This window comes from Euleptes europaea, chromosome 6 (genome assembly GCF_029931775.1).
Source record: "Euleptes europaea isolate rEulEur1 chromosome 6, rEulEur1.hap1, whole genome shotgun sequence".
In the NCBI taxonomy this organism is placed as follows: Eukaryota; Metazoa; Chordata; class Lepidosauria; order Squamata; family Sphaerodactylidae; genus Euleptes; species Euleptes europaea.
In genome coordinates, this window is record NC_079317.1 from 80795854 (window position 1) to 80940032 (window position 144179).

At 42.6% G+C, this 144179-nt stretch overlaps 1 protein-coding gene across 3 annotated transcripts; it reads left to right on the forward strand.

Annotated features, from left to right (window-relative positions):
• Positions 1 to 245: 245 nt before the first annotated feature.
• Positions 246 to 89147, forward strand: SYT9 (synaptotagmin 9). Of its 3 annotated transcripts, none has more exons than XM_056850956.1 (7): positions 246 to 403; positions 43854 to 44199; positions 49344 to 49890; positions 78874 to 78994; positions 79339 to 79510; positions 81194 to 81323; positions 88942 to 89147. In XM_056850956.1, exons 1-7 carry the CDS (start codon positions 256 to 258, stop codon positions 89014 to 89016), a joined length of 1539 nt encoding a protein of 512 aa, XP_056706934.1. In that variant the 5' UTR covers positions 246 to 255; the 3' UTR covers positions 89017 to 89147. The 3 variants fall into 3 exon arrangements, with proteins under 3 accessions (XP_056706934.1, XP_056706933.1, XP_056706935.1); XM_056850955.1 differs by lacking the exon at positions 88942 to 89147 and adding an exon at positions 81891 to 82114; XM_056850957.1 differs by lacking the exon at positions 88942 to 89147 and having other exon boundaries at positions 81199 to 81324.
• The last annotated feature ends 55032 nt before the right edge of the window (positions 89148 to 144179 follow it).

Genomic DNA, 144179 nt, shown 5'->3' on the forward strand with positions numbered 1-144179 from the left:
CTAGGGAGCGCCGCTGAGGCGGCGTGGGGAAGCTGGGCGAAGGCGCTGGGCCGCCGCGCGGTGGGCGGCCGGCGCGCAACTGGTGTCGGGCTGTGCCTGCCTGCCTGCCTGCCTGCCTGCCTGCCGGGGGGGGAGGAGAAGGCGCCCTGGCCGCCGCTCCCAAGCCTGCCGGCGGCTCTCCGGGCGCTGGGGCGTCGGCGGCCGGCGAGGAGGCGCGCCTGAGCTGCGCTCCGCTCCCGAGGATGCTGGGGGGCGATGCCTGGCGGCAGGGAGGACGCGGTTTGCCAGCGAGCGCTGCAGCTGCTGGCCGAGCTCTGCTCCGTCGGGGCGGTGGAGGACGAGCGCTGCCTGGAGTTCAACTACTACCTGCGGGACAGCGCCAGGCCCCGGCTCGCCCACGCCGGTAAGGGGCGGCCGGAGCGGAGGGCAGGAGAACTTGGCGCCTTTTGCGCACGGGGAGGTTTCGCCTTGGGCTGGAGGCGCGCTTCCCCCCCCGCCCCCAATCTGGAGTCTCCAAGCAAAATGGGGCGAGAATGGATTTTACAGCATGAATTAACGAGTCATAGAAACTAGTTTTAGTCATATTATATTGTTGTGTTATACTGTTTAGGCACTTCTTCGGAAGTCGGGTGAAGGGTCGCTTTTTGAGGTGGGTGGGGGGGGAAGGGGTGTCTTTTTTGAATTTTATAATCAAGCGGTCGCGAATGTCATAATTAGGATCGATAGACAGCCTTCGGTGTTTTGCGCTTTCTTTTTGTATTTTTTTTAATGTTGATTTCATTGTGGGTTTTTTTTGGTTCTTGCGGGTTATCCGGGCTGTGTCACCGTGGTCTTGGTGACACAGCCCGGATAACCCACAAGGACCGATGAACTCTGACCGTGAAAGCCTTCGACAATGTTTTCATTGTATTTGTTTGTTTTTTATGTTTTGTTTTAAAAATTAATAATAATAAATTAATAATAGGTGCCCCATCAATATCACCCAAAACCTGTCCCCCGAACCCCTAATGAAAGCACCAGGTTTGAGGTCTAATCTGAACCACCCATTGATTTCCATCCGGTCCGGCTCTCAACAAGGGGGGAATCCCCCCCAGGGGGATTTTAGGATTCCAGAGGGGGAATTGGGACCACTGTTCATCAAAGTGTGATGTCGTGTCGATTATGTACAATCTGTAAATTTGCCATTTATTTTTAATTTAATCTGGGGCATTCAATAAATTCGACATTTATCTTGGGAAGGGGGGAATTGTATTCTGAACAATGGCGAAAGGGGGGAATGGAGCAAAAAAGGTTGAGAACCACTGAACTACAAAGAAAGCCGTCCTGCCTCCCCCCCCCCCCCCCGTTCGAATAGCATCTTGCTGGTCGTCTTTAAAAAAATATTTCAGAGAAGTGTATTTCAACTTTACATGCTTGGGATGTGGGCATGGATTATGAATCTTCTGTGTTTAAACTTGATGTGAAAAGAAAGTCTGTTGACATTAATTAAGACATTAACTACATTCCTATTCTGCTTTTACCTGCTGCTCAAAGCAGTTTTCTATAAAATAAGTCAATTATAAACATCAATTATCTCTCCCTCCCAACTTACATCCCAGTTCTGTGCATGTTTACTCAGAGGTTTATGCTGGCCATGGGCTTGCAGCTGTAAGGTGTTGTCTGAACTATTTTTAGATCCTGTCTGATCTCCCGTTGCCATCCTAAGACTTCTGCATGTGCATGCTTCACAGGTAAACACCACTGTGGGAACCAAATAAAGACAGTAGTGCAACCTGGGAACAAAAGTGGGTCAGGAATGGATGGTGCATTTTACTGTCTCGAGGCACAGTGGTGGTGTTTTTCAAAGTAACATAAAGAACTAGAGAATGGAGCTCTTACTGTAAGGGTTTGTGTACTCTCTGTCTCTCACAGACACGTAGAGAATCAAATCAATGCACTGGGGTAAAAATGTTACATAGTCCTTCGGTGTTTCCACTACTATTCTAAGCAGATATGTTAATGTTACTAGACAACATGCCTTGGATTCCATTAGGACCAAACTGATTACAGGAATCAACTGGCAGGAGGTCTTGTGCTCTTTAAAGTGTGTTTCCTGAGTAAAACAGGATTGTATTGAAACTGCTTCAGCAGGAAGAATAGAGGACAGTGCTAAATTTTGTTAGTTCTGGTCCTTTCAATGGATTGTACTTAAGAAGTTATTTGCTTCCTCAGTTGCAACGCAGCAGTCAGTTGTGGTAAATTCGTTTGGTAAAAAGATCAGGAACTAAAACACATTGCACATGCTGAATTGTTAAACTGATGGTTTCTTTTCCTTCTTGAAATACATCTTTGGATGTGATCCTTATCAATAATGTGCTGTTGGGCCCCAGGGTGGTGTGGATTGGATTTTGCAACAGATGAGCTTTTAAGTTACCATCTTACGTCTTGTAGTAGCATTTTTAATACAGTGACATGGTGTGTTTCCTCCTTGTGATCTTCTATCAAAGCTACTGTGTATCCTAGCCTTTGGTGCTGATTATGGATGTTGTCTTCAGCATAGCATCTTTGGTTTCTTATCTTTTGATAGTGTTCCCATCCCTTAAGGAAGCACTTCAGTCAAAAAGTTACATAGCTTATATTCTACTTTCTAAACAGACATTAAAACACATTTTAGCCCTGAAATTCTAGAATCAGTTGTTCTGTAAGAACATAAGAAAAGCCATGCTGGATCAGACCAAGACCCATCAAGTCCAGCAGTCTGTTCATACAGTGCCTCTAGCCAACCAGGTGCCTCTAAGAAGCCCACAAACAAGATGACTGTTCCACAGCATCTATCATAATAGGCTTGCTTCTCTGATACTGGACAGAATAGGTATGCATCAACACTAGAATCCATTTTGACTAGTAGCCATAGATAGCCCTATTCTCCATGAACATGTCCACTCTCCTCTTAAAACCTTCCAAGTTGGCAGCCATCATCACATCCTGGGGCAGGATGAATTCTTGATTCTTCGGCCAGCTGATAAGGGTGGGGGTTTGGTGATTTTGGACAAAACATCTTATCATCAGGAGAATTACCGTCAACTCTCTGATCCTTCCTTCTACAAAAAGATTAAGGGCGATCCTGCACCCACTGTAGTCACATTGATCATGCTCTGTCATATTTTAGAAAAGTTTGGAACTCTGTGAAATCCTCCCGGTGCGGTTTCTGCTACCTTGAAGCAGTGGGTAAGCTAACTATGTCAGTTTCATGCTTTTTAAACTTACCTTGAATGTGGTGATGTATGTATTCTCTCAACTCGGGTTTTGATTTCAGGATAGTCATGTTGCTTATTGTTATCAATTTTAGATGCACACAGCACCCGAATGGGATTAATTTATTTGTGATGGTCTTCTTAAATATCGTTGGTTCAGCAAACCTATGAACATATTCGAAATGCGTCTTTGCTACCCAACTTTGCTACCCAACCTTGCAATTGACTTTGAACTTTTGCTTTTGACCTTCTTCGTGATCATATGTAATTTACCATTCTGGAATTTCCACCTTGCCTGTGTAAATATTACCTTGCCTGTGTAAATAGTATTAGCCCTATTGGCTGCAATGAATGTTTAGCATATTTTTGCTTTCTTTGTTTTTTTCTTTTGGTTCTTAAGCCCTGAGAGGCATATTGTGTGAAATGAACACTTGTCTTTTAGGTTTGGTTATATAAATGAACATAATTTACTAGTAAGAGCATTGCTTTTCTTCTTAATTTTCATTCTGTATTCACTGAGCCACGCGCTGCCGCCTCTCCCTAGTTTCTACTATTTCAGCGTAGGTTTACATATTTCTCCAACCTCCAGGTGCTAGCTGGAGATCACCTGCTATTATAACTGATCTCCAGCTGATAGAGATCAGTTCACCTGGAGAAAATGGCTGCTTTGGCAATTGGACTCTATGGCTTTGAAGTCCCTCCCCTCCCCAAACCCTGCCCTCCTCACGCGCCGCCCCAAAAACCTCCTGCTGGTGGCAAAGAGGGACCTGGCAACCCTAGGAAAAATGCCTGTTGTAGACAGTTGCATATTACCGTGCCCCTTCCGTATCTGGCATTCGTGATACTAAAGGTGTGAGTACCTGTGTTACTGAGCAGAGTTGCTGGCATTGGCACAGCTATAGCATCACCCTTCCTGTGAAAAATGGAACATGTTTGTTTTGCTATGCTGCCTGTCCAGCAGATCCTTCACTGGTGTAATCCTCAGCTTTTTTGTTGTTGTTGTTTCCTTGATACAAATAAGAAGCTTTTCTGGAGCTAAAGTAATACCCTTGTATTCTGGGCTACAGAAACCATCTTATTTATGTTATATCCTTTTGGGGGGGGGGTTTAAATCCTGGTATTTAATCTGTTGTGTTTCTTGTTTGGAAAGAGCCATATTTAATTAAAAAAAATAGTAGGCCTGGAAGGGGATAGTAACATGCAAGCTGGGTCTTATTGGGAGTATCAGAAGGTGTACAAATCTTAGAAATGATAAATAGAGGATGTGATCTGGCCAGCATTATGCAATTAATAACTGTTCAGAGGACCTATATTGCAGATAGGGATAGATGCTCGTTCCTATCTGCATGAACAATGACAACAAAAAAGAATGGAAAGGAATAACATAGTCTACACTTTGCAGGACTGATGGGGCTCACATGCTTTTGTATCTGGTCTTCATTGATAATCAGTTAGGTACATTCTGCCCAGTTCACAATTCAGTTTTGGATACCTTGTATGCAACTGATGGTTGGATGGGGTTATCCAGCTACAAGATCTATGCATGCAGCGCCAGTTTGCATTTCATAGACCCTAATCCAGGAAGGGGACCCATGTGCAAAAGCCCACTTTCATGCACAGGCCTCTTCCTGTGACTATTGACTGAGATTTAGTTTACTGATTGAGGCATACATTCAGCACAATTGAGTGTTTATCAAAATAGTGCTTTTTTTGAAATGAAATACATTTATGTTTCAAGTGGGAAAAAAGCCCTGTTATTTTCGGTTCCATTATATTATGTTATATATATATCCATTATATTTTTCTAACAGAGTGGTTCCTCAGTGGAACAGGCTTCCTCGGGAGGTGATAAGTGCTCCTTCCCTGGAGGTTTTTAAGCAGAGGCTAGATGGCCATCTGTCAGCAATGCTGATTCTATGAACTTAGGCTGTTCATGAGAGGGAGGGCATCTTGGCCATCTTCTGGGCATGGAGTAGGGGGTCACTGGGGGTGTGTGGGGAGGTAGTTGTGAAATTCCTGCATTGTGCAGGGGGTTGGACTAGATGACCCTGGTGGTCCCTTCCAACTCTGTGATTCCATGATTCTACGTCTGGAATGACTGTGTACAAATATTTGAGCCCTGTACTTTCCCCTTGCTTTTCTGTGCTGATGTATTGTAGGAGTGAGGCAGATCAAAAGGAATTGTCTTGCAGTCTGCTTTTCTGGTTATGAAGTCGATTGTCTTATCCTAATTGTCTCATTCTAATTGGGGAACACTGTATTGAGTTTACAGAAGAGGAAGATAGCTCTCAGTGTGGCTCAGCAGAAACCCATCAATAGCAGACAGGCCAAAGATAGCTTGATTTATTCAGGCAAGCACTGTCATTGAGTTATTAGTACAAGGCAGTTAATGGGCTCTGAAGAATTTCTCTTCAAGTTTTCGAGGACTGGTGGTAACAGCATGGATCCAACTAAGAACCCTCCCCCCCATTAGTGTTGTTAGCTTGACATCAGTGTTAGTAATAATTTAACTTAACTCAGGTAAAACTGTTTGCTTTACAGAATTTGGTCATTATGGTGGGGAAAGTCTCTAGATGTATATAAGATGATGCATATTTTAGGATAATAAAAGAAAGGAAGAGCAAGTGTTGATTTACCACTATACATGTAGCAAACAGTGGGCACACAGTTATGGCTAGTGTAAAGACAGGGCTGGTATAATGAGTTGTGTTCAGATACCCCAGGAGCCCCATGGCGCAGAGTGTTAAGCTGCAGTACTGCAGTCAAAAGCTCTGCTCATGACCTGAGTTCGATCACGACAGAAGTCGGTTTCAGGTAGCCGGCTCAAGGTTCACGCAGCCTTCCATCCTTCCAAGGTCGGTAAAATGAGTACCCAACTTGCTGGGGGTAAAGGGAAGATGACTGGGGAAGGCACTGGCAAACCACCCCGCAAACAAAGTCTGCCTTGGAAACGTCGGGATGTGACGTCACCCCATGGGTCAGGAATGATCCAGTGCTTGCACAGGGGACCTTTACCTTTACCTTTTACAGTTACCCCAGCTCGGTAATGATTTCTGCAAATTTGGAGAACTGTTGGGTTCTTCTGTGAGCAGGTAAAAAAGAACCCTTTGCCTATTAGCAGAGCTGATCTGCAAATCTGTTTCCAAGTGTAGTTGGAGACCGCCTGTCTCTCTATGATAGGCGGTCTGTTCTCTTTGACCGGTAACTGCAACTTTATACTGGAATGATGTATAGCTGCATCACAATGTGTGTTCAGATGGACATCAGTGTGTGTGCAGATGGACATCAACTTCCTCCCATGGTCTTAATAGTGTACAGCACTCTGTTATATGAGTCCCTGAAAGAACTTCTGTTCAGTTTTGAATACAGAAGAAGAGTTGGTTTTTAAATGCCAACTTTCTCTACCACTTAAGAAAGAATCAAACCAGCGTACAATCACCTTCCCTTCCTCTCCCCACAACAGACACCCTGTGAGGTAGGTGGGGCTGAGAGACTGTTACTAGCCCAAGGTCACCCAGCTGGCTTCATGTGTTGGAGTGGGGAAACCAACCCGGTTCACCAGATTAGCGTCTGCCGCTCATGTGCAGGAGTGGGGAATTCTCCAGATTAGAGTCCACCACTCTTAACCACTACACCACGCTGGCACCACTTACAACATACAGGAGATAGTATGCTGACCGTTTCCAAAGACATGTTATATGGGTGGAAGCATGCTTCCCTGCCAGGGACAATGGAGTGAGTCAACGACCTGCAGGGGTTTTCTTATTTTCTTCCTTTGATATCACTGGTGACATTACTTCCTCCCCATTTCTGTTAATTGTTTTAAGTAAAGTCAAGTATGATGAGAAGATGAACTGATTTTTTTCCCCTTATCTATACCTGGAAATGCCCATAACAACGGAGACTTTGAGATCCACTAGTTGAAAGTGAACATGTTTATAGTCATGTTAACTGATAAGGAGAACCAATATTAATGAGGAAGGTGGCAGAACATTTTTTGTTAGTGTTGCTCTGCTGTGGTGGTGCAAAACTTGTACAACAATAAATAGTATTTCTAAAGTGAACCTCCATTCTCAGATGGAGCCTTTCCAGTCAATTAGCTATTCACCTAAAGTTTAAAAAGACAGTTTCCATCCTTGACCTGCCTGATGCCTGGGTTCAAGGGGCAGGGATCTCTTCATACGCTCATAATTGTGCAGGAAGAGACCTTAAGAGTCTTGGACATCTTCTGGTACTGAAGCCAGATCTGCCAAGTATTCCTAGCAAATCAGCATGAATCATCTATGTTTCTCATAGTGAGAAAGCAAGAGAAATCAAATCACATAATTTTAAAGGAGCCTGTTGGTCTTTTAATTAGAGAAGAAGTTCAGACATATAAATAAATAGGCATATACCACCAGAAATGAGATATGTCTGCTGTGAAAAAGGGGTGTGTCTGCTGTGAAAAAGGCAAAATCCATGTTGGCCATAATTAGACAAGGATCTGCCCTTATACAAATCTATGGTGAGACCACACTTGGAATACTCTGTACAGTTCTAGTTACCACACCTACAAAAAGATATTGCAGAGCTTAAGAAGGTACAGAAAAGAGCAAGCAAAATGATGGGGGCGCTAGAGCAACTGCCCTATGAGGAGTGGTTAAAATGCTTAGAAAAAATGATGGTTAAGGGGAGACATGATAGAGGTCTATAAAGTTATGCATGATTTGGAGAGAGTGGACAGGGAGAAGCTTTTGTCCCTCTCATAATACTAGAAGCTGAAGAGTGAGAAATTGAAAACAGAGATGTCATTTTCAAAAGTATTCCCATAGCAAACGTTACTGGACTCTAGTTTTTAGAATGGCACCATACAAGTGGTCTTCTGTTCCTGTGTTAAAGTGAATGGGATTTGGAGGCGGATTTACTCATCTGTGAACATTTTCTTTAGTAATACATTTTCGAACCTTGCTTCAATTCCTTAGAGTAAAAAGCTTTGTACGCAGATTAACACTAGTAGTGTATAAATGTTTATAAGCACATAAATTAGAGTGTGTACATGTCAGTGGTATGTTACTCTAGGTGGCCAGAGGTAATGAAAATGGTAAACAGCTGTAGTCCATGCTTTTCATTCAAAAAGAGTGTTCAGATGCCTTCAGGGAGACTCTTCCCTGGAAAACAAGTAAGGATCTGACCCTAGGCACCGACCATAAAAAATTCATAAAGGTTATTGGAAACTGTTATGAAGCTCCAAATAGGATGAAAAGAGAGATCAGGAACTACTTATGCAAATAAAAATGGTAAATAAAAAAGGCCAGACTATTAATCATGGTGAATTTCATTAGTGCCACACTGAGTAGAATAATGACACAGTAGATATCAAATAAAGCTTTCTGTTCTTTGTTACCATGCTGGGCTGTACATTTTTGAAACCTGAAAAATAGGCTTCCTCTACTTATTGGTTTTTTTAAAAAAAGCTTCTGCTAGATTAAAAGGTAAGTAGGAACTGATGGTTTACAAGAAGAGACCATTTCTGGATCATATAAGCAGAAGGAGTGCAAAGTCACTTTGATCGTATGTGCAAGTTAAGGGCAGATGCTTACAGGCTTACATCCACGCTTGGAGTCTTTCATTGATTTACTTATCCACATCTTTTCTTCAAATCTTTTAAGACTGTGAGGTAGGATTCAAAACACTGTTGGAAATCACTTGCTCCTATCTAGAGACTCATCCCTAAATAGGAAGTAGGTAGTGTTGTTACTGTACAGTGAGGAAGACGTACTCTGCACATGTGCAGAGTTGTTGCAGTATCAGCATTCAGAGAATTGATTATTCTTGGCACGGATTTATTTAAATCCTCTCAGAGACCATATTTTTTTCTGTACTGAGTGGTTATGGGCTTGATAATATTTCCCCCCCTAAAACTTTTGGCCTTCTGTAGTAAAGCTGTTGTGAAAAGGTTTAAACCTTCTGCATTATGCCTCTTCAGTCCTTTAACCCTAATTTTTGTGCACAGTGAGACAGGAGAGTAGAAGCAATTGTTCATTAATGAGGAAAAGGAATTTTGTGCGTGCTCGGAAGATGAATTTTTTTCATACTGGTAAGTTACAGCAAGATGAGTTACTGTAATTGTAATTAATAATTAAAACCAGATACTAGTTCTGAGTCCTGATCTTTCTGCCCCCTGTCCCGTGGTCCTTTCTATGCCCAGTGCAAATTTCCCATTGAAAACAAATGAGGCAACCCCTCCTTTCCAGGCATTCCAGTTTTCTTTCAGTGTTCTCACGCCTGTGGACATAAAAGAAGTCAGTAAGAAACAAGAAAAAAGCAAAGTGCCCAGGCAGAAAAGGTTGCAGGACACTAGGGATGCCAACCTCCAGGTGGTAGCTGGCGATCTCCCGCTATTATAACTGATCTCCAGGCAACAGAGATGTTCACCTGGAGAAAATGGCCTCTTTGGAAGGTAGACTGTATGGCATTATACCTCACTGAAATCCCTCATCTCCCCAAATCCCACCCTTCCTCAGACTCCCAACCGCCAGAGCTGGCAATTTCCCAACCCAGAGCTGGCACCCCTATAGGACACAGCAAATAAGAATGAAAAGGGTTAGAGGTATACTTTTCTTTTTAAAGGAAAGCTGGGAACTCACCGGTGGGTGGAACATATTTCTGGGAGTTATCCCTCCCCCCATAGGAATCAGCCTGACTCCTGTTAATAGACCGTGGTTTACTGTAAGCAGAATACCAGTAGTAACTCTGGAGTTGTGAGTTTTATAGATATCTGTTGTGTGGTGTAGGACTAGCAGCTCTTGATTTATTTGAAATACTCTTTCCCCTTAGATAGGGCCAGTAGTAGAATTGGGGTAGAACTTGGTCAGTCATGGGTGGTGAGTAAAGAGGGTGGGATTGATGGTAAAATAAATTGTTGTTATGCCAACTTTGAAGTTTACTGGGTTTTCACAGTATGCTAGTTACTCGTTGCAATGGATGAATTCCCCCTTTTCTGTGTAAGTTTGTGAGGATCTTAGCTGACCAAAAATGATATTCTTTCAGGATGGGGAGGCCATATAAGCATCCAGGATCTGACACTTAGATGGCTATAAGAATAGCACACAATCCCCAAAGTACTAAAACACTCATGAACCTGGGGATCATTGGTCTAGACTACTTAGAGGAAACAAGCCTCCCATTTTCTGATTGGTCAACACATGAAGCCGTCTTATACTATGTCAGACCATTGGTCCATCAAGTTTAGTATTGTCCATACTGACTGGCAGCAACTCTTCAGGGTTTTAGGTTGAGATCTTTCACGTGACCTAATATGTGTTCCTTCTAACTGGAGATGCCAGGGAATGAACCTGGGTCCTTCTGCATGCAAGCCAGAGGCTCTAACCCTGAGCCAGAGCCCTTCACTTTTCTTGGCAGTGCTTGTAAATTGAGTAGGGCTTTGTCAAGGATTATACTGAGCACCACCTGGCTGGATGTGGGAAAGTAGTCACAAACGTCAAAGCCCACCAAGAAAATTCAAGGTTGTTATGCAGAGGTAGGCAATAGCAAACCACCCCTGAACGTCTCTTGCCTTGAAAACCCTATAGGGTTGCCATAAGTTGGCTGCAACTTGATGACACTTTCCACCACCAGAGCTAATTTTATTTGTCCCATGCCTTTACCTATGGTGGAAAGGGAAATTCCTTTAAAAACCCTTTAAAATATTGATATTTGTGGGGGGAGGGGGAGAACATTTAAAAGATTTGCTTAAATTGATTTAGATTAAATATTTATTTTTCTTTCTCTTTAAATGTTTATATTTTCTTTAATTTCTTTTTGCCATATTTTTGTTATATGCTTATGGTTTAAAAGAACAACCTGTGACTAAGTCCCCAACAAATGTAAAGTTATCTAAAATAAAGCAGCCTTCTCTTTTAAATGGTGCTTTAATTCTTAAAGTAGGAGCATATATAATATTTCATCCTTGGATAACTCAAAAGTGGCTCAACTGATTTTGGTCTAACATTTTTGTAAAAGCATAGTTCTTAAAGATTAATTTAAGCATGACAAATTTTAGCCACAGGGGAAGAACATTTATAAAACCAAGATCGAGTGGAGAAATATAGGTGGAATAACTCTTTTAGGTTTTAGTACAGTTTGTAGCAAGCAAGTTAATTGTGAAATTACTCATTCTGGGGCATAAACTAACATTTTCAATAATCCAACAGAGGGCAGATTGAATCTGGGTAAGTAATGTAACTGTTCTAATTTGGTAGCATTTTATCTCCAGTTTGTGCAGCTAAAATGATTCTGAGACAGCAACAATCTACCAGCAAATAAAGCTGCAATCCTAAAAGCACTTAATTGGGATGAGACTAAGCTCTCACTGGAAGTGATGTCATCACATTGCCGGTGACGTGGGGATGCTCGTCACTTCCAGTGCAAAGCAGAAGTTACGTTGACGCGTTGCCAGCAACAGAGGCCTAGACCTTACTTTGCTGCTGGTAAATTCCCCCATCCCCTGCCGATTGCCAGGGTGTACCTGACAACCCTATGTGAGGTGGAGCCAATGGCTATACAGTTATTTTTAATTTGAACATTTTATTAAAATAGAATCAAGGGCCGTTCACAATTAAAGTGAATGGGGGGCGGAAATGAGGCACTGTACATCCCAGGTATTGTGGGCTCCTCAACGTAGCAAAGACAGTCATTTAACAGAACAACAACTAATTGTGTTGATAACAGTTTATATATATATTTTTAATTCAATTTTACGGTCCTTAGACCAAACATAAAATGTTTGCAGGTACATTGCCTTACCCAAACCGGCAGTATAAAACAATACCTTTTGGTTAAAACACTATACAAAATATTACTCTCTTTAAAAACTGGTCAACAATATAAAATTAAACAATCCACTCTACAACTTTTCATTTCCATTTAGATTTCCTATAATTAAATACTATTCTACAAAACCTGGCCACTAACATTGTTACCTGAGAAAATTAATCCTTAAGAAGGATGTTAACTCTAACAGATTCAGGATAACCAGTGCTCTTTCTTAAAAGAGGGCCAAGAATCTTCTCCCTGTCCTCCCTATAGTAACCGCACCTAAGAAGGACGTGTTCCAGTGTTTCTAGTTCACCGCTGTTGCAGGGACAGACTCCCCCCCCCTTTAAATTCATTCTTCTAGGAAACTTTCAGATGAAGGAAATAGTGTGTGGGTATCCTTGGAGATTGCTGAAGACCCAAGCTGCAATCTTTGTAGAGTTGTATCCCTGTCCTATAATTTTGAAAAGTATTTTTTTATTAAAGTATAAAGATTGTTAAATATATCTGCAATTTAAAAAAAACACATATGACTGACTCGGAGTGTCTTTAAGCCCAATATCTTATTAGTATGGCATTTTTTAAAAGCATTGGGAGGGTTAAGAAGCTGTACAATTTGATTCTAAAATTCATTCAACATGGTGGTTCCTGTACTGAAAGTGAAGGGGGGGAATTTTCACTCTTATACAAGAAATGCCCGCTACTTTCCTTTAATTTGAGATGCTATATATTGGCTTCAGCAAACATTAACTAAAAAGGAACAGGCTTATAGCCCTATTAGTGTCACTGGATAATGTTAAAGTACTTTAGGCGTAAATGTCAAATAACTCTGGCAACATAGGTGAATAGGATCTACAGGCTTTATGTGTGCAAGATTTGCCCTGTAAATTGCTAATGTACATAATGGTGTCAATGCAAATTTTAATAGTGTAAGTGTCTTGTACAGTTGCTGAGTATAAAATAAAACATTTCCATTAAAGCTAGGAATAAGGGTTCATAACTTCTGAGCAATGCCAGCTACTGAGAAGCAATAAAAGATAAGTCAACCCTTTTGAGAAGCTTCATTTGTTTCTTGGGCATATCTTCTTCCCTTCTGTGGGTCATTGTAAATTTTCTAAATAAACCATACCTCAGCTCTATCATGTTTTATGTGGTGGGCAAATCACTACCTCAGAGGTTCTCTGTCTGCAGGCATATAGAATACCTCCCAACTGTATGAGGCTGCTGAAAAAAACTACTGAAAAAATTGCTACATGAAAATAAATTTAGGGTGCAATTAAAACAGATACCAAGGATAGATTAATTGGCTAGTGGCAGCTTCAAGGATGGAGGTAAGATAGGACAGTCTTTCCATCTCAACTTCTCTGGGTACAGTAGAATCATAGAATCATAGAGTTGGAAGAGACCACCAGGGTCATCAAGTCCAACCCCCTGCACAATGCAGGGAATTCACAACTACCTTCCCACAACCCTAGTGACCTGAAGATGGCCAAGATGCCCCAGTACTGGTAGTTACATGAGAAGAGCTGCCATTCAGGAGTTCTGATCAGATTCTGAAAATCTGAAGATTTTTTTTTTAGCATCAAAGGCATTGCTCCTTGGTCCTTCTTTGTGTGTGATGAATTATTTGAGGGTAAATTTACACAAGGCAAAATTGCTTCACATTTGTTTTAAACATTTTCTGCTGCCTTTATACCTGATCAAGGTCTCCAAGGTGGCACACACAAAACATTAGAACAAACTATGTTAAAATTGTAAAATAATTCAACACAAACACATTTAAAAGCACATGTATTTCTTCCACTGTCAGCTGAATGAGTTAGATCTATAGATATGAATTCAGCCTGTAAAATAGCCTTTTATTAGCATGGGAGCCCCAAACTCTGTGTTAGATCCTGTAGAAGAACATGAAACAAAAATATGGTTTGCCAGTGGCGCAGGGCAACTGGAATGCCATTCCAAACGAGTTCTCAGCATTTATCAGAAATGCCAGATAATACAGCCAGGGCCAGATCTGGGGTGGGGGAGGCAAGGGGAGCAGCTGCCCTGGTTGGCAGACAGAGAGGGGGTGGCAGCAGACAGGTCAGAGGCTGCAGCTGCCACCCCACTGCTGCTGATCGCTGGAATCCTGGGCTATTCTCACTGCTCATCTATTGTATATCCCTGTACATTCTTTTAATAAATCTTATGCTTTGTGGTGTTCTTGGGTTTGGGGGCTTCAATCTGAATCCAGTACTTTAGCTCTTATTGGCTACAGCTATCAGAGTAACTGTTGTTGTTTTTTTGTTTTTTTGGGGGGGGGAACTCAGTTTGCAAGTGTCCTACCTTGCAGGGCTGACTTCTTGCTTTTAGACCAAGGAGGGCTGGAGACTTTGTCCATTGGTCTTTGGCTGGCAGGTTAGTTAAGGGGACTGGTGGTGCAGGTTATCTCAGGGGCTGTGAGAAGTCGTACCTCAGCCCTTTGTGGTTTTGTCTTTGACCAACCTGTCACCCTTAAGGACCTTAAAAGTCTGTGACACCCTGTTCTTTCTTTGTCTTACACATCCATTTGTGTGCTGTGTTTAGAATAAAAGGCAGTTTGTTTCAGACCATCTTGTGGCTCTTTTGAAAGCCGCTAAGTTATATCCATGGGTGGGCATCTAGGTAAATTAATTTATAATGTTCCTATTAATTATTCATCTTAAAATCTAAGGAAATGTCACAGGGAAATAACAATAGAAGTCAAAACGGAGGTCATTTCAGTGTTAATAGAGAGCAGGGATGTTTGTTTTTCTCAAAGCCTGCATTACAAATCAATTTAAAAATGGCCTCTTTATAAATCAAAATATAAAAACTTCTTGCCAAAACAGATGAAATAACATACATACACCTTAAAACTATCACTTCCAGGTAACATGAATCAAATGCAGTAAAACTACAGTTTTACCTTAATGAAATTATGAGAAACATTAACAAGATGCCCAAATGTTCAGTTCACAATGCTATAGTTAGTGAGAAATCCTAAGCAAGGGTACTCAGAAGTAAGTCATATTTTATTCATTGGGCTTAATCCCCGGAAAGCGTTCTTAGGATTGCAGCCCTATTGTTGATTTCAAAATAGCAATTTGTTGGGAGTAAGTTGCACTGAAAATCAGTGAAATTAATGGAGCTTCCTTCCAAGTTATTGGCAGGAACTCTGTTCCAGATTTCTAAGATGGTGGAGACCGGGGAACGGTGGTGGTGGAAAGTGCTGTCTAGTTGCAGCTGACCCATGGTGACCCCGTGGGTTTTTTGAGGCAAGAGACAAACAGACATAGTTTGCCATTGCCTGCCTCTGTGTAGCAACCCTTGGTGGGCTCCCATTAACTTAGCTTCTGAGATCTGATAGGGCAAGCTAAGCCATTTAAAAAAGGTAAAGGTTCCCTGTGCAAGCACCGGGTCATTCCTGACCCACGGGGTGACGTCACATCCCGATGTTTCCTAGGCAGACTTTGTTTACGGGGTGGTTGGCCAGTGCCTTCCCCAGTCATCTTCCCTTTACCCCCAGCGAGCTGGGTACTCATTTTACCGACCTCGGAAGGAAGGCTGAGTCAATCTTGAGCCGGCTACCTGAAACCAACTTCCGTTGGGATCGAACTCAGGTCGTGAGCAGAGCTTGGACTGCAATACTGCAGCTTACCACTCTGCGCCACGGGAAAGGGGGGAGGGTGCTTTGTGTGAGTACCACTGCTTTAGTCACTATGTAATATAAAAAAGTAATCACAACAAACACTGTAAAAATACATTCAATATTTCAATTCCATCCTAAATATGCCATGACCTCCACCTGTTGGATATATGTATTGTTATGTTTGTAGGATGGAGTGTTTATTATATATCTTTGTACCATTGTTATTTTATATCAGTGTCCTTTCTATGCCAATAAAGGTGTCTGAATCTGAATCTGTCATGACTTAAATGGCTTAGCTTGCCCTATCAGATCTCAGAAGCTAAGTTAATGGGAGCCCAGACAGATAGGAAAAGACCGTCATGATAGGAAAAGTTGAGGGCAGCAGGAAAAGAGGAAGACCCAACAAGAGATGGATTGACTCAATAAAGGAAGCCACAGCCTTCAATTTGCAAGATCTGAGCAAGGCTGTCAAAGATAGGACATTTTGGAGGACTTTCATTCATAGGGTCGCCATGAGTCGGAAGCGACTTGACGGCACTTAACACACACACAGACAGATAGGGCAAGCTAAGCCATTTAAGTCATGACATATTTAGAATGGAATTGAAATATTGCAGTGTATTTTTATAGTGTTTGTTGTGATTACATAGTGACTTAAGCAGTGGTACTCACGCAAAGCACCCTCCCCCCTTTCCTTTAAGAAAAGGAATTTGTGCCTTTGCCGTGCAGATATAGTACCTGAGCTGATTTAATTTACATTTATTGTTATGGCCATTGGCCAGCACAACTGATTTAATTGTTTTCAACAGCTGCTACTCAGTGTGTAGAGCTAATGCATTGGCCTGAACAATAATGATGTGTGACTTGGGGGTGGGTGGGATGGCAACCCTAAATGGCATTACTGGTTAGCAGCTGTAATCTGGAAGTCTTGGTATGGAGCTAAAGGCTATGTGCTTGGTGCTACAGTTCTGCCACCCTACTGAACATATGCTTGACTTTGTGATATGTGACAGTGTTGATCACCTGTGGGGGTGGGGGTGGGGAAAAGCAGTGCTGGCTGCATTAGTAGCCCCATTCCCCAAGTGTTACAGGCATTGCAAGAACATTGTACCTGCATTCCTGAATGTTGGGTAGAGTGCTTCCAATCTGGAATGTTTTCTTTCAATTGCCAGTGCAGGGCTATGTGTTGTTGTTGTTTTTGTCATTTCAGGTCTCTACTGCACGTTATATACTAAAATTATGGTATCCACCACTTAGACAAAATTATTTCTGTTTTATTACCTCTGTAGTTCATGTTAGGTGGGAAGATGTGCTCGTCATTTATGAGAGAATAAATGTTATATGTAGCCTTGAAATTTTTTTAGAATGCAGCTTGCTTTTTACACAAAGTGATTTTTCCCTTTATTAGAATTTTGCAGGGTTAATAGATAATAGCATTGTACGTACCTATGAAGATATACTTCCATTTCTAAACATATGCTTTTAAAACATCCATTTATTTAACCTGTGTGAACAGTGAGAGTAAAACCAATTCCAGCACATTTTCCCTCTCTCTGAAACTGGCCTGTCTTGTATTGTTCTGTGAACTTGCAGTTATTAGGATGTGAAAAACATATGGACATGCATGGGAATGTTTGTAGTTGTTGTTACATTCGTTGTTTAACTATCTGTGGGAAAATTCTATGTGCTGAAGCTTGCTTCTGAACATTCAGCATATATTCCACAGCAGCATAACTATTTTCAGCTTTAAGAGAAAAAGTTGACTGGTATGCTACCTACTTTCCCATGCTTTAATTTGATGCTATTAGTCCAGTGTTATCCTGGGCACAATGAACTAGTTCTGATTAATGCCCAGTAGCTCTGTGTAGTTTAAGGCAAGAGGAAGTTGAACTGTAACCCAAGTCCTCCCTGATTTACAGAAAACAGTTACAGAAAACAGATTTGATGCGGGTCTAGTACTATGTGGTAACTTGATCCCATAAATTTATAGAGAAGAAAATTTAAAATCCTGTAGGATTTTCATATACTGGGTTCATGCCTTCAGCTTTCTGGTTTTCTGGTTCTAGGATGTGACACTAAGAACCAGTTTTTTAAAAAGCTTCTTCAAGGGCTTGAATCAGAGAAATTGGAACTGTCCAGATGTTCTGCAGTCATTAAGGATACAGATGTGCTTACTTTTGGTTGTTTTATTCCTAAAAGTAATTAATTTTTTTTCATTTACCACTCTGGAGGCATTTTGTAATCTGAATCTTCTCAACGAAGCCCTACTTTCCCCCAGGTTTGGGTTCCTTGTTCCAAATTGCAGTTGTATTTCTGTCTAGTCTTTGGCCCCTTCTTGAACCTGACATTGTTGTAATACCTCATCTCCCTCCCAATCACAGATAGGGTTTGTTTGTTGTCTTGGTACAAAGCTATATTTTAAAACTTTCTATATTGCTGAGGATTTCAGCTGTATCCCTGGCATTAATTTAAGCTGTTTTGTGGCTTTATTTAGAACGAACAGATAGAGGCAGATTACTGTAGTTTAAAGCTGTACTTCGCTTTAATGTGGATCGTGTGACATTGTTTTCAAAGTGATGGGGGGGAAACAAGTGAGAGCAAAGCCCACAATCCTGATTCGCTGAGTTTTGGCAAGGGGCAGAGGGAGACTACTCTGAAAGGTGTTTTGTGAAGGGGAGTCTGCTGTTTTTTTAGATGTTTATATTTGGATTTCAGTTTATTCCTGATGAAATACTTATTGTCAGATCTGTTATGCTGATGTTTGAAGCAAATATTTTAGAAGAGGTTTGTGTTTGTTGTGTTCTTTCCCTAAAAGTAAGCATCTGTAACAGCTGGTTCTTTATACATTTGATTCTTGTGTTCACACTAAAACCTCAGCAGTATTTAATTGCTAAAGATGCTTAGCAGCATCTTGAGAATTCTGATTTTTTTAAAGCATGCACAAATATATCTAATATAATCTGTTTTACTTTATTCTCTGATAATCAAATCCAAATTTGGGGTTTATGGGACATGATTTATGGTTTGATTAAGTAAAAGGTTTTAATTCCATTCTACATTTCAAATTGTTGTCTAATTATAGCCGGCAGGACTGTTTCTCTTTCCAGAAACACATGTAGTGTTTTCTCAAGACCTATTATCTCACTGTTATGATTGATCTCTTTTCAGAAGCATTTGCTTTTCTTACCAGCTCAGCATCATCTGATAATTCTGTTAGTGAAGAATGCATCTTTCATTTTTTTTTTTAAAGTATTGGTCCTAATTAGAAGTGATTCAGCTGCCTGGTCATGGTGACACCTACAAAATTGAGCTATTTTCCAGCCTTGGTGGCAGGCGGCACTAGATTCCACACCACATTCTACATACTGCTCTCAGACTCTTTCAGACAGACTTGTGCATTTTTGTGCAGAGCCAGTCTTTGGTTTCAGGTCACCGATAAGTGTTCATCCCCTCTTTGATGTTTTAATGAAGATTTCAAAAGACATAATTAAATGCTTTGTCTGTCATGGTTTATAACTGCTTATTAAAACAAAGTAGCAATCAGTTCCCATTCTCAAAGCTCTTGTCTCGGCACAACATTGTTTCTGTCTGTATACCTGTTGTTTCTTTATGTGAAAATATGCAGTCTTATATCATTTTGCAGAGAAACGAATAGAGATTTAGGCATCTCGGTTTTTCTGCTGCCTCATTTTCACTTGCTTCTTTCTGTCATACCTCCCCTTTCTTTGACCTGTTTCCACATAATCAATACCATAACTCTAGTTCAGGGGTCGGCAAACTCATTAGTCAAAAAAGCCAAATATCAACAGTACAACGATTGAGATTTCTTTTGAGAGCCAAATTTCTTAAACTATATAGGTAGGTGCACTGTTTATTAACTTAATAAACTTTAATTAAAGTTTTAAGTCTAAATTAAACTATAGGTACACTGAATAAAACTTGATATCATACTTAATAATGATCTTATTGATAAAAATTAAATTGTAAGTAAGGTATCCATAAAATTAAATCATTTTTTTTAATAAATCACAGTTTAACAAATTGCTGCTGTTAGCACTATTTTAGTTTTCTGCTTTAACCCCTCATCTGCTTTGGGAGAATCAAAGCTGTTTTGTGGCTGTGTTCTTTGGATGGAATTCTGGTTCCCTTCTCCTCCCCCCCACGTCAAGTGGTAGATAATGTTTTAGTAAGGGAAGAGTTCTGGTCATGTATATATGGGCATATTGTTTCAAGTCTTGAAGGGATTTGACCTGGAATGGCTGGCTTTGTGTGAATTTTCATTGGGAATGTGTCCCGAGGCCGATGCCTGGCATCGAACCTCGGGACTAAACCCCGCCCCCTCCGCTGAAGCAGAACCCCACTTACTGGAATCCCCCGAGAATGCCGAGGGGGGGCCGGAGCGACGAGTCCGGGGAGGAGGCGCAGCGGCTGGAACTTGGCTGGGAGATGGACGGGCTCGGCGCGAAGGCACCTGGCACCGGCCTCTCCCTGGTGACGGAGGCACGCCAGGAGCATTCGGAGGGGACCGGCTCCAAGCCCAAGGCGGAGACGCCCCAGGCCAGCGGCCTCCCGGGGGGGGGGGCTGGCATGGCCAGGACCCGCTGTTCCCCCGAAGGCGCGACGGCCCGCCACAGCGACAGGAACGGAGCAGGGCCCGGCAGGCACCAAAGTGAGTGTGCGGGCGGAGGGAAACCGCCCCACCCAACAGCTGATCGGCGGGCGGGCCCGGAGCCAGAACTGCCACGCTCCACGATCGTCAACCTGGGCCGAGCCAAAGGCAGAGGCTTTCGCCTCCCAAAGACTTGGGGGGAACTTCTAGGAAGGGAGTTGGGGTGGGGCGGGACCTCACGGCCTGGGAGGATAAGAGGGGGAGAGAGGGAAAATGCCGGGGAGGATTCTACTTTCTCTCTCTCAGGCGCGCCAGCTCCGGCGCAAAGAGAGCAAGCGCTGCCCGGCTGCCAGCGCGAGCGAGCGTGAGAGCAGGGGCTCCAAACCAAGTGGCAGAGCCGCACTCAAGGGGCCAAAGAGCCGCATGCAGCTCGCAAGCCGCGGTTTGCCGACCTCTGCTCTAGTTTATCCACAAACCTTTGCCAGTGTCCTTGATACCACACAGGGCAAGAAGAAAACCATGGTTCATACCAAAAGGCAGTCTGATAGAGACCCCCCCAAAAAAGATTGCATCCTTCATTGGAGCAACTTGTGAGTTCAGAAGTGCTGCACATTTGGGTGTGTGATGACCTATAAATAAACATCTCCTGGTACTTTGCACTATTTAATCCAGAAAACAGCAACAAAGGCAGATACTCACACATATACTTCATATAATAATAACAGGGATCCTAACTAGGATTTCTAGGACACAGCCAGCAACCTTCACGAAGAATTGGGGGTGGGGGTGGGGGGTGCACCTGCATTGTGCTAGTGTGCTGGATGTTACTTCCAGGAAAAACTGGAAGTGAAGTCTTTAGATGTTCTAGCTAGCATTTTAAAACTCTATGGTTTTACCATCCACATGTTGCTTCTGGTTTTCAGATGATGTAAGTGTGGAATGCCAGTGCGTGTCTCTCCCCCTGCCCCACCCCCACCCCCGGCGCTTCACTCGTGGTTTTACCAGAAGTGATGTAAGCATGCAGTGTTGACACCCCCCTCCCCTCAAGGTACCAGCAAGCAATAAACCAGGATGCTGGGGAATCTCTAATCCTGACTTCAGGTAGAATTTCACTTCAGCTAAACATTCATTGAAAAGATAAGAAAAAACTGCTGTTCTGCTTCACTACCCAGATCCAAGCAACCAATAGGTTGATTAAATGCTGTTGTAGAGCAGTTATTTAATTTTCTGTTATTTTATGCTTCTGGAGACATAGCCGCTACACGCAGGTGTTCGGAGCGAAGATCAAATTTAATAGAACCCATTTAGTAATAAGACACAGTAATTATGTAAGCATTTGAAAACTTTCATATGCATTACTTTCTTCTACTCTTTTTGCAATAATCTTGTAGGCTAGATCCCTTCACCCTTGCAGTCTTCAACAATTACATATCCATATAATGAGGATCAGAGAAAGTGGCTTGCCTAAGGTTAGCTAGTGAGCATGATAGAAGCCATACTCAAAGCAGGGACTTCCTGTTCATACCCAAATTTACCCCTAATATTCATATACTTTCATTTCTCTATTTGTCATGCTGTTGTTTCCTAAATACAGTGCTACAAGGCAAACCTTCCCAACCCTGTTTGTCTGATAAGGCTAATGGTTAGGATTGCCAACCTCCAGGTACTAGCTGGAGATCTCATCAGGTGTCAGTGTTAATTGCCCCTCCCCAGGGTGCTTAGTGTCCTCTTTGTGCATTTCCCACCGCAAAAGTGCAACACCGTGTACTCTAAATGTGCTTGATGGGCCTAAGAAATATAGTCCTGTGCTATGTGTGCTGTTATCTGAGCTATGGGTGTCTTGGCTGTTTTTGTTGTGCTGGGATGGGACTGTCATTGGGTGTGTGTGTGGGAGCTGGCTGCTGGGGAGGGGTTTCATTAGCTATGGATTTTTAAAAACAGAACGCAGCATTATTCCTTGTGATTCTGCACTGCAAAAAGTTTCTCAGACGAGTTTGCTGACTCATGCTTAAAAGATGGGATAATTGGATGGCAATTACACATTTTGTTTAGCTGAAATATGAAACACCACTGCTGTATTATAAAGTGTTAATGCATTCCTAATTGCACTACTGTTCTTCTAAAGATGCCTTCGAATCCGGTTCTGCTGGTTATTACAGTGGCGTGGTGCCTGTTTGGTGGGCTTGGAAGGAGACTCTGAATTCCGTGCTGGGCTTCCCAAATAAGATACTTGACAAAATATGTGTAGGTGTCGAGGCAGCAAAGGGTAAGAACAGAGTCCGTGGGTTTTCTTCTTCCTGGTTGTTTCATAGCATCATGAATGGATCTGAACCTATGGAAGTGTGGTTGGGTTTTCAGCAGAAGTGTTCAGCAAAGTGTTGGGGGATGTTGCTTTGGCCTACCCACTGCTACCACCTCTTCTGCTGGGACTGTAGGCATCTGGGAAAAGTCTGAATGTAGACTTTTCTGCTATTTCTATTGTTTGGTATATCTCGAGAACCTCCACCTTCAGACTCCTTAAAGTGGCTTAGCTTGTCAACACTGCTCACTTAATTAGCTGGTCCTCCTCCTTGGCCAAATGGCTGCACACAAACTCAAGGGTGAAAGTCATGCCCCAGCCATGAAGTCCAAGAGCTGAAAGCTGGCCAATGTCAGGTCTAGTAAGCACCTTTCAAGAGTACTGCCTGTATATCTCTCCAGTAACAGTGAAGGGAGAATAGAGGCACCCACTCTCTGGTATTGTGTATATACTGTGCCTGACATGTCCATAGTCCTATTAAGATATAGATCTGAAGATACCTGCACCCAAAAATTTATGTCAGTAGTGCTGCTTGTGATGCCATGGTGACAGCATTGCAGGTAGGGTTGCCAACTTCCAGGCACTCAATCAAGAGGCCACAAGTGCTAAACAGGAGTGTGGAATTCAAAAAATATAGCACAAGAAAAATACAACCTAACAACAAGGCAATGATGACACAAGTATGATGCTATTAAGAAAATATATTGAGGAACAACCTCACAGGAACAACCGCAGTTGTAGAGCAATTCATACAAAATAAGCAAAATACAAAACCACATAAGCGATATCAAAGTCAAGACGCACACAAGGCATTCATGATATAAAAGTCCATATACAAAAATTAATACAAATAAGCAACGGAGAATAGACATGCGCAATGGGCTTCCAGTAAAAATCCCATTTCATGAGGAATTTTTTCAAGCGTTCAGTCCTTCCGTGTGCCTGAAATTCATTCACGGATTAGAGGAGTGTACCTTCATAGTATATACGGACGGCTGGACATCTCCTGCTATTACAACTGATCTCCTGCTAATAGAGATCAGTTCACCTGGAGAAAATGGCTGCTTTGGCAATTGGACTCTATGGCATTGAAGTCCCTCCCCTCCCCAAACCCCGCCCTCCTCAGGCTCCGCCCCAAAAACCTCCCGCCAGTGGCAAAAAGGGACCTGGCAACCCTAATTGCAGGGCCGCTGTAATATTTGGGGGTGGAGGACATTGCACTTATATAACTAATATAACTATGAAAACATCCCATCTTAAACATCCCCTTACAACCCTGTGTGTTCTTAGCTACCTGTCACTTATTCAAAGACGTAGACCTAAAAATAGCAAATGCTGGGGTTGCACATTCAGATATAGAAGAAGAAGAGTTGGTTGTTATATGCCGACTTTCTCTACCATGTAAAGAAGAATCAAACCGGCTTATAATCACCTTCCCTTCCCCTCCCCACAGCAGACACCTTGTGGGGAAGGTGGAGCTGAGAAAGTGTGACTAGCCCAAGGGCACCGAGCTGGCTTCATGTGTAGGAGAGTGGAAACAAATCCAGTTCACCAGATTACCTTCGCCGCTCATGTGGAGGAGTGCGGAATCAAACCCGGTTCTCCAGATCAGAGTCCACCTCTCCAAACCACCACTCTTAACCACTACACCACGCAGGCTCTCCTGTGCCAAAGTTAAACCTGAAATAAGCTGTTTTGGGTCATTATCTGAAATGACTGAAAACTCTCCCGAAATTATGTGAGTAATATATCATTGTGTCCCAGAAATTTGGAAATATTTTGGTTTCAGGGAAGCACAGGATTGAGAAGGAAGCTAGAGGAAGTTGGCCCACTAAACAGCTGTTAATTGACATCTCCATCCCTTTAAATGTTAAATGGATAGAAGCCCCGCCTAATAGCTGAATGCCGACTAATAGCTGATATTGGGGTAGATGGGAGGCCAGGTCTACTATAGTTGGAAATAATGGGGCTATTATTTCCAGTTCCCAGTAGACCTGGCCTCCACCCATCCTGTCAACTGTTAGTTGGCATCATCTGTTAGGTGGGACTTCTGGTTTCTTTAAATTTTAAAAAGACAGGGGATGCCGACTGGCAAGACCAGCTTCCTCTCTCTCTATTTCTTCTGGTGCTTTAAAAGGAGGGGGGAAATTGGGGGAATTGGAAAAATTGTCCCAAATTTTCAGGACCTAAAAGAAGTAACGGGTGGGGGGAATCCCAATAGGGCAACAAGGGTGTGGAAACTTTGTGCTGACGAAAAGCATGCCCTCCCTGAAATTCAGATCTGCAATGAACACAAACGTTTCCACATTCCTGGTTCAAGACTGGAACTGCTGTGTCACATCATGACACCTGTGTCTCCCGGAGCCAGTGTGGTATAGTGGTTAAGAGCGGTAGTTTGGAGTGGTGGATTCTGATCTGGAGAACCGGGTTTGATTCCCCACTCCTCCACATGAGTGGCGGTCCGGCGGAGGCTAATCTGGTGAACTGGGTTTGTCTCCCCACTCCTACACAAGAAGCCAGCTGGGTGTCCTTGGGCAAGTTACAGCTCTGTTAGAGCTCTCAGCCCCACCTACCTCACAGGGTGTCTGTTGTGGGGAGGGGGAGGGAAGGTGATTGTAAGCTGGTTTGAGTCTCCCTTAAGTGGTAGAGAAAGTCGGCATATAAAAACAAACTCTTCTTCTTAAAAGGCCAACATGTGGAGTAGGAGCCTGGAAAAGCTTTGGAACCTGGGAGAATGAATGGGCCTGAATAAAGTCATCTGAAGGAATGTGCTGCTTGCAAAAGTAGTTAAGAAATCTTTCTGTGTAAACAAACTTTAAAAATATAATGTGATCAATAATGCCATTTACAATTCCCAATGCACCAGCAGCATAGACTTCAAGTGCAAATAAATCAAGGCAAAATAAAATTGTGTAACTAAAATCTGCTTTAAAAATTCCAACTTGTAGGTAAATGTTTGAAGCTTTATTTTTAACCAGGCTCTTTTAAGGCCATCAAACCTCTCATATGTGAATGTCCCTTAGGATAACTGAAGAATGACATTATTCATTTGTGACAGAATAGGCTTCTTTATGCTCTAGGTTTCTGTTAAATATTACTGAAAATGTAGAGCACTGAGTTTTTCTGAGGTTTTTTTTTTGCACTTTGTGAGGCTACATAATTGTGTTAGTGGTTTTGCTTGCAGCGAATCAACAATAAACATAGCACTACAGCTTTATAAGACATTTTTGCTCTCTTAAATTGCATTAGTCTGTTAATTTGTAGGAAAATGTCCTGTACTTGTTGCCTCTGATTTATGTTGTGGTTTTACCCAGTCTCTGGGTTGCACACAGCCTCTTCTGATTCCATTATCACTGTCCCCACTTACACCGAGATCAATGTTGTTGTTGTTGTTGTTGTTGTTCTTCACATTTTTATCTGGTTCTGCTCCCTTCCCCTTTCAAGGCACATCACAACAAAATAACACCCCCTCTACCAACATTCTTTGAAAAGGGTAGAGTTCAAAATAAAAGCCATAAAGAAAGCTCTTTTGTTGCCTTGTACTACCACCAGTAATCGAGAGGATATTAGTGTTCCAAAATACCAATAAAAAGAGAGTAAAAAAAAAAAATCTCATTCTGCTGCCACAAACAAATCACAGGTTACTGAGGTATGTGATGGTGGCAGGGAAGGTGTTGTGGGGGGGGGGGTCAACCTTGATGCTTTCCCAAGACCCCAGAATCAGTAAGAGAGCACATATTTCATTGTTTTGTAAATGGGGAGGGGAATACAACCACAAGTACATATAATAATCCAAATTTAAAAATCAAGTTACGGATTGGTTGGTTGCCCTGCTTGCTGCCCATTGGCTTGTGCTCTTATATTTCGTAACCAGTTGTTCCAGTTCCAGGCACCAGGGTTCCATCCCTTCACTCAGAGGGTTGAAGTAGGGTCAGGAGAATGTCATTTCGTAAGTCAACACTCCTTTGATCCTGTGGGCTTTTTTTAAGCCCATGTGTTTGATTTGATTTCTGGCTCTGAATATTGGTCCTTTCCCCAACTGGTCCTACACCTACAACATTCTTATGGATTTTGTCTTTTATGGTCTCGGTCTATTTCCCACACTGAATGCTTAGCACTGAATGCTGCGGCTTTATATGGCATTCTGAAATTCAAAGTGTTCAGAAATATTGGATTTCTCTATAAATGTAACTTTTTGAATAGGATCTGGTTTCATTCCTTTCCGAGGCGATGATATTATTTAGCATCCACATATTTGTACACAAGCAGTATGAATTTGGCATTTTGTAATAAAATCTCTGTTATTTATTACAAATCCTTTTCTTTCACAGCATGGATTCAGTTCAACTAATCTTTACATTTGAAACAAATTTCATTTTGGGGAGCAGTTTGCTGTTTATTTCTGTTTTATCTTTTCTGTCACCTCAAAGTAACAGAAACCAACACGTTTCAAACTATTAAACATTATAAGATAACCCAGTAATTTTTAAAGTGGTACAATTTTCACGCACTATCCTAGATTTAAATATCTTGTCTGCACCCCAAGTGGTACACACAATAGATAATATTCCATAAAAGCATAAGTGATAAGCCAAGGAAGCAGCAGTGAAGCAGTTGAAAGGATGGCCTAATTAGTCCACACTCATCTTCTGTGCAACGAGGAGATGTGTCATTGGTCATTTATGCGTGGGTACTTGGTAAGCTGCAGTACTGCAGTCCGAGCTCTGCTCACGACCTGAGTTCGATCCTGACGAAAGTTGGTTTCAGGTAGCCGGCTCAAGGTTGACTCAGCCTTCCATCCTTCTGAGGTCGATCAAATGAGTACCCAGCTTGCTGGGGGTAAAGGGAAGATGACTGGGGAAGGCACTGGCAAACCACCCCGCAAACAAAGTCTGCCTAGAAAACGTCAGGATGTGACATCACCCCATGGGTCAGGAATGACCCAGTGCTTGCACAGGGGACCTTTACCTTTTACCTTTACTTGGACTCACGTTCGCCCCCTATATGACCCATTGCAATGCTGGTGCTTCTGGGGTAAACCCGGAAGTTACTTCATCACACCACACACTCGCGGATCGCTTCCCACCTTCAACTGGCCTGCTTCCGCCCACCAACCAATTGAGGGGTGGCAGGCAGTTTGGTTAATTGGAGGCAATTGCCTCCAATTAACCAAACTTGGCAATTGCCCGCCATTACTGGGCAAATGGAAAGCCTACTGTGTTGCCTTTTATCTTTTATCCTCTGTGATAAGCACAGTAGTGTCTTGATACCAGATGTCAAACTGGAAGTGAGTCATTAGAGAAACTTTGCTGGAATATTTTGGAACATTTAAATATTGATTTCTATTTTCAAATAAGCTCTTTATTGTGTTTCTGGTTATAATTACCTAGGAGAATTTGTAAGTAGCCATTTGTAGTCTGTCAAATTACACTATAAATCACCTGTTCTCATGCAAAGGCATTAACCTAAAAATTCTCTTTGATGCATTCATTTATTTCTGCACTGCTCTGTTATTACTAAGATTATGACGATTGAGGACCTATTGTACTGGAATATATATGAATGCCTGGTCCTTCTTCCAGGATGATTTTTCAGAAAAAAAGAAAGAAAAGATTCCGTGCTAGAAAAAAAAGATATTAATATTATTTTTCCCCTCCTTAACTGAGTATAAGGCAGAACCTACTGTCAGGCACTTAAAAAGGCACAATAGCATTCTATCAGTCACAATTAACTTCCTCTTTCCCGCCCCCTAGAAATCCACACTGTAATCATTTGGCCACTGAAATTGAAGTCTGTTAAATAACTTGTAGTCCTTACTTGAACAATTCTTCAGTAGATATCACAGATTGCTCAACTGTCCTGCCTTCTGAAAGTTCATAGTACTAGAATATCTCTCTGCCAAGAAGTCATGGAGTAGAAAGGTAATTTGTCTGTTAAAATGTTGGTTCAGAGCTGTGAAAGAAGGAATGTCACTACTAACAAGCAAAAATGTGTACTGTACAGTCAAAAATTTCTCTGGATTTGAAACATGGATTAGTTCTCCTTTGCTGTATTTGTAATATGTGGATGATTGACATAAATGGACCCTTCATATCAGCAATACACTTGCCATTGCTGTGTCTCCCAGCATCTGTTCAGAGGTTAAAAAGCTTCACCTTAAATGCAGGTGACAGTTATAATCTAACTGAGGGCGGGGGGGACCAGAAAATGGCAATGATATTTTAGGGGGCAAATCTGTTCAGTTCTGGAATAGGCAGCAGTATAGTCTGGGAGAACCATGTTCAAGACCCGAATCTTTGGGGAGAAAGGTGGGGTATAAATGAAGTCAAATAAATAATAAATGAATAAATTTAAACAATCCTATAAGATGTCAGGACATCATAATGCATGTAGATTTTCTGGAAGACATCTAGAATATAATTGGAAATTTAGTCCTCTTTTAATAGGATTACTTTGAAAATATATAAGAACCCACAACCCATAATTGACACCTCTTTGAGGTGGGTAAAGAGAAGAGGGAGCCCCATATCCTCTGGACTTCGGAGCAGGCAGAAGCACCGAATCTTTTCTGTAACAGGACTTTGATTAATTTCTCATCTCTGTCACCTGCAGATCAGTTGTAATAGCGGGAAATCTCCAGCCACCACCTGGCGATTGGCAACCCTATCTGGCAGGTCATAGCATATGGATAATAGGCCGTTCAGTTTGGTAGGTCATACATTTTACAGGCCTGGCCTGGAGAAATATATGCATTGCATTGCCATAGCTACCCCGGAATCCTTCTTCCAATAGTAAATAAGACAACCAAAATAAAAGGTTAGATTGGAAAAGCTACATTGTATTTCATGGAATGAGTCATCCTAAGTCAAACACAAATCTTTTCCAGTATTTTAAGGTTACTTTCATCTTTCTGTCACTCTGTCATTAAATTAAATTTGAGTCATTTGTTGAATCCTGTATTGAATCTGGTTTTGCTTTTTGTTTGAATCTAGTTTTGCTTTTTGTTTGCATCCGAGATGCAGATCTGTTGTGTGCTACATGAAAGATCCTGCTTAGCCATGTGTTCTTTTTTATATTCTGTTCATGTAAGTTCCTTATTCACAACTGTATGTATAGTTTTGCATGGGTAGCTGTTAGTATATAGTAAAGGTAAAGGTAGTCCCCTGTGCAAGCACCGGGTCATTCCTGACCCGTGGGGTAACGTCACATCCTGACGTTTCCTACCTAGGCAGACTATGTTTACGGGGTGGTTTGCCAGTGCCTTCCCCAGTCATCTACATTTTACCCCCAGCAAGCTGGGTACTCATTTTACCGACCTCGGAAGGATGGAAGGCTGAGTAAACCTTGAGCCACCTACCTGAAACCAACTAGTATATAGTAGCAGTATACTAGCAGAACAAAATTTGAGAACACAAAACCATTCTCCAAAAATTTTTGTTTATCTTTAAGATGCTGCTGGTCTCAAACTATGTGTATGATGCTTTAAGTGTTAATGAAAGCAGAGACATGCATACCAAGATCAGTTATTGACCTGTTTGTGAATGACTTTTCAGTAGAGCCCAGTTGTGAGAATATGATTTGAGAAGACTAAGGTGGCCTTTTCATTTAGCAGCTGGAATACACTTCAGCAGGCCTGTGCTGCTTTTGCAGATCATCTGAATTGTTCTAGTAGTTGATGTCTTTTATACCACATCTTCACATTTCTGAAAGCTGCTAAGCTGTCTTTCACAATTTTATAATTGACATGCAGCAATCCTCTTTGACTACAGCAAGTGATGACATAACTTTTCAGTTGCCTTTGGTTTCTTTCCTCAAATGTCTGCCTGCAGGACATGAGCTGAGGTTGCTGCAAGGATTACTAAGTTTGCCAGCTCCATGTTGGGAAATACCTGGAGATTTTGGGAGTGGAGTCTGAGGAGGGTGGGGTTTGAAGAGGGCAGGGACTTCAATTCCATAGAGTTCAATTGCCAAAGCAGCCATTTTCTCCAGGTGAACTTGATTTCTGTTGCCTGGAGATCAGTTGTAATAGTGGGAGATCTCCAGCCACCACCTGGAGGTTCAATTCGATGAGGGCATGTTGAATGAATAATTTGGTAAATTTCCTTGCGGAAAGTATATATCAACACGCAGCCACTATATGCAATTCTTCTTGTATTTCAATTTTTCTTATCTCATTAAGTTACAACGTATACCACTAGTGAAATCAATATACAGTAATACCTATATAACAATACAGTCCAACATAGAACCATATGATAGAACCACTTACATCATATGGTTCTATGTTGGACTGTATTGTTATATAGATATTACTGTATATTGATGTCGCTAGTGGTATAATGAGATAAGAAAAATTGAAATACAAGAAGAACTGCATATAGTGGCTGCGTGTTGATATATACTTTCCGCAAGGAAATTTACCAAACCACTTTGAGGTTGGCAATACTAAAAATTATACAACATTATCTGTCAGGGAAGCACTGACCCAGTTTGACCAGTTTTTATAACTATAGGGTTATATAGGTGGCTGGAGATCTCTCGCTATTACAACTGATCTCCAGGTGATAGAAATCAGTTCCCCTGGAGAAAATGGCCGCTTTAGCGATTGGACTCTAGGCATTAAAGTCCCTCCCCTCTCCAAACCCTGCCTTCCTCAGGCTCCACTCCCAAAATCTCCCGGTATTTCCCGACCCTCGGGATGACAGGATGTCTTGAGACAGCCTAATTATGTTAACCTAGAGGTTATTTGGAATGGGCAGCAAGTACTACATAATACTTTTCGATGCGTCTCTATTGTGAAGTTGGTTATTTGGAATGCAATTTGGAATGGGCAGCAAGTACTACATAATACTTTTCGATGTGTCTCTATTGTGAAGTTGGTTATTTCTTGTAAACAGAAGTGGCTCTTTTACTGCTAGGCTATTCTGTGGGAGATAATGCTGCTTTTATGTGACCATGTATGATAAGAAGAATGATATGGTTGATATGCCCTGCCCCTTGTTTGACAGCTTCTTATGAGGCAGCACTCAGGAAACGAGAAGGGCAATTGGTCCATCTTCAGTTGTTTCCTAATCTGCAGACAGAACATTAACAATTTGTGTTTGTAGTGTGTGTGCAGTTCCTTTGTGCAAATAGGCTTCCCTAATTTTTTCCCCAAAATTCACAATATCATGACAGAGGTCAGGAGTCATAAAATGGCTATTCTACCCAAAAAATGGGTTCAAAGAAGAATCTTCAGTGAGACTTCATGGGGCATCCAAGGTACTCTGCAGAAATTTATATTAAAATCCTGTTTTGTTTGTTTCAAAGTGAAAGGGGGTAAAAGGACATAGTTTAATATTATGTATTAATCCCATTTGGTGGTCCATTCACCCTTTTCACTCTGTAGAAAAGCTAGAACAAAAATGCTGTGAGAATAAAGTCATGAATAAGTAATACAGAGTTTTCCCATTGCTCCAGTTCATGGCAACATATCACATTTTTATATTCTAGCACTAGTAAGGATTAAAGACTTCTTTGCTTTTTCATGCAAAAGTAGATTTCAGAGTGCCCTTTCTTTCAAATAGGTTGGCACAGTAAGCTCATTTTATATTTTTTCTGACATTTGCATCTTTTCAAGCATCGAGTGGATAAAGCTGTCTTCTTATGGAAGACTCTGAAGAGGTTTCTCTGTGTGTGTGTTTTTCCTTTTTTAAAAGGATGTTCAACATTTCTATCATATATTCAGTAGTGTTTGGGATCATGCAAAATGATAGGTGAAAACAGGAGAAATGTCCAGCTTATACTTATTCCCCCTTTTTCAAACGGCAGCTTCCTTCTTCTACCTGTAAATTTAAACAATCATCCAAAAATCCAATAATCCTTTTTGTTCACAAAACCATGAAACTTAACATATTTCTAGAAAAAAAGTGCTTTAATTCTGAGCCATTCTAATGATATATCAAATGCTTTTGGTATTCTGCACCAAGGCAATCAAAATTCAAAGTAGATTCAAGCACTGCACCTTGACTGTTATCCAAAACATATTTACATAGGTGGGCTGTTTATTGTAAGTAATTCTTTTTTTTTTTGTTTTCCAAGATCCAGGAATTTAAAATAATATACTCGAAGAATAGTGGGGCAATTGCATGTGAGAAGATAAGGAAGATTCCAGGAAGCCACAAGCATTGCAAAATGTCACAGAGCAGTAGGAGAATGAAAACTTACCCCCTGGCTATGCAAATTCTCACTTAGCTCTCTGCCTTCCTTCACCAAGCCACTATCCATCAGTTTCCAACCTTGTTTGCAGCTCTGAAAGCTAGGGATATTTGATTCTGTGTTACATACCAAATTCCACCTATGTGGCAATCCCACAAATATACCCAGCTTCGGCTATGTAGAACACCTTTCCTTGCAGCTAGAGCATCCTGGAATGTAATTATAGAATTTCCGAGGGCTGCTTCTCTTATAATGTGCTCACCTTAATCTATGCCTCTCATTTGTATCCATGACACTCATTTGTGAGTCAGGATTTTATTAGAATACTATTAGATGTGTTTGAAAATGGTCCTTTTTAAACGTTGAACAGAATGCTATACAAAGAGTGATGGGGGGAGGGAATTCAAGCTTTTGTATACAAAAGAAATGTGAAGTGCCATTTATTTGCAGGTTATTTTTAAAGTTACGCATGGAAAGTGAAAACTGTTCTTCTTGATAGTGCTGTACCAAGATGCCATCACCCAGTACTTCTAGCTTATCGGGCACATCAGATGACTGCATTTCTGCAGTGTCACAGGAAAAAAACCATTGATACTCGAAACCAGGAGTGTATTTGGGAAGATAAGGAACTTTCTAACCAAGTCTGACCACCTCATACTGGCTGTAATCCCAGTCGTTCTGTCCATCATCATTCTGTCACACAGCATAGGGCTTGCAGCCAAAAGTGGGATGTGTTGTTGCCAAAAGTAATGATGCCTCACTCAAACAGCTATGCATTGTTTCACCGTGTTTACTGGGATGAAGATTCAGGCTTCTTTCCCAAACATCCAGTCCTGAAGAAAAACCAGGGAAGAGAAATATCTCCCCAGCTAAACTGAATCATTTTGATTCAGCTGAGCTGAGCTGGGGACTACAGGCAGGGGTGAGTTTAAACTTTTCCCTTTTTAAACGCTGGGAAGCCTAACTAAACTGAGAATTTAATTGAGGTTTGCTGGGAGAGGATTGTGGTTGTTGTGCCAGTGGGTGATTAAGGTTGATTGCTGCCCGAAAGCTTGATTGTTACCTTGTTAAGTGGGGCTGTTGTGATTGGAGCTTGTGTGAGAGAGGTGGAGACTGTGTGCATTTAAATTCCAAGGCTCCTGCTCGCCAGAGGCGCGAGCTGAAGGGCGAGAGCACAAGGGCTCTTGCCCTGTGGCTCTTAGCCTGTGGATCTTGACTGGGGATCTGTAGGGTGAGTATAAAATCTTGTTATCTTGGCAGAGTAACTCGCTTCATCCAGTGGGAGTACCAAGCAACTTGAATATCCCTGTGAATTAGTAGCAGATAGCTGCAGGGCAAGGAACTTCGGCACTCAGTTCTTATTTGGTACAGGAAGAGTGCAAGAGAGTAAAAGGCAGGGTTACAATACCAAAGAATAATATAATAATTAATAAATAAATAAAATACCAGTTATGAAGGTAGAAAGCCAGCAGGGGTCGGGGGGCTATCCAGTGTGCTGCATGGAGTGTCACATGTATGATTATCTGCCTGCTGGACAGAAGTCGTGGGTGTGTGCTCGGTGCGGGGAGCTCCTGGCTCTCAGGAAGCGAGTTCACTTCCTTGAGGCCAAGGTAGCTCAACTGGAGGAGCTGAGGCAGGCAGAGAGAGAGGTGACTAAGGACTCCGGGGATGAAATAGTCACATCCCGGTCCCAAGGTGACGGCAACTTGCCAGTCACGGATGATGGAGCCCTTGGGGAAGGAGGCCATCTCACAGAGGTAGGGGAATGTGGTTCCTTAGTAGATGAACAGATATCCTCTTGGTTCCTTAGTGGATGAACAGATATCCTCTTGAACCAAGGATATGCCTCAGAGGGGCAGGGGGCTTCTTGTAGTGGGGGATTCAATCCTTAGGAATGTAGATAGCTGGGTTTCTGGCGGGTGCATGGACCGCATGGTGACTTGCCTGCCTGGTGTGAAGGTTGCGGACATTACCCGTCATATAGGTAGTCTGGTAAATAGTGCTGGGGAGGAGCCAGTGGTTGTGGTGCATGTTGGCACCAACGACATGGGGAAATGTAGTCTGGAGGTCTTGGAATCCAAATTTAGGTTGCTAGGCAGGAGACTAAAAGCCAGGACCTCCAAGGTAGCTTTCTCAGAAATGCTACCTGTTCCACATGCAGGACCAGCTAGGCAGGCACAGTTGGTGAGTCTCAATGCGTGGGTGAGACGGTGGTGCAGGGAAGAGGGCTTTAGATTTGTAAGGAACTGGGCAACATTTTGGGACAAGCCGGGCCTATATAAAAGGGATGGGCTCCACTTGAACCAGGATGGAACCATACTGCTGGCGCGTAATATAAAAAAGGTGGCAGAGCAGCTTTTAAACTGAACCTGGGGGGAAAGCCAACAGGATCTGAGAAGCATCCGGTTCGGGCAAACTCAGTGCATACAGACAAAGGGAAAATTGCTTCAGATTGCCCACATAGGAATTACTTAGACATGAAAGGGAATGGGGAAAAAAAGATGGATAGCCACTTAAAGATGCCCAAAGGCACATGCCAGGCAAGTCGAAAGAGAGAAACAGTGTGGAGGTGTTTCTATGCTAATGCTAGAAGCCTCCAAGCAAAAATGGGGGAATTAGAGTGCATGGTTTTAAGAGAAAACATAGATATAGTGAGCATTACAGAAACCTGGTGGAGGGGAGACAACCAGTGGGATGCAGTCATCCCTGGTTACAAACTGTACAGGGAAGGGAAGGGCATATTGGAGGGGGTGTTGCTATGTATATCAAGGAAGGCATAGTGTCTAATAAGCTAGAGACCATAAAAAGGGCAGACTCATTCACAGAATCCTTATGGGTGATGATTCCAGGCCCCAAAGGAGATTTAGTACTGGGGACGTTCTACCGCCCCCCTGACCAAATGGCTCAGGGTGATCTTGAGATGGAGAATGAAATTAGGGAAGCATGTAAAGGTAACGAAGTAGTAATAATGGGAGACTTCAACTTCCCTCATATTGAGTGGATAAATGTATGCTCCAGACAAGCCAAAGAGATAAAATTTTTAGACATCCTAAATGACTGTGCCCTGGAACAGTTGGTCATAGACCCAACCAGAGGGGAAGCAATCCTGGATTTAATACTCTCAGGTGCTGCCGGTGACTTAGTGCGGGATGTGGATGCAGTTGAGCCAGTTGGCAATAGTGATCATAATGGCATCAAATTTAATTTAGATGTAAGTGGGAAAGTGACTGGGAAATCTCATACAATTACCTTTGACTTTAAAAGAGGGAACTTCTCTAAAATGAAAAAACTGGTAAAGAGGAAGTTGAAAGGAACAGTTAAGAGGGTTAAATCTCTTGAAAAGGCTTGGGGGTTACTCAAGTCCACATTACTAGAGGCTCAGCTAGCTTGTATACCGCAGGTCAGGAAAGGTAGTAATAAGTCCAAGAGGTCACCACCATGGCTAACGGGTAAGGTGAAGGAAGCAATTAGAGAGAAAAAGTCTTCCTTCAGAGACTGGAAGGTTTGCCCAAACGAGGCGAACAGAAGCAAACATAAACTTGCACAAAGGAAATTCAAGCAGATAATTAGAGGTGCAAAAAAAGATTTTGAGGGGCTTATTGCTAAACACATCTAAACAAACAATAAGAAATTCTTTAAGTATATTAGGAGTAGGAAACCGGTGTTGGGACCGGTGCTTTTCAACCTGTTCATCAATGACCTGGAGTTGGGGTTAAGCAGTGAAGTAGCCAAGTTTGCAGATGACACCAAATTATTTAGCATGGTTAAAACAAAATCGGACTGTGAAGAGCTCCAGAAGGATCTCTACATACTGGAAGAATGGGCATTAAAATGACAAATGAGATTCAATGTGAGCAAGTGTAAAGTGATGCATATTCGGGCAAAAAATCCCAACTTCACATATACAGTGATGGGATCTGAGCTGGCAGCAACAGACCAAGAAAGGGATCTTGGGGTGGTAGTGGATAGCTCAATGAAGATGTCAACCCAGTGTGCGGCTGCTGTAAAAAAAGGCAAATTCCATGCTGGCCATAATTAGACGAGGAATAGAGAATAAAACTGCTGATATCATACTGCCCTTGTACAAATCTATGGTGAGACCACACTTGGAATACTGTGTACAGTTCTGGTCACCACACCTAAAAAAGGATATTACAGAGCTTGAGAAGGTGCAGAAAAGAGCAACCAAAATGATTAAGGGACTAGAGCAACTGTCCTATGGGGAGCGGTTAGGACGCTTAGGGCTGTTTAGCTTGGAAAGAAGGCGGCTAAGGGGAGACATGATAGAGGTCTATAAAATTATGCATGGTTTGGAGAGAGTGGACAGGGAGAAGTTTTTCCCTCTCCCATAATACTAGAACACGGGGTCATCCGCTAAAGCTGGAGAGCGAGAGATTCAAAACAGATAAAAGGAAATATTTTTTCACACAACGCATAGTTAAATTGTGGAACTCCCTGCCCCAGGATGCGGTGATGGCTGCCAGCTTGGAGGGCTTTAAGAGGCGAGTGGACATATTCATGGAGGAGAGGGGTATTCATGGTTATTAGTTAGATTGGATACTGGTCCTGCTGCTTATCTATTCTCTCTAGTATCAGAGGAGCATGCCTATTATTTTGGATGCGGTGGAACACAGGCAGGATGGTGCTGCTGCAGTCATCTTGTTTGTGGCTTCCTAAAGGCACCTGGTTGGCCACTGTGTGAACAGGCAGCTGGCCTTGATGGGCCTTGGTCTGATCCAGCAGGGCCTTTCTTATGTTCCTATATAAAAGGTGACTTACAGTCTTATGGGTGTGCATAGATAAACTTGTCTTCGCAATGTTGTGGTTGCCCCAATGAACATCCTTTCTTCTGACTCCTTCTGCAGCTTAGTCTTAGGTTAAGGTTGCAAAATGTCCAAAACTGAAGCTGTAACTTGGTGTCTTCATCTCAGATATTAAGGTGGGCTCTGCCCAGAGGTGCTCCTAGGAAGAGGGCCGTTTCTTCTAATGCACGGGTTCTCAACAAGGGGGCAGTTCCCCCCTGGGGGGGATTTTAGGATTTCAGGGGGGAATTGGGACCAGTGTTCAGCAAATATGCATATTATTTGGAATGCACCTTTTGAGTTAGACTATCTTGGGTAGGGGGGAATTATGTTCTGAACAATGGTGAAAGGGGGAATGGGAAAAAAAGGTTGAGAACCACTGTTCTAATGTAAAGAGTTGCTCTTAGTATGCTAGTCAGTAATACTTATTGCTGTCATATCAGCCAGTCAGCAGTGAGATGTGCAGCAGGAAATGCATAATCCATCACAGATAGAGTTGATTTGAGAATCAGATATTACAGTGACTAGAATTAAAGCCTAGGAAGTGAGCTGAATGAACACCAACCTGGGGAGTGGAAAGGTGTATATTGTGGTACTTCAGTCTTCAAAAAGCTGTTTTGAGGTAACACTTGACACGCCTACACACACCCTTGCCCTTTGTATAGTCAGTGGAGATCTGAGCATATGATAGTAAAGTATATGATAGTAAAGTATAGCCCCGTTTTTCTTCTTTCCTCATGTTTTATCTGGTTGTTGCCATTTTCTTTTGGTTTTTCAAGCTCTGCCTGATTTTTTAACCTTTTCTTTGCTTCGTTTGGACTCTTGTAAGGTTCTCCTTCCTTATTCATCTGTTTTGCATTTGTTCTTTTGGAAAAAAAGCAGGAGAATAACGAGAAGTCATATTTTTAGAGTGTAACTTTTGAAAACATGGAAGCTTTAAACCATTTCTTTTACTCTAAGGAGAAGAAAGAGCATTCTATCAGTTCATTTCTAACCCCTCAGGACACCAACACCACTAGACCTCGACAAGAAAAAAAAGATAAAAGTCTTCAGTTTCTTTCTGTTTCCAAAAGATCATTTAAAAAAAACCCTCAGTAGGTAGAAATATTTTTCACTACCTAACATGACAGCGATGCCTAGCATTACCGAAATCTCTTTAAACACCGTGAATTACAGGTCATTTCTCAAGACAGTGAGGTTATTGGTTTAAGGCATCAGCGAGTGAGTTCTACTGACCTTGTTATACCTACACAATGGAAATCACAAAAGAACCTGTCAGTCTATATAGTCCGTCATCTTTGATGGCATTCATATGCTCAGACTGTAAGATCATGTATTTGAGGACTGCGATACCCTATGCTTTCCCTGTACTTGTAGTGAAATGCAGAAGTCCCTGCTAGCACCTTATCTGACAAGCACCACCAGCCCTGATATCTGAGTGCAGATACAGGCAATTCGCTGGCAACAGGCTGGCCCACCAAGAAGTGTGGTTGAAGAACCATTGTGTTCTAGTAGTTACAGTTATTGGACAAGTGCCTGGGAAACCTGGGTCCAATTCCCGTCTTAATTGTACAACTCACTGGGTGATCACTCAGCCAACCCTTACCTCACAGATTTGTTCTGGGAAGAAAATACCACGTGAGCCACCATGAACCCCTTGGAAAACAGCAGGATATAAACCAAAAAAATGTGCATTGCTTATAGTTAGTTGATTCAAGTAAGACTGAATGAAGTCAGGAGGGAGGTACTGTTGCCAGATCATAAAAGTGGTGGTGCTCGGCCAATATTGGAAAGTTGAATGCCATGGTCTGGGAAGTTACTTAGTATTTACACTCTCCAGTAAAGATCACAGGGGAGTTCTGTTAGATATCGCATTGTAAGTTGCATTTGCACTATGGATTGCCTTTTACAACTTCATGTGGCATGCCAGCTACATCCTGCCCTGGAAAAGGAAGATCTTGCCTTAATTATCCTTGTATTAATAATACCCTGGCTAGACTACTGCAATATGTTGTATGTGGAATAGCTTCCTGAAATTTCAGCTTCTCTAGAATATTGTGACCAGGTTACTAATAAGGACTTACTGCATTGAGCCCATTATGCTGGTACTCAGGTATCTTCACTCCTAATTTTCTAGGCATGATTCAAAGTGTTGGTATTAACTCTTAAAGCCCTAAATAAATAGCGAGTAGGCTGAATTCTGTCATTATCTGCTTTCTTCAGAAGTTAGATGGGTGGCTACCAGGGAGACTTCACTTACAGTCTCTTGGGAGGGGTCCACCACCCTTGTAATCTATATGCCAAGAGGTGCCTGCCTGTCCTACTCAAACCTTCCCCCCACCCACTCCCATTCTTGGTGCCTAATCTCCTGGGGAAATTGTGCTGACACCTTTAAATGCTGCTTTAAATGCTGATGCTGTTGTGGTTGAATGTCACTGTTACGTTGATTTTATTGCCTTAACTCTATTGTGAACTGTCTTGAAGGTTCATTAGTGCAGAAAGGTGACAGACCTTAATTTTTGCACGATGAGATACCATGCACCTTTCCCTTACCTGGCATTCTGCATGGTCTAGAGAGGGAGGAATCTATTGGATTCAACCCATGGGCTTAATTTCCTATAGAAGATAATTTTCATTTTCCTTTACAAGCGTTCCAGATATTTTAGAGCAGGAGCACCCAGCCCCTCAGGCTTAACTAATCAAGGAAAGGAAGGAACTTTGTCTCCTAAATATTGAAAAGCAGTTCTATCATTGGGATTACCTTCAGTGATATAACAACAGTATTCAACCAGCCTGCCACTGTACATAAAACGTTTTCATATAGGAGGCGTGATCTTTGGCAGGTAAATTGTCCTCACTGAGTATGTTTCCACCATAATTTCCTCAGTGTATCAGAATTGCAGTATTTACATATGTGGGACCATTTACAAAGTCTGTTTTTCAGCTTTCCAGAGTTGTAACATTTTAACTTTAAAGATCTATAAAGGGCTTATGCAAAATTGATAAGAATGAAACCCCTGGCATATTCTTGAATTGTTGTCTGAATCTAAAGTGGCAAAAGTGTGAATTGTAGGTATGTTTTGGTCGCAAAAATGAAAACATTGAACATGAAAGCTAATTAGTAATATTGTAAATGATATTTGCATGTTGTATCTGATCCAATAATTGGTTTAATAATAATTTAACTTTATAATAATACTAAAATAATAATTTTTAAAAGGATGTTTTATAAGTACAATATAGAAAACTTTTGATTTATTATAAGATAGGACTTTTGGGAACTATTTGTGCTTCCACTGATATATAATGTTGTGTTACTGTGTGTTGCATAGAAGATAATTGTTTTTAGGTCTTGTTTATTGTTTGTCAAACTATGATTGTTATGATTTTACAATCGGACCTCACGAATCTATTTTTCTTTTCTGTATTCTTATATTTGTATGTTAACCAGATTATACATTATACCAGGTAGATTTTTTGGTGCCAAATTTCAGTTTGATTTCAGAATAAATAGAATGTTCTGATAGTATAATGGTCAAAAGTCAAAAAGGGGGATTTAAAAATGGCACAGTATGATCCCCCTAGAATTCTACAGCTGCACAGTGGGTATTTCGTGGGAAGCGTAAGGACAACTTACCTGCCATAGATCATCTGTCAACAGACGGAACAACTGCAATTTACCATTTACAGAGCAATCCTAAGGAGAGTTGCTCCAGTCTACGCCCATCAAAGAGGGAAGGTGACATGGTATAGCTTTGTCTCGTCAGATCTCGGAAGCTAAGCAGGGTCAGTACTTGGAAGGGAGACTATCAAGGAAGGCTCTGCAGATGAAGGCAATGGCAAGCCACCTCTGCTTCTCACTTATCTTGAAAGCCCATTGCTGGGGTCACCATCATAGAATCATAGAGTTGGAAGGGACCACCAGGGTCATCTAGTCCAACCCCCTGCACAATGCAGAAAATTCACAACTACCTCCCCCCTCCACACACCCCAGTGACCCATACTCCATGCCCAGAATGGCCAAGATGCCCTCCGTCTCATGATCTGCCTAAGATATTAGAATCAGCATTGCTGACAAATGGCCATCTAGCTTCTGCTTAAAAACCTCAAGGGAAGGACAGCTTACCACCTCCCAAGGAAGCCTGTTCCACTGAGGAACCACTCTAACTGTTAGAAAATTCTTCCTAACCAAAAGTCAGCTACGACTTGATGCCGCTTTACACACAAACAAAGGTTCACCGCTATGAGATACAATTTGCTGACTTCACTCGAGCAATAACAGAATGCACAAATACATTAATATCTAGATAAATAGGTTCAGAAGAGCTGAACTACACACAGAGAGTTGGAAGAATAGTATGAAATCAAAAGCTCAAATTATGTAAAGGAGTATCCATGGGAGACCAGCTTGTTAAAATCAGAGAGTGGGATAGCTGGAATTGTCAATTTGGGGTGCTTCTGTAATCTAAGCAATTCACAGCGCCCTGTGGGACTTTGTAACTGTGAATAGTGAGAGGAATTGGGCTTGCCTCCAGTACTCAAAAGGACTGCCTGCAAAGCATTGCTTTGTCAGCTATGGTGTTTAGCCATAGCACATTGCAAACACACATACGCACAATGGGAAAACTCATGAACAGAAAAAGGGCCCAGAAATGTCAAGGAAAACAAAAAGGACGGTGAAACTATAAACTGTCTTAGTTTGCTGATCAACTTGTTCAGGGTTTCATCTCAGAAATATATTCTATCTATATAAATGAATGGCATTGCCCCTCTAGGGGAAAAAATATCCTTTGTCTTGATTTGCTAGTTTTCTGTGGGCAAAGGACTTTTTATGAAACCTAAATACTGCATAATCTAAGACTAGTTCTGAACATGTTGTTTAGCACTGAGTACCTCTAAAAGATGCATTAGGGTTTTGGGGAGTCGCCCTCACCTTCCCTGTTCCTTCAACACTGTTTAATCCCTCACAAGGTAGTAATTCTGTAGCAGGAAAATCACAGTTGCCCCAGCACTCAAACAGCAATATTTTGTCAATTATAAAATGTGGTTTTCCCTTCCACAGAAGCTAGCATTTCCATTTCAGTAAAGAGTGCATCATAGAATAAATTGGTGAAAGTGGCATCATTTTCTGTTGAATGTGCACATGATAACTGAAATTTTGTGGGGGGGGGTTGCGAATGTTACCTTTAAAACATTAAAGCAAAGGAGAGATACTCTGGGTTGTTGGTATTAAATTTATTAAACGTACAAAAAATAGATGCCAACATGAAGTCTAGCTGTAGTTAACCATTAGGAAAATCTACAGATTCAAGCAATTTATTAAAATTGCCTAACAAGTTTTTAATACTATTTCCATCATTCCTTTCAGTTACCTAGATCTGTCAGCATGGCAACAAGATAGGATAATGATAGGACTTTATAAAATGCTAGGAAAGCACCTAATTTTTCACTCCTTCATGACTAGAAGGCTACAAGAAAATTGAGAAAGCTTGGAAAACAGCAACAAAACTAGTGTGCTGTTAGGAGCCTTCTGGGTAAATGAACAATTAAAACCAGGGTGATTTTTTCCTTCTAAAATTACAGACCATGGGTTCTGAATTTCTATTTAGGGGAAAGGTAATTAGGATTCCCCCTTATTTCTGGAACTAAAGAGGAGATTTATCTTTTTTTAAAAAGTAAGCTAGGAATTCAGAGGAACTAGTAGATAATGACAATAGATAGTTATTGCACTATAGCATAGTAGGAATTACTGGGGGGGGGGTTAAGCCTGAAAATAGCATTCTGCTTATAGTTATACAATTATAATTAAACAATTAGTAAACTTGCTGATTTGGAAAATATGGATTAAACAATGGAAAATGGACAGATATCTTGGTTTTAAAAGTCTTGATTTAAATAGAATGCTGTTGTTGCGGAATTAGATTTAAAATCTCCATAGCAATTAAAATTATAAACATGAAAGAGATAAAAATAATTGCAATGCCAATGGGAGTTGAAGTAGCATCGGGTACACATCTGAAGCCCTTTGTTACATTTCATAAGGATAATTTGGTTTAACATTGTTATTTTCACACTTACCTCCCAAAAAGTTTTAATTAAACATATGTTTTCTTGCCTGGATCACTGGGAAGCAATACGCATAAAAGAAGCTTTGAGAAAGGAAGTTCAGTTCTACAACAGTTAGTTTTATGAAGATCTATCCTGAGTTGTATTCAAATGATAGTAAAATAGAACAGAATGCTAACATGCCTTTTGTTTTTATTCTTTTCAGATATCTCCGTGAGCTTACTGTCATTAGTTGTCACTGCCTGTGGACTTGCTTTGTTTGGGGTATCTCTGTTTGTGTCTTGGAAGCTTTGCTGGGTTCCTTGGCGAGAACGCGGTCTGCTTGGAAACAAAGACAAACAGGAATCACTGAACTATACAGATACAGACACCAATGACCATGAGTATAGTGAGGATTACCTGGGACAACCTACTTCATACCCAGACTCTTCTATGAAGATTAGCCACACCTCCCCAGACATTCCATTGGATGCAAAGACAGGGAACAAGGAAAACTGCGTGCACAATGTCCGGATGCATCGGCAAATCACAGAACCAACCCCTTCCGCTCGGTCAGTACTTAGAGTTTCTTTGGTATTACCGAGAAAAGGGTATAGGGCAGGGTTCCCCAACTTTTTTGAGCCTGAGGGCACATTTGGAATTCTGACACAGCATGGTGATAACCATCTTCAAGTACTTGAAGGGCTGTCATATAGAGGATGGTGCCGAGTTGTTTTCTGTTGCCCCAGAAGGTCAGGCGAGAACCAACGGGTTAAAATTAAATCAGAAGAGTCTCCATCAAGACATTAGGAAGAATTTTCTAACAGTTAGAGCGGTTCCTCAGTGGAACAGGCTTCCTTGGGAGGTGGTAAGTTCTCCTTCCCTGGAGGTTTTTAAGCAGAAGCTAGATGGCCATTTGTCAGCAATGCTAATTCTATGAACTTAGGCAGTTCATGAGAGGGAGGGCATCTTGGCCATCTTCTGGGCACTGGGTGTGTGTGGGGGAGGTAGTTGTGAATTACCTGCATTGGACTAGATGACCCTGGTGGTCCCTTCCAACTCTATGATTCTGTGGTGGGTACAGCAATAAAATGGCTGCTGCAGGAGGCAGAACCAGACACAAAATGATTGCTACAGCTTAGCTTCAATAACACAGTGTAGATCCTTGTGCTGTGGTGGCAGCTGCTGCCAAAGCAATATTTAAAAAAAATCGGCACAGCCAGTCAAATTTCCAACAGTTGGTCAGAAGCCTTGCTGGGCAAAACCTCTACCTGGCCCCAACCACTTCCTAAAAACACTTGGTGGCCACTAGAAAAGGTGTCAGCAGATGCCATGCGACCCACAGGCACCACACTGGGGACCCCTACTGTAGGGTACTGTAGGAAAAGAAACCACTGAAAGAGTAAGACTTTATTATCCCTACAGAAGTATTTATATGGTTATGAAGCAGACCCTTCATGGAGCAAATGGAGGAGTATTTCTTCTGTTTTGCTTTTCGACAGATACATTTTATTGCTCTGGTATGTGTGTAGATGCAAAGCTTTTGTGCTCCTAAAACAATAAGTTTTCCCACATCATTACAACACTTAACTATTCAGTTTTCTGCTGCTCTACAACTTGCCTTCATTTGAATTTCGCCATTGCTGCTACATCTGGCATGGCATTAATACTTTAAGAAATACATTTTGACAACAATACATTTTGTCAAAGTGTGAATAAACATTTTAAAAGTTTGAAGTGGCACTTAGTGGAATTCACTGTTAAGGTTGTTGCTCTCTTCTACTCATGTTTTAGGCTGCAGGTTGATCTAAAAGTGTTACAGTTGTTATATATTATTATATATTGTTATGTATGGTTATATATTGTTCATCATCGTTCTTCTGTGCAGTCCCACATTGGGACTGCACATGAGCAGGCCTGCTTCTGATGGTTTTTTTCCACTTCTTAGACTGTAGAGGGCGCTAGACCAAGCCTCGCACTCACTGCAGCTGTTCCCTCTTCAACGGCCACATGGCTAACGGTCTAGGACCCCTCCCCTCAGTTCCTTCTTCACCGCTGACAGATTAGGTGATTTGCGGCCAGTTTTATATGTTCATTGATCCTTATAGATACTACCTTGGCAAGAAATTGCAGTTTAAATGGTTTCCCCTTTGTTGATAGTATGCAAGGAGAAAACATAAAGTTGGCCTCCACTTCTGGCTGCTTTGTTGTTTCCTCACACATTAAAGGTGAGGACATAGAACATTAGTGAGGAACTCTGCATAAATCTGAAGAACACCATTGTTGTTGGCAGCTGCTTGCAAAACCCGCCAGCAGGCCGATGTTTGTAGATCACGTACAGAAAGATTCCTGCTCTTTTTCTTTGTTTTATGAGTTGGATAAAATTGTTAGTCCTGTAGTAGGTGATGGCGGCCTCAACTAAATCTTGCAAAGTATGCTCATTTGCACTTATCGCTGATGCTGTGAATGCTGATATATCCCTGCAAAGGTTTCAGCAAAAATAGAACAGGTTAATAAAACGCTTGCGAGGTTTAAAAATAGGAAGTGTTAGGTTTTAGCCATAGTTTTGATGTCACAAGTGGGATGTGCAGTATATAATGGTGAACATGTAAGAACGATGGGAACATGAATGAAAGAAGGTAAGGATAACAACTTAAACTGCTGTATTATATCAGACTTACAATACACACTTGTTGACAGTGGCCAGTTGGACATCTTGGAAATCACACGATCAAGTCAAATAAAGATAGGTATCCCCTCTAGTTTAAACTGGCAAACAAAGCCACTACAAAAATTTTCAGTGAATAGTATACCTGTCTGTCATATTTGTATCAACCTTTTAGAAGCTACCAGTCTAGCAACTGTGCCACATAACTGGCAGCAGGGAATCCCATACATCACTTATGCAGAAGACATACTTGTTTTGGTTTATCCACCAGATCCTATCGTACATCACTTTTATTAATTGGAAAAGCACATTTCTAAATGTTCAGTGCCATCCTAAGCAAGCACCCTTCTAAACCCATTGATTTTGCTGGACCTAAATGACTCTAACTCTGCTTAGAATGGCGCTAGGTGAGTAGCAAATTAATGCTGTGCTATGGTAAGATTCGAGGGGTTTGCCCTTGGAAAGCAGAGCACAGCAGTGGCAGAGCACGATGCACTATTGTTATAACAAGCAGGGTGTTTCTTGTGCTGGTTCTGCTGTATTGCATATACCATCACCATCACCTGGGCAGTAGTGATGCTGGAGTAGAAGGAATGCAGCAACACCAAGTAAGAGATTATGCTTCTAACTATGCCAGCTTCTGCAGCAGAGCAGTAATTTATGAAAAAGGAAGATGGGCTGCAGTCAAGGCAGAAGCCTGCCTGTTAGGCAGAAGAACAGCAGCAGCTAATGCCAGTATAGCTACCTAAGATGTATAGAAGTCTGAAGAGAAGTGGGCACTAGTGATGTGCATTCAGGTAAAATCGAACCAAAAATATACCCAAAAACACCAAATCAGTAATTTTCAGGTATATTCGGCATCCCAAATATATCTTGGAATTTTTCGGGATACCAAAAAAATGGCCCCCTAAAATCCCTGGAATGTTCAGGATTTACGGGGAAGATCAGGAGCCAGCATTTGCAGGCTCCTGGAACTGTTTGTCCTTCCCCTCTCCAGTTTTTCTTTGTTTCTGTGTCTCCTGGGGTTTCTATCCAGTGTGCTTCCATTTATTTCAAGTCTGTCAGTTTTAAAAGTTTTTCTTTCTTTGCCAGAGTTGCTTTGTGCCTCCCCCCCTCCCCACCCCCGGCTTGGATTTGTTCTGCTGTGATTCTCCAGTTTGACATTACTTCTGTTTGGCTTGAACTGACACAGTCACACTGGGCTGTCTTGGGCATCTGTACATTGGCATTGGTTCTCTTAGACTGTGTAAAAAAAAAAAAGCCTTCATTTTCCACTGAAGAGATTCTCTGGTTTGACATTACTCCTTTTGAGATTGCACTGACAAAGTGGAGCTGGGTTTTGCTGGGCTTCTGTACATTACAGTTGGTTCTGCTGGGCTTCCAAAAGTGCCTCCCCCCCATCTTGAGTTTCTACTGAGATATACTCTGGTTTGACATTAGTCCTGTTGAGCATGCACTGTCAGAAGGCCCTGGGTTTTGCTGGGCATCTGCAGATTAGAATTAGTTCTGCTGGGCTTGCAAAAGTGAACCCCCACCTTCAGTTTCTTCTGTAAAGATTCTCTGGTTTAACGTTACTTGTATTGGGCTTGTACTGCTAGAGTGGCACTGGGGTGTGCTGGGCATTTGTACCTTGTCATTGGTTCTCCTGGGCTTGCAAAAATGCACCGCCACCCTCAGTTTCTACTGTAGAGATTCTCTGGTTTGACATTGGTTCTGTTGGGCTTGCACTGCCACAGTGGCTCTGGATTCTGCTGGGCTTCTGCTAATTGCCATTGGTTCTGTTGGGCTTGCAAAAGTGCCCCCTCAACACCTGGAATTTCCAGTTTAGAATTTTTTGGTTTGATTTTGTTTCTGTTTGGCTTGGCACATTGACTTGTGGTTCTGCTGGGATTTGCAATGGTTCTGTTGGGCTTATTGTGTTGGTTCATCCATGGGAGGCATTTGACCAGTGATTGCTGTTTGCAGGTATGGCTTTTGCCCTGGAAGCAGTTTGGTGGGTGTTTCCCCCCCTTTATAAGAAATAATGGACGATGGCTGGTGGCACCCTGTTCAGGAGGCCATAGAATTGCCCCCCTTAGCCCAATCTACTTGAAATTTTGGGTTATGTAAAGAGCAGGCAGAGCAGCTCTCTTGTAATTTTGGTGCCTGCACTTTTAAAAACAACCCCCCCACCCAAAAAGTTTCACCTTAGTTAATAGTGGACCCGAAAAAGTCAGACCCCCCCCCCAAACAAAAACCTGAATCTGAACAGCATACTGGTATTTAGTATTTTGAATCGTGCAAATACCAATACTTTTCAGGCCCAATATACTCAATTCAAAAAAATACGGGGGGGGGGGGGGGCGGTTGCACACCCCTTGTGAGCACTCCAGGTTCTAGCATTAAACACTCAATGAATATTTTTGGATGCTTTTAAGAACCATTCTGCTCATTACTATCAGAAGAAGCTGGTAAGCTCTTGGTAGCTTTAACTAGGGCCAGATGATGTAAGCTGGGTAATCTTCAGTCAACATTCACCTCTATAATGCGGGGGGGGGGGGGTTAAATTTGACTCTCATTCCACCCTGTACTTCTTAGGAAGGATACTTACTGTGATTTGTGATGTTCTGCGTCGAAGCACAGGACGTGTAGATTTGCCAACAAAATTAGTTTTGCTAGTTTCCCAGGAAAATGTTACAGAAATTGCACTGGAAAATGCATGCCTTTAAATATTTTTTTGGGAACAGCAATGACCTTGTGGTGTTTCAGCAGTTTTCAATATAGATTTGTTTGATCTGAGCTAGTGCCACCATAAGGCAAGCCACACTACCAGCTGTGCTAGCAACAGTTCTATTAAATAAATGACAAGTACAATAATTAAAATGTCAAAAAATGAATTCTTGTGTAAATGCCATCCTAACAAGGTTTTTTTTAGGAAAACTTTGTTCTGGGGAGAAAAAATCATTCTTAATGATCCAAAATCTTGCTTTGGCAATTCCCAAGATTTCAACAGAGTACAGAGATTTTCTATTCCTACCAGTGTAATCAAGTCTTTCTGTTGTTTTTAAGGCATAACTCAATCCGAAGGCAACTCAATCTCTCAAACCCAGACTTCAACATCCAGCAGATGCAAAAGCAGGAGCAGCCGACCGGGATTGGACGTATCAAGCCGGAGCTATATAAGCAGAGATCTGTGGACACGGATGATGGGCGGAGAAATAATAGCAAGTCTTGCGGGAAACTCAACTTTATTCTGAAATATGATTGTGATTTAGAACAACTGATAGTAAAAATCCACAAAGCTGTCAGTCTGCCAGCAAAGGACTTTTCTGGGACTTCAGACCCATATGTCAAGATCTATTTACTTCCAGATAGGAAAACAAAACACCAGACTAAAGTGCATAGAAAGACCCTGAACCCAGTGTTTGATGAAGTTTTTTTATTTCCTGTTCCTTACAATGATTTAAGCACAAGGAAACTCCACTTCTCTGTATATGACTTTGACCGGTTTTCCAGGCATGACTTGATTGGCCAAGTGATCGTGGATAATTTTTTAGAGTTGACCGACTTTCCTAGGGAATGTAACATTTGGAAAGATATTGAATATGTCACCAATGTAAGTATGATTCCTTTTTTATTATGAGACTTCATTTTCTATTTTAATTTATCTCCTATGGGAAGGGTCAGCCCAGACGATGAAACAAGTAGCTAAATTCTGTGCTACAATATACAAGATTGTTCAAACAAAATGGGGGCTTGGCAGTTTAACCTAAAATGGAAAATGTTATATTAATCTGAGGTTTTTAGCTTATTTATTTATTTATTTATTTAAGAATTCTATATCCCATACTTTGAGATACTGTATCTTTTAATTCTACTCTGTAATTGATATGAATATTTTAATGGCTTTGCAGTATTAATAAATCTGACCTCCCTATTTTAACTGTTCATTAACATCTTTAGCCTGTTTAGTAGCTACTAAATTCCGAGAGCTTTGGAGAACATAACCCATTGTTCTCTTTACCAAGACTTGATCTAATCGAAAGACCATCAATGTTACATTTAATTTTCCAATGTTTTGTATTATTTAGCATACAAATTTGTCATTTTTGAGACTATCAGCATCTGATGTTCAGTGCACTTGGGCTTTTATTCAAGAATTGCAAAGATCTTCTTTTCCTAGGTGCCATCCCTCCCCCATCCCGCAAAGCAGGGTTGCTTTCAGAATCCATCCTGGGTTCCAGAAACCTAATTCTATGTGGGTGGTTACCATAATCTTCTGACAGCTCTGTTTTGGGGAGGTTCCGAAGGTTTCCCCAGTACAGGAGGCCTGTGATTGTTGATGATGGCATGCTACAGTATCAACACAGGAACCTGATGTTTCCAATCAAATCCAAGTTTTGTTCCAGGTTGGTTCTGCTGAGGGAGAGACCATAAATTCACTAGTTGCTTAAACAGTTTTACAAACTACAAGTATAATACTTCTATGAGGTTTTGCTATACTTCTTTATGAAGAATCACATCTGCAGCTTTCATAAACTCATAAAATAGGCAAGGAGAATATTTGTGATCCTATTAGTGAGTTTCCCAGTATTAAGAAAAGCCAGGTCCATGCATGTGAAAAGTGTATTCTTGAATACCCCTTTATAAATTTGCTGGTTTCATAAAGCAGACAATAGTTTGTTTGCCTCATGTCATTGTAATATTTAATTTAAATAACAACATCAGGGCAACCAAACTACATACCGAACTGCATTTCAACTCATCTGTACAGTCTATATAGATTCTTGGTTCTGAGTTGTTGCCTTTTTTCCAGACAAAAATTGATTGAAAATTCACTGTCTTTGGATAGGCCACTGGTGTACTATTTTGAGCATAGTTAATCCAAATTGAACAAAGGATTCTGATATCTTTTCTGATTGCACAGCTAATGATTCACAGCAAGAGCCATAACCCAATTTTAGAGAAGTATGGTTTCTTGATAAGAAACACAGATAAATTAATTTTTTACAGCACCATTTCCAAATTCAGTTACTTGAACACTGTCACTCGAGCACCACATGGTAAACCAACAGCATAAACTAAGAATTTTCCAGATTTTACTTATCAGTCCTTGGATATGTCTCTGAGGTGACCCACAAACTGTAAATGCAATATCAGCTCCTTGTGTGACACACACCAGAGCAGTATAAAACTTCTTCTATCAAATATTTGGATTCATGAACCTTTCAACTGAGCTGAGAGAGATAAGAAAAACAGAACTGACAAGTGGGGACCCACAAGAAATTTGCAGGAGCAGCTATCCCATTCCCCCACCATTGCTTCCTCCCCACTCTGTCTACTTCTCTCTGTCTTTCACTGTTTCTCCCTCCTGCGGCCCCTTTTCTGACTCTCTCTCTCTGTCCTCCATCCTGTCACTTTATCCCTCTTTCTGCCCCCCATCATTGTCCTGGCCTCCCACCTGCTTCCCTTCTCCCTCCCACAGCAACAGTGGTGGCAGCAGCACTCCCAGCTGCCCACCTGCTTCCCCCCCCCCACACACACACACACACAAACACAGCAGCAGTGGCAGCGGCAGCTCTCCTGGAATCACAGCAGATCCCCCAACTACAGAGATCAGTCCCCCTTAGAGTTGCCAGCTCCAGGTTGGGAAATTCCTGGAGATTTGGGGGTGGATCTGTCCACTTGGAGAAAGTGGCTTCTTTGGAGGGTGGACTCTATGGCATTATACCCTGCTGAGGCCTCTTCCCTCCCCAAACCCTAGCCCTTCTCAGATCACAAAATTTTCAGGAATTTCCCAACCTGGAGCTGACAACCTTAGCCTGGGCCCAGTGAGTTCTCCCTCAAAGGCCAAAATAGGCCTGGAAAGGGCTCTGCCCCCTCCTGCTGCCTTTTACTGACAGAAACCAAAGCATGGATTCTGTGGTTGCCTAGCAACAGCCACTGAGGGAATCAGTTGCTTAAAGCTACAGGTGCTCCTTTTATCATTTTGGGTTTATTTAAAACTCGGTAATGTATTTTTTTAAAAAAAGATTTCTGGTTTTTCTGCAACCTCTAGCCCTTTTCAGGTTTGTTGAAAGATCCATCTTGCCAATTCATAGCTCCAGTCACTAGATTTAAGTATTCAAAGATTCCCCTACTTTGCCATTAGAATATAAGATTTATTGTGCAGAATGGAAAACACACACATACATTCCTTTTCACCATGCTCAGCTCTGAGTCTTGGGTATTTCAAACTCTGGAAGGAAATTATTTTATGTATTCTTTTTTAAAAAAAACTTTACCTAAAAGTGAGGCTTGATGAAATCCTGGGAGTTAATTCTAAGGAAATCAGTTTAAGATTGGCACTTGCCTCTGTTTGGCTTAGCCCTCAGCCATGCACAGGAATACTTTTTAAACCTAATTACTAGAAGTCAAGCCCTGACCTGGATGGCCCAGGCTAGCCTGATCTCGTCAGATCTCAGAAGCTAAGCAGGGTCAGCCCTAGTTAGTACTTGGATGGGAGACCACCAAGGAAGTCCAGGCTTGCTGTGCAGAGAAAGGCACTGGCAAACCACCTCTGTTAGTCTCTTGCCATGAAAACCCCATAAGGGGTCGCCATAAGTCGGCTGCGACTTGACGGCACTTTACACACACACACTAGAAGTCAACCTAAACAGGCAAGTTTTCAAAGGGTTGAAGAAATTCATGAGTTTGAATAAGAAGAGATCCTACTTTCATCTTAGATGTTATGTGAGCTCATCCAGGAGATTAGATCAATTCTTACAGTGTCCCTTAGATAACATCTCACTATTCTCTGGGTTCTTAGAAAATTGCCTGAAGCCACATGATGCAGCATTATTACTGAACCAATAAGTAGATCCGGCCCTTTCAATTGCCTAGAAGGATACTCTCTGGGACCCATATGCTTTCTGTTCTGAGCTCTTCAGAGGAAGAATGTGCTCTGTAAGGGATCTAATTAAAATGCAAATAGTACAAGGTCAGAATCATGGAACAATCATTGTATATTCCATAATACCTCAGAATTTTTTCCCCTTGTTTTGAATTAACAGCTTCCATTTCCTCTGAATTATATGTATAACTCCATTCTGATCAAGGCAGCAATTTTTTCTGCAGCAATTTACTATATCATTTATAAAATTGCTCTAATTCAAGATGATATTTTAATGTAACTGATTGCAGAAAAATTATACCTTGAACAAGTATCTACCATTTGCCAGCATTTCTCCTAACATAAGCGGATAGGAAGCCTTTTTTTTTTTTTTTTTAAGGAATCAAAATATCCTATTTGGTCTCTCAGTCAATTTTTAGATTCTTAAAACTCTTTTGGCTACAAGAAATTTATTTAGCACAATATAGGTGCAATAATCCCAGAAACGTTCAAACATATATTGCCTTGATTGTGTGGACAGAAAGCCTTATGGGTGCATTGAGGCTTCCAAGTTCTTTTTACCCCCAGAATCAACTTCTTGTACTGCTGGACAAGCAGCACTCAACCCCTAGGGCAGTGATGGCGAACCTTTTAGAGACCGAGTGCCCAAACTGCAACCCAAAACTCACTTATTTATCGCAAAGTGCCAACACAGCAATTTAACCTGAATACTGAGGTTTTATTTTAGAAAAAACAACTCCTACATTAACATCTTTTGTCTTAAAAGAAAAACACAATAACAGAGCTTTCAATGATACAAAAAACTTTTTATTGAAAAGTAACAGTTTGCATTTGGCATGCTTTTGAACAATTAATGTGATTTTTGCTGTTGTATGCATGCTGATAATTTGTTTAACCTTGGCTCATACTTTGTATGGGAGGCGCCGCAAAGCCCGCACTGTGGCCCGAGCGCTCTGCTCCCCTCCAGCTATGCCATGCTGTGAGCTATGCTCCCCTCCAACCTAGCTCCTCTCCAACCCCATCACAGGAATCACCCTCGCCACAGACTCCAACAGGATGCCATCAGCGTCGCACCCTCATGCCGCATGTGAGCCGCCCTGCCGCATGTGACAGGGGAGGGGGGAAGGGCTCCCATTGGGCTGCTGGACAGAGGGGTGGGTGATGTGAGAAATGTCCTCAGGCACGTGTGGAGAGGGGGAGCAGCCCGGCCCCTCATCCCTCTGACTTTCTAGTAACAAACTCAGGCAATCTCTGTGCTGGGGCGATGGCGCACGTGCCCACAGAGAGGGCGCTGAGTGCCCCCTCTGGCACGCGTGCCATAGGTTCACCACCACTGCCCTAGGGGATGGGTGGAAGCCACCTGTTCTAGCTACTGAAGGAATCATTGCCAAAGATACAATTGGAAAAACCTCACGCTGTGTGTATGTGTGTGCGCACGAGCCCTTTCACCCAGCTGAATGTGCTTATGTTTTGTTTGAGACAGATCGGGGCCAGTTGTAGATGTGTTCAGCCTAGGGTTGCCAACCTTCAGGTACTAACTGGACATCTGCTATTACAAATGATATCCAGCTGATAGAGATCAGTTCACCTGGAGAAAATGGCTGCTTTGGCAATTGGACTCCATGGCATTGAAATTCCTCCCCTCCCCAAACCCCACGCTCCTCAGGCTCCACCCAAAAATCTCCAGGTATTTCCCAACCTGGAGCTGGCTACCCTAGTTAAGCCTGGACATCTGCTATTACAAATTATCTCCAGCTGATAGAGATCAGTTCACCTGGAGAAAATGGCCGCTTTGGCAATTGGACTCCATGGCATTGAAATCCCTCCCCTCCCCAAACCCCACCCTCCTCAGGCTCCACCCAAAAATCTCCAGGTATTTCCCAATCTGGAGCTGGCTACCCTAGTTAAGCCTGAATCTGCCCAAAATTAAACTTTATAAATGGTATCAAAGCAATAGCCAAAGTACTTTAGACATTAATTTTCAAGATTTTTAATAGAAGAGTGTCTCCACAAACAAACGTTTGTCAGTCTGCAGTTCTGTAATTCAACACATGTGCAATACCTCTAAAGATCCAGTGGAAATGGAATATGGAAAATGCACTTTGCATGCCTTGCATAGTTGACTTGCCAATGCATGCAGCTCTCAGTTGCCCGTTATGATAACTTCAGTTAGTGTTTTTCCTATTCCAATCTTTCTGAGATAGTATACACATTAGCATTTATAAATGATTTAGATGAAGGAATAGGGGGATGCTTAATAAATTTGTAGATGATACCAAATTCGGAGAGATAGCATATATGATAGAAGACAGAGCCAGGATACCGGATGATCTTGACAAGATGGGAAATTGGGCTAAAACCAATAAAATGAATTTCAACAGAGATAAATGTAACATTCTGCATTTGGGTAGGAAAGATCGAATGCATAATTATAGGATGGGGAAGATTTATCTTAGTAGCAGTGTGTGCGAAAAGGATCTAGGGGTCTTAGTAGACCATACACTGAACATGAGGCAGCAGTGTGATGCGGTAGCTAAAAAGGCAAATGCAATTTTGGGCTGTATCAACAGAAGTATTGTGTCCAGATCACGCAAAGTAATGGTATTGCTTTACTCTGCTCTTCTTAGTCCTCACCTAGAGTATTGTGTTCAGTTTAAGAAGGATGATGCCAAGCTGGAACTTGTCCAGAGGAGGGCAACAAAGATGGTGAGGGATCTGGAGTCCAAGTCCTATGAGGAAATGTTGAAGGGAGCTGGGTAGGTTTAGCCTGGAGAGGAGACAACTGAGACGCGATATGATAACCATCTTCAAGTAATTGAAGGGCTGTGATATAGAGGATGGTGCAGAGTTGTTTTCTGTTTCCCCAGAAGTTTGGACCAGAACCAACAGGTTGAAGTTAAATCAAAAGAGTTTTCGGCTAAACATTAGGAAGAAGGTTCTGACAGAGCGGTTCCTCATTGGAACAGACTACCTCGGGAGGTGGTGGGCTCTCCTTCTTTGGAGTTTTTTAAGCAGAGGCTAGATGAACATCTGTCAGCAATGCTGATTCTGTGAACACAGGCAGATCGTGAGATGGAGGGCAGGAAGCGTTGTGTCAGTGCTTGGTTCTCGTGGCCCCTTCTTACAGGCCCAGGTTAATTCCAATTGCCACTTTGGAGTCAGGAAGCAGTAGCCCTCCAGGCCAGTTTGGCCAGAGATCCTAGAGGGTATTATTATTGTTGTTGTTGTTATTTTGCTATCTTCTGGGCATGGAGTAGGGGTCACTGGGGGTGTGGGGGGAGGTAGTTGTGGAATTCCTTCATTGTGCAGGGGGTTTGACTAGATGACCCTGGTGGTCCCTTCCAACTCTATAATCTATGATTCTAGCAGCAACACAGTATGAGGATGTTGTAATGAAAATGATGTTGAGGGACTGGAACAGCAATGCCATTTGCTGTTCATCTCCTCTTCCTTTTCCCCCAGACTAGTTAAATAAATGACAAATAATACAGATAAAATAAAAATGCAAACAGAGGCATTGCTTTGTATTTTACTTGTGTTAGAACCTCAAGGGTTACTGATGCTTTGGTGTGGGGGTCAGGTCCAGGTGAGGCGCATAATAATGGCTCTCCCTATTCAATCAAATGTGCTGAGATGGTTAAGCAAGGTCTAGATCAGTTGGCAGGTTTACAGCTAAGAAGTTTTGAATGTTAGGTGAAAATTTCTCAAGAAACAACTCATGCTGGAGGGGAATAATTGCTCTTCACACCTAGCACAGAAGAAACACTTTCTGAAGCACTTCAGCTGCTTCAGTTCACCACAAACATTTTTTTTTTACCAACTTGTTTCACACTGTGTGATAATTCACATTTCTAAGCCATCACACCATTGCAGAATTCCGGTTCTCTTTTCTTTTGAAGCATGGGCAAGTTTTCAAAATCTGTTCTTGTTAATTCAAAAGTTAGTGAAAAGCTGGCGACGGGTTTTTCATCGAGTGTGGAAGAAATGTTGCTACCTGTGGCTTGCAGTTATCTTGTGGTCATCTCTGGTCAGCCCATTTGACAAGAGAATGGAAAGGGGACAAAAGATATGTGCGCGGAGCATAGAAAATGATATCTCTCTTTGTGTCATCACTTTCAGCTCTCTTAAAAACTTCTTCTGGTTCAAGCCTTTATCTGGCTGCAGCAGTCTTTTCATGGTAGAAGAAGTGTATGCCTTTCTGCTTTATCATCCTCCTACAGTAAAATGCAGTGAGCCCCGTGGCACAGAGTGGTAAGCTGCAGTACTTCAGTCCAAGCTCTGCTCACGACCTGAGTTCAATCCCGACGGAGGTTGGTTTCAGGTAGCCAACTCAAGGTTGACTTAGCCTTCCATCCTTCCGAGGTCGGTAAAATGAGTACCCAGCTTGCTGGGGGTAAAGGGGTAAAGGGAAGATGACTAGGGAAGGCACTGGCAAACCACCCTGTAAATAAAGTCTGCCTAGTAAACATCAGGATGTGACGTCAGCCCATTGGTCAGGAATGTAGTGGTGCTTTCACAGGGGACCTTTACCTTTTTACAGTAAAAGGCAATGTAGGTCTGTGCGCACACCCTGATTAGTGTGATCTTCTTGAAGGAGGGAGGATTGTACAATTTGGGCAGCCGCTTGTGCAGTTTTCTACATGAATTGCCATAAGAACATAAGAAAGGCCATGCTGGATCAGACCAGGGTCCATCAAGTCCAGCATTCTGTAAACACAGTGGCCAAGCAGGTTCCTCTAGGAAGCCCACAAGCAAGACAACCGCAGCAGCATTGTCCTGCCTGTGTTCCAAAGCACCTAATATAATTGGCGTGTTCTTCTGATCCTGTAGAGAATAGGTATGCATCATGACTAATATCCATTTTTACTTGTAGCCATGAATACCCCTCTGCTCCATGAATATGTCCACTCAGTTGCCTGCAAATATATATACCACAATGCATGCACTGTGCCTGTGGAGCCTGGATGCGCATGTTTTGTGTGAGAGGCAGGTGAGTATAGCTTGAGGTGAAAACACAAAAGGGGCATTTCTAAGGAATGGAAGGACTTTGGACTCACATTGCTGTGCCGAGCAAGTACTCAGAAGTACTCTATTCCTCAATTCTGTGACAAAAAGTGGCAAGGAAGAAGGTAGGAGAACTATGGGGGGAGGAGACCTCGAACAAGTAGTTTGTGTAAGGGAAAAGAAGAGGAAGACAAGGAGAAGATGCTATAAAACCAGCAGGCAAATTCTGTACTAATCCACAGAGAGATAGGAGCAGTGTTTGCCTTCTGAAGAGATACGTGGCATGTATGTTTGCATATATGTCGCTAAAATGACTAAACTGAGGCTATCATATGTTCGTCACATTATGAGAAGGCAAGAGTCACTAGAAAAGACAGTCATGATAGGAAAAGTTGAGGGCAGCAGGAAAAGAGGAAGACCCAACAAGAGATGGATTGACTCAGTAAAGGAAGCCACAGCCCTCAGTTTGCAAGACCTGAGCAAGGCTGTCAAAGATAGGACATTTTGGAGAACATTGATTCATGGGGTCGCCATGAGTCGGAAGCGACTTGTCGGCACTTAACACACACACAATTGCCTTGCAAACCCTTCTAAGATTGTGATGGAGGTTGCCATTAATATTCTGAGAAGGCACTTTGCTCATGTTCAGAGACATCTGTAACAATATGGGGAGATATCATTGCAGCTTGCCAGTGACATGGCCAGTGTCTCTATCTCACGGTTTTGCTGACTCTGCCACTGGGTGGCCTTGTTCATTGATCCCCTCCAGTAGTGTGAAATCCCTCTCCATTCCCACTCCTGCTCAGTTCTCCTTCTCTATTATCTTTTTGTTTAACTTTTTTAATGATGTACAGTTTCATTGGGGTAAATCTGAGTAAACACGCATGGGATGAGGCCGAGAGTCTACTAAAGAGGTGGGATTGAGAATGTGCTCATAAATCACTTTGCAGGCCTGTGCACACTTACAACAACTTGTCTCTTTCTGGATCTCAGTGTTCCCCAGTTGTAAAATGGGACTTCGTGCTTTAAAATGCTAGCACAACTTTCAGTTCCTTAAAATGTTGTTGTTTTTAATTCTATAATAGGTTCTGGAGGTGGTTATGTGGTTGTTGCCACTGTTTGGCTTAGCCCTTTCCAAGAACTCATCATTGCATGTACAGAAATGCCTTACTTACTACTAACCTACTTACTACCAAAAAAAGGCTGCTGAAACCAAATCATTTCTGCCCTGGCTGTAAGAGGTGGGAGTAGCAATCATGTGAACTCTCCATGCCCCACCCAGCTACCCTTGGAAATGTGAAGCACGGAGTGACTTGTAATTGCTTTTGGAGGTGGAACAAAGAAAGGATAATGAAAGTTATTTTCTGCTGCATCTTTATATATAATTTATCTCTTATCTTGTATGCAGGTATATAAAATAGGTATACAGATCAAACATTTACTGATAATAAATCATAAAGAAATTTGGTTTAAAACAATTCTTTGATATACATCTAATTTTACCATTTACTGTTGCCATATTTTTCACGACCCCCACATTCAGTTACGCGACCCCATATGGGGTCACCAACCCACAGTTTAAGAAGCTTTGATCTAGAGAGAGAAAAAAGGCCACAATAATATCTTTGCTGTGTTGTGGAATTTCAAATAAATATAGTCAGTCCTCTATTTTATTAGGATTCTTTATGCGAAGTCCTTTGCTTTAGACAAATGGTAAACATGACATGTCATCATAAGTGCTTAATTATCCTTTTGTCAGAGAGAAAATGAATCACTCTAGAAAAGAGAGCCACAAGAGCTGCATGTTGGCTATTGGTAGCTTAACTGTGATATATTAAAGGTAAAGGTCCCCTGTGCAAGCACCGGGTCATTCCTGACCCATAGGGGACGTCACATCCCGACATTTACTAGGCAGACTTTGTTTAGGGGGTGGTTTACCAGTGCCTTCCCCAGTCATCTTCCCTTTACCCCCAGCAAGCTGGGTACTCATTTGACCGACCTCGGAAGGATGGAAGGCTGAGTCAACCTTGAGCCGGCTACCTGAAACCAACTTCCGTCGGGATCAAACTCAGGTCATGAGCAGAGCTCGGACTGCAGTACTGCAGCTTACCAAGTACCCATGCATAAATGACCAATGACACATCTCCTCGTTGCACAGAAGATGAGTGTGGATTAATCAGGTCGTGAGCAGGGTGCAGCTTTCCACTCTATATTAGATATTGTAAAAACAACAGTTGGGATTTCTCTCTCTACTCCCATCCCAGTGCATACATTCTCTTAGCCATATTATTTGCTCAGGGACATACATCAGTATTTGATTATAATCTTAGGACTTAACTGACTGTTACAAGAGATGCATGATGACAGTCCCCTGAAACACCCCTTGTACACACACGCCATCACACCTCCCCAGTAATGTTTGGTAAAACGAATGTGCAGTCTAATGCCATCACATTCAGCAGTCCCCTTCCCCCAGTCTAGTTCACTGGGTGTTGCTTGAAGGAGCTGGGGAAACACTTAACCCAGTGATGTTGCATCATGCATCTTTTGCCAAGTGCTGCCAGGGAGATGTTTGATGGGATGGAAGTAGGCAACAGCCACTTATCTCTTTAATGTGTATTTAGGCTCTAAAAGACTAATAGTAAATCTGTACTCCAGAGAACTAAGTGTTCCACTCTCGGATGATGCATCACACCTTTTGCAGGAAATGTCTGATTCTCACATACACTTTTGCTCTTAGTATCAGACCCAGTGTTGACTTAGAGCATACATTCCTAACAGCTTCAGCTCCCAAAAGCAATTAAATGCTAAACAGAGAAATTCCTGCCCTCCTTGTCATGTATGGTAGCCTTTAAGTCCAGGCTGCAGCATGAATTAATGCAGACATAGTAGCACTGCTGCTCCCTTCCCTACTTACATTTCCTGTGACACATTAAAACAGAGTGCGTCCCAGTGCAGTTGTTCACTCTTTCTGCTGGCTTGCTCAGTTCATTGGATAATGGAAGAACTTTTCTGAAAAGAAGCCACACCCTTGGACAGACAAGTTTGCCGACTGCAGACCTATAGGGGGTGAGTGAGGAAGCAGATGTGTGAATGGGGCACAGACAAACAAAAGGACTGATATGCTGTTCTACCATATGAAATGTTGGGGTTTTGTTCATGACAGAAGCCTGTCAACATGCAGAGGCAACTGTTACTATTGGCCAATCCACACATGACTATGGTAGCACTATTTTTTTTTACTTGTCTGCATTTCCTACAACAGCTGTTCCATAAAATAGAAGAGCTGCTTTTTATACCCCGATTTTCTCTACCTTTTTAAGGAGACTCAAACCGGCTTAGAATCGCCTTCCCTTCCTCTCCCCACAACAGACACCTTGTGAGGTCAGTGGGGCTGAAAGAGTTCGGAGAGAACTGTGACTGGCCCAGCAGGTTTCAATGTAGGAGTGGGGAAACCAACCTGGTTCACCAGATTAGAGTCTGCCGCTCATGTGGAGGAGTGGGGAATCAAACCCAGTTCTCCAGATTAGAGTCCACCACTCTTAACCTCTACAACACACTGACTCACAGGGAGGGAGAGTTCATAAAGCCACTTCATCCTCATGGTTGCCTTGGCAGATAATGAGGAAATCATGCAGAGCAGGGGGTGGAACCAGCACACTCCCTCCCACTCTCCCTCCCTGCACATTCAGTGAACACTTGTTGTCTATTGTCTGTACCAGGCTTTGTGGTCATTATCACTTGGGGAATCCTTTGATTACTATGATGATGGCTCAAGCCATCTTCATTATTCTGCTCAACTCCCCCCAAAAAGGTTTTCATTAAGTAAAGATTGCCCCCTGTGAAGGGTGTACACAAATAGCAAACTGTGTGGCAACGCTTGCCATGCTGTGCTGCTTTAAATAGTGCCTGCGAGGCTGATGTACCAAGTCAGCCATTCCTAGAACTGTGTCATGCATACAGATGTATTCACTTGCCACTAAGCAGAAAATTACCTTCAGCAAAGGATCATGCTTTGGGGATATAAATGTCAAACCTGCCAACGTTGCATTTGTCTGAGACTAGTATACCTTTATTATCTATCTTATCTTTACTTGAATCTTAGCAAAGATGAAAAACTGTTACCAGTGGAGATTGGCAACAGATGACAAAGCAGAAGCTCAGCTACATCTGTTAGGGTGTTATGGAAATAGACCAGGTATCTCACTTCACATAATGAATTCTCACCTGCTTGTGACGCACCTGAAGTGTGTATTGTGATGTACAGGACTGCAGTGTCTGCCGTTTGTTAAGCAGAAGTTTCACTCACCTTGTTTTTCCTTGTCATGTTTTCTGGTGCCCAAATGCATGCATGTGGATGTTCATTAAGGCTGTGCCAAATTTGTGTGTGATTTGTTTTTAGATCGAAGGGGTGTTGTTTTAGAGACATGAAGTGTTCTCCAAAAGCATGGCACTTCTGAAAGAAAAAAACGAGTTAATTCCAAAATGGTTGTCTTCTATTTTACACATTTTGAACATTGATTTGGTAACATGTTTGGGGTTTTTGGAATGGTGCACCACACTGATCAGATTCCTGATGGAAGGCATTCATAGAGGTTGCTCTTCCCCTTCCCTCTATAGCCCCTTGTGTCTCTGAAAATCTATTCCTGAGGGTTCTTGAAGCCATGCAGCACAGGAAGCAAGGAAGGGGAATTGGATAAAATTAGTTAACCAATTAAAATGTTTCTACAACTTAAAAAAAAAGAACACTCAGAATCACAATATAAAAGCTTGAGCAAAAACTCCAAGACCAATTTCTCAAACAGTGCTACAGACTTTCAAAAGATAAAGCACATGTATCAAATAGCACATTTAAGAAATAACCCTTCATTTTCCAAAAACTGTAGCAGTGAGGACAGATCTAAAAGTATGAAACCATCAAAAATCCTGATGGTCCATCCAGCACAAAGACTTAATTCCCAAAGACCTGCATGAATTTAAAAAAAAAAAAAGCTTTGGCCTAGAACAGAAAAGTTAACATTCCTTCTTTGAGTGAGCTGTTTCATTCCCTGGACCTCCATCCACTATCTACTAAACTGGATTAAATGTGCTTAAACACTGTACAAGATGGAGGCCCAGAATTACACTCCAGCACTACAATAACAAAGCAATCTGACGAAGAAGCAAGAACTTCCACTTAATCCTGGGCTCAGCACAGTTCCTTCTTCTAGAAATGGAAGAGGCACCTTGAATCTTTCTCATACATTGTGACTGTTGATCTTGCTAGCACTTGGCACAAAAGAGCTCTGTGAGATCAGAAGAAGATGGCAATAATTTAAGAAGAAGACCAACAATATCTCTTCCACTCACTAATGCACAGGCAAGCTAGTTGATTTTGTAATATAACTAATTTTAATTCCTACTCAAGTTTTTAAACAAATCCAACTTTGAGGGGTTTGGGGGGTACACCCCTGCTATTTTTATCATCCATACTTTTAAACATCTACATGAAACCATTGGGAGAGATCATTGAGGAATATGGGGAAAGGGTCACAAGTAGACCTTCATTCCTTCTTTTTATCAGTTTCAGGTGAGCAGGATGACATCTGATAAATTTAAACTCAATCCAGACAGTGCCTTCTGTGTCTACATGTCTGGAACTGTTCTACGCTGTAATCGAATATTACCTAGATGCATGCTTGAGCATGGATGTATCTAAAACTTGTACATCAATTATCTCAGGGTATGGTTGGAGGTTGCTTGATGCAGCAGCCCTGTTGAAGCTAAGCAACTCAGGGTTTGGCCATTGGCCAAATATCTCCTGGAGCATACCACTTGGAGTTCCATGACGGATGTAAAGCAGGATATAAATGTCATAAACTGATGTTCACTGGTATCCAGTTGCTTAGTGTTGCCCGTAATAATGGGGTGCATAACTAGGTAAAGGCAAGTTTATCAGTATTTTTTAATTTAACACATTAGTCCAAAATAAACTTGTGCACAAGAAAGGTAAAGATTCATGAAGGACAAGAGAAGGGTTTAGTGGGTCCCCTCACCATCATAAGCACTACTGCCTCAAGGGTGGTCCGTCTATAGTTTAAACATAATTCCTGAATAATCACTCACCCACTGCAAGCATTACATATGGTTGTAGCCCCCAGTTCTTGTTTCACTTTTACATTAAGTATTTCCATGCCGGAGGCATGGCATGGTCATGCTCATACTCCACGTGATAAAGAACTCGGAAATAAAGGCCAGTACTCCATATTATGGGTGAACTCCGCAAGAAGGAAGGGTGACCACTGCCTTTGTCACCAAATTAATCTAAAATTTTGTATCAATAAAAGATATCTTTATTTAGTCAATGTTTCTGGTAGTATTTCATTTTTCTTCTGTCCGTCTTAATGTTTTGTTCCGTTACCATTCTGATAATCTTCATAAATTCACAACTTTTAATCCTATAACCCAAACAATCCACCGAGTTTCATCAGTAATTTAGGATTCTCTTTAATTTTGCCCTCTCTGTTTTAAAATACTGAAATGTTTTCTCTGTAGACCACTGAAACTTATTACTCTAAAAGTTAATTAAGTCCTGATGGAAATTGCTTGGCTATGATTAAAAGTGTGTTATTTTATCAATACCATTAGTCTTTTAAAAATGAAGATAAAATTGTATTAGGCATTTGGTCTCATGAAAGCTTTCACCCAGAATGCTACTAGATGTGTTGTTGTTGTTTTACTGCAATATTTTTCCCTTCTCAGCATTAAATTTCAGCTGGTTAAGCATCTGTAGGACAAGTGTGAGGTCACATACATATGAGCAGTCCCATTTATTTGAATGAGACTACTCATAAGAAAATGGCATCAAGATTACAGTCTTCATTAAGAGTGGCATCCTACCACCATCAGACTGGCATTGTACTGCAATCACATGACCCATTCTCAGAGATTCTTAAAAGTACAGTTGCGTGATATGACTGTGAGCTCTTGACCCAAAGAACCAGAAATCACCACAGAGACACTTAGAATCCAAGCAGATGGCTTTTACTGGTCAAATAGGCAATACAGTGCATGGAGAATAAGATGACAGCTATGAGTGACTTGCTCGTTAGTTGGCAATATAAAGCTTGAAAACGGCGGGAGATTACAAAGCACACAAAGCATAAACAGAGCACACTTTCCCAGGAGTAGCGTTCCCAGGCTTTGGTATGTGGAGCCGTTCTTGAAGTCTGGACGGTTCAGCAGAGGAACAGAGGCAACATAGAAACCGAGATAACAGCCTGACATCCTGCTCCCCTTAAGGCCCCCTCCCATCCTGCAAGGGGGCTGGCCTGACTGGGTAGGCAAAGTGAAAGGCGTTGACGAGTTTGAGAGCGGAGACATCTCGTGCGCGAACCCATTCGTCATAGGCAGGGGGGAAGTGTTTCCAGCTGACCAAGTATTGCAAGACCCCACGGTGAATACGGGAGTCTAGGATTTTGGAGACTTCGAAATGTTCTTCCCCCCCCCCCCACCATTATGGGCTGTTCAGGAGGCAGTTCTGGATGCCATTGCTGAGAAGCAAAATGGGGTTTCAGGAGGCTGATGTGGAAAACGGGGTGCACACACCTTAAGGTTTTTGGGAGAGATAGTTCCACCGTGACAGGATTTATGATGCGAGTGATGGGGAATGGGCCAATGTACTTAGCATTGAGCTTATGGCACGGACGGGTGGAACGCAGGTTTTTAGTGGATAGGTATACCAGGTTACCCACTTGTAGATCTCTACCGGGGGACCAATGTTTATCAGCCTGTGCTTTGTATTTGCGCTTGGCTCGGTCAAGGTTGCTAATCAGCCAGGGCCATGTGGTGCGGAGGGTGTGTGCCCAAGAGGCAATGTCGGTATCCCCCTCCCCCTCCAAATCTTCTACTGGGGTGATAAGTGATATTCACTTATAAAAAAAAAAAGTGAATTGCAAAATTTATTGGAATGTCTTCATTTGGCAAGATAGTTCCATCATCTCTCCCCTCTGTGCCTCAGGAGGACTAGGAGGAAGAGAAACTGAACAAAACAGAGAGAGAGAGAGAGATGCGCGCGCGCACACACACACACACACACATAAGGGCACTTTTTGTTTTCAGAAGAAAAAAAAACAGCTTGTCACATTTGAACTATATTCTCCAACTCTCTTGACCCGTAAAACACACACACACGGGGGTGGGGGGAGAAATCCCAACAACAGATCTGGAGCAGAAACCACAGCAACATATGTCGTCAAAATGCAGAAACAAGCAACCAGACTAGTAGCTTGAAAGCTTCCAAAGGCTTCAAAGTTGTTACGGAGCTCTGCCGTGCAGGCTGATGCCAGGCAAGGAAGCAGCTCTGAGTAGCAGGTGCCCAGCTCCAAGGGAGCAGCCCCAAAGGCAGCCCCCCCTTCAAAATCACAGCCACATCTAAGCCACAGTGGGGCAAAGGGACATCACACACTAATTGCAGAGTTCAGCAGAGGAACAGAGGCAACATTGAAACCGAGATAACAGCCTGACAATGACACCCTTTAAAAAAAAAGAAACACTTCTCCTTATTCAGTTAAGTAGAGCACCCGCAGGGAATATTCTTCTCAATTTAATAAAGAGAGGTCAGCTCTTACAAAAAAAATAGTATAGTGTAGCTATGTTAGTATTGATGAAAAAAAATATTAACCTGTATCCAACAAGCCATGAATGGAATCCTGTGTAGCATAGTTTTGCTTTTTTGCTTCTGCAGGCAAATCCCTAAGTACATGAAAACACTTTTAGTTAACCCAAAAAAGTATTTCCACGAGCCCGGTGAAATTATCGTTTCCTGCATAACTGTCACAGTGAATGCTATCAATTGTTGGTTCCTTAACCATACAGTTCATATTTTGGGGATGAGTTTCTGTTTCCTGAACCATCAGTTTGCCTATTATTCATAATTATTGACAGTATGTGTGAGTATACTATCGAAATTATATTCATCTGTTGCTTCTAAAATCTGTTTCTAACCTGGATAATAAATGCAGTTTAAAAATCGATCCTTACAATCTAAGATACATTGATCACATCTCTTGGCTTCTGGGCTGTGCCCATCACCTACGATGTGCCCTTACACATCTCCTTCACCACACCTCACTCTATGTTGTTGCTTTTGCTTGATTTTCACCAATTTCCTATATGTGTGACCTCGTGTGAGCACCCTGATTATTGCTGAAAGTGGATCCGTCACCATTTTCCCTCAAAGCTAACTGGACAATTAGAATATCCCTTGCCAGCTCTGCGTGCAAACTATCAGCTGACCATCACTGTAGTCTGATACCCTGAGTAGGCACCTCACTTTACCGTTGAGGAGTATTCCTTTTCCTGCTTGTCCTGCTCCTACTTCTCACCAATTCCTGTATTTTTGATGGAGGTGGGGGTGAATTTGCATAAGCATTCTGCTCCATCTGCCACTGCCATGAAAACACTATTTTCCTCAGTGAGCCCATTCTTTCACTCGGGTTGTCAGTTGGTGCATTCAACTTTTCTTTTGCATTTCAGTTACTAGCAAATGGAATTTTCTTGTTAAGGATGATCTCTTGCTTAGACCTCGTAATCACACATCTTATTGTCCCTGTGCCTATAATTCACAGGAAAAAAGAGGAAAGTGACCATTTTAAGCAGTGACCTGGCTGTTGGAATAAACCAGATCTCACTGGCAGTCCCCTGCTTGCCTTGCCTGCTATTTCGTTCTTGCCAAGGTTTTGGTGGATGTGTGGGGATGCCATAAAAAAGGTGATTCAACACCATTCTAAAAGTACTGCGCCTCAAGCATGTCACACTATTCACCAGTCACAGTGGTTTATGCAAGCTGTCTCCCATTCTTACTACCATTTTGGTCATCTTGTAGGTGACAATCAGCTCTATCTTGCACTTCCAGCAATCCTAGGGATGCTATGGAAACCATCAATGGGTACCTGACGGCAGTTTTGGGATGAATGAGGGCTATCAAGTTGGAACTTAATCCTGACAAAACAAAGGTGCTACTGGTAGGAGGAAGGAAGAGAGGAACTGGGATGTCTCCTGTTCTAGTTGGGGTGCACTTCCCCTAAAGGAGCAGATTTGTAGCTTGGGGGTGCTGCTAGACCAGGGCCTTCAGTTGAATAAACAGGTGGTAGTGGTAGCCAAAGGTGCCTCTCACCAGCTTTGGCTGCTAAGCCAGCTGTGGCAGTTCCTGGGCAGGATATATCTTGCCATTGTGGGGCATGTCCTGGTAACATCTACATTAGATTACTGCAATGTGCTGTGCGTGGGGCTGGCCTTGAAGACTGTCCAGAAGCTACAGTTGGTACAGAATGCTGTGGCCAGAATGCAGACTCAAGTGAGTTGTAGGGACCAAATCACTCCAGTCTTGATTTATCTACACTTGATGCCAATTTGCTTCTGGACCCAATTCAAGTTGCTAGTATTGACCTTTAAAGCCCTATGGGGCTTGGGGCCAGCATACCTGAAGGACTATTCCCATACAAACCTACCTACCCACTCTGTTCATCTTCAGAGGCTCTGCTTTTGGTAAATCACCATCTGAGGGTAGATGGATCACAACCTGAGAAAGGGTCTTCTTGGTCATTATGCCAAAAGTTGTGAATAATTTGTGAATAAGTTGGTGAATTATTTTTTGTACTGCATGTTAGTAGTGTACAACACCATCTGTCTCCATATGCAGAGAGGGCTTGATGAGATGGTTCTTGCATATGTGATACATTAATGTAGGCATATACATATTGCACAGATAGTCCATGGAATAAATCACTGTCACTGTAATTTAAAATTAGCTTTGTTGTCATTTCCATTGTCCTCACTGGCAGTCTTTCAGCAGAGGCTGGACAAACACTTGTCAGGGATGCTCTAGGCTGATCCCGCATTGAGTGGGGGGTTGGACTAGATGGCCTGTAAGGCCCCTTCCAATTCTATTATTCTAACATGATGCAAATATGAGGGTGGATCTGCAGGTCAGTCTTACTAAAACCCCACAGGTTGAGGGCTTGCTCCTTCATCTGCCTGCTGACAGACCTTGCATAACTATACCAGAAGAAAAAGCAGAGGTCTGAGCGCATCAAATACTCATAAACATGTATTGACTTAGGTGATAGACACACTCATATCACAGTGCATGCATATGTCTACATTTAGAGATGCATGTATGAATAAATATCTATTGAAAATGTAAATTGATTTCATGCACTATATTAACCTGCGTAGGTGTGCAGAGCCAGCAACTCTAATTTCAACAACCTCCTGTTGTTGCTTGTGAAGTATCACATCAAAAGATGCACACAGACATTTTAATTTTATTCTTTCTGAAGCATTGGAATGCTTCATCTCTCTATGATGTTAGTGATAATCATGATGGAAACATTTTTTTTCCTTTGACAGTGAAGATGGTAGCGGCAATCCAGATGATGCATGAGAGCTCTTACTCATATAGTCGAAAGAACTGAGCAACTGCTCATGTCATAGTGAATACTAATCAACGGGGCAGTTCTGTCATTCAGATTTTGCAATTGTGTTTTCTTTTTGGAAGGAATGGTTAATGGTTAATAAGGACTTCTTAAACTGTTCCCTTAGAGGTCTCTCCCCCCCCTCCCAAACAACTCAGTGTTTAAAGCTGCGGTATCATTAGACCTTTCAGTAGTTAGTGGTGGTCCAAGTGCTTTGGCTTGCGCAAGTGGAAATTTGTTTTTGGGTCCAATGAAGACAGCACAAACCTCTCCACTGATTAAAAAAAAACACCCACTTCCATTCACTCAAGGACACTAGCAGAAGGGGAGTGGAAGATACCAGCCACTGTTAAGAGAATCCAGTTTCATAAAAACTATTTTTTTATTTACAGAGCATGAGCTTTTGTAGACTATTAACTACTTCATCAGAAGTGCACTTAAGAACACATCTCATCTTATTAGGCTCTTGCGAGCACTTCCTGTACTAGGGAACCATTTGAGCATACCTTATGTAAGCCTAATGATACATCATTTTGCACTTACAAAAGTTACTTGTACCGTTTGGAAAGAACATCTTTAGCGCTTGCTGCTGCCACCTTGCCGTCTGACTAAGTGCTGAGCTTCTCTCCCTTTCAATGTGGTCTGATTAGAAGTAGGCTCTCGTAGACAGTACAGAAATGAGTAGGCAGACTTTGTTCATCACAGCTAGTACTATACAGGAACCCGTACAAAGAACGATGAGTGACAGTCAAGAGCTGAGTCGTCTCTATTTCACCAGGTGTAGCTGTGTAACTGTGCCAGCATAAGGTGCTTTTTTGGCTGCCACGCCATTAGAGGGGATTTAATCAAGAGTGGCTGTAATATTTCTGTTCCTCCTTCTTCCAAGTATTATGGAATAATAGTGTTTTCCTGTTCATCCTTTTTTTTTTATGGTGCTAAGAGCCAAAATGTGACAGGATGTTACAGGTAGGTTTAGATATGTGTAAAGATTCAGACAAGAGCAAATTTAGAGGTGTCTTTTGCATTATTTGAGTATCTCGTTGAAGCTTGTCTGTTTTAAAAAAATGGACAATAGAGACGTGATGGATAGAAAGTTGTATTTTACTGAATTCATACTTCACAATTAGTTTTGTAGTCTTGGTACTGGGAAAATATGAATAATCCTTAGATATAATTGGGGGAAACAAGAGGCCCTGGCAACAATGCCTACCAGACTTTTTTTATGACAATGTGCATAATCTTTTCAAGGAAAGTGAGTACTATTGTCACAGTTGACTTGGAAAGCAATCTGGTGGGCAATTTCACTTCTATAGCTGTGTGTGGTCAATGAAATTGTGTGAGTATTCCTTGAAGACACATACGTCAAAAGTTGCCACTCCCCACCCCCCACCCCAGCTCACTCCCCACCCCAGCTTTCTCTTCATCTTCTTCAGTGTGAATATTGTTTTCAGGTGTTTTGTAAGATAGCCAAGCCAAGGAAACCTGGATTGATCTATCTTACCTCTTTTGAAAACAACAGCTTACTTGGTTTTCAGCCATGGCATTTAATGTAGACTCAGTCAAGTGTGTCAAATAAATCACAGGCCAATTAACTCAGTGTATATTTTGCTACTGGAATGATTATAATCAGGATTTTCTTGTCACTAACTTGAAAGGTGGGAATCATCAGATAGCTACAGAACTGTCTTTCATGTGGCTCATCAGCTGTGTCCCACAGATGAGCCTTGGTTTGCATAAGGAGAATAGTGTAAGTGTGGTTTGTAGGAGTTGCCTAGTGCAACATGCATGGCCCCAGGTTAGGGTTGCCAATTGCCAGGTAGTAGCAGGAGATCTCCTGCTAATTCAACTGATCTCCAGCCAATAGAGATCAGATCGCCTGGAGAAAAATGACCGCTTTGGCAATTGAGCTCTATGGCATTGAAGTCCCTCCCCAAACCCCGCCCCCTCAGGCTCCGCCCCAAAATCTCCTGCCGGTGGCAAAGAGGGACCTGGCAACCCTACCCCAGGTATAGAGCACTTGTACATGAGTAGCTGTATGGAGGCTCTTTGTATTTCTCCACACAATGAATATCTTTTATTGTAGAAGAAGAAGATGAAGAAGAGTTGGTTTTTATACCCTGATTTTCTGTACCTTGAAGGAGTCTCAAACCAGCTTGCAATCACCTTCCCTTCCTCTCCCTACAACAGACACTTTATGAGGAAGTTGGAGCTGAGAGAGTTTTGAGAGAACTGTAAGTAGCCCAGGGTCACCCAACAAGCTGCATGTGGAGGAGTAGGGAAACCAACCCAGTTCACCAGATTAGAGTCTGCCACTCCTAACCACTACACCACGCTGGCTTTTTATTTCTATCACGTAAGATTTCAGAAATTCTAGTCTACTATGGGGGGAATAGGCCTTACTTTAAAATATTTCATAGCTCGCATATCTTGAGAAGGACCACAGCTCAGTGGTAGAGCATCTTCTCAGCATGGTCCCAGGTTCAATCCCTGGCATTTCCAGTTAAAGATCAGGGAGGGGGTGATGTGAAAGACCTCTACCTGAGACCCTGGATAGACACTGCCAGTCTGAGTAGATAACACTGACAGTGCATTCTTGTGGGGGGAACAACTTTGGAGGCAGCATGACCCCTACCCCAATGCCCATGCCACTTGTGCTGTGCAAACTAGCACAGATGCCGGCGTGCCAGCCCCCCTGGACTGGGGTGGCAGCGTGGCCCTCATACACCGACACGGCCTCCCTACGGCATTCTCAGGGCATTCCAGGGGGCGGAGCTGCCATTAGGTAGCTTCCTAACCCCTTTCATGCTGGGAACGCCCCCTAACACAACGGTGTTGCTGCACCATTTTTTATTTTTTATTTTTGGATAGTGCAGCATCGCTATTTTCAATGGGGCCTTTCCCCCCATTTTTGGCTTTTTTTCTATTTTACCCATTTTTTCACCCTGCGGCTGCGAAACTCTGTGGAGACGCTGCCACAGTGCCATAGCCATGCTGTCCCCAGCTACTCTGGCTTTCAGGAATGGGCTGTGACTTTAATGAACTAAGTTCTAATTTAGTGTAATGCAGGTTCATGTGTGAGATTTTACCTGTTATTGGAATCTTAGTTATTGCTGCCATCCACCTGAAATTGATTTTTGTTCTTTCACCTTTGGACTTTACTACGCAACTTTGTTTCCCAAACCCACCCCAAGCATCTCCTGCATTTGAAAAAACCCTAAAAACACAAGGACATGGGGTAAGAAGAGCCCATTTTACTCTGATGTATACATGGGTCCAAGTCCAGCACAATGAGCTCTCAGGAGGAAAAAGATGGGAGACAAGCACTTAAGCAGCAAGTAACTTTGTTACCCTAGTCAAGGTACACAAAATAAAGGGTTGTAGTCAAGGCAAAAAATTACTGTCAGCAAGCAGTTGCAAATATATTTGATAGAGCTCTGGTTGTATACGTTCATCATGGCAGATTCCGGTTAGATCCCAAGTGAGAATGTTTTGCACCATTTGAAGAATCTGGAGACTCTTTAAAGGCAGCCCTGCATAGAATGTATTGCAGTTCTTTAATCGGGATGTTTTAAGGAACGTGTGACCAAGTCAACTTTCCCCAGAAATGGCCAACAGCACTTTGGTCTTACCTAAACTCCAGTGTCTTTGCCTATATCCAGCCCTCAGTTGATTACAGATGCTCGTTCATGGAATTAGATGGAGTGCTAGAGTTTGGTAGCAGCAGCCCACTGATAACCCTTCCCTGCATCTCTCTAAATGATCTCTTGCAGCCGTTTCATGTAGATGTTTATGTAGAGACTATTAAACCCTGCAGTAGCCCATAAGTATGTTATTTTTTTTATCTTTAATGCTATTACTTGTACAAAGTTGGTCATTTATAAAACATGCCTTAGGCTGGGAGGTGCCAAACGTATAATGAAGCTCTGATGGTTTAATTGGAAACTGGTGGTGCGAAGTGATAACTGTTTCATCCGTAGTCTCTTATCTGTGCAGTGAATTCCCTTGCTCTTTGGTCTATTAAAATGCACTTCAGTTATTTTTGAATACTTTCCCCCCAAACATCTCATTATGTGGCAAAAGTGCTTGCAAATTCTGTGCTAAAGTAGCTTTGGGCATTATGAAATACAAGTTACTTTGTACTCCATATGGTTTATCAAATTTTGTGATGTCTGTCACATAATTCCTTTGACTTTCAATGTTATTAAAGTATGCCAGAAGCAGTAATAGATGCAGGTAGTACAGACCAAACCAATGGGTAATGCTCTAAGGATTTCATCCCGGTTTCTGTCTGGCTTGTGAACATGGGCAGACCACATGTTTTCTGAATTAACAACATGTTGCCTGTGGCATAATACAGATTAATTATCTGAAGAACCACTGAGCCCTGTATATTTCACTACTGCACCATTTTAATATCTCGTACTTTCTAAAGCTTTTAAAGTGAAGCCTCACATCATCAGTTTACTTTATTTAACTCATAAAGGTAAAGGTCCCCTGTGCAAGCACCGGGTCATTCCTGACCCATGGGGTGATGTCACATCCCGACATTTTCTAGGCAGACTTTGTTTACGGGGTGGTTTGCCAGTGCCTTCCCCAGTCATCTTCCCTTTATCCCCAGCAAGCTGGGTCCTCATTTGACCGACCTCGGAAGGATGGAAGGCTGAGTCAACCTTGAGCCGGCTACCTGAAACCGACTTCCATTGGGATCGAACTCAGGTCATGAGCAGAGCTTGGACTTCAGTACTGCAGCTTACCACTCTGCGCCACGGGACTCATACCTTATCTTTATTAATCTATTTATAGAACATCTTCCTTAGATAACTTATCTTTTGCTAAGATATCATGCATTAGTTTTTCATGGATTCACTAAGTTACATTAACAGACAAGCATCATGACATTCACATAAAGACACTGGCAAACAACTCCTTTTTGAAGTTTGCATTTGCCAAGTAAGTGGCAAATCCTACATGGCTACTACTGAGCCCCCAAGGACTTCTGTTATCCTCCATATATCAGGCTTCTCAGAACGTTAGTTAGTAAAGTTGGTCACAAAGTAGCATATATTATTCTATAAACAATACACTCTTGTCTTTTTCATTTTTCCGAAGAAACATATAAAAAACAAGAACTACAGCTGCGATCGTTGAGATAAAACTCTGCAGTTACTAATGATTTTAAATTCCAAACATAGATTTGAACTGTATTGTTGTTTTAATGATGTTTTAACTTTGTAATACTGGTCAAGGACCGCAATAAATTATACCACTACATAGGTTTGAACTGAGGGACTAAACAGGTGATTCAAAAGGTATGCTGCCTTTCACATTCACATTTTCTACCAGTCATAGTTAATAAGATGAGAGCAAGTATGGTGTACTGGTTAAGAGCGGTAGTTTGGAGCAGTGGACTCTGATCTGGAGAACCGGGTTTGATTCCCCACTCCTCCACATGAGTGGCAGATGCTGATCTGGTGAATTGGATTTGTTTCCCCACTCCTACGCATGAAGCCAGCGGGGTGACCATGGGCTAGTCACAGCTCTTATAGCTTTCTCAGCCCCACCTACCTCATAGGGTGTCCGTTGTGGGGAGGGGGAAGGGAAGGTGATTGTAAGCCAGTTTGATTCTTCCTTAAGTGGTAGAGAAAGTTGGCATATAAAACCCAACTCTTCTTCTTCCTCATACAAGTTTGCTTGAAGCAATAATGCAGCCCTGTTTTCATATACCCCATTATTAGGGTTGCCAACCTCCAGGTAATAGCAGAAGATCTCCTGCTATTACAACTGGTCTCCAGCCGATAGAGATCAGTTCACCTGGAGAAAATGGACGCTTTGGCCATTGGACTCTATGGCATTTGTCCCTCTCCCAAACCCCGCACTCCTCAGGCTCTGCCCCAGAAACCTCCCGCCGATAGCAAAGAGGGACCTGGCAACCCTACCCATTATTTTGATTTGATGCCAAGTGCCACAAAAATAAACTTTCCAGGATGTGATCACCATATTAAGATGACTGCGGAACTCAATATTCCTATCTGCAAATCGCACCTTAGAAGATATGATCATACTGTTGCAAAATGGAATTAAGGGCAGACCCCCATGGGGGCGGGTCTACAAAACTGAAGGAAGCGCTAGGGTTGCAGAAGAATTGGAAATACAAAATAATGGGGGAAGAATCAGATGATCGAAATTTCCCAAAACAACCGAAACAGTACCTGTAGCTTTAAGAAAAAAATGCCCACTGAACTCTCAGTGGCTGTATGGGATTACTAGGCAACCAAACAATATTGCCAAGCCTTCCAAGCCTTGGTTTCTGTAAAGCAATGCTATTAGAGGGGTAGGGGTGGACTGGGAGGCTAAAACTGCTCTGGAAACGGTCCTGTCCCTCCTCCACTGTCATGTCACTTGATGGAGGAGGCCTGGCAGCAACTACTGGAAATGTACTACCAACACAACTCAGCCTGGCATTGGCCTGGCAGCTCACCATGCAATTCAGCTTGGTGTGGCCTGGCAGCAGACATCATTACAACCTACCCAGCCACCACATAGCCCAAACTGCCATTGACTGCCACACAACCCGGCCAGATTTTATGCATCTGATAAAATGAGCCCAATTCATGAAAACTTGTGCTGAAATAAATTTTGTTAGTCTGTAACATTCAGTAACACAAACATTAAATAGAAGACCAGTGGTATCTTAAAAACTAACATGAGTCTTTTCGTGAATCAGGGCTCACTTTATTAATGCATAAAGTATACATCCATAGGAGTTATTAAGTTACAAGAAGCAGAAGGGTAGGAGTGAGAAGAAGCTCTTGAGAGTTTCCACCAGTACTTCAGCAGTTTTCATCCCATCAACCTGAGCATGGACCGGTTTCCATAACATGCACATTTTCTAAACAGTACTATGCAAATATATTAGAGGTACATAAGCACCACCTAACATTGAAAATCCACCAACCACCATACATACCTCGGTGCTTCCTTATGCCACTTGAAGCATATGAAAAAATCCATAGTTTACAGTCAAGAATTATATTACAATTGCATTTGCATGTGTGATAATAATACATTATGTAAGAGTACAATGTTTCTAATGTTATAAACCATAACTTTATATCCAACTATGCTTCTGGTCCTCTCATGATTGTAGGTTACTATATCCAAATAATATACTTCTTTTTGCTTATTACAACATTTTTGTTTTCAATTTTGAACTTTTACTTTTCCTACTTCTCCGTTGACAAAAACTAATATACATGTGCAAAGGGTATCATACAGCAGTTTTCAGTGTGCTTTCTGTAGTGCTGGGGACCTTCCTAATTTCACTTGTAAAAAACTAAGGCATTTATATTTTAAAATTTCATAAATATACCAAACAGAATGATTTTATATGCTCAGTTATAAATGATGTACTTTTGTGTTGTTAACGCACTAAAATGGATTTAGGTTTGATAAGAAACTTTTTATTGCAAATATTTCCATTCCTTTCTGGAAAAAAATGGCTTCAAAATTTCTAGACTTCTGTATTTCTGTCCCTAACCTTTTCCATTCAAGAACGTTCTCCTGCTGGCTAACTTTCTTCCATGCTACTGAACAAATATACTTCATCCATAAAGAACACTTATTCTGAACATGATGATGTTGCACTTATATCCAGCAAGCCTCATTAGGTATCATCACCTTGTCAGAACAATGTTTTTATTCTCAAGGTGAGCTAGACCTACACTATATGGCTCCTATCTGCTTCTCAGTATCATCTCTTAGAAAGCATTAAGCACAGCAAGTCACATAACAATTTGAGCTAGTTTCAAACTCTCTTTTTAACTTACTCATCATAACCATGAATGAGTAAGCCTCACTATAGGCAAATTTTGATAGCAAAGCTACATCAGAAGTAAAAAGGGGGATCTGTGACCCACTGGCTGCACACTGTCAGCCCATTCCTGAGCTCTGGGGCCAAAAGAGCTGAGGAGGTGCACAAGTGGCCGCGCCGGTATCCGGGCCGCTTGTGCCGGTGCCGGGGCCACTTGCACCACCGAGAGAGGCAGGGACGCTGGCATTGGGGTGCTCACAGCAGCCTTCCTGCTTTGGCAGGGCAGCTCGGCCCTAGGACGCTGGCTTGGCCTCCCGCCAGTATGCAGACAGCGCAAATCCCCACGTCTTCATCCCCGGGGGGCATTCCCAGAGCGTTCCAGAGGGCAGAGCTGTCAGTAGGCAGCTTCCTGACCCCTTTCAGGCTGGGAACGCCCCCTCCAACAACAGTGTTGCTGCGTCAGCATGGCTGTTTTCATTTTTTAAGCCTTTTGGTGGCTGGGGAACTGCTTTGGAGGCAGCGCCTCGGCCACGCCGTCCCGGCCACAGAAATGCTCAGGAATGAACTTTAATTGTACAAGATCACCTGATCAGCTCTCTTTATCTAAATCTTGATTATCTGATTAATTTATTCTATCCAAAATGTAGTTTATGTCTCTCATATTCTTAATGACTATGTATCCTTGCACAAGTTGCCCATGCATTTATCTATACTTCTGATTATTTAAAAGCCTTTATGTTTTGGAACACCCATGCTCATAACAAAGGACAATAAATAGTATGAGTAGACAGCACAATAGTGTCTTAATTAGCACTTAGGTAGATAAGAAGTAACTAAGATTATAACGATTTCCCTTGCAGAAGTAGAACCTAAGCTGTTCTAGCCTATTGAAGGCAATAACCATGGGAATATTGAATTGGGTATTAAATGTCCCAGTTAGCTATAATAGCTAATTGGCATGGACAGATCTATCTTCCATTATTCTCTTTTTAAAGCTATGTCAACTAGACTCATCATGACATATTGTGGTAGGGTGTCAAGTAAGTTAAGTAAAAAATTCACAGTAAGTAAATTACTGCTGGGAAAGTAAGAGATGGAAACATATTCCTACATACATCAACACATAAGTAATATGAGAAAACACATGCATAGCACCTCAGGTATTAGAATATAAATGTATCAAAATATGGCTACAGTAGAAAAGCAATCTCAAATAATTAGTTGACCCCTAAACTTTGCTGTCCTGTCTTGGGACCCTTGTAGATATAAGATTGATAATATAGGTGTTAAAAGTAGTGACATATTTGTGCCATGTTAACAATAGTTCTTCTCTCCTGTAAAGGCTGGACACTTATCATACCTTTATTTGGGATATTGATTTGAGAAGCAAAGTAATATTGTTAGTATTGTATCAAATGTATTTTATTTTTTTTATAGGACAAGGTGGACCTTGGCGAGTTGATGTTTTCACTCTGCTATCTTCCAACAGCTGGTAGATTAACCATTACTATAATAAAAGCTAGAAATTTAAAAGCAATGGACATAACAGGAGCATCAGGTAGGAATATCCTTCATTCCAACTTTAAAGTACTCCTCTTTCACTTAAAGAACTACTGTAAAGTGATCGTATACCTCTGTTAGATTTTCAAGTGTCATGTATGTAATCCATCACAGTATTCTTTTCTGTCTTTTGTGCCTTACTCAATAATCATAGTGTTTCATTGACAAGGGACGGTACAATCTCTTTTTCACTCACTTTATTAATTACAGAGCATGCCTTATATTCAAAATACAGGTGAACTTATAAAAAGAGAGTAGATACACAAAGTGAAATGGAAATTCCACATGCTTTATATGAATTCATTTTAAATAAAATAAATACTTGTTGCATCCTTTATGCAGATCCGTATGTGAAGGTTTCGCTAATGTGTGAAGGAAGAAGACTGAAGAAAAGAAAGACTTCCACCAAGAGGAACACCCTCAATCCTGTTTACAACGAAGCCATAATATTTGATGTCCCTCCAGAGAGCATTGATCAGATCAATTTATCAATAGCTGTTATGGATTATGACCGGTGAGATAACTAGAAGTCTGCTAATAGTCTCATCCAGTGACATTAATTGTTTGTTCCCAGGGAGCACCTCTAAAACACCAGCAAAGGTGAACCTGAATCAGTCACAGCTTCTCTGTTAAATGTATTGGAGCTCGGCACAAGTTGAGTGATGGCAACCTGAGTTCTTTGATACAATATATGCTTGGCTTCCGAGAACCAGTGGAGTATAGTGGTTGGAGTGTCAGAATGTTGGACTAGGATCTGGGAGACCCAGGTTCGAATCCCTACTCTGCCATGGAAGTTGCTTGGTGACCTTGGGCCAGTCACACACTCTCAGCCTAACCTATCTCACACGGTTGTTGTGGGAATACAATGGAGGAGAGAACAACATAAGCCAATTTTTTGTCCCCATAGGTAGAAAAGTAAAATATAAATGAAATGAAATTAATAAATAAAACGTGCACCTCTGGGCCTGAATCTGTTGAGAAGTAGTGAAAGAAAGCCTTCCTGGGGCTTGAAATGGTAGGTGGGGCACAAAGTCATACATGGAACCTTTCCACATTTTGGGGAGATAGTCCAGGCTGTTCTCTTTCTAGAAGAGGAAGAAGAAGAAGAGTTGATTTTTATATCCCACTTTTTTCTACCTTTAAGGAGTCTCAAAGTGGCTTACAATCACCTTCTCTTCCCCTCCTCACAACAGGCACCTTGTGAGGTAGGTGGGGCTGAGAGAGTTCTGAGAGAACTGTGACTAGCCCAAGGTCACACAGCTGGCTTCATGAGTAGGAGTGGGGAAATAAATCCAGTTCACCAGATTAGAGTCCACCACTCATGTGGAGGGGTGTGTTAAGTGCCATCAAGTCACTTCCGACTCATAGCGACCCTATGAATCAATGTCCTCCAAAATGTCCTGTCTTTGACAGCCTTGCTCAGATCGTGCAAATTGAGGGCTGTGGCTTCCTTTATTGAATTACACCACTCTGGGAGGGAGAGAGCACAAAGCCCGCATACTACACCCCTTCTGTGGCCTGACCCATTCTAGGCAAACCGACTGGTAATTGTGATTCCCAGACATGAGTGAAATTGTTGAGAGATGGGGTTCTAGAAGTCAAACGCTCCACAAGCCAACCAAACAATAATGATATCAATTAATTTACTTCATTTATATCCTACCTTTGTCCCCAAATGGAGGCCCAAAGTGGTTTACCCAGTTCTCAATTTTTTCCTCACAACAACCATGTAATGTAGGTTAGGCTGAGAGTGTGTTACTGGGCCAAGGTCACCTAGCAAGCTTCCATGGCAGAGTTCGAACATGACAGCATGTTCCTGAGCTGCTGGTGTGTGGGGACGGCAGGGAAGTTTCTGCCAGGATTTACTTGGCGGGGAGACTGCGCCAGCAGAACTGCCCTCACCGCCAGTGTACGTGCCTCTAATCACGGCACAAGACGTACTTATGCTGGCAGCGAGGTCACGCCGCCACCTAAGCCCAATTGGCCCCCAGGCTCAGGAATGCTCTGAGAGTCTCCTAGATCCTAGTCTGGAAGCGAGCTGGGAGGAGAACCTATGCTCATTATAATGTTGAGCTCAGTTTTATAGGCATCTGCTAAACTTGTATCACCTATTTGCTTTCTTTCGTAAATGTAGTTGAATTTCAGGATTCCTGAATGTATAATTTTAAGAAATAAATATTATGGAAATTTTTCACAGTGTAGGTCACAATGAGGTCATTGGAGTGTGCCAAGTAGGCAACGATGCTGAAAGCCTTGGTAGAGACCACTGGAATGAAATGCTCTCGTATCCACGGAAACCCATAGCCCACTGGCATCCGCTTGCAGAGGTAAGGCTCCTTTCTCTCACACGGTGTCTTTAATAGTATGGTGGAAGCTCCATTGATAGGATATGAGCTCGGAAGAAAATACTTTTTCATATCAGAATACATTGCATAGACTAAATCCTGTCAAGGCTCATTGGAATCCAGGGGTTTAAGCAAGATCGATGTTGAACACAAGTGAAATCTGGTCCCTAAATATTTTCTTTTTAGTGCACTGTAAAATACTTCCAACTTAAAGTAAAACCCAGACATTATGCACATGAAGATTTTTTTATAGTATCTAAAAGTATGGGTGAGCAACAGTGCATCTTGGTCTACTGAGTTACATCTTTCTTTTATGGTGTCCACTGGATTGCACATTTTGAGAAACATTTGAGAGGACTTATTGTTACAGTTTGTATACAAATATCGCTTCATATCTTGTAGTAATGTATTTCCACTAACAGTGTCCAGTAGGATGTCAAATTACATGGAAATTTAAAATGTTTTAGGAGATCAGGGTAAGAAACCATGCAGTCAAAAATTCTCTTCAAGTTACAATTAGATTCCTGTGTTTCTTTTGTCTTCATTTAGGGCCCTATTCCGCAGAAATGTTATGCGGGCCTTCTGCGCATGGATGGCTGCCGAAGAGGCTTCCTCACTCTTTTAACCTATTCAGCAGAAATTTGGCATTCCTGTTGAACCCTTTCTTAGCCATTTTCTCAGGGGCCATTCCGCAGAGAGTCCAAAGGGGTAAAGACATCCCTCGAATCCCACTGTTAAACCCTCCCCTCCTTTCTCAGTCCTAGGATATATTAATCTCAAACCACAATCCCAAACTCTTTTTGTTAAATATAGGTGTCCTTTTTTTGTTTCTGCATCTTTATGTAGTTTAGTTCTAACATAGTTGCCCATGTCTATCAGTAACACCCATATTGTCATCTATCCCCCCTTAAATTAATTGCACTGCTAGCCATATTGTCTAAAATCAGGTAAAAATCCATATCCGTACATATTTTTTACATTCATAGAAAAGAATGTGTTATTTTTGTTATGATAATGTTTATCATATATGGGGGGGGGAGGTTGCCATGTTTTATATTCCTAACTTCACTACCCATTAGTCTAGCCATCATACATTAATAGGTAATTATTTATACTCATAATGTATGAAATAGAATGTATCGGTAAATGAAAGTTTAAGTAGGTTGTATGTATGTGTCATCTCCAGTCATCAACTGGCAACTACCAGAAAGCTCATGGAGCATGCAGCATTGGGATCAGTATTAGTCTAGTGTACCTTGACAACCATGCTGGAACCCTCCGCAATATGACCACCTAGCCAGACCCACCACCGACTTTGAAGATTTTCTTTTTTTTTTTTTTTACAAAATAGCATTATGAAATGCTATTTGTTATGCTATATAGATTTTACAGAAGTTGAAAACAATCCAAACACAACTGAGAATACAAATTTAAGCGTGAGGCCCAAAGTAGGTAAAAATGATAGCACCTTAGACCTGGGGTTGCCAACCTCTAGATACTAGCTGGAGCCGATAGAGGTCAGTTCCCCTGGAGAAAATGGCCGTTTTGGCAATTGGACTCTGTGGCATTGAAGTCCCTCCCCTCCCAAACTCCGCCCTCCTCAGGCTTCGCCCCAAAAGCCTCTTGCCAGTGGTGAAGAAGGACCTGGCAACCCTACTTGTCAAGCAGATGCTCTCCCTTAGTCTGTTTCTGCCAGTCCATTCTAATGAGACAGAGGGTAGATCCACGGCCTGTTACTAATATAGCACAGTAGAAGTTCAGATAAATTAATCAATGAGACTTAAAAATGATTTTTTTCCATATAGCTTTTCCTGCCATGTTTTTATGAACAAGAGAAGAAAACAGTGAGCATTAAAAAGAAAGAAAAAACAGGGTGATGCTGATGGAATAAGATAACTATGCAATTGGTTCATTTTAAGGCAGACCACATGAAAAACCAAAATTGCGCGCAAAAAATAATGCAGTTTAAAGCAAGCTAAAGAAGGAGCTATTTTTTTGTCACACCACATTAAAACAAATCATATAGAATTATAAACAACAATAAGTCACTTTCACAAACTAATTAATGCAGCATTATCCTAGTTCCCAAGTGCCCTTTTTGAGGGACATCCCACACATGATTTTTTTAAAGCTCTCCTGCCTTTCCTCCTTGATATTGCTGCTACCAGACAAACACCAGTGTGAGGCATTGCCAGAGGCAGGGTGCCTCTCACAATGAGGAGCCCCTGAGAGAGGTATAGTCATTGCTCTTTGCAGAACCCTTTTGCAGAAAATTTCACTAAGTACCCATGGTACATATTGTTGCCTTGAATGTAAACAGTTCAATCAATAGAAGTACATAACACAATATATTTTTCCTAAAACTAGCACAGGGTATGACAGTGATAGCCTACCTGGAATTTTGCATGAAATATAGGGAGAAAACGCATGGTTGCTTTAGCCTCCTTTATTCCCTGTTTCAGTCAGGATTCAGCCAGGATCGAACGCATGCGTTTCGCCGAACGTGCGTTCGATCCTGGCTGAATCCTGGCTGAAACAGGGAATAAAGGAGGCTAAAGCGACCATGCATTTTCTCCCATAGTCTCTTAACGTTCTTTTCAGATGAAATTTAAATATCAAGATTGAGCTCATCAATAATTGATCCTATGACTTTAAAACCATAATGCATTCTTGGAATTCACTGTCCTGTTCTAATATGCTGAGCTCCCTTACAGTGTGGTCCCATGGCTGCAGCCCTGTGGAGGAAATAAAATATTAGCTGATATACCATGCAGCTTTCCAGAAGCAATTCACATGAGCTCAGGGGCACATTTTTGTGTCCAGATCAGCTCTGAAAAGCTGTGTGATCTGATTAGCTTAATACATTTATAGTATCACTACATATGGAGCCTAGTTTGCAAGAAGTGAGCCTAGGTCTTTGAGGCAAGCACTTGAGGTAAGAAACTGTCCACTTCGTCATGGATGCTGCAAACTGTGTCTGTGCAAATAACAGCAAGGCAGAAAGGAGCAAGGGGAAGTCCATAGGCTGCTCATTTACTAAGGACTTAGTTGCTGGTTGCTGGTAGACATATTACTGGGATCATGGGAAGTGAGAAACCAGTCAGAGGATGCAGGATCTTCTCTGTCCCTGAATACAATATGTAAGATATGGAGAAACTCTGTTTTAACTGAACATTGGGAATGATGTTCAAGAAGATTCAGAAAAATGCTGGATCTCCTAGTGTGGAATTTACCTTTTATATGTGTTTTCAGACAACAGTCTGGTTATAATGAGAAGCCATGGTTTAATTAAATTCACAATGGTTCACTGGTCATGTGACATTGAGCCACTACACTAACTATGGTTTGTTTGGGTCCCTCAAAGCAAGATCTGAAGAAAGGGTATGACCATGCTCTGTGGCTAGCCCAGTCTCATCAGATCTCAGAAGCTAAGCAGAGTCATCTCTGGTTAGTATTTGGATGGGAGACCACCAAGGAAGTCCCAGGTTGCAATGTAGTGGCAGACAATGGCAAACCACCTCTGAACATGTTTTGTCTTGAAAAACCCATGGTGTTGCCATAAGTCAGCTGTGATTTGACAGCAAAAAAAAATTTTTTAGTTCCTCATGATGTACAAATGTAGTATCATGGCTTATTTTATGCCAGCACTCCATACTCATCCTAGCTTCAGACACTCATAGCAAGAACAGCTCAAAAGTGAAACCGTTCTGCTTTTACACTCTCTTGATCACTGTACTTTCTCTCTGTGCTAGTCTATTCAGTGGGGAAGGGGGACTTGGGGCAGTGAAATGCCTTGGCCACACCCTGCTTGTCACTTGTACGACTGCCAGTCAAGTCCGAGGCCATAAGGTCCTGAGGCAGCTGAATGTCAACAGGCTCAAGTTTGGCAGGGGTACTCACCTTCCTTATTACCTGTGTCATTGCTAGCAGGGTCAGGAAAATGTGTTGACACCCAGATGTGCCTTGCTACCACTGGCATGCAAGGCAAGCTCCAGCAGCAGAAGTCGAACAAGGTTTCCAATAGTGGGATGAAACTTGGTGGTGGGGTTTTTTTGGTAGTTTGTGTCCATGTGGTTCCATTCAACTGAGGTGTCTTCTGATTTGGTGACAGGAAAAGGGGGTGTGGATTGATAACCTGGCAGTGATGCCTGCCAATAGAAAGTAGGCTGCTAACCAGAGTGAAGCTTAACGGAGGATTTTAGTACAAGTTGGGATAGCAACCGCTTGTCTTTTTTTAAGAAAATCAGAAAGCTCTGAAATCAGCATTTGGTGAGGCAAGCTGGGATTGTGTGCCATTTGCAATCTAAATTCTGGTTTCACAAATTAACCATAGTTAAACCATTGTTTCTCATTATGTCAGAATTGAACCAATCTTGTCAGACATTTACAATACAGGGTTAAAGCACACACTGAAAATGTAGGCATTCACCCTTGACTGCTTAAAAGTTTTGGCCAAAGTTATCAAATCCCAACTATTTTTAGGTAGTGGGCTTTCAGAAAATGTTATTAGAAAGATTTTGGGGTAAAAACAAGCATGAAGCATAGTGACAGTTTTGTGTGTTGTCATGCATGAATCTCCACTGTGGCAAAATCTGTATTCAGGCAAAATTCCCATGAGGCTAATGGATGCTTTGACTGAATGAGTCCAAAATGTAGAGTTTTTTGAGAGAAATATTGTGGTTTCTTTTTGGCCACATGCTGTTCCCAATTTTTATTAGATTGCTAGAACAAGTATCAGGAGTTACTTGCTCACAAAATAGTGTATGTAGCATTAGCAGTCCCGGATATGAGAATTCAGACTATCTTTCGTTCATGTTAGTACAATTAGAAAATAAGCCTCAGATTTGTCCCTGTATAAATATTTGTGTTTGTTTGAGTTTTTAGTAGCTTTATCTGATCGCTTTAGAAGAATTACTTTGTATCTTTACTGATAAGATTGGCATTATTTTAAATGTATTGTTTTTGCATTTGCATGAACAAGGATGCCCAGATAACTTGTGAGCAGAAGCAGGTAGATTTACAGTTCTGTGAGCAAGTATTTCAAGTTAAACCAGCTCATATAAGCCAGGATAATAATTATCCAGAATCATGTATCTCTGCTGGTCCAGAATAACTAGGGTTGCCAACCTCCAGGTGGTGGCTAGAGATCTCCTGCTATTGCAACTGATCTTCAGGTGACAAAGATCAGTTCCCCTGGATAAAATGGCCACTTTGGTCATTGGACTCTATGGCATTGAAGTCCCTCCCCTCTCCAAACCCCGCCTTCCTCAGGCTCCACACCTAAAATCTCCAGGTAATTCCCAACCTGGAGCTGGCAACCCTAAGCAGAACCCAAATCAAAGAACTGTTGACCAGTCAACATTAAAAATGCAATATCTGTTCCATCAGAAGTGAATTCTGATACCAAAAGTATAAGCCACTCTCTCTTAATATTTAAGGTACCACAACGTTTTTGGCTTGCCAAAATAGACTAGCACAGCTACTACTCTAAAAATTCCAGAATGCATTATGAAAGCTTTTGAATAATTACCCCAGTTTTCACAAAGAAGGACACCTTGCACATATGCAGTTAGACTTTGTAGATCTTTCCTACATTTCCCCCGCCCCAGCAGCTCTTTCTGACTCAGGGCAATGGGACCCATGCAAATTAATAGCCATTATGAGATCCAACCTATCAAATGGTGGTGCTGTGTATACCTTTGCTAAGTATACCTTTGCATCTGTGTCCCTTGCCACATTTCCTTTCATTGGTGCTTGGCCTTCATCTGTGGGTAATGAGCCTCCTATTTTGTGTGCATGCTTCTTGCTTGCACAACTGTGAGCCATTTTTTTAAATAATAATGCTGGTTAATAGCGCAGGTATACCATTTCAACCCTGCAAGTAGACCTGGAATGAGGAGTATGACAGTGACCAGACAGAGACATTTGTTTACTGTTTGCCAAAGGTTAATATCCAGTAATAAGGTAGTGACCTTCATAAAAGAAATTGCCTGGCCAGTGAGAGAGAATCAGCAACAGTGTGCAGGATCTGATATAGATTGTGCCAGTTTCTTGTGCTACTTCTGACTCTAGATTGTTTTTAAACACCTTGATGCACGTATAAACAAAGGTTGCAATTAGGCGAGCTGCTGAAGACCTGTGGCTGGATCTCCCTGTCTCTGAATACTAGTGTGAGGGGTCACAATTTGGATCATGGTGGAGTGATTTATCATTTCCCCCTGCACCCTTTTCTCAATGTAAATTGGCCTTTTGCTGGAGGAAACAGATTTTTGCCCAGATATCTTCCGTTCAAGGACACTACCAGCCGGCTAATTTACATCAAGGAAAAGGGAACTTTGAAAATGATTAACACTTGTTACTGTTCCAATCCAAATCCCCTTCCTATCTGCTCTCTAAAGACATGGAAGATCCAGTAACAGATCTCCAACATCCTGCTTTAGTATCATCTGAAAATCAAATTTTCAAAAGGGTTATATCATATGCGCTTACAGTCTACCCATGCTAACATTTGCTTTTGTATAAGTAATATATATCTCAGGCCAGGTGTAATCGCACAGCATACTTCCAGTTTGACTGACAACCAGGATGAACCACAAAGCCTAGGAAAACAACAGATTTTCCTAGGATCTACAAAGCAGTACAAGAGAGATAAAGGTCACTTACACAGCTGTAATGTAAGGATCACTAGTATACAAATAGGTCTCTAGAATTCACGAGGCTGTCCTCAGTTCCAACAGTTTAAATTCTCAGTCTAGTTCCATATTCATTTGTTTAATTTTTTTAAATTTTGGCATTAACTACCATGAGGTGGAAGGTAATGGAATCTATCCTCATCATTTCTGTCTTCATTTAACTCCTTTTGTCATGAACATAAAAAGCACATTGCACAATTAGTTTAAAACATTGGAAGGCCCCCAATTAAAAGTTCCTGAAGGTTTCATCAGCACTTGTCAGAAGTATAAGAACATCAGTATAAGGGGGGAATACCATCTATTGTATAAGGGGAGAATACCATCTACTGTTGCTGGAAATCAATTTAGCCTAACGGCATCGGTGAATGGAGTACTCAGTTTGAAGCTTTTTTTTTTCTTCCTTCAGCATGCTTCTGTTCAGGATGTCTTAAAAGTACAGTGTTGTTATTTGAATATAGCTGACATAATGAGGGAAGGAGAAAAGTTAAAACTAGACATTACTTAGATTTGGACAAAACAGGATGGAATGTTCTGAATTATCGGTGTTCTTTCTTTCTGTCAAGAGCAATGTACTATACAATGACTGTACCTCAGAATAAAATTGGAAAATAATGGCTCTGGTATTCATAAGGAAAAAAATTCTGTCATACAGTCAAATAGCTTGTTCTTTGAAAAACCACAACAGTGTAGTGTTTCTTACAAAAAAGGAGAGCACTAATGTCTACTTCACTTTGGTTCCTGCTGCCATAAATGGCTGGTGCCTTCTTCATAATTGTGCTCCACAGAGTTTTTTGTTTTTTTAAAAAAGTTAAATAAGCTATACCCAAATGAGATGCAATATAAATGGAACTGTGCACTCCATGAAGTATATCTCCAAGCATTACATTAAAAGGTGATTTCTAATACAGTGGGTTGGGCAAGGAACTGCGACTGGAAGCACGCCAGGGTCCTGCAATTCTCTCAAAGGGCCTCCAACTCCATGAAGGAAAATGAACTGTTTAAATCCAAATGACTGTGCCGGGACCACACTCAGGAAGGATAAGAACATGGATGCACACCTCAGCTGCTAAATAAGCTCTCAGACCTGATACAGACAAGGCGCATATAGAAGAAGGACTCTAAGCAACTGGGTTTCTTTTATCAGTTTGCTTTCCATATCTTCCTGTTTCTGTTTTCTTTTGGCTAATGACAAGCGAACACAGACCATTTATCAAATGATAATGTGTGGATGCAGCCACTCGGTAAGGCTTATTTACTTACTAGGCGATAAAGAGAATTTCACTATCATTCCTTACCCGATCATCTATCTGGAGAAGGAGGGAGTAGTATAATCCTCCTGACTATTTGGTGTAGCGTTACAACCGAGTGGTTACAAGCACACGGTGGTAAATTACCACTTGATAAGTGGTCATGGGGCTTCATTGTGCTGGCTATGGTGTTTGACCATAGTCATCTCTCAGACTGGAATGTTTTATTTAGCTGCATGCTGGACAGTCACTGTCTTTTTATTTTTCTTTAATACTCATCACAAAAGTAAGTAAAAGCCTGTGTTATTCAGATATCACTTTGTTTTTATAACACATAAACATTGTGTTATACTTTAATATTTGTTGTTCAATGAATAGTCCTGGTGCATCTATGTTCAATGTCTAATTTTGGAGCATTAAGCCACATCTTTGTCAGGGCTTTGTCGATTTGGTGGACGTTTTTAATCTTTGTTCAATAGAGATAATGCATGATTCATTTGCGGTAACAGTTTGAGGGTTAAAATAAACTTACATTTCTTAATTTTTTAAAAAAGTATAACATTCTTATAAACACAAGTTAAACGTACAGTGACTTTATTTATATAGATCTAGTCTGTACTAGCAATTTTGTTCTTAATAAAACGATGTAAGAAATAGTGCAATTGTAATTTATGCTTATTTTGTATTTATATATTAAAGTCGAAGTGAATGTTTAAAAAGCTTACACTCGGTGCTTTGAAAGTGTTTTAATGCCATGTTGCTTGATAGACCCTGTGGCGTGATTTTCTCCCGTGCAAACCTGTACATTTATGCACGGTGCAAAATAAGCTGGTCCCTTGTGCACCTAGGAGAGGGCAGTATAGCAAATACATTATTTGCGTTATCTAGTGGAATGAAAATCTGCAGGATAAAAACAGTTTCTGCAGAGTTAAATATTATTTCCTTAAGCACCACTGAGGAATTTAAGGGCAGTATTGTGATTTGGTTCACACACCCACCTTGTTTCACATTTTAATGTAATTTTTTCAAAGAGTATAATTTTCTTGTTTAAATGAGTAAGACTGACTTTCTACCTGCCAGTGTTTGACATGTCATTCAGGGAAATTGCTAGGTGTGCTCAGGAAGAGTGTGGTCATGCATGGGAAAAGAGGAATTGGGAGGAACTAAGCATCATTAGGAGCAAATTTGTGCACATTTATTTCACTCTCTTAGAGTCGTTGCATTAAGCACATTGCAGCTAACACAGTGGGATTTGCTTCTAAGGACATGTGCCAAAGATCAAGCTAAAGAGCCCAGGTCATATTTTCTACACATGGGATAACTTCCTGCCAGATGCCTGTGACTGAAGAAATGTACAAATGTAATATGCAACTGATTCATACATCCTGTAAACTGAAGAACTATGTAGTCAATATATGGGAACAATGCTAATAAAAACCAGGGTAGCAGTAAAACCAAGTTTAAAAGCCACCAATCAGAGTGGTCATGGATGCAAAATTACTACACTATGGAAAATATTTGCTGGTATTATCTGGCATATGGATTTTTATATTGCATAAATCAATGTATAGTTTCATAGAAAAAAAATAAACTCTTAGCATATCTCTATGCAGACTTAGAATTTAACACTGTTCTAACTGTGCTGCGTTGATCCTCTGCTAGCAAGTACTTTATATGCCACTCTGATGGGAGTTGTACATATGGTGACTATGGGACTAACATAGACCTAAGTAAAGTGCCTCCTTTCCAGACCCACGCATGTATTTTATGTACCCAAGAAGCGTCTTTATGTACAGGTTGCCCCTTTCATTTCATTAGATGTTACTTTGCAGACGAAGAAGGAACGGCTGTAGCTCAATGGTAGAACACACGATTTCCATCCAGAAGACACCAGGGCCAATTCCTAGCATCTCCAGTTGAAGATTCTTAGGTTGTAGAAGTTGTGGAAGACATTCTTTCTGCCTGAAACTCTAGAGAGCTGTTAGCAGGCAGAGTAGACAAGACTGATCAAGATATACCTTTCCTTTATCCCTTACAAATTCCTTGATCCATTGATCTTGAGCAGCATATATCTGATGTTTGAGGGCTATAAGGACTGAAACAAATCTTGCCACTGACAATGTAGCCTTGGGATCCCTGTCACTTAGTAAAAAAGGCATTATGTCAGACTCAGAGGCATTAGATTTATATGTTAAACGGGGAGAGATATAATGTGTTCGAAGTTCCTCATAAAAGCGGCATTCCAAGAGGGCATGAGCTAATGAATCAATAGAACCAGAAGAGCAAGGACAGGTCCTGTCTGGGTATGGTATATTCAAAATTCTGCCCTGCATAACCATAGAGGGGTGATCAAGATATACCCGTCACCTGACTCTATATAAGCCTGCTACGTTCAGCTGCCACTCCAGAGAAACAAGAGGTAGCTCCATGTGTGCAGTGGAGTCCTGTGTCTAAAAGGGGTCATTAAGTACAAGAGGCGGTCATATGCAAAAAGTCTTTTATTGCTAATTATGAGAGTTGGAGCCCTTATGTGATGCTTATAGCTGACAGTTTGAGAACCTGGCTTATGCATGCATGATTCTCATTGCTCGGAAATTAGTTCCATTGACTTCAGTAGAATTTGCAGTCATTTTAAGTATTCTCAGGACCACAGTGTCACCTTAGGCAAAAATTCATCTGGCTTCTGTGGTTTGTTGTATGTGTACAAGAGCTACATCTGTACCACCAAAGCTGTCTCCAGATAAATATTAGCAGGGTTGTACAATTAAGCCACTTTGAAGACCATTCTTTATATCCACAACAGCCTTGTAGTTTTTGAGTCTTTGGATATACCGTATTCTGATTCCACTATGAAAAATTGGGGCCTACTATTATGAATAACTATAAATGCACCTTCTGGCTTGACAAAGACAGACATCTGTAATCCATTTGATGGTGAGGTAAAATAAAAGATTCTTTTTTTTCTGTCTAATTATAAATAAATGAACAAAGTTTTTGCTATCTCCATCTGCCCCTAAGCCATTACTTAGTGCCTAATTTCTTTCTGTCATAAGGGAAAATAAAAAAGAGAGAGATAAGAGACAAATAAGAGATCTCAGCAAAACAATGGTTGTGTACTTCAGCTAAATGCCATTATATTTATATGGTGACATTTTGTACGACATATCCAGCATAAAAGGTCTGGGTGTTATTGTGTCCCTTTCAGTTATTTTTCTACAGATATTTCTGAAAGCTGATACCTGAAGTCTTTTACTTCAGTCTCACAGGGTTACTTTTTGATGCTGCTGGTGGTTGGAAAATGTCACACCCAGCTTCTGGGGCTACTCACAGACTGGTGCTGGCTAGATCAGGACTGCGCTTTCTCCTACCAAATACCTGTTTGGAAAAGGGGGGATGAATGCAAGAATGCCCACCTGAACCAGAGCTGTGTCCTTTTATTGTCTGCCTAAATGCTTTTTCTACACTAATCCCCCCCAAAGACAGGGATTGGCTTATATTTCTTCCTTTTTTCTCTCCCATACCTATAACAACCACAGTGCAAGCTAGCCGTTGCAGAGCTGTCCCCAGCATGCATACAGCTTAACATCCATTTTCCAAACCTGACTGATGCAAATTTATTTTGATGGTTTGATCTAACTTCTGATATTAACCAGCTCATCAACTGTGTGGCCCATCAAGCTGAACACCAGCCTTATACAACACTCCTCTAGCCCCTTGAGACACTGCGTTTGTTTTCAATCCACTTACAACTCAAAAACTGAGGGAGGAGCACAAAAACCTTATTCATGTTCTCTGCTTTTAAAAGCTTTGTTTTTAGTATTTCACAGAATCATTTCCCTTTATTTTGTGGTTTCAATGGGGGAAATGTTTCTAGAGCCAACTATGGAAACTGGCCAAATGCTACTTGAAACAAGAGCATGGCTCATGACTGTAAAATTCTGGTTACGCCTCCACTTTAAGGCAGATTGCTCTTCCCTTATCTATTATAGGCTCATGGAGTCACATGCTTCTAAGTGGCTTCAACGTATTGAGAGCAAAATTAAATCGATTGACTTTAACTTTGACTCCTTGCTTATGCTTACTGAGGCAGAAGCTTTTCAAAGGATAAAATGCAGACTCTTAGATATAGGACTTCAAGACCTAAATAGTGCTGCTAATAAAACATGCTCTCCATCAAATTTAGGGGTATCTTTTGACTTTTATCAGCCCTCCCCATACTTATCTCACCTGTGTGATCCTTCTCAACGTAGAGCCATTTCTCTGGCCAGATTTAATGTTTTGCCGTCTGTGCTACTCGAAGGCAGATTTCGGAAAATCCCTCTGTGTGACAGGCTTTGCCCTTGCGGCAACAACTGTATTGAAACGGTTGCTCATGTCTTATTTTGTTGTAGTTTCTACACAGAATCTCGTAATTAACTTTTAAGCCCCCTGTTGGTTAATAGACAGAATGTCTCAGATTCTTTTAACGTTTCCTATTTATTGAACAGTCGTTCACCCCATATGTTGGAGACGGTGGCACAGTTTTTAAAGTTTGTTTTAAAAGCCCACCAAACAGTTAATTATATGGCAGTATCAACAAAGAGCGCTATTCGATGTAACGGTCTTTTAACTGTCCTGTAAAGGGCACTTTTTAATATCTCCATTCCTTTTGTACCCTTCTGTATTATGTTTTTATGCCAATAAAGGAATGATGCTGATAGAGCCAACTATTTGTTTTCCACCTACATGGGTAAGTTTTTCACAGACTGGACCTCTCATTCTCTGAATCCTGCCAGCCAAATTAAAGTTGGAAAAGGTGTTCCCGTTTTACAGATAATTATTTGTGTAGAGTGCCGTCAAGTTGCAGTTGACTTTCTGGCAATCCCAGAAAGGGGCTTTCAAGGCAAGTGATTTAGCAGAGGTGGTTTGCCATTGCCATCCTCTGCAAAGTTTTCCTTGGTGGTCTCCCATCCAAGAACTGACCCTGCTTAGCTTCTGAGATCTGACGAGATCAGGCTATACTATACAATCCCACAGATAATTATAGATACAATATATTTCCAGCTTTAATTCCCCCCCCCCCAATCCATTTGGGATGAAGTTCTCAGGAACTGTACTCTCATTCATGGCCAAATTTTCTCTTCTTGGCAAATTTCAGAAGGATGGGAAGAAATATTCCTTTTTAAACAAAACTTCACATGCAGACAAGAGTGGTCTTAGTAATTCTAGCGCCCTGGACAACACTCCAGGATGAGACTCTATAGTCACTCATGCAGGTGGGGCAGTAGATGTAGGGCAGTGGGGGGACCCCCTTTAACTAATCCCCCCCACAGTCTCAGTCTCAGACAACATAGATGGGATCAGCTGTAAGATAGCAAGGGGCCCTCACCATACTAAAACTGATCACCTTCCCATTGCACTATCTGAGTCTTGAGTAGTGCAGGGATCAATGGCAACTCTGCAGACAGAAGCTTCTGATCACCAGCTATGGCTATGACACACACACCCACTCACAGACACACACTTGCAGAGTAGGTACAAGTAGGCATTTTGCAACTCCAGGAGACAGGCGAGCAAAAGGGCAGAGTAGATACATGGAGGAATGTAGGAGCCAGGCACTGGAACTCCCATCTGGAGGACAGAATTACAGTAAAGGGACTTATCACATATAGTGAGCAGCTGTCCTCGACAAGAGCCAGGACATTTTCAGCTCTGGCTCTGGCCTGGTGGAATGCTCTGCCTGGTAACATCAGGACCCTGCGGGACCTTAAAGAGTTCCACTGGGCCTATAAGTCAGAGCTTTTCCACCAGGCCTAGAACTGAGGACAGCCACGGGTATCATCTTTACTGGCTTCCCTACCCTTCCCCTCTTCTCATTTGTATAACATTTGTATAACATGAACCTGAAGGGGTGGCCTGCTGTTTGGGTCTCAAAGTACAATTGGGATTTTGAGCGCCATAGTGTTGTTGCTTTTGTGGGGTTAGGTATTTTATTGTTGATTTTATCCCATATTCTTTCACATACATTGTGTCACAGATGCCAATAATAGAGAAGCCCACAATGCATACACAAGCTGTTACCTAAATTTCTGCTCTGCAGATGCACTTTGAAAAATGTAAGTCTCTGTTTTTGTGTGCGTAAAGTGCCTTCAAGTCGCAGCTGACTAATGGCAACTCCAGCAAGGAGCTTTCAAGGAAAATGAGAAGCAGAGGTGCTTTGTCATTGCCTTTCTCCGCAGACTCTTTCTTGGTGGTCTCCCTTCCAAGTACTGACACTGCTTAGCTTCCAAGATCTAACAAGATTGGGCTATACCATGCTGTCTGCCCTCTGTGAACTCTCCAACACCATAAAATGATGTAAGACAAGTGATATCCATCCGCATCACTCTCTTAACCTACCGTATTTTTCCGTCTATAAGACGCCCCCATGTATAAGACAACCCCTATTTTTTAACCTAAAATTAAGAAAAAAATAGGGGTCGTCTTACAGGCTCGCTCTCTTTTCCTGCCTGTCAGCTGTTGGGCAGGGAAAGAGAGCGAGCGGAAGAGTCTTGTCCCCTGGCCGGCCAGCATCCCGTGTTCAAACTGGTCACCAAACGCCGGCTGCCGGCAGCCAGGGGACAAGACTCTTTGGCTGCTTGCTCTCTCCCTGCCCAACAGCTGACAGGCGGGGAAAGAGAGCAAGTGGGGAAAGAGGTGGCTGTTGCCGCCAGCCCTGCCTATCACGGTATAAGACAACCCCCCATGTATAAGACAACCCCTCTATTTTGGGGGCTAAATTTTTAAGAAAAAAGGTCGTCTTATACATGGAAAAATATAGTAATTCCTCTTAGTATAATTAATTTGAGGCTCTGTTTCCTCTGTGCTGTTCCCACGGGTATCATGATAAACTGTCGGCTCATGAAGATTAACTGCACAAGAAGGTCAACAACCCTTGTCAAATATAACCCTGTTTAGTAAGTGAGAATATTGTGCACAAGAGGTTCTCATCAAACACGGGCCTCTAGATTACAGTGGAGACCAGTGCTAAATTCACCTATAGCCAGGCCTTCATCCTTCTGGGCAATACAAAGGGGAATAGGTAGATTATTCCTGCTTTTCAGAATAAAACTCAAAAAAATATGCGGGGCACTTCAGCCTGGAACACGCTGCAAATTACCAAGCGTAAATGGCCAAAAAGTGTGAGATAATAAAATCTTTAGCCCATGCAAGGAGAGTAAATAATTCATTCAAATTCAAAATTCTGTTTTCCATTCCATTTCCACCAAGAAAAACTGCTGTAAAGCACAGCAACACAACTCTTGTGTTTCCACTAAAGTAATGACAATATTTCACTTTTTGCTATCATTTTATGAAGAAAGACAGACTTGTTGGAACCTTCCAGCAATTGCTGAAGCCAAAGGATCTGTGAAACGTCTGTATCGCCACTCTTAAAAGCCTTGCTTCTTCATAGGGATGGCATCATATGGGTCTATCTGCCAAAGCCCTGGCTTTTAAACACAGTTTTAGCAGTTGTAATAATCCAGGCCCAAAGAAGCAATATCACAAGGAAATGCAGCCATGAATGTGTTTCAATGTCTGAATAATACATCCAGCTGTGCATTTAGCAGAGCTGCATTTCTGGGTGCAGCTAGATTCAAATCCAGTAGTATCTTAAAGACCAACAAGATTTTTTGGGTAGGGAGCTTTGACTCTCGAAAAGCTTATACCCCGAAAATCTTGTTGGTCTCTAAGGTGCTACTGGACTCAAATCTAGCTGTTCTACTGCAGACCAACAAGGCTACCCTCTGAAGAATGGTAAGTGGTTTAAAGAGACAAAATAGTTCATTTCTATCCTGTTACTTTTTTCATTTAACAGCCTGCTGCAATATCGGTATGAATGTGCACTGATACATTATCATTTTAATCTATACATTCACAAAAGGTACAGAAATGTACAAGTGTACTTGACCTTTGGTCAAGTATTAGTATTCAGTCAGTGCTTAATTTCAGGCAAGAGATGCTGGGACTCTCATCTCTCTAGGTGCCACATCCTCTGATCTGAAAGCCTTTCCCACTAAGATTTTGTACCCCAGTCTTCTCTAGCAAAGGATGTGTACCGTATATACTCGTGTATAAGCCGAGTTTTTCAGCCCAAAAAAAGGGCTGAAAAAGCCAGCCTCGGCTTATACACGGGTCAATACGGTAGAAGGGGGAAGGAGGGAGGGGGGAACTTACCGCCGCTGCCGAGCCACCGCCATTTACTCCCGCCGGCAGGGGTCTTGGGCAGCCTCTCTGCAGTCGCAGGGAAGCTGCCCTGCCCCCCCTGGCCCCCGCCGCCATTTTCTCCTGCCGGGAGGGGTCTTGGGCAGCCTCTCTGCAGTCGCAGGGAAGCTGCCCTGGCCCCCCCCGGCCCCCGCCGCCATTTTCCCCCGCCGGGAGGGGCCCTGGGCAGCCTCTCTGCAGTCGCAGGAAGGCTGCCCCGGCCCTCCCCGGCCCCCGCCGAATTTTCCCCGCCAGGAGGGGCCCTGGGAGGCCCCTGCCCGTCGCGCCGCTACCACCCACGCGCCTGGGCGCCTTCCTCCAGCCGGCAGCGGCCTGGAGGGGCCTCCTGCCGGCCCAGGAAGGACGCGCCGCCGCTTCGCCGCCTCTCCAGGTAAGTAGTGGGTTCAGGGGCTTTTCCCCCTCCCCCCCCTTGGATGGCACTGGGGTCGGGGTGGGTTGGGAGGGCCTGGGAGGCGGCGGGAGGGCGACCTGGGGCAGGGGCCCTGCGCTCTAAAATGGCGGCCGCCATTTTAGAGCGCAGCATTGCGGGTAAAGGAAATTTCTTATTGCACCTCGGCTTATACGCGGGTCAATAAGAAATTCCCTTTTCTGGCCTCTAATTTGGGGGGTCGGCTTATACTCGGGTCGGCTTATACCCGAGTATATACGGTACCCTGTATCCGGCTCAAGGTGCAGTTTCTTCTAATATTATGCAAGCATTCCAGCATTAAGTCCTATCATTGAGCAAGCCCTGACACCAGGGGCTGTCTTAATTATCCTGGGGTCCTGAACAAAAACAGCCATGAGGGGTGGCCTGTTAGATTACTGGTTGCATGGCAGTCAAAGATCCCCAGTGCAAGCCCTCCCCTAGGACAGGGCTGAGAGCAATGGTCCTGCGTGACCCATAAGTCCGCCATTTAATACTGCCAGGACTCAATAGAGTAACTCTTCTTTAGCCATCTTTGTACAATAGGGTTGCCTTTTCCGGGTTGGGACATACCTGGAAATTTTGGGGGTGGAGATTGAGGAGGGCAGGGTTTGGGGAGAGGAGGGACTTCAATGAGGTATAATGCCATAGAGCCCACTTTCTGAAGCAGCTATTTGCTCTAGGTGAACTGATCTCTATCACCTGGAGATCAGTTGTAACAGCAGATTTCCAGCCACCGCCGGGAGGTTGGCAGCCCTATTGTACAGGTACGTCCAAGGCACTATCAAATCAATAGTGGCTACAAATAATTATGAAAGTACTTTTCACAGTTCACTAACAAGTTACAGTTAATAATCTGACATTTCATATAAAGACTAACATTCTGATACAAAGTAAATAGAATGGGCATGATCCAGCATTACTGATTTCAATGGTTAATTTTATACATAATCCCCTCCATTGAATTAGTGGTATGAAGTGCAAACTTTGGCTTGATTGTGCCTGAGAATATTAATAAACCCCCCAAAGTCCTTCACTTATAGCAACCCAGAATGGCATCTACAGCCCAGCAATGCCACTTCCGTTTACTTATGTGATTTTAATCTCCTTCTCTACTGTAAGTTCTAACAGCATGTTTCTGTTTGTTTTGCTCACTCCCGGAAAACCAGCAAGGGCCCACTTTGCCTCAAATTGCAACTGGTTTGTAATTACTGTCTGATACCCAATTAATAAGCGCTTGCAGCCCCCTGAAAAGATATAATTAGGCAAATGGTTTTGTATGTACATTTTGCCTGCACACTCAACCATCAATTAAATCATTACTTCTAATCCTGTTGTCGGGGGGGGGGGGAGAGAGAGAGAGGCATGTTCTGTGAGTCAGTAATTCCCGAAACCACCAGAAGCTTGTTTTCCAATGGTTCTAAAGCAAAATTACTGAGCTTATTGAGCGAGTTAAGGTAAGTGACTTTTTGCTCTGGAAATGAGGGTTGGAGTGCACTTTGTCACTTCGAAATGTGAAAAAGCAGCCACGTCTATTAATGACTAATAGCTCTTATTGCTCAAACTTAAGCAGCTTAGCTTCAATTTAATCATTACAATGAGGGGGGGGCACTAAAAGCAGTTTCCAGTCCCACATGGTCAGGGCTCCATGAAGCTGCTTGGAAGTTAGAACTGCCACATTAAATATATCCCCCCTTCCACAACACTACTTTCCCCTGGGAGCCTATATAGGCTTCATGGGTAGGGTTACCAACTGCCAGGTAGTAGCAGATCTCCTGCTAGTTCAACTGATCTCCAGCCGATAGAGATCAGATCACCTGGAGAAAAATGGCCGCTTTGGCAATTGAACCTTATGGCATTGAAGTCCCTCCCCTCCCCAAACCCCGCCTCCCTCAGGCTCCGCCCCAAAAATCTCCCGCTGGTGGCAAAGAGCAACCTGGCAATCCTATTCATGGGAGATGTTTGAACTGGAATTTAGGGGCATTTCAATAACTCTGTCAATTGGGGGGGAAGGAGCAGTGCTAGTTTCCACTTTTGTTATTTTATTTTTATTTATTTTTTACCCCGTAGGATTTTTAAGGCAAGAGACCTTCGGAAGTGGTTCACCATTGCCTGCCTCCACATCACAACCCTGCTATTCCTTGGAGGTTTCCCAACCAAATGTAGGGGGGTGGAATGGAAGTTAATCCAGTCCCTTACGTGGGGCAATATCCCGGCACTCACTTGTTGCAGGATATACCACCTTTGTAAACCAGCAGAGGAAAAAACAGCCAAAAGCTATGTGGAGGAATATTAGCAGCGCACATATGTAAGATACAGAAAACTGTATTTAATAAAAGATTATAAGGTTCTGTAAATAAACATTTTCTTCTTAAGAGGTTTGTACTACTTCTGTTATATTAACTTAATTTATATAATTAATTATATAATATAATTACATTATATTATTTTATTAAATATATTTAATTTAATTAAAATATTTATTAATATAATTAAATAAATTATATTAAATTATATTACATTAATTTGTTATATTAACTGAAACATTGTTATTTCTTCTTGAGTGTGAGGCAGAGAGCGAACACAGTTAACTTAGAGTGACTTCTGACAGGATCCTTCTTAGACTGAGTGCTGAGTGGATCCCGACTGAATGACAGTTGGAAACATCCGTTAGAACTAACTGCCACCAGAAGGGAGGGGCCGACTCCACAGGAGCACAGAGCCCCCTGCCAATCAAACTAGGCCCAGCATTAAATCCAACACCAAATACTAGCCAGGGTCAGGGCTTAGAGTGTGTGAATGGCCCAAGGTCACCCAGCAAGCTTCCATGGCACGACTGGTGATTTGAACTTGGGTTTCCCAGGTCCTAATCCTCCACTTTAACCCCTAGATGACACTGGCTCTCCCCAGTTGCTATACAGGCCAGGTAATACCTTACAGTGTTCCATCTTGGATGAAAGGCCCTACCTCTTCTGCAATTTTTCTTTGAACATAAGAAAAGCCCTGCTGGATCAGACCAAGGCCCATCAAGTCCAGCAGTCAGTTCTCACAATGGCCAACCACGTGCCTCTAGGAAGCTCACAAACAAGACTGCAGCAGCATCCTACCTGTGTTCCACAGCACCTAATATAATAGGCATGCTCCTCTGATACTGGAGAGTGTGCTGTGTTTTGTGTTTTGCCACTTTTCTATAAAACATTCATTTATTATCTCTTTTTACTTCTCTTGGCTGGGGATGAAGGTCTCTGTTACAATCCTTCTGCACATCCTTGTCATCATCTTATGGCCCTTGTCATTTCTTTACCTCCTGTGGCCTTAAATTGCCATTCTGTAGTTAACAAATCAGTCTAACTGCATGATCTCATTCAAAGTCTATTTTTAATGCTCTCGCTGAAACTGGATTTTGCCATTGCTGCTTCTGTTGTTCTTTGTGGTCTTTCAAGTTTTCCCATTCACCCTGGCCTAAGGAAATGAGAGTGGGGTGACTCTGAAATAGAGTTGCCAACTGGCTGGAGTTTTCCTGCTATTACAACTGACCTCCAGCCAATAGAGATCAGTTCACCTGGAGAAAATGGCTGCTTTGGCAACTGGACTCTATGGCATTGAAGTCCCTCCCCTCCCCAAACCGTACCCTCCTCAGGCTCCACCCCAAAAATCTCCAGGTATTTCCCAACCTGGAGCTGGCAACCCTTATACACAAGTACATAATATATCCTCATTTCACAGTGAGTGACTTGTGGTCGTGAGAGATGCTGCCAACCAAGCAGGTGTGAAAACTACATATACACCCTCACTTAGCTGCTCTCAAAAGATATCCAATGATGACCCAGGGCATAGTAATCAAGTAATCGGGGTCACCAATTACCCAGCCTCTCTGTCAAAGAAAGAAAGAAAACATATTCAGTTTCTACAGAATTTTTTTGGGAACTGTTGCATAATGCACTCCTTCTGACCCACCAATCTGCATCCAGGCCACCAGCCAATTTTAGCAGCTCACCATGCTAAACTTCCTTTTTTACAATGCCAGCATGGAATGTAAATTAGGCAGTTTCTCAGATACCAGGCAGGCAACAATGCTCGAATGAGAAGCTGTGTTTACAGGTTGTTCAGATTGACAATACACCATAGTTTTTCTCTTGTTTTGGACTGTGTTCTATTCTTTTGCTTTGAGATGTTTAAAGATCTCCTAATACTGGAAGGAGTAGAGGAGGAGGAGGATCTGGAGAAAAGAATGTGTGTTTATTTATTTTATTTTATTTAAAACGATTTTTATTGCACCTTTCCATCCAGTCAGGGTCCACAAGGTGTAGAACATTAAAATATTTAAAAAATGAAAAATACAGTTAAAATTATAAAAATTAAAAACAAATAAACACACAGGAGTAGAAGGAGGGCCAATACTGTTATTGGGGGTATGCCAGACAAAACAAAAAGGTCTTCACCTACTGGTAAAAGACACCGATAGAGAGAGACATGCCAAAGAAGTTCCAAAGAAGGGAGTTCCAAAGTTTTGGTGCCATAGTGGAGAAGGCCCTTTCTCAGGTCACCATCCATCTAGCCTCAGATGGCAGAGGCAACCGAAGCAGGGCCCCTGAGGTGGAGACGAGTGAACAGGTAGGTTCATACGGGAGAAGGCAATCCTTAAGGTATGTTGGTCCCAGGCCATATAGGGCTTTAAAGGCCAATACCAGCACTTTGAATTGAGCCCGGAAGCAAATCAGAAGCCAGTGTAGGTGGAACAAGACTGGAGTCATACGGTCCTCACAACCCACTCCAGTCAACACTCTGGCCACAGCATTCACTACCAACTGTAGCTTCTGGACAGTCTTCAGGGGTAGCCCCATGTAGAGCTTAGTGCAATAACCTAATCTAGATGTTACTATGCAACACAGTGGCAAGATCTTTTCTGCCCAGGAAGGGCTGCAAATGGCTCACCAGCCAAAGATGGTGAAAGGCACCCCTTGCCACCCCTGCCACCTGTTTATCTAACAGGAGGCCTGGATCCAGGAGCAACCCCAAGCTTTGAAAGGTCCTTAGGCAGGTTTTGGCCCAGATACATATGTCCCCTTCCAATTTTACTGGGATAGACTCCCACCCCAAATGTGGGGGCTCAACAACATTCCCTTTCAGTTAAATGGATGCAATATATCTGTGAGTACCCTCCTTTGCACACGCAGATCCAGTACTTCCATTTAACTTCAACAAAGTATTCTCAAGTCTTCTGTGGGTGATGTGGAGTGTCTATGTGCACATCTGGATTCTGCAATCTAGACGCCATTGCTCACCCTGTGTTCTGAAGCATTAAATAAGACAACTGTTATTTCTTTTCCAAATATGAAACTGTTGGCACTCAAAAAGGTCACAGAGCAGGCTTTTAAACTGACTTGTGGGGGAATCTGACAAGAACTGAGAAACAGCATCTGGTCTGGGATAACTCATCCCTCAGGGGTGCTAATCTGATTGTGTTATGCCTTCAAATTGTGGATGGAATAAAAGTTGGTTATGAACAAGTAGTGACAACAGACTCAATCAAACAGCCAAAATATCACATCAAAATTGCATGCATAAAAAGACACATAAAAAGAGACAATATATATAATATAGAAAAAGAGACAATATATATAATATAATACAATATATATAAACCTCAAACTCAAGATGGATTAGAGATTTCCATATTAGAGAATATCAGATGTGTCGTCTATCCATTTATCAAGTTTATATCCCACCCTTTTCCCCAAGAATCTCAGGGCAACATATACACCTCGTCCCTCAGTAGTTTTACCCCCTTTTACATGAGGTAATTTAGGCTGAGAGATGGTGATTAAGGACATGAGAAGAGTCCTGCTGGATTACACCTGTGGTCCATCTAGTCCAGCATCCTGGCTCACAGTGGCCATCCAGTTCCTCTGGAGAGACAACAACAGGGCACACAGGCGAAGTTCTTCTCTTGATGTTGCCACCTGGCACTGGTATTCAGAGGGTTACTACCTCTGCATGTGGAGGTCCCCTTTAGTCACCTTTGTAGGATTAAAAAATGTATCTGAGAATTTTCCCAAAATCAAGGACAGGGTAAGCAAATATGTTGTAATTGCAGTACTTTTTATTGTGTAAGATGTAGCTGTGAACATTTTTCTAAAGGGAAAAGGTGCCTCCAAGCATTATGAAAATTTAAAACCAGCAGTATTTTAATGATCTCAATGGAAGAATGTATTAAAATGGCAACCTTTATATGATTGTTACTCATGTGCTTGAAATATTATTTAGAAAATAATTAATAAGATTGTTAAAATAGAAACTATCTAGGAAAATTTAAGAATCGTTCCAATGTTTTTATTGCTTAGATATACTGACGAAGTGATGAGAATGTAAATTATTTACAAGCTCGGATATTGACACATTTTGGATATATCTTGTTTTTCCTTTTTATTTTTCCCTCCCCCCCCTTTCTTTTTTCTGTACCCCATAATATAAAAATAAAAAAGTTATTTTAAAAAACCAGCAGTATTTTACCAAGGGTTAATGCTATTACTCGTGGAAAGTTTCCTGGATGAAGAAAGAAAGAAAGAAAGAAAGAAAGAAAGAAAGAAAGAAAGAAAGAAAGAAAGAAAGAAAGAAAGAAAGAAAGAAAGAAAGAAAGAAAGAAAGACAATGGCTTGTGCTTAAAGGGATAAAGAGGAGAATTTTATTTTATTGCCTCCTTTTAATACTTCTTTTTTCTTTTCATTTTGTTACAGCTGTATGAGGAACTTTGTGGTTATAAAAATTATTTAAAAAATCATTTCCTTCTCTACCATTTGTTTCCTTGCCTTGGTGCGGCCACCTTCTTTCCTTCACTACAATACTGTGACCAAGCTTTAAAATGGGAGAAATAATTATTGCCTATTCTGAAATATGAGATTTGACAAATACATATGTACAGCTTTACACTACCATGGGGGAAATCTAAACATTGCTGTTCAGATGCAGAAAGGGGAATCTGCATATGGAAGCAGACTTTCTTGAGGATCACTGATACAAACACAGATTGGTATCTGGATTGGTGTCTGGAGTGACATTGCGTATGCAAGCCCTGTTGAACCATTTGGATGAATCCTCCATGTGGAAGGAAAGTCAAGGACCCTAATTGTAATGAACATTTCATGGCAGGTGTCTGGTGCCCAAAATGTCTAATTCTATCTCTTACCTATGTATAGGGTTGCCAGTTCTGGGTTGGGAACCTGGAGATTTTGGGGGTGCAGCCTGAGGAGGGTGGGGCTTGGAGACGGGAGACTTCAATGCCATAGAGTCCAACTGCCAAAGCAGCCATTTTCTCCAAGGGAACTGATCTCTTTCGCCTGGAGATCAGCTGTAATAGTGGGAGATCTCCAGCCACCACCTGGAGATTGGCAACCCTACCTATATAAATTATTCCGGTTATAGACATACAAGAGAAAAGAAGATATAGGGAGGGGACAGCAGCAAGAAGGTGAACACCATTGTTATTGCATTTACAAATCCCACGTAATTGGAGTATTTTAGTCTTAACTGAAAGATTTGTGCTTTTACATGACTGAAATCAATAAAAATGATAAATTTGACAAACACCAAGGAAACCCCATCAAGCAAACATTAATTCATTTTGAATGTAACAATCCTTATTATATTAAGATAACCAAGCCATAGTAGATTATGCTCAGTTAGGTATGAGCTGTAGTAATTATAAATTATTATGGCTTTAAAACAAAGATGCACATCATAAATTAGTGCTAAAAACTACTATATCTATATTGAAACCTAAACGCACCTCTTCCAAAGTTCATGCATCATTTTAACCACAATAACAAAAAAAACCAATGGTATTTATTAAGAGTGTTGTTCTGAGTTATCAGCTCTGATGCAGTATGAAAATTACCACCTTGGAATGATAAATCAGAATGATAGGCATTTCACAATTGGATGCTAATTGGAGACAAGGCAATCTCGCCCTCCATGAAATTGAATTTGAAACAATCGAAGATGTGCTTGTTTTTATAAGGACTGTACATTTGTGATCTGAATCAGTGAGCATGCCACTAAAACAAATCTCCAATGCCTAAATTACAAGAACCTGCTTACAATTATAATATAGATGCCAAAAATGTACAACAGTATTTTAAACTGCAATCCTAAAGGCACTTTCCTGGGAGTAAGCTCCATTGAATAATGGGGCTTACCTCCAAGTATAGCCACTTAAGATTCTACCTTAATATTTTAACAAACTCTTCAATGCTAGTAAGTAGCTATTAGTGCAGTCCTTAGCAGAATCACACCCTTCTAACTCCTTTGGAGTTCATGGGTTTAGAAGGGCATTCCTCTGTTTAGAATTGCACTGTAGTTACTAATATAAGCTGAAAAGAAATTTAGCTAAGCAAAAAAGATGTCACTACTCATACATTTAGCGAATGCTTTTTCATTACAAAGAAAGGTCAGCTTCTCGATGAACTCAAATACTTAAAGTAGAAATTCTCAAGTGGAGCCCTGTTCTACAGGCACTGCAGGTGTGATGGCCCAGAATTGGGAACTCAGATTGGGTATGGATATGACAGAGAAGCAACAGTGGATTCACACACCTGCTTCATGTTTTCCCATAACACTGTGTGAGTAAACCCGTAAACAATGTGTAAACTCCCCACTTCATTTTCTCTGTTCCTATCCCCTGGAGTGTAAATGAAGACATGCCTTAACAAAATTACATATGTTTAGGATTGCCAGCTCTGGGTTGGGAAATACCTGGATATTTTGGGAGCGGAGCCTGAGAAGGGCAGGGATTGGGGAGGGACTTCAATGCCATAGAGTCCAATTGCCAAAATGGCCATTTTCTCCAGGGGAACTGATTTCTATTGCCTGGAGATCAGTTGTATTAGCAGAAGATCTCCAGCTACCACCTGGAGGTTGGGAACCCTACATATATTGTATATCAGTTTGATTGTCTCCACCAATAATTCTAGGAAGCCTCCAAGAGAGCTCCCTGGTGCTCACAGAACTAGCTACCTGGCTGCACCTGGTCTCAAATTCTCATTAACTTCCTTCATCCTCTTCTGGTCTTGCCAATACCTGGCAATTTTCACTCCTATAGTACTGTTCTGGTTGATTAGTTGAAATATATTTGAGACCTTTACCTTTGCACTCAAGGTCAGATCCAGGCTTCTGAAAGCCCCAATACCGATAAATGGTAGGATCTCCCTTTTGTCTCCCCCACACGTTAGATTGGGGTCTCCATCAAGGTACCTGTGATAAAAGTGTGGGAGCCCTTCTGACCTCTGCCAGAAAACTGTTCTTTGAGGTGAGAGCGCCACAGGAAAAGTTCATGAACATACACACACACACACACACACACACACTGGGGTTTCAAAAAATACCCAAAATTGTAAAAGGAGCACCTGTAGCCTTAAGCTTGTATATTCCTATAGCTTTTAGCTTGTATATTCCCCGCAGCATTCTATGCTTGGTTTCTCTGAGTAAAAGGCAAGGTTCCCAGGGCTGTTCTGGTCTTTGAGGGAGTACTCATTGGGGCCTGGCCTGCCTGGCAGCAACCCCTGGGTGACTTGATACCACCCGACTTGCAAGATTCAACTAGGCCTAGCTGCTTGCTACTGTTCAATGGCAGTTGTAATTCTTGGAGCTCTCCAGGCCTCACATGGAGGTTGGCAAGCCTAATTGGATGCCTCACACTGCCTGGTTGAATTGTGTGTGTGTGTGTATTTGACTCTCAATAACAAAGGCAAATAAATAAATAAATAAATAAATAAATATTTAAGAAGAAATTAAAAGAGGTTTTAAAAGTTCCTGATGTTCCTGCTAACTGGCAAACATTTTCTCTCACAGTGATATAACCAGAATCCAAGCATCACAACACATCCATCCATACAATCCTACGAAACAAGAAACTATTTTGTTTCTAACATCACAAAGAGACCATATGATGGTAACAGGCTTGCAGCCCAGAGCAGGCAGGATCTCCTGAACCCTAGGACCCTGGTAAAGTGTTCCCAGTTCCCCTTCAGATTTGGGTTCTAAATATACTTAATGGTCTTTATAAAGGGAGGTAGAATCCATGACTGTTAAAACAGTTTAAAATCAAAAAGGGCAAGAGTCCAGTAGCACCTTAAAGACTAACAAAAATATTTTCTGGTAGGGTATGAGCTTTCAGTTGAAGTTCAAAGAGCAAATACAGCAGCACTTCCTTCAGTCGCCCACTCGTCGAGTTTTTGTCATATTACAAGTATAAAGAGGCACCGCATTCGTTCCAGTAAGAAAGGACTGCCCCTTGCTTCTCCTTTATTGTATTGTGTTAACAAAAAAAATAACAAAATAACAAAAACTACTTCACGAAAGCACACATGTTGCAGCTCTAACTAGCCAGGATCCTACCCATTGTATTTGAACTGACAGCAGACATCTTTGCAGCAGAAATGCATGAGCCCAAACAAAGTAATTACACAGCAGTAATCATTTTTGACAGATAGATGGTGAACAAGCCAAGAGCAGTTCCTGCCGCTTCACATTTTTAATTGTTCTACATTTATATTATTCCATTACGGCCTCAGTCCATCAATATAGGAAATGACAGTAGTGAACAAAAAGCAAATTGACTCCAGTCCCAAGGGTTTATTCATGCACTAGCAAAGTTGATTTATGAACTGAAGATACCTGGACAGCAATTATGGGATGATCATCCAACTATTATGCCACTCAGTTCTCTACAATGGAAATGAATTATAGCCACTTGCAATACTTTTCAGGCCAGAATACGGTAGGAAGTCCTAGATTAGTGAGATACACTAGGGTTGCCAACCTCCAGAATTACAGCTGATCTCCAAATTCCAAAGATCAGTTCCCCCAAAGAAAAGAGATGCTTTGGAGGGTGTACCCTATGCCATTATATCCTGCTGGGGCCCTTCCCCTCCCCAAACCCCGTCCTCCCCATGAGCCATGCCCAAATCTTCAGGAATTTCCCAACTTAGGGTTGGCAACCCATAACAGTTATTTTGACGGGAATTGATTCATTCTTTTAACAGTGGAAATAACAGAGCTGACTTCCACCAGCTTTCCATGGGGTCTGAACTAGGTCACCATTGGCCAATAGTCACTGACCACAACATTTTGAGACCAAGCTATGCAGAACAAACAAGTAAGTAGAAATTATATTGTTTCTTCCCCAACAACCCTTTCCAAGTTTGGTCATTTATTTATTTAGATAACAATAATTATTTATTTGATTTGATTTATACCCTGCCCCTTCCCTGCAAACAGGGTGGCTTACAACATAAAACCCATAAATATATATAAGTACAATTTAAAGCACATAATTAAAACCATAACCTATTCTAGCTAATACAAAACAGTGTAAGATGGCGCCCTGACTGTATGTCAGCGAGGGCATGCAATCGGACCCGGGATAGCGAGGTGGCTTTCGTTTCATCTCTCCTTCCCGTGGGAAGGAAGAGGCAACAGCCAAAAGGCTCGAGAGATCTCCACTTCAAAGTGACTTCCTGATTGTAATCCTGCTCTGATCTTAAGGTGTGAATTCTCTCTCTTGGTATTGGGGAACCTCTGATGTTTTGCATTTCAAAGATGTTACTTGTAAACATGCTAGTGTGTGTACTCTATAAGAATACCCTCCAAATGATTTGGCGCCATTGTAACGTTGTGTTTCATAGGTTACTGTACCCTTCCTTTCAAATAAATTCTACTTTAAACTCTCTGCTAACGTCTGGAGTAAAGTGGATGATTCCTGAGAGGCAACGGAGTCCTAGAACCTGACAGTACGTTACAATCCCAACCTTTTTTGTTTTCGGGTTAGAAGTAGTATTAGGATGTCGGCACCACCCTCGGTCCCGCTCAACGCGGGAGAGGAGCTTCGGCAGACTCCCGCTGATATTGAGGTTGGTCAAGGAGCAGCGACCCCGGAGCAGCGCCCACCCGGGCCTACCGATGTCCCTGGGAGGCCGACGTGGACCCCCCGATTCTCGGAGACCGGGCAGCGGCAGAGAGCAGCGTCAGAACCAGGAGGCGACTTCTACCGGGGACCGCTGGCTGCTTGGTATGGAGAAGGGGAAGGGTGGAAGGACCCCACGCTCGCTCACACCCCGACCCTCACTGCAGAAGCGGCCACTCTGATACGCGGACAGAATCAGATGCTCGTTCTGCAGAATCGGGACCTGCAGACTCAGCTAGATACCTTGCAGCGAGACCTGGCAGCCGTTCTAGGGGCAGTGAGGGGGCTTGGACAGCCCGTGCAACAATCCCAAACGGGTTCACGGCCGACAACAGGACCGCTCGTTGTTGGGGAGGCTCCCACGCCCAGACGCCCTACGGCCAGAGACCTGAAGGTATCTTTCGACGGGTCCAGCTCACAGTTGTCTCACTTCTTACTCCAAATCTCCGGCTTTATGAAGGACCAGGGGGAGACCTTTGCCTCGGAAGAAGCTCGGGTCAGGTATGTGATCAGCCTGCTGGAGAAGGAGGCAGTGGAGTGGGCAGTGACAGCGGCGGAAACTATGCCCCGAGTTTTGGCATCCCTGGATGAGTTCTTGTGCGCTCTACGACGCCGGTTCGAAGACCCCCACCGGGGGGAAAAAGCAAAGATTGCCATGCGTCGTTTGAAGCAGGGAACCCGCTCAGTAAGTGAGTATGCACAGGACTTTTTATCTTTGTCGTGCAAGATAAGGGAGTGGAGTGAGGCCACAAAGGTCCAGCATTTCCGCGAAGGGTTGCGGTGGGAAGTGCTGGATGGCTGTTTGACTTTGGGAGATCCAGAGTCCGTGGAAGAGTGGGTAAATTTGGCAGCTCTAGTGGAGAACCGCAAGCTTACCCTCCAGTTCTCCAAGGATCGTCCTTCGAAGACGATCCCTATCCCGCCCACGAGAGGGGACAGCGCAGCAGGTCCCAGGCGAGAGGGAAGACATCGAGGAGTCTACAGTCTCGACAGGGCACGTCGGTTCAGGGAGGGAGCTTGCCTTCAGTGTGGGAAGATGGGTCATTTTGCAGCAAGATGTACCAACACGCCGTCAGAAGGGACGAGCAACAGGGCGACACAAGAGCGGGAAGCGACACCACCTCGGAACCTGGAGCACAGGAGAGCGGAGGGGACGAACGGTCGCCGGGGGGCGGCGGCCCTGCAAGCGGAAACCTCATCGGATCGTGGCACCCGAGATAGCTTCCGAAGCCCCTCACCGGCAAAAAACGAGGACGGCCTTCTGTGAGGGAACCGGCACAGAGGGCACCCTTGGAAGAAACCAAACCGGCTCCATGTAGGGTGAGTGACCAGGGAGAGACATTGCTGATACCTGTTGTATTACGAAATCCCCAAGGGGGGGAACCGGTGGCCGTTGTGGCTATCGTGGACTCCGGGTGCTCCCGGACCCTAATTGATCAGGCGGTGGTAGAACGTCTGAGAATTGGGACTCGAGAACTGGATCAACCCTTACATTTCCATCAAATGGATGGGAGTGACCTGCGGGGGGGGCCGGTTCATTTGCACACTCGCAAGATGTGGCTGGGGGTGGGAAACCACTGGGAACAGATCCACTTCACGGTAGTGCCTAAGATTTCCTACCCGGTGGTCCTCGGCGTTAATTGGTTGGCGGGACATAACCCGAGCATTGACTGGGAACAAAGGCGGGTGGTGTTTGGAGCTCCTCAGTGCGAAAAACACAGCCGGGATGATTTACCCGGGGGCGAAGGGGGAAGCGCCGCTGCCTTGGAGGAACCCACGTTGCCCCCAGAATATAGTGATTTCGCAGATGTATTTGAGGGGACGGACTGTGACTTATTGCCTCCTCATCGCACTACGGATTGTGCCATCGAACTGATTAAGGACGTTAAACCGTCCAAGGCCCGAGTTTATGCCATGAGTTCTCAAGAGAAAGCAGTGCTGCGAGAATTTCTGGACAAGAACTTGGAGCGGGGCTTCATACGACCGTCCAAAGCTGCATTTTCTTCTCCCTGCTTCTTTGTGAAGAAGAAAGGTACATCTGATCTCAGACTGTGTGTAGACTATAGGGGGCTTAACGCGATTACTGAAACTAATGCCTACCCCCTTCCCTTAATCCCAGACCTCCTGAGTGTGTTACAGGAGGGTTGTATTTTCTCGAAAATTGACCTGGCGGAAGCCTACTACCGGGTCCGGATCAAGGAGGGGGATGAAGCTAAGACAGCCTTTTCTTGTTGTTATGGGTTGTTTGAATTTTTAGTCATGCCGTTTGGTCTGTCTGGGGGGCCCTCGTGCTTCATGCAATTAATTAATGAGATTCTACACGACCTCCTATTTAAAGGTGTGGTAGTTTTTTTAGACGATTTGCTCATTTACTCCAAGGATCCCGCAGAGCACAGGGAATTGGTGCGGGAGGTGTTGCGTCGTCTAAGGGACAATCATTTGTATGCTAAGTTATCAAAATGTGCATTCAACCAGGACCAATTGTCGTTTTTGGGCTATGTGATCTCGCCACAAGGGTTAAGCATGGATCCGGAGAAAGTGAGGGCAGTGTTAGAATGGGAACCTCCCAGAACTCGCAAACAGGTTCAGCAGTTCTTGGGGTTTGCGAACTTCTATAGAAATTTTATTCAGGATTTCGCTCAAATAGCTTTGCCTATTACTGATTTGCTTAAAACCAAAGGGAAGGGGCAAGGGGCCACTTTTGCACAATACCAGGTACCTTGGACCGCCAGGTGTCAGGCGGCTTTTGAAACTCTTAAGGAGCGCTTTACCTCTGAACCCATTCTGGCGCACCCAGATTGCTCCAGGCCATTCACTTTACAGGTAGATGCCTCGGACAAGGCGATGGGAGGCGCACTCCTTCAGAGGGATGATCAAGGGAGGCTTAGACCCTGCGCATATTTTTCTAAGAAGTTCTCTGGCCCTGAACTCAATTGGCCAATTGGGGAAAAAGAGGCAATGGCGATTAAACATGCACTCACGGTTTGGCGACAGTTCCTGGAGGGGGCTGCCGAGCCCTTTGTGGTATGTACTGATCACCGCAACCTCGAATCTATTTTGGGTCAGCGGAAGCTGTCAGCCAAACAAGTGCGTTGGTCTACCTTCTTCTCTAAGTTTAATTTTACCATCAAACACATGCCTGGGAAAGAAAACTGCTTAGCAGACGGACTGTCTCGCATGCCGCAATATGAGTGTCAGGTTGAGCGGCCGGTGGGTTCTCTTTTCACACGGGAACACCTGGGTTTGACTCCAGAGGGGAATAGTGCAGGAGTTCTGACCAGAGCGCAAAGCCGCGCGGCGGCACAGGACTCGAGTTCGAGTTCCCCTCGTGAAGTGGTCGCTCCCACCTCCTCATCCCCAGCAGTCCCCGGAGAACTCTCAACCACTACCGCTGGGGAAGGGGGGGGAATCTCCCAAATAGAGCGAAGGGACCAGGCTGAAGGGCCGGTACCCACCCCCTTGCCGGGGTCGGATGTCGCCATTCCCCGCCTCTGGGCAGTTCCAGAAAGCCTCCCGGAGGTAGTCAAGAAAAGGTGGGGGGAGGCTCTTCAACGGGAGCGGGAGGAAGAATCTATCCCGTCCCAGATGACGGACAAAAACGGTATCTGTAAGAACAAACATTACGTGCCCAGAGAACTGAGGCGGGAGATATTGGAACGGAGCCACAGTTCAACAATAGGGGGACATTTTGGGTTTGCTAAATCCTTACACCTAATAAGAAGACAGTTTTGGTGGCCTGGGATGCGCCAAGACATCGAAGTATTTATCAAATCCTGCCCTGTGTGCGCAACTAGTAAACGTTTGATGGGAAAACCCCCGGGATTATTAAAGCCCCTAGAAACTCCCGAGGCACCCTGGCGAGTGATTGGGATGGATTTCATAACAGACCTCCCATCCAGTCAGGGGAAGACTGTCCTGTGGGTAATCACGGATCTTTTCTCTAAGCAAGTTCATCTCGTACCGTGTGAAGGGATGCCATCTGCACATAAACTGGCTCGCTTGTTTGTGCACTGCATATTCAAATTGCACGGATTTCCACGGAAGGTCCTGAGTGACAGGGGCTCCGTGTTTGTGTCCAAGTTCTGGAAAGCGTTTTTAGGAATTGTAGGTGTGCAGTTGGGTTTGTCATCTGCCTATCACCCCCAGACGGATGGGCAGACCGAAAGGGTTAATGCGGTGATGGAATGTTATTTGCGTTGTTTTGTTAATTATCACCAAGACAATTGGGTTGATCTGCTGCCACTGGCAGAATATGCCTACAATAACTCGGTGCACTCTGCAACCGGGGTGAGCCCATTCAAAGCAGTTTATGGAATGGATTTTGGACCATTAGGGGCTGTACCCACCCCGCCAGAAGGCGATCCCCCCGAGGTGTCTAAATGGGCTCACACAGTGAGGAACACTTGGCCCTGGCTTGTAAAAAACCTGGAACAGGCTAAAGATAGGTACAAACTACAAGCAGACAAACACAGAACACCTCAGTGGGAATTGAGGGTCGGAGAAAAGGTGTATCTTTCCACTAAGAACCTCAGGTCTTTACGCCCGTGTAAAAAATTGAGCCCACGGTTTGTGGGCCCATTTTCTATCTCCAGAGTTATCAATGAGGTTACGGTAGAGCTGGAGCTACCCAAATCCTTACAAGGGGTGCACCCGGTGTTTCACGTGAGTCTACTAAAACCCTTTCTACAAGCACCAGAATGGCACCCCGAACCCGAAGCGGCAACTCCCATCATGGTACAGGGCGAACGGCACTTTGAAATCTCCAGGGTGCTCGATTCTCGGAGGCGCAGGGGCCGACTGGAATATCTTGTGCGTTGGAAACATTTAAATTCCAGTCACGATGAGTGGGTGTCCGCTGTTCACGTACAGGCTCCAACCCTTGTAGCGGATTTCCATCGCCATTACCCGGACAAACCAGGAAATCTGGAAGGGGGGCCTTTGGGGAGGCGGAGTGTCAGCGAGGGCATGCAATCGGACCCGGGATAGCGAGGTGGCTTTCGTTTCATCTCTCCTTCCCGTGGGAAGGAAGAGGCAACAGCCAAAAGGCTCGAGAGATCTCCACTTCAAAGTGACTTCCTGATTGTAATCCTGCTCTGATCTTAAGGTGTGAATTCTCTCTCTTGGTATTGGGGAACCTCTGATGTTTTGCATTTCAAAGATGTTACTTGTAAACATGCTAGTGTGTGTACTCTATAAGAATACCCTCCAAATGATTTGGCGCCATTGTAACGTTGTGTTTCATAGGTTACTGTACCCTTCCTTTCAAATAAATTCTACTTTAAACTCTCTGCTAACGTCTGGAGTAAAGTGGATGATTCCTGAGAGGCAACGGAGTCCTAGAACCTGACACTGTACTTCTATATGATATTGTTGGATGAACAGACGGTAACAGGGAGGCCACCAGGCATATAGCAACCGCTTCAAGAGTAAGGAGACCAGAAAGAAGGAAAAGGAGGCGAGGGGAGGGAGGACAGTTGGCATGCAAAAATACTTTATTTTGGAAAATTATGTAGGGTTCCTTAATGTATATGCGGCCTCTCCAGAGTTCTGCTCCAACCAGCTTACAAGTAAACACAATACAATAAATTCATAAGAACATCATAAATTGTCAATATAAAAAACAAAACAAACCATTGGCAGCTTCCCTGAACAGAAACACATATGCCCATTCCAACAAGGGAGAGCCACGAGCCTACTCGAGCCTAGACGTACATTGCAATGCTCAGTAAATTCTATTTGTATGAATTAGTTATATTCAACCTATCTTCCATCATGGAAGTTAACATAAGAACATAAGAAAGGCCCTGCTGGATCAGACCAAGGCCCATCAAGGCCAGCCGCCTGTTCACACAGTGGCCAACCAGGTGCCTCTAGGAAGCCACAAACAAGACGAGTGCAGCAGCACCATCCTGCCTGTGTTCCACCGCACCCAAAATAATAGGCAGGCTCCTCTGATACTAGAGAGAATAGGTATGCAGCATGACTAGTATCCATTCTAACTAACAGCCATGAATACCCCTCTCCTCCATGAATATGTCCACTCCCCTCTTAAAGCCCTCCAAGCTGGCAGCCATCACCACATCCTAGGGCAGGGAGTTCCACAATTTAACCATGTGTTTTGTGAAAAAAATACACAGTTCTTGGTTATCCTATCCAGGCAGTGGCAAACCTACTTAATTTCAGCAAGATGGCCATGTCATGGACAGGGTTGCCAACTCTGGCTTGGGAAATTCCTGGAGATTTGGGGGTGGTGCCTGGGGAGAGCAGAGTTAGGGGAGGAAGCTTGGCAGGGCTGTCATATCACTCCCGGACTTACATTTCTCCTAGACTCTCCTAGACTCTCCTAGTTTCAGAGTATATGTATGTATATCATGCAGTCTGCCCTCCGAAACTGCCATTTCCTTCAGAGAAACCCATCTCTGTAGTCTAGAGGTCTGTTTGCATTCCAGGAAAACTCCAGGGTCCAACTCCAGGGAAATTTAAATCACCAGGAAATCCTCATCCACATTACTTAGAGGAGAGTTATTCATCAGGAGTAGATAGCAGAAGAGAACCAACGGTGTTGCCAAGCAGCATAGTGCCTGGTGGTGGTATGCTCCTTTTACATTTTGCATTCACATTTTAAACTAATCTAAACTAAAAGTGCTTGGAGTTAGAGGTCCAAATTCTATGTGATGCTCAGACATAGGTAGTTTTTGTCCATTGTTTTTTCTCCTATAAAATGTTGTCATGAATGCACAGTCTAAGGCAACAGTTCATTGGGGGGAGGGGAAGTGTCTTTACCCGAATCAGCCACCCCAATCATACTAGGTTTCATCCCATAAGTGAAAAGAGATGGGTTCAGATTGCAGCATATGGGTTTCGACTGCATATTAGAAAGAAAGAAAGAAAGAAAGAAAGAAAGAAAGAAAGAAAGAAAGAAAGAAAGAAAGAAAGAAAGAAAGAAAGAAAGAAAGAAAGAAAGAAAGAAAGAAAGAAAGAAAGAAAGAAAGAAAGAAAAAAAAAAAAAGTGTTGGTAGTATCCAACATATAACAAGGAACCATATGGCCTAAATCTCATGTGCAAAACTGCCTGTCGCATTTCGATCCCCGTTTTCCAGCAGGCACTCAAACTGCTGTATTGGGGGCAACATTGAGCGTTACAGAACAACGCAATAGCGCCAGAGGTGTTTTAGATATTTCCATGAATGCTGATGTGCGTCATTACCATAAACCCATCTTGTAAACATGCTGTGCTTTTCATTCAGCGCCATGTATTAAGCCATCATGATCATATAATCTGCTTTAAGCGAGCTCTGCTCCTTTGAGCAATTACAGTGTACAAACTTCTTTTTTCAGGAGTTTCCACTTCTATCCATAAAATAAACCTAGAATTGTGTCAAGGGGGTGGGCTGTTTACTCCTCAGCATTTTATCCTTGCATAACACTATGACACTTTGCATGCAATGAGCATTTATTAATGATTATGTATATGCGCGAGGAAAGCATATTAGTTGCAATCTCCCAATATTCTAGAGACTTGCCTTTTCTGATTAGGTATCTCTATGGGCTGCTTCAAACAATTACATAAGAACATAAGAAAAACCCTGCTGGATTAGACCAAGGCCCATCAAGGCCAGCCGCCTGTTCACACAGTGGCCAACCAGGTGCCTCTAGGAAGCCCACAAACAAGATGACTGCAGCAGCATCCTGCCTGTGTTTCACAGCACCTAATATAGTGGGCGCCCTGACCTGGATGGCCCAGGCTAGCCTGATCTCGTCAGATCTCAGAAGCTAAGCAGGATCAGCTCTGCTTAGTATTTGGATGGGAGACCACCAAGGAATACCAGGGTTGCTGTGCAGAGGAAGGCACTGGCAAACCACCTCTGTTAGTCTCTTGCCATGAAAACCCCAAAAGGGGTCGCCATAAGTCAGCTGCGACTTGACTGCACTTTAAAACACACAATATAGTGGGTATTCTCCTCTGATCCTGGAGAGAATCTTCAATAACAGTTTATATTTGGTGCATCACAGGAGAATGCCTCAAGATCACAATGTGCTCACCTCCAAATCTAAGAGATTACGCACAACCCTTTCAAAAGAGGTGGGGAAAACCATGAAATTGGGAGAACCATGCGTGTAGCTGAGCTAAGGTCAACTAAACTATGATGGCTAATAGACTGTCCAGGTAGACAGCTCTCTTGACCTTCCCACTCTTATCTAGCATGATGGGAAGAGTCACAGGTCCTTCTACATGCCCACAAGTTCTCTTACTCTACATCACAGTAATGGAACTCTTGACAGTCACCACAAGTAGAATTTGAGAAAAAATATTTATTTATTTATGTTTTAGATTTATATGGATTCAGTAACCAAATCCTGCTCCCAAAATTCCCATCAATCATTCCAAAATTTGCCACACTTTAAATAAATCCAGCACATATTCTGCCTGGACAAGGAAGTTGCTACTATTGCCATGCTTTTTTGGTATCAAACCACTGGCATTCTTGAAATATTGTCTTATGTGGGTTCCTATTAACATGTCTTATTAACTCAGATTTCTATGGGTATTGTGTCCTTGTTCTAGGAGCATGGACAGAATTGTACCTAATGTGACCACGACCATGCCTATGCCATATCTTTTTCTGTACAATTGTGGATTTTACAAAGATTTGTGTGATGTAACCATATCCTAACAATCATAGCAGCACTGTACAAGGTAATCACAGTGGCACAATATCAGTGTTGTCACATAGCATTATATTTGGCTGAGGCCTCTCTCCTCCCCAATCCTGCCCTCCTCAGACTCCACCACAAAATCTCCAGGAATTTCTCAGCCTTGAGCTGCCAACCCTAGCCAGGCCTGGCCCCAATGCATCCTCCCTCAAAGGCTAAAATAGGAAAGGGCCCTGCCCCTTCTCCCTGCCTTTTACTGACAGAACCAAGGCTTGGAACACTGTGATTGCCTAGCAACAGCCACTGAGGGAATTGTTGCTTAAAGTTACAGGCACTCCTTTTATCATTTTTGGTTTCTTAAACACCCCAATGTATTTATTTTTTAAATTTCATGTTTTTCTGCAAACCTGGGGTTGCAGGTTTGTAGAAAGATCTGTCTTGCCTGTTCACAGCTCCAACAATCAGAATTAAGAAGCCAAAGATTTGGCCAATTTGGGTATTAGTATATAGACTAGTGGGGACCCACAAGAAACTTGCACAGCGGGTGTATCCCTTTGCCCCTTTTGATTGCTTCCCTCTTCTGCCTTCTCTAACAATCTTCCCCCTCTTTCTCACCCCCTCCCCTTCTGTCAACTTTCCCCACCTTTCTTCCCCTCCCCTTCTCTGCCAACCTACCCCCCCTACTCCTCACTTCCCTGTATCTGACAACCTTGTAGTGGGGGGGGGGGCTTTTGCTAGCTTGCCCATCCACCACCCTTTTGCAAGGATCTGACATTTGTCCTTTCACTTTAGAAAGGACGTTCAGGTCAAGGGTAGAATCCCATCCACCCAATTCTCCTCTGCATGGGATGAAGGGGAGCAGGCGATGGCTGCAGCTGGTTGACATGCTGTTAGTCAGGAGGAGTCTGCCCTCCCTACCTTGCAAACCACAGCTGCTGCTGCAGAAGCTCACAAGGGAATGGAGCCCTGCACCTGGCACGCTGAGAAAACTGCCTGCCTCTGCCCAGTTAAGGCTGCCTAGCTGAGCCACTGGGCAGCCAAAGTGGACAAGAATGCCCCTCTCACCACATTCCCCATGAGGCATCTGTGTCCAAAGCAGCAGTGTGCTAGCCTGAAGAGGGGCTGCTTTGCAAGGTGGGTGCATGCCTGTGGTTTCACGGCAGGCAGCTCACACTCCTCCCTTGTACATGCAAATTGCTGCTCCTGCACCAGTCAGTGAGCCATGACTCCTCCACCCAGTTCCACCAGGCTTCCTTCAGCTTTGTCACCTCTGTGGCAGCGCCAGAGGCTCCTTCCCCCCACTGTCAGGGTTCCTGTGCTGCAGAGTTCCAAGGCTCTTCTCACCCCAAACCTCTATAGCCGCTGCCTCAGCCACTCTCAATGAACATTCCTGTAAATCTCCCTGCCACAGTGCTTCCGCCATTCCCCTCCCCAGCTGAAGTGGCAGCTCCCCATCCTCCAATGTCTGCTGCATGTGGTGAGGATGCTGCCCCCCATAGCCCCACTCTCGGCAACTCACCTGGAGGTGCACCGTACAGCCCGCCAAGGCTTTCCTCTGCCAGGACCCTCAAAGGTAAGTGTGTTGTCTGTGCATGTGCAGACAACACCTTTTGTATTTGTGGGGAATATCCCCCCCACACATATTTTTAAGGATGTCAGATTTTTCTGCAAACTTGGGGTGTCCCTGATCCATGGATTTAGATATCCACAGGTAGGGGAAATAGATATATAGATAGCTAAATAAAACTTCCTTGTGCAGAAGCAGTCAATCTCAGAATACCAAATTTTGTGAACAAATGGTAAGACCATCATGGCCTACTTGGATGCTTTGACTAGCCAGTCTCGGGAGCAGGATGAAGAAGAAGAAGAGTTGGGTTTTATATGCCAACTTTCTCTACCTTTTTAAGGAGAATCAAACCAGCTTACAATCTCCTTTCCTTCCTCTCCACATAACAGACACCTCGTGAGGTAGGTGGGGCTGAAAGAGTTCACAGAGAACTGTGACTAGCTCAAGGACACCCATCTGGTTTCATCAAAAAAAAATAAAAATGTATCTAGTTTAACAAAAAATCAAATTTATGTAGTACCTGATAAATCTAGATACTTAGTCTCACCTGCGGCTTATTTTTATCATCTTGAGTCTATTAGTTATAGGAAGGCCTTTAACCTTGCCAGATGCCAGGCCCTACCATCGGCTGTTTTAGAAGGGAAATATAAGAAGATCCCTAGATCAAAGAGGTTATGTCTGTGTGGAACAGGGGACACTGAAACCATCAAACATGCACTGATATGTTGCCCATTCTACCACGAAGTTAGATCAAAGCTTATTTCCCCCCTACTTGGTAAATTCCCTGCAGAGTCAGTTGAGCTTTTGGCAAAGAAACTCCTATTAGGAGAAGGCCCTCAGCTTATGCTCCAAACTGCCAAGTTCTGCGCTGTTGCTATTAAAATACGCAGAACTTTATTAGAAAATGATCGTTAGAATTTTTTACAATTTTATCAATTTTAAGATAATTTTAACCAGGGGTTGTTTTTATTGACCTTACACCTGTATATGTATGGACAGTCTGTGAGTCTGCGGTGCAAAACTATTGTGTCTGGAAATTTTGATGTGTTGGCACGTGATTGGTCAGTCGACCATATTAATAAACTTGATAAACTTGACTTGGTTCTCCAGATTAGAGTCCGCTGCTCCTAACCATGCCACCACGCTGGCTCCTCCATGCTGGACTTGAAGAATCTTTGGCAAAATCCAGCAGGACTTTTCTTACATTTGTAACATGCTAATTGACTATGCTGGATGGACTGAGACAAAAACACCATGTCATCTAACCCATTGAACAGAAATCTGGCTAGATGACCAGATCAGAACAGGTTCCTAGTGTGACAATCACTTTCATCTGCATATTATAAAATGTCCTTATAATAAACACCATCAAGGCCATAATAGTTCAGCATACTTTCTTCTGTTCTTTTCCTGAGCATTACAATGTTAATAGGCATGGAGCCAAAAAGAAAAAGACAGAGTGATCTGAGGGCGGGGTCTCCTCCCTGTTATAAACTCCACCGGGAGGACAAACCCCGCCCCCATAGGCTCCTGCCCAAGGTCCCCATTGGCTAATAGCCCAGGAGCCTGACCAATGGGAGGCTGTTGCTGGGCAAATCAAGGCCGGCCCGAGCCTATCGAGCATGCGCAAAACCGCATGCCGGCCGGACGGTCATTTTGTCTGCCTGCCGCCGCATTCAGCCTTCCCTCCGGCCGCGGGCAGCAAGTCTGGCTCCCGATGAGGCGGGAACCAGTACTTGCTGACCCAGGGCTAAATGGGAGGGAATGCAGACGCGCTAAATTATAAGTAAGACACCTTCTTAGTTAACAATTTTATTACAACATAATTTATTAAATAATAACATACATAAAATTAATTGTAAGGATTGAATAATGAATTGGAAATATAGTAGGCCACAACTTGGAATTGGCAGCAGCTGCGACCCCCGTGGCGCAGCATGCACGATGTTTCAGGTACCAGGGCTGACCCCAATGCGGCCCTGTGTAACCAACCAGCCCGCAGCACGTTCCAGGCCCCGCATGCCCCATTGACGTTCCAGGCCCCGCGTGCCCCGTTGGCCCCGCCAGTAACTCCAGACCACTCGTTCCAGGCCAAATTGCTATCCACATCCAGCCGGCCTGGCATACCATCTGAACCTCAGCAATGATGTGTCTGACGACCAATACCGTTTGACAGCATCCTGAAAGTCATAAACACAATTAAATTAGAGCCCGGCCATGCCGAACATACTCATGTGTACGCAGCTGACCACCAGCTACCACTGGTTTGGAACTGTTAATGCCATGGCATGCCGGCCATTCTAATATGGCATGCCGACCCTCCCAAAAGACTGCTGAGGCCCACGATCTGTTGACGCCATGGCATGCCGGCCATACTAATATGGCATGCCAGCCCTTCGGAAAGACTATCGAGTCCCCCCGATCCACTGCTTCCGGCAGTGTCCTGAAACTCAAATGCAATAAAAGAAAACTTGGTCAGTGATAAACGACAAGGCCCCTGGCTTATATGTGTTTTGCTGACAAACCGGGCCCGGCTGCCCGCTGATCCACATTGTCTGTCACTAAACACTTAAACTGACCACCAGCACTGAAACACCGGCCCTGGCTGCCCGCTGGTCCACACCGTCTGGCAGTGTTCTGAAACTCCAAGCACCGACCACAGCTGCCTGACGATCCACACCATCCAGCCGTGTCCTGAAAGTCATAAACACCATTAAAAGAGCCCCCCGGTCAGGCCAGAAGTAAACATATTTGCCGAGGAATACCGACTCCCAGTGGCTAATATTTTGACGTGTCGGCCCTGTCTGCCGACAGGCCGTCCCCAGCTAACAGCGCGCCAAAACTATGCGGAAAGAGTGTCCCGCATATTCAGCAGCCGGAAGCTCCATGCTGCTGCCATTGGCGTAGAACAATCTAACGAACTGGTTTCTCGTCCGTGGCGTGCGAACAGATGAATAAAGAAGCGCCCTTTGCCGACAAAGCCACTTGCTTGCCTTGTATGGGCATGGTCCCTATGTCTTGTGTGGGCATGGCCCCTATTTCCCTTGCACGCGGCTGAAACAATGTCCCATTTTTGCACCGGCCCAGAGTGGACCCTCATATTGCCAGCGTTGTGTCCCTTTTCGCACCGGCTCGGTGTTGACCTATCGCAGTGCCAGCGTTATGTCCCTTTTTGCACTGGCCTGGAGTGGACCTTCATATTGCCAGCGTTATAGCTGTGAAGAATTGCATGCGTTCCCCAGTGAAAAACTAGTTCTCATCCTCCGGTGCACCCCAAAGCTATGGTCATTGTCACCTTAACAACTTGGCTTTGTAAGGTGGCCTTCGAGCGCGTGGGAGACAGGAAATGTTCACCGCAGGCACGGATGAAGTAGCCGGCATTCGGTCACCCCAGATGGCGGGTGAGTCGTACCCGGCACTCCCCGGCCCACCTTACCCTGAATGACAGTCTTGAGGTGGGGCACTATGAAAAAGCGCTATTTTGAAGATTGCCCAGTGCTGGTTCCCCTGTGCGAAGCAGAAAGCCCTAGAAGTGAGCGGCAGCTCTGTCATATGCCCGGACCGTAGCAGGAGAATTAGAGGCCCGTATGCCGGTCATAACGATGTGTCACAAGTGCCCGAGGCGCTGACAGCCTCAAAAGTGTGCTGCACAAGAGAAATTCCAATGTACTTCTCAAGGAACTGTAACCAAATTATAGCCTCATCCGCAATGCTTTTGGACACTCTGCTGCGATGGCGTGTTGCATTTTGACCCCTCTGATTACGCGAGTTGACCCAGCGCAGGCAACATTAACGTGGCAGCTAAAAAAGGCTCCATCTCCCATACTGAGCAACCAGGAATTGTAAAATTGGGGTGGGCCCTTGTTGCCCTCCGTGTACCCATGGTACCCTTGGCTACACCAATTGCCATATGCTTTTAACAGATTGCCACATATTGGGCTGTTCTGCGGCCCATTGACAGGAAATCAACTAAGTACCAGGGTGCAGTTGAGCCCCAGTGTCCATATGTGCATTTGTCCTTGGGGCACCCCACTTGGGAGCAGCTGGCACAAGAACTTTGGGCCAAGATGCAGCAGGACCCTTGGAGGACCCAACCCCCTGAATGTGGGGGTGTATGATATGTGGTGGTCCTAACTTTATTTTGGGGTGCAGAGCTTTTAAATTGTCCTCAATATAATTCAGGAATTAGGAAATGTGAATAAGGAACTTGGAACTGGGAACCAACTGGGAACTGGGAACCAACTTCAGCCTCCTAAGCAAGTGCCAGTTTGGAAAAGGTTGTAGGAGTTGTTGTTCTGCTTACACTTACCATTTTTGTGCCAGAGTGCTATTCCATATAAGCAAAAATTATTGGAAGCATACCTGTCTCTGCTGAATACTGCAGTAAAATCAGGACCCACTGGAGCTTGGAAACCTAAATACACTCCCCCCCCCCAAAAAAAAAAAAAAAAAAAAAAAACCACAGGCCAAAGAAAATATCCCAAGATAGAGTGACTGGTCCAAGTTGAAGTGAAAGGTGATTGGCCCAAGGCCATCCAGTGAGCTTCATAGCTGAATGAAGATTTGAAACCAGGATTCTCTCACCAGAAGCCAAAATCCCAACCATACACCGTATTGGCTCTCAGTGCTTCAAGTGGCTTCAACTCCATGTCCCTTTCCTATGAGGGGTCTTTCCTATGAGGGGCCAGGGTGTGGTTTCTCAGTGGCAAGCAAAAGACATTCTGCGGTAGGAATGTTTCAGGGAGTGCAAAACAGGTATTTGAAAATATTATTCACAATGTCCATTTTCTGTTGAGTCAAGCACATCCTATGATTGTATTATTTGCTCGTGCTTCAAAGGAAATGGCATTTCAATTCGTTTTGGGTCTGCGTGGTGGCAGCATTCAACATGTTGGGCAGCTAGACAGACACTGTTGATGCAGTAAGCACTTCATTGGCTTGGTTAAATTATGTATACTACAGGTCATTATGGACAGGTCATGCATCATTTAGATACCTACATTAGAGTGTGTGCGTTGCATAGCTGGTAGTATTCATTATTCAAAGAAATCCATCATGCTGGCACGTTTAGAAATTTTTGGATGGAACTATGGTTCCCAGGTGACTGTGCAAGAACTCATGAATGTGCTCCAGTTAACGCCAACTAACGTGGTTGGCTTTGGAAAGTCAGGCAGGAAGGCACTGTGGCATGTGTGGAAAGCCAAAGGAACAAGAAATGCAACTTGCAATCTGCAAAGAAACTGTAATCTAAACAGAGGGGCGCCGGGGCATCCTTGCACTGCCCATCTTCAGTGGCCCATTTTTATCATTTCATTACATCTCCCAGAACTGTTCCTGGTATTAAAAGGTTCCAGATAGGAATGACCACTTAGGGGGAAATGTAGGTTTGTTCTGTGGGATACATGCAAGCATTCTGAGGTCAAAACGAAAGATGATGGATATGCACAGCTGCCTCCAATATGAAATCTTCTGCATCTCTTCCGCCAGATCTCTAGAAATGAAGATTTATTTTATTTACTTCATTTATAGCCCACCTATCTCCCCAACGGGGGACCGAAAGTGGTTTATATTGTTCTCTTCTCCTCCATTTTGTCTTTACAACAATCCTGTGAGGTAGGATAAGTGAAGAAGAAGAAGAGGAGGAGGAGTTGGTTTTTATATGCCAATTTTCTGTACCACTTAAGGTAGGCTCAAACCGGTTTACAATCACCTTCATTCCCCCCCCCCCGACACACAACAGATACCCTGTGAGGTACGTGGGGCTGAGAGAGAGTGACTTGCCCAAGGTCACCCAGCTGGCTTCATGTGTAGGAGTGGGGAAACAAATCCAGTTCACCATATTAGCCTCTGTTGCTCATGTGGAGGAGTGGGGAATCAAACCCGGTTCTCCAGATCAGACTACACCGCTCCAAACCAGCATTCTTAAGCACCACACCATGCTGGCTCTCAGAGTGTGTGTCTGATCAAAGGTCATGCAGCAAGCTTCCATGGCAGAGTGGAGATTTGAACTCGGGTTGCCCAGATCTTAGTATGATGCTCTAACCGCTACACTGCACTGCCTGAATGGCATAATGATGTCAGCATTTTCATGCCTTCCCACTAGCGGCCACCTATGAAGTGGTCTGTGTGCCGAGAACTGCTAAGAATGAGGATGCCATGTCATGTTTTCTCAGTCTAGACATTACTGGGGAGATGCAAGTCGATGGTTGGCCATCTGGTCCCCCCCATAATCTTTAGTTTGGGTCTAAGTCTATACCTGTATAAAAGCTGTTTCTTCTTCATTGCTGTATAAATTGTGTAATGTCTGTTGCGCTGTACAAAAGAGCAGTAGACTTAGCCAAGCTTTGGAAAATATGGGAAATGACAAAAGTTGGTTGGCTGTAAACAATTCTTCAAACCAGCCAAACTACCACGTGTCCTATTTTACTTGTGCCAAATAGTCGTCAAAATGAGATGCAAAGGCAATTAAAAACGAAATAAATAAAAAGTGGTTACCATGGAGACATCAGTGCTATCCTTGGGTGTCAGGGAAGACAATTAATTTGCAGGATAGCTTGCAAACACTTTTTAATTTCATCTCTCTACACTTTTTTGCAAGCTGTTGTCTTTTCTTAAATGCAGTGAAGTGTTTTGCAGAAATAATTAATTTAGCTCGCCATGTGCCAATTCTACATTTCATTTCATCTTTCAAAACCAGTGTTGAGGAACTGAAAACTCTTTTGAAATATTGTCAGATAATGTTTTTCAACAGGTTGGCTTAGGCATTGATTGCTGCAAATTAGAGTCAATACATGTGCATAACTTCTGATTGGCAAGGAAACATGACCCAGTTTCTTTCTTTGTTTTGGCCTTTGCTCCTGCATACATCCCACATCCGTCATTTATGTACATTGCTTTCCTTTTATTTGCTTCCTAGAGGAGGTTCCAACATTTGCCTAAGCACCGCGCACATCAGTTTGTCTTTCATCTGCGTGCAATCAAAGCCTCAGTGTGCAAATGAAGACGCTATCAGGGGAGATGCGTGGGAGGGAAACAGCGATGCACACACGTGCTCAAAGTCATAAACATTCATGTACTAAAAACGGTCTCTTTTGTGTGCGTTCTGAAAATGACTTTATTTCCTATGCAAGCACCCCTAAGATTTTATGGGTTTGCACATCTTTTGTGGCAAACATGAGGATTTACCCCACATTCCTAAATTGTTTAGAGACCCAACGTGAGGTGTGTGTTTTGTTTTCCTTTGTACTGTATAATGAAGCATGAGTAATCTGCAACCATTGCTTGTGCCAGCATTTTTGCTGTGCTCTTGCTCTTCCACTGTGGCACAGAGGTCCCCATCCAGGTCTGGTTGTGCTTTGTGACAGTAATACGCATCCTGATCTACACCAGATGGATCCATCAATTCAAGGCTTGTTGGTTCTTGTAGGTTATCCGGGCTGTGTGACCGTGGTCTTGGTATTTTCATTCCTGACGTTTCGCCAGCAGCTGTGGCAGGCATCTGCAGAGGAGTAACACTGAAGGACAGTGTCTCTCTGTGTCAAGTGTGTAGGAAGAATAATATATAGTCAGAAAGGGGTTGGGTTTGAGCTGAATCATTGTCCTGCAAAAAGTATCAAAAGTAATATGCTAATCATTTGATACTTTTTGATACTTTTTGCGAGACAATGATTCAGCTCAATCCCAACCCCTTTCTGACTATATATTACTCTTCCTACACACTTGACACTGAGAGACACTGTCCTTCAGGGTTACTCCTCTGAAGATGCCTGCCACAGCTGCTGGCAAAACGTCAGGAAAGAAAATACCAAGACCACGGTCACACAGTCCGGATAACCTACAAGAACCAATGAACTCTGACCGTGAAAGCCTTCGACAATAATTCAAGGCTCATCTGCATCCACTGTGCACACAGATCCCCTTGGCTGAATTGGGGCAAATTAAGTCTCGATTGATTATTTTGATTTGCAGCTCTGTCCTTGGGGGGGGGGGGGTCCTTCATTGTCTTTTAAAGAAACTTTTAGTGAAAAACTCAACACATTTACAAGACAGCTTATAAATTATATTTGTTGCAAAAAAAATATCTAGGAATACATAGGAGGAAGGAATATTAATATAGCAGGCAAACATGCATTCATTGTTCATGACATTTACCAATAGCTATACAAATAGCTATACTATATTATTTGTCTTCTTTGATCGGGCAATAGGATGCTGTGACTCCACCCCCTTCCCTTTTCTCTCACAGATAGGTCTGAGATAGACATTTAAAGGGTTGCCCCTCTTTGTGGAAACGAAAGGGCAAGAGCACAAGGGCCTGGCCTGACCAAGTTACATTTATTTCATATCCAGCCCTTATAACAATTGAGTTCAACACCGCTGATCTACCGTATCTAAACATCATGATTATTGGATAGATTTTACTTATCCAATAAAAAAATAGGTACTAAGAATATACTGTCACAGTTCTTGCTTATATTTATATATGATGATGCCACTAGACTTTTGGACAATTTATCTGCCTGATAGTGTTCATCAGCGTTGTTACTGCTTCCCCCACTTAGATCTGAGGTTACCACCTATATAACCTTCCTTTAGGAAAAGCAGGTTGTACATTTTTGGAAAGCAGGCCCTTCCGTGTTCTCTGCCAATTATTCAAAAGTTAATAATTCCAATCTCGGTTTCCCATTGCTAACCCCTGCCCTTCCAGACTGTATGTCTAAGAGGTGATGGTAGCATCTCATTGGGCTCAGCTTGATTTACACTCTCTTTTTACAGTCTTTGCATGCTTGGGAAAAAATGCTTTCATTCGAATGCTAACAAAACATAAACTGTAGCAGGCGCTTTAGGAAACCTGTATAATAAAACCAACAACAAAAGGACCCTAAACCAAAGCAGTGAAATGACAAATATCATATGTGTATTAGAAAAGCTGCGGTTATACAAAAATGTTCAATATGTAATGACATTGATCTCCATACATCCCATAAAGAAGAAGAAGAGTTGGTTCTTATATGCCGACTTTCTCTACCACTTTAGGGAGACTCAAACCGGCTTACAATCACCTTCCCTTCCCCTCCCCACAACAGACACCCTGTGAGGTATGTGGGTAGGGTTGCCAGGTGCCCGCTGGTGGCGGGCAAACACCCAGCAATTTCCCCCTATGCCCGCTGACCACCTGAGGGTCAGCGGGCAGATGTGCATATGTGCATGCATACCATGCGTGTCACTTCCAGTTTAGAACCGGACGTTCTGCCTCGCGAGGGGCCTTTTACCTCTTAGTTTGAGAGGTAAAGGGATGCTTTACCACTCAAACTAAGAGGTAAAGGCCCTTTGCGATGCGGCACTTCCGGTTATAAAGTGGAAGTGACATGTGCGCGTTGGCACATGCACACACGCTTTACAACAAGAGCTGCCCGCCAGAGGAGGGGAGGGACCTGTCAACCCTATATGTGGGGCTGAGAGAGCTCTAACACACATCCCAAGTGAAGAATTTCAAACCAGGGCAGTCTGTATTTTGAACTCTCCCAATTCACATTTTCCCCCTGCGCTAGTTCAATAACTACTAAAATCAAATAAAATTAATTACATGAGTACAAGGTGCAGAAAGGTTTCCTATGCAGGTTTTGTTACCAGCGCTGACCGCTGATAAGGCAAGCCACTAAAGTGTGGCTTGGCTCAACAACTGCAGTAAGAATTCAGGCAGTGAACACATAACCTAAACAGTTCTTTTGGGTTGCAAAAAAAAAAAAAATTCAAAGGCCCATAGCCTTATCATATTCATCTTTACTTGGAAATAAGTCATCAATTTCAAAGTGATTTACTTTCAAATAAAATACAGTATGTTGTCCAGAATGTTGCAAAAGTTCTGCAAGATCCCTGGGCAATTCCCAGTTATCAAGGGGATTTGGTAAGTAGTTCTTGGATAAGCAATAATAATGACCTCTCTGCAGGAAGATAAATAGTTTTCTCTTGCAAAGTGCAGAGGTGGTCCCACAACACTTTGGAAGCTCTTACACCAGAAAGGAAATAAAATACCTGAACAAACTCAAGCAAAGCAGTCACCATGGGACACTATCCATTATCCCCTGTAGGGGAGAAAAAAGCATCAGCAACACTGATCACAACTTTGTAGAAATGTGATCTAGTGAATTTGCATGGTAGTTTTTAAACTCAAGGCTGCTTTTAAACTTGAGATGTAGGCCTGTACACCATCCATCATATTGCAATGATGAGCCCCGTGGTGCAGAGTGGTAAGCTGAAGTACTGCAGTCAAAAGCTCTGCTCACTACCTGAGTTCGATCCCGATGGAAGTTGGTTTCAGGTAGTCGGCTCGAGGTTGACTCAGCCTTCCATCCTTCCGAGGTCGGTAAAATGAGTACCCAGCTTGCTGGAGGTAAAGGGAAGATGACTGGGGAAGGCACTGGCAAACCGCCCCACAAACGAAGTCTGCCTAGTAAATGTCGGGAGGTGATGTCACCCCATGGGTCAGGAATGACCCAGTGCTTGCACAGGGGACCTTTGCCCCCCCTTTTTTTTACTTTTGCAATAGTGCAGTGTCTTATCTCATCTAATGAGGAAGGGATAGTCATGCTGCAGTTTACTCCCATTTAAAAGGGGGGAGAAAGAGTGGGCTGCATGAATTTTAAAAACATTTATTTGTTTGTTTGTTTGTTTGGCTTGTATGCCACCTTTTCCTGATTTTCAGTCAGGTTCCAAGCATGCTGGACAGTATGCTGGACAGTGTTGGCGGTGGCTTGCCTTCATTGCCTTTGAGACTGTCGCTTTAAAAACAAAACATGTGTCTCAATGAGCAGCTCACCTCAGTTGGCACTACAGCTAGGGGAGTGCTCGTCTTCAGAGGTATTTTAAATAGCTTGTAAACACCGAGGCTACAAAAATTTGGGGAGAGTTAGTCCCATTGTCTAGTGGGACTTGCTTCAGAAAAAAAGTGTGTTTCTGAGTTAACGGTACAAAACAAGAAGGGTTATCACCCACAAAATGGCTAATAAGTTTCATGTTTCTACAAGAACCATAGTCCATGTTGCTGTCACATTTAAGAACATAAGAAAAGCCCTGCTGGACCAGACCAAGGCCCATCAAGTCCAGCAGTATGGTCACACAGTGGCCAACCAGATGCTTCTGGGAAGCCCACAAACAAGATGACTGCAGAAGGATCCTGCCTGAGTTCCACAGCACCTAATATAATAGGCATGCTCCTCTGATACTAGAGAGAATAGTTATGCATCATGACTAGTATCCATTCTAACTAATAGCCATGAATACCCTTTTCCTCCATGAATATGTTCACTCCCCTCTTAAAGCCCTCCAAGTTGACAATCATCACCACATCCTGGGACAGGGAGTTCCACAATTTAACTATGCATTGGGTGGAGAAATACCTCCTTTTCCCAGGTGGTTGCAGATACTGTTCTTTGAGTGCATTGTCCCCAGAACAGAGGTACAATTTTGTACAAGAAAGCAGTGTAGGGGAGAGCACATTTATGACGCAAACTGATTACCTGGAAAGGCATTAAATTAGATTGTGGTCCTGTGTCAGTGGTGTGGGAGACACTGTGATACACTTCCAGTAGTGTTCAGCATAAGCTATTCATGTGGGCAAACTTGGTTACTGCCCATGCCAGCACTGGCAGCTCCACCCACATGACTGAGTTACTGCAGTGATACTGGAAGAGATGTTAGAGAAGCCATGCCTCAGAAGCACTCACACCACTGTCTGTAAGACATGATATTTTATGAGACAGTGTGGTGTAGCGGTTAACAGCGGTGGTTTGGAGTGGTGGACTCTGATTCCCCACTCCTCCACATGAGTGGTAGAGGCTAATCTGGTGAACTGGGTTTGTTTCTCCACTCCTACACACAAAGCCAGCTGGATGACCTTGGGCTAGTCACTGCTCTTAGAGCTCTCTCAGCCCTACCTACCTCACAGAGTGTCTGTTGTGGGGAGGGGAAGGGAAGGTGACTGAAAGCCGGTTTGATTCTTCCTTAAGTGGTGGAGAAAGTCAGCATATAAAAAACCAACACTTCTTCTTCTTAATCAGAGGTGGGGAACGTCAGGCCCTGGGGCCGTTTAAGGCCTGCAAAATCATTTGGTCTGGCCCTTCATGGGTCCTGGCAGATATCTAGCTCAGAAGGATCTAAGACTGGTGATTCACCCCATCCCATGGACAGGAATAGCCTCTATTCAAGGCAGATGAGAGTTTGTTTTGCCGAGAAAAGGAATCTTTTTTCCCCATTGCAGAAGAGTAGTTAGCTATGGAGCTGCTAGGACCACCCAAGAAACTGTGTTAACCCTTTCCCACCCGGGCCTTGGAGAAACATATTCCCTCTGTACTTCAAGAGGGCTGGGGGCAGAAGTGGCAACAATGGAGGGGTTAATGGAGGCAGTGCCAGAATGCGCGAGGGGCCCCCCGAGTTCTTAGCCAGTGTGTCCTCATTTCACCCCTGCAGGCGGAGGTAGCAGGAGCCAGCAGTAGAATCTGGCCCCGACCATGTGGAACAGGAGCAACTCCGGCGTGTGGCTGGACGGCTGGTGCAACAGACCATCCTGTGCCACCAGGTGGCCGAGTGTGCCACAGGTTGGATGCCTGCCTGCTTGCCCATGCTGGGGGGGGGTCATCTGGGGCAGCTGCCTGCTTGGGGCTTGGTCGGCTAATGTTTAAGTTGATAGTTTTGTATGGCCCGCGAATGATATTATAAATATCCAAATGGCCCTTGGCGGAAAAAAGGTTCCCCACCCCTGATGTAGGTTTTCGTATGTGGTAGCCAAGACCTTGGATTGAACTCGGTAACTGGTGAGCAGCTGGTGAAGCGACTACAGAATGGGAGTAATATTCACGCTCCGCCAAGCTCTAGACAGCAACTGAGCTGTGGTGTTATGTACCGTTCTGATTTAAATCATAAAGATATCCGATGTGCATCTTCATTAAATGGGTCAACAAAATGATCTCGCCATTTCAAAACAATTCTTAAAACTAAATTATTTTCAATTTCCTGTATGAAATGTACCTGTTGAGGTTTATGTTTTTAACTCTTTTAAAGCACTATTGCACCTACTAATAAATTTTTACAGGTTGGATATAGCTCCCTTTGTTTTTGTTGGTTACAAATGCAACTAGACCACAATTGTAAATGCTCGGTTGTGGTCTTAAAAACATTCCTGTATTTTAAATAGCAGTTGCTTCTTTTAGAAAAGCACTTCACAGTAACCTTTAATCTCTCTGATTGTTAGCAGAGCTGAAAATCACTTGCTTGTTTGAATTCCTTCCCAGTCAGCAATAATAATTATAGTTTACTGAGAACATCAAGTCCCCACCCATGCATCAAAAACATACAATTTGCATTCCCAGGTTTGCAACAATAAAAAATACAATTTTGCATTCCCAGGTTTTTTTAAAGACTGTGAAAAGAGGAGGGGACTTTAAATATCTCTTAAGTTTTTAAGAAAGAAAGAAAATTCTAAATCCTAAGAACACTTGATGTGAGGAAGAGAAGAGCCAAGTTATAATATTGTAGTGTTATTGTTTCCCCTTGGGTTTTCCTGGTTCAGTTTCCAGAAAGGTGGCAAGTCTTACCTGTTTTTAAAGTATGTCCTATTCTAGCTAGATGCATTATATGCCTAGAAACAGGTTTTGATGCTAGCTAGCATCCTAACCTGAACATTGGTATCTGGAAATGCTATCTTAGGGTCAAGAAAAGCATACAAGAAATTGCACAAGATACAATTTATTCCAATTCATGAATGATGCTTACTGTATACAGACAAGCCTACAAATATCTAATATCCACCATACTGTTTTCCAATAGCCAAGCCCATTGGCCAGATAGTTGCCCTCTGAAAGGTATTTCAGGATCCAAAGGTTTGGTCTGGATGACATAGAAGGAGTGCAGATTTTAACCAAATATCCAGCTTTTATCCTAGAGATGTAGCTTCAGATAATAACTAATTGGGATATGATCTGAATGAAACTCATTATTTAATACACAAAATATAACTAATTTGGCTGCAATAATGTCCAACATTTGGATCAGAATCTTTCAATGGAAATTCGCTGTCTTGTTTCACTTTACTGGGAGTGAGGAGAGAGAGGTACTCAGCAAATACGTAACTGATAAGGGTATCATCCAACCCCAACAATTAGCAATCTACCCTCCAAACAGGATTATTCAAACTTGCATTTCTGTGCACAGTTTCCCGGTCTGTAAGGCAAAATCCACACTTTTAGTAGCTTGCAGGCCAGTAGAGGTTAGGGGTGGGGATAGGAGATACAGATTCAAGGTTTCCCTACCCCTGGCTATAGGCACTGCACTTGCCTTACAGAGATGACAAATACTTTTGTTATACTAGCTGGCCAACAGGTAGGATGGGAAAAATAGACACAAGAGCCCAGGCCTTCTCTCCTACCCAGTAATAGGCAGCATGCCTGCTTTGCAGACACGGGGATAGGATAATAGAAGCAGAAGCTAAAAATTTGCTCTCCCAACAGTAAACCCAGACATACTGGAAACAAGACAAGATGGAAAATATCAATAATAAGGATGAATCAGATCTCTCTATGAGATCTGATTTAGGATGGTGGTTTGGGATTTGAGATCTCTTAAATTCAGTCAAAGAAATTATGGGTGAGTTGGACCAACAAGATTTTCTGGATATAAGCTTTCAAGAGTCAAAGCTCCCATCATCAGAAGGGATATAAGGAAGGATGCATACTGTCCTTCACATCCTCCGTCTGTCTGTGTTTCAGATATTAATTTATAATAATAAACACATTGGAGGCCTGAAATCTTGGCCTGGAAGATTCTCCCCTCCCCCTCCCCCCCTCACTTTTTCTAAACACATAATCTGGTAAAGTGTTCTGGAAAACTCAAAAACTTGCATGCTGTGTTATTTTAGCTGGTCTTCATCAAAGCTATTACATGGCTTTTGTTTTTGAATTCCAGTTCTGCACATTATTTCCTTGCTTTCGTGGAATGGCTTTTTAGAATAAAAAAGGAGTTCTGTAGTTTAGCTAACAAATGTCTTAGGTTGTAATGGACACTAATGCAGGATTAAGCATACACACACACACAGACACACAACACAAGCCTTTATTGGCATATAAAAAGGAAGAACATACATTTGGATAAAACTGAGTACAAATAAATAAAATTGGATAAAACCATCCCAAATCGGCCATTAAGGAAAGCTACACACCATTCACGATACCTGATTGCTAACTTTAGGAACCTTGCCGCTGATTCAATTATTTTTGGGTTTTGTGTGGTCATAAGATAGGATGTCTTTATTTCACCAGAAAGCCATTCCCTGTTTATGAACAGTGGGTCAATGAATTGGGATTGGCTACAAGCATAAAAGCAACAATTTAAAAGGACATGCACGAGGGATTCAATTTCACCATTCCTGCAGGGGCAAACTTTGTTCACAAATGGGATTTTATTAAATCTTCCATAAAGCAAGGCAGAGGGTAGTGCATTTAGCCTGGCAAGCAAATATATTAAGCATACAAATATGGGCTGCACACACAGTACCCAGTAAACACAGCTGGAATCCTGCCAGTCAACTATTTAGGAAGATACATGGAGGGGGCTAGATTCAGTCTCCACTGCTCCACAGATTTTGCAGAACTATATATTCACATATGTTGTGCCATATCTGGGATCTCATACACAAAGAGAATATCAAAAGCATAGTAGGATCTGCCACTTGTTTGCATACCACTGCCACATAGCAACACCATTCAAACCAGCTGTGCTATAACAAATTGGGCTGTGAAGGAATACTAAGAGCACAATCCTGAAGGGGGGGGGTGGATCTACAGTGGCCCGAAGAGGCAGAACCGCACTGCAGTTCAAAAAAATAAAAAATTTAAAAAGGGGAAATGCCCCATAGCACAAAGTGATATATATAAACAGATATCTAGATAACCAATTAAAAATAGTATTTTATCTTAATTGACTGTGGGGAAAACTTGGCAACTGCTAAAAGAACCCTCAAATTATCCAATTCACCAACAGATTCCCAGATAAAAGGCTTTATCCATCTGTCTCTAGCTTCGTTGAGCAGGTCCCAGCTAAACAAGGAATGCTGAAAAATGTCTATTTGGCCAGAACCACACTGACATGCTCTCTCACAATATGGTACTGTATTTAAATGACCCATTCACTCCCCTGATGGAATAGCATTCAGTAGGGCCAACATAAATAATCGTCTGTATTGTGGAATTGTCAAAAAATCAAAATACATCGGGAGAGATTGTGGCAACTTTAGACCTGGGTATAGAGGTGAACATACTCTATGTGCTCTTATTGTAATACTTCTGAAATTCAGTTTTTGCAAGCAGCTCAGGATCGAAGAAAGAGCTGCCGATGACCCACGATCCTGTAGGTCAGAAAGAAAGATTTCTAAAGACTGGATATGACGTTCAACCAGTTTACTCCACTGGGTTTGATAAGAATCAGCTTGAAGTAGATGTAAGTATCCATTTGATCCCATGGAGAAATAAATCTTGACCCAGAATTTAAAAGCCACGGGCCAAATCCGAGTGTCAACGGAGCTAAGGCCCAGTTCGGCACACAGTGATACCCCAGCAATACAGTTAGGAGCATTTGGGAGCAGTTGCAAGTCCTCTATTAGGAAGTAGCACTTATGAGGTGTCACAATAAATAATAAATATGCACAGGAGTGCCCTGTATGATTGTTTTAGTGCACCTTTATAACCAGGAAAGGGAGTACATGGTAAGCGAAAACCAAACATAATGACTGTAAACAATCACTGTGTAGTGAAGCGCATGGACCAATTGTCCTTACCAATTAAACAAACTTATTACTATGAGTATATCATGCATAACCAAGTTGATAGCAAGTTTCCAAATAACAATAGTGTTTTGTGTCACATTTCACAAATAACTATAGCAAAGCACCATATGACACAAAATGTTATTGTTATTTGGAAACTTGATATAAACTTGGTTATGCATGATATACTCATAGTAATAAGTTTGTTTAATTGCTAAGGACAATTGGTCCATGTGTTTTAGTGCCCTAACATATATCTGCCCAACTATCATTTCCCTTTCCATAAAACATCACCAAGAAGCCCTTCACATACTGTTCATTCTAGCATCCCACCTACGCCTCCAATTACCTTAAATTAAAGATCTGCTTTTCTTTTTAAAAAAGCCACACATGTCGAGGATCCCTTATCCGGCATGCTTGGACCAGAAGTGTTCTGTTTTTTCTGACCTTGCCATATTTTGGAATATTTGGAATATTTGTATATACATAACGAGATATCTTGGAGATGGGACCCAACATTTATGTTTTATATATGCTTTATATACACTTATACGCATAGCCCGAATGTAATTTTAAACAATATTTTAAATAATTTTGTGTACATTGAATCATCAGAAAGCAAAGGTGACAGAGGCTTGGCGCGTTGCTGAGGGCCTGTAAGTAATGCCTGAATGTTGGCTCAAAACTTCCAGGTTATGGGACATTCCAGTTTTCGGATGTCCAGTTAAGGGATACTCAATCTGTATTTGGTTCCATACCAAACCCCTTTTGACTCTAGAGTCATTGGTTGCAGACCTGTACCCCAGAACATCCTCAGAGACAAATTCAGCCAGAAGTACAGTTCTATTCTGTGTCCTGAATACTGCATCTCACAGGCGGCCAAACAGACTGGTCTTGCTCTATTTGTTGAGCACACAATACTGCTGTAGCACGAGCCATTCTGCACACTATTATAGCAATGTGTGTTTGTAGGATCAAAGTGAACATGAATAAGACGGGTGGCGGCGGCGGTATAAGCATCTATTATGTATTTATTGCAAATGAGACCATAACAGATAATTAAATGTTTGAGGCATTCATTACCAGATATTTGTTTTAGAGTTGCCCTCTCCCTCTTTGCATGCGCTGATTCACTTAATTATATGCAAAGCGAATATTGCCTATCCTGGCTTAGATAATGAAAGAGCAGGTCTAAGGCAGAACAAAAGAAGAATAAAACCAAAAAGGTCAGAGAGGTATAACAGGCCAGATGGAAGCTCTAACTTGTGTTGTTGTTCCTTGCATGCATTACTCATTTAAATAGGTCTCTTTTTTCTCTCTTTTATTGCTAGGCATCTTCTTAAGTGAAGCATAAAGGACTGGGCACAGTTATTTTGCTGCTGAGGAACCAGCTCTGTCCTTTTCAGTGGACAAGCTTAAGAAGGTCCCTGAAGCAAAATCAGAGAAATAAATTGAATATTAGCGGGCGTCCGAATACAACTGTGATCTTTTTGGTTGGCCCTACTTTTGTGCTTTTTAGTAAGGGGGCCTGACTTGCAGGAAAAACTCAGCAGTCAGGTAGAGATGCCATTTGGCTAGCAAAACCTAGCTGGCTCTTGTTCCTTAAACATCAGCTTCATCTGCAAATAGGGTTGCCAGGTCCCTATTCACTACCAGAAGGAGGTTTTTTTAGGGTGGAGCCTGAGGAGGGTGGAGTTTGGGGAGGGGAGGAACTTCAATGCCATAGAGTCCAATTGGCAAAGCAGCCATTTTCTCCAGGTGAACTGATCTCTAATGGCTGGAGATCAGTTGTAATAGCAGGAGATCTTCTGCTATTACCTGGAGGTTAGGGAGAATAAACAGCACCACAGCTCATATAATTAATAGTATGCAATACAATTCTTACAGTTTTTAGAATTAAACTAATAAACAACCAAATGCAGAGAGACAAGTTCTAGAACTAATTTAATGCAAAAACAATATATATATGGCTTGAAGTAAATATCAGCCTAAAATAAATTGAGGAGTCCAACAGAAAACTGGTTGAAATTCACCAAATAACTGTCCAATAAAGCTGGTTAACATTCACCAACAGTTCCTCCTGGCAACACAGTTGCTTTTCCAGTTCTTCAATCTAAATAATCAGATTCCAAGGCTCCAAAATCAATCATAGAAGGTCCATATGAAATAAATATGAATGTGAAGAGTAACGAACAACAAAACGCCACTTCCGGAGTCTGTGTACGTTTCGCAAACTTGCTTCATCAGTTGTGCATTTGTTTGTTAAAGAACAATATTTCCACGGGTGCAAAGACCTCTGAAAGAAAAACGTTACATGAAGGAAACAACAATGGCGGAAAGAGCTCAGCATTTATACTTAAAATACAAAAAATGGCATCAGTTCTAGCTTACCAATAAGCTGACCAGCGACCCTCACGGGTATCACACTTAACTCTGAAGGCTGGTAAAGCAGTAAATCTGCTTCTTAGTTTTAAAAGGTATTCTAGCCCTGCCAGCTGAGGAGAATCTTATACTTTACAAAAAGCTAGATAGGTCGAACTCATTGTTCAATCCTGAGGGGGACAACGTCTTAAAGAGATAGATGTACCTTAATTCTTGCTGGTGTAATATTTTCATAATATTCTCCTGGTAGTATCGTCTGGATCGATACTGCCATAGTGCAAAAAAGCTCTTTAATATGGAAATGTTTAGTTATTCAGATGCTGATAAAGATAGAATCTTTAAAATGTTACCTAAAAAAAGCATGGCACAAAAAACTGCAAATGTAGACATGACCAAAGTTTGGAATTCTTTGAAACGCAAAATCCGATCTGAATCACATGCTGTAACACTCTCTGAATATGTTGAAAATAAGATTACACCTAGAGGTTTAAGAGTTCAAAAATCACCGGCATTATACCGTGGGGATAAGGAGTTCAATAGTAAATGGATGGCAATTTTAAACAAATGTTCTTATGATCTAATGATGTTAATTATCGAAAGGTCTATTAAAGAAGCTGATATTGCTGGAATGGAGGCTGAGAAATTTAAAAACGAATTAAAGACCTCTGTCACTGAGGAGGTTTTTACTGAGCAAATAGAACAGATAGAAAAGGATTTGGGTAAATATAGTTCAGATATTGAAATGTACAAAAAACGGAAACTACTTAGGGACAAGGATGACTACTTGAAGGATAGGGTCTACTTTTGGACCAATAAGGAGAACAGACCCCGTCCCTTTAAGGGTGGGGTCCAGGATAGACATTCTGACTCAGAAGGTTCCTCTGGAGAAAGAGGCGGATCAAGTATTTCGAGTGGCGGATCCTTTGGCTCCTCCTCGTACCATTTAAGGTCTGGCCGACGGGATTTTTCTTATGCCCCGGGACCGCAACGGGGTCCGCGAAGGAAACAGCAAATAACTTCGTGATTAATCTATCTTCACGTGATTTTTCCACTGACGAAATGAAGATTCTCAATTTAGGGTTAGGGTTTGTCCCTACACCCATTTATTCAGGTTTTCAGACGCGGGTTGACCTATACAAATTATTTCGCAATATTAAGATTAGGGAATTTTTTAAGGGGCAAGACAGAGGTTCTAAGGAGTTCAGTTCATTTCGGAATAAGTCCACCTTTTTACCAAAAAATCCTGGCCATTTGGTTAACACCTTTCAGTCCCTTGTGCTGAGAGACGTCGATAAGCTTGAGAAAAGAAGGAGGTGGCATAATGATAAATTGAATCTAACTGCACAGCAACTTAAAATATTGGAAACAATCTCTGTGGATCCTTCTATTGTTTATATGCCGGCTGATAAAGGCGGAGCCCTGGTGATTTTGGACTCGTCGTCCTATGACTTAGAAAATTTGAGACAATTGGGAGATAGTAATTTTTATAAACCTTTGTCTATGGATCCCTCCAGTAGGGTCATGAAGATAATAAAGACTGTGATCTTTGAGGGATTATCTCTTAATTACATTGACAAAGCTCTGGCCGATTTTCTTATAGTACAGTATCCCAGGGTTCCCATTTTTTATTCACTACCAAAAGTGCATAAGTCTTTGACTAACCCACCGGGTCGCCCAATTATTTCGGCAATTGGTAGTATGTTGGAACCTATCTCTAGATTTGTTGATTACTTCCTGCAACCCTTTAGCAAGGATACTAGTTCCTACATTAAGGATTCACGAGATTTTATCAATAAAATTGAACACAAAGAAATTCCAGCAGAAGCTATCTTTGCCACCTTTGATGTTACTTCTCTTTATACCCACATTCCCCTAGAGCAGGCTCGGAATATCATTGAGGAACTCCTCCACAAGAGACCGGACCAGAGTGTGCCCACACATTTTTTGTTAAGTTTAGTTGATATCATTTTTGAGAACAACTTTTTTAGATATCGTGATCAGTTCTATCTTCAGACACGGGGGGTAGCCATGGGCGCCGCCTGCGCCCCGTCTGTGGCAAATACTTACATGATTTCTTTTGAAAAGGATTTTTTGTTCCAAGATTCGATCTTTCAGGATCATGTATTATATTTTTTCAGGTTTATTGATGATTTATTTTGTGTGATTGACTCCGTGGAAGCCTATAATACTTTGCTGCTTCATCTGAACTCAATGGACCCTAACCTCAAATTCACGGGGAACTACCATGCACGGACGATTTCTTTTCTAGATCTGATGGTCTTTAGGACCGACTCAGATACCATTGCCGTAAAGCCATATAGGAAGCCAACTGATGTTGGAGCTGGCCTCCACTTTACTTCCTGTCATCCGCTGCACTTGCGGCGTAATTTACCATACAGCCAACTATTGAGGCTAAAAAGGAATTCGACTGACCCGCACGACTTTCGTGTAGCTGCACAGGATTTGTGTTCTAATCTTATGCAGAGAGGATATGATGAGGCCACTATCTCTATGGCCATTGATAAAGTTGACAGCCAACAGAGAGAATTATTACTTCGGCCATCTGCAAAAGAAAACCCGAGATCTACTGGCATTTTTGCGTCCTTACAGTTTAACCATCTTACGCATGAGATACAACGAATAGTTCGCCGTCATTGGCATATCTTGGACGGTGTTCCGGGCTGTACAGCTTTACCAACATTTGGCCTAAGAAAAACCAAGTCTTTACGTAATTATCTAGTTAGGACAGATAGGCTAGTGGAGAAACCTAGAATTAACATCCGGGGCCATTTCAGATGTGGCGCATGCGCCTTATGTCCATTGAGTCTTCCTATTAAAGAACTGAGTGCCTCACAGTATAATTTCAAGTTTACTCTCCAAAATTTTACAAATTGCTTGTCTAAAAACGTCGTCTACGCGGTCCTTTGCCCGTGTTCAAAAATGTACATTGGCTCAACGTCACGCCAATTAAAAATACGTATTAATGAACACCGTACGAGGATCCGCTCTAAGATAATGGAGGCTCCGCTCACTGAACATTATCTTAAACTCGGTCATTCTGAAAATGACATTCGCTTTTTTGCACTATGGCAGTATCGATCCAGACGATACTACCAGGAGAATATTATGAAAATATTACACCAGCAAGAATTAAGGTACATCTATCTCTTTAAGACGTTGTCCCCCTCAGGATTGAACAATGAGTTCGACCTATCTAGCTTTTTGTAAAGTATAAGATTCTCCTCAGCTGGCAGGGCTAGAATACCTTTTAAAACTAAGAAGCAGATTTACTGCTTTACCAGCCTTCAGAGTTAAGTGTGATACCCGTGAGGGTCGCTGGTCAGCTTATTGGTAAGCTAGAACTGATGCCATTTTTTGTATTTTAAGTATAAATGCTGAGCTCTTTCCGCCATTGTTGTTTCCTTCATGTAACGTTTTTCTTTCAGAGGTCTTTGCACCCGTGGAAATATTGTTCTTTAACAAACAAATGCACAACTGATGAAGCAAGTTTGCGAAACGTACACAGACTCCGGAAGTGGCGTTTTGTTGTTCGTTACTCTTCACATTCATATTTATTTCATATGGACCTTCTATGATTGATTTTGGAGCCTTGGAATCTGATTATTTAGATTGAAGAACTGGAAAAGCAACTGTGTTGCCAGGAGGAACTGTTGGTGAATGTTAACCAGCTTTATTGGACAGTTATTTGGTGAATTTCAACCAGTTTTCTGTTGGACTCCTCAATTTATTTTAGGCTGATATTTACTTCAAGCCATATATATATTGTTTTTGCATTAAATTAGTTCTAGAACTTGTCTCTCTGCATTTGGTTGTTTATTAGTTTAATTCTAAAAACTGTAAGAATTGTATTGCATATTATTAATTATCTGAGCTGTGGTGCTGTTTATTCTCCCTAACTAACGTTTTTCAGCATACGTAACAATTGTTTAGTATATTACCTGGAGGTTGGCAACCCTAATAATGGGGTATATGAAAACAGGGCTGCATTATTGCTTCAAGCAAACTTGTATGAAGAAGAAGAGTTGGGTTTTATATGCCAACTTTCTCTACCACTTAAGGAAGAATCAAACTGGCTTACAATCACCTTCCCTTCCCCCTCCCCACAACGGACACCCTGTGAGGTAAGGTGGGGCTGAGAGAGCTCTAAGAGCTGTGACAAGCCCATGGTCACCCCTCTGGCTTCATGTGTAGGAGTGGGGAAACAAATCCAGTTTCACTACCAGAAGGAAGTTTTTTGGGGGTGGAGCCTGAGGAGGGCGGGGTTTGGGGAGGGGAGGAACTTCAATGCCATAGAGTCCAATTGGCAAAGCGGTCATTTTCTCCTGGTGAACTGATCTCTATTAGCTGGAGATCAGTTGTAATAACAGGAGATCTCCAGCTAGTACCTGGAGGTTGGCAACCCTATTTGCAAACTCTGGGCCAAACTACGTAATACACAGAACACCACTTAAGGGGAAGGGCTATGGCTCAGTGGTAGAGCATCTGCTTGGCATGCAGAAGGTTTTCAGTTCAATCCCTGGCATCTCCAGTTAAATGATCTGATAGTAGGTGATGTGAAAGACCTCTGCCTGAGACCCTGGAGAGTTGCTGCCAGTCAGAGTAGACAGTACTGACTTTGATGGACCAAGGGTCTGATTCAGTATAAGGCAGCTTCACATGTTCATGTGTATGTGTTCAAGGTTGGGAGCCTCCAGCCTGCAGTCACACTAAGAATACCAACCTTCAGGTTGGAGCTGAAGGTCTCTTGGAAATATAACTCCAGATACCAGTTCCCCTGTAGGAAATTGAACCTTTGGAAGGTAGACCCTATGACATCACATCCTCACTGAGCTTCCCCCCACCCCACTCACCA

What these genes read in the sequence shown, in the direction of transcription:
- SYT9 (XM_056850955.1), top strand. Translation starts at nt 256, where the DNA reads ATGCCTGGCGGCAGGGAGGACGCGGTTTGCCAGCGAGCGCTGCAGCTG. An exon ending in GCCCCGGCTCGCCCACGCCG is followed by an intron (nt 404 to 43,853) that starts GTAAGGGGCGGC and finishes TATTCTTTTCAG; the next exon opens with ATATCTCCGTGAGCTTACTG. An exon ending in GCTGTTATGGATTATGACCG is followed by an intron (nt 79,511 to 81,193) that starts GTGAGATAACTA and finishes AATTTTTCACAG; the next exon opens with TGTAGGTCACAATGAGGTCA.